This window comes from Taudactylus pleione, unplaced genomic scaffold (assembly GCF_031769625.1).
Source record: "Taudactylus pleione unplaced genomic scaffold, aTauple2 ptg000424l, whole genome shotgun sequence".
NCBI classification, from domain to species: domain Eukaryota; kingdom Metazoa; phylum Chordata; class Amphibia; order Anura; family Myobatrachidae; genus Taudactylus; species Taudactylus pleione.
In genome coordinates, this window is record NW_028284826.1 from 257,189 (window position 1) to 400,000 (window position 142,812).

The 142,812-nt window shown below is 45.1% G+C and overlaps 3 protein-coding genes and 1 pseudogene across 5 annotated transcripts; 3 read left to right on the forward strand and 1 right to left on the reverse strand.

Annotated features, from left to right (window-relative positions):
• Positions 1 to 14,002: 14,002 nt before the first annotated feature.
• Positions 14,003 to 15,610, forward strand: LOC148506118 (uncharacterized; the record flags this gene model as incomplete). The annotated part of the gene is made up of 1 exon (XM_088447244.1): positions 14,003 to 15,610. A coding segment is annotated over one exon (1,608 nt), but the record flags the coding sequence as incomplete, so codon positions are not given.
• Positions 15,611 to 34,944: 19,334 nt separating this feature from the next.
• On the forward strand, positions 34,945 to 42,615 carry LOC148506119 (uncharacterized; annotated as a pseudogene).
• A 13,226-nt stretch (positions 42,616 to 55,841) lies between these two features.
• On the forward strand, positions 55,842 to 99,791 carry LOC148506120 (gastrula zinc finger protein XlCGF66.1-like). Of its 3 annotated transcripts, none has more exons than XM_088447253.1 (8): positions 55,842 to 55,927; positions 63,043 to 63,181; positions 69,670 to 69,861; positions 72,285 to 72,408; positions 73,129 to 73,224; positions 74,443 to 74,540; positions 77,021 to 77,132; positions 96,236 to 99,791. In XM_088447253.1, exons 2-8 carry the CDS (start codon positions 63,104 to 63,106, stop codon positions 97,018 to 97,020), a joined length of 1,485 nt encoding a protein of 494 aa, XP_088303379.1. In that variant the 5' UTR covers positions 55,842 to 55,927; positions 63,043 to 63,103; the 3' UTR covers positions 97,021 to 99,791. The 3 variants fall into 3 exon arrangements, with proteins under 3 accessions (XP_088303379.1, XP_088303380.1, XP_088303382.1); XM_088447254.1 differs by having other exon boundaries at positions 96,239 to 99,791; XM_088447256.1 differs by lacking the exon at positions 73,129 to 73,224.
• A 3,377-nt stretch (positions 99,792 to 103,168) lies between these two features.
• Positions 103,169 to 120,289, reverse strand: LOC148506121 (uncharacterized). The gene is made up of 8 exons (XM_088447246.1): positions 120,143 to 120,289; positions 119,252 to 119,553; positions 118,317 to 118,524; positions 118,090 to 118,230; positions 109,234 to 109,367; positions 107,486 to 107,722; positions 107,175 to 107,374; positions 103,169 to 103,710 (listed from the first exon to the last, which is right to left on the reverse strand). The coding sequence occupies exons 1-8, from the start codon at positions 120,248 to 120,250 to the stop codon at positions 103,169 to 103,171; spliced, it is 1,872 nt and encodes a 623-aa protein (XP_088303372.1). The 5' UTR covers positions 120,251 to 120,289.
• Positions 120,290 to 142,812: the final 22,523 nt, after the last annotated feature.

Genomic DNA, 142,812 nt, shown 5'->3' on the forward strand with positions numbered 1-142,812 from the left:
AGGTGGACCTTCCATTTGGATAACCTCTTCCCTCCAGTCTCCCTTCTTCCACGGGTTCTTCGGAATTTCAAGCAAGAAAGGGACACGATCCTGTAGGTAGCTACGGCTTGGCCCAGACGCCATTAGTACTTCGATCCTTCGAACACGCCCTGGCTTCCTTCCCAAGGAGGTATCTGGTTTCCATCTTAAATTATTTTTTCTTCAGGGTCCATAGGGGGTCCACAGGTTTGACCTTGGGGTATAGTTTGGGAAACAAATCCAGGCACCACGCAGTTAAAGCTTTCAGCTCCCAGGATGCCCTGGGTCCACTCTCCCTATAACCCCGCCTCCAAGCCAGAGGCACTGCAGTTTGAGTAGGTGCCCGGCCGGAGTTGGGTCACCATTAAAGCAGGGGGGTTGATTAGCAGCCCCTAAGCTATATTTTATTTTATGAGTTCTTAGTTTATTTTTACTTTAGACTCTTCAGATCGGCAGCGCTGGACTGTCCATAGGATGTCCAAGGTGCCGCTCCATCACCCTGCCGGCATCGAGACGCCAGTACAGATCTGGGGATCTTGGCGGGACCCCAGAGTCTGTGCTAGCCGGACTCTGCGGATGCCCAGGACTGCGGCCGGATCAACGGGGAACAGGTAAGGTCACGGGTCACCACTTGCGGTGATCCGCGCATTTATGCAGTCTCCTGCCTCCAGTCTCTGGGGACAGACTGGAGGCAGTGGCAGCGGGCCCCCCCATACCCCGCGTGTACACTAGACCACCAGGGACTTCAAGATTGGCAGTGGGAGCCGGCGTCCCAGGGGTTAATAGCCGGCCAGGGGAGGAAGCCTTCCCTGTTGTGAGGAAGCCTTCCCTGTTGTAGCGGCTCCTCCCCTCAGCTCAGCACGCCTTTCAAGCCTATAGTCTGGCGTCCCTGAGCTACTTCCTCCATGGGCCACACTTCCTCTGAGGTCTCCAGACGGCCAACTCCTAGGATGGCAGTTGGTCCAGTCCCCCTGCGTACCTCACCATTTGGGTCAGTGTACACAGTGCTATAGCCTTCCCAGACACTGAATCTGGGCAGTTGAATGTAGCTCCATTTACAGTGTATATATGTAATATTTATGTATATATATTTCTGCATTGTATGTGACTTATGCTAGCGCTGACTGTCTGTGCTTTATTCTCTCACCTATCAGTATATATCTATCCCTTTTCTTTACAATCTGCCCTAAATACAGGTGTACATAATGCGGTTCTGAGACCTCACATACTGTATATATATACTTGTCAATATTTGTGAGGTTTGTCACATACTGTTGCGTGCTATATGTTGCCATATTTTAGGTGGAACTATGTGTTGCATACGCTGATAATGGGTCCCTGCAGCTAATCTTAGCGCCATTCAGGACCAGTATAATGCTGCTTGATATTTCCATAGTCAGATCTGTTGGACCAGGAAATGGAGCACGATACTGCACCCATTTTTGCTATCCTGCAAATCATGTGCTGCAGGTGTGAGTACGGAGGATTTGACTCGGGAAGGGTTATGTATTAGGTGCCATCAGGTCCCTTAATGGACCCCCTTGGGCGGTTTGTTCCTCAAGACCCTGGCCTCATTGTGGATCGCCTGGCGGCCCCCATAGTTGTAACCCGCTTGGGGTTACCTTAACATGCTATCCTTCCCTCTCAGGGAATCTGCACTTCATGCAATTTACCCCTGTGACACAGACTGTCGCTCCATACCAGGGTTTTTCACAGTACATGCATTTCCCTCAGGTACCATAACAGTCTGTCATTTCCCTTGCAGGGATTACCACAACAGCCACCCTGGGTGGATGTCGTTTTCTAGGAAATACAAGAAGGCTTAATATACGCCCTGTGGTGTCTCCTTAGTCTGTACGGCTAACAGTTCGTCAGCCAAGGGTGATCTGGATAATGTCTCGGACTCCTGATCCTTTCACACGAGGGTAAGCCTAAGTCAAGTATTATTTTCCCTGCTTGGGTGCTGGTGGTCAGGTCCATCCTAGTTATAGTGGATGTCACACCTGCACCTAAATTAAATCACCCTCAGTTTAAGCATTAAAGTGCCCCCTCTCTGACCAGCGGGTGGATCACATGGCGGGGGTCTGGCAATTGCCAGATAAGAGGTATTACAAAAGCGTTGGGCCTCATGTTACCCACTCCCTGAGGGTCATTACAAGTAATATGAATCACCTCCTGGGGTGGATTCTCATGTTACTCGTCTGATAAAGAGCACTACTACGCCTCCCATCTCTGCCCGGACAGGTTCTACAGGATACATAGGTGGTAGCTTTGCCTGAAATCAATATACTCACTTTCAAGGACTGTTGCCCGTCCAACCATGGCTTTCGCAGTGGTGACTAATGCGATTGAGGGCTGGGCTGCTGCATTTGTAGACCTTTTTCACTCACAAACTTCTGGGGATCAGATGCCTTTTGCTGCTCACATTCAAAATACAGTTTCATATGTTGGAGTAACAACATTGGTTGCCAGTCTCCTAACCTTTAGGGTTTCGGCTGCGATTGTATCCTCTGCCATACCCTACGGTTACGCTCATGGAAGGCAGAGGTGGACTCCAAGATAGGCCTTAAAATGGATTACCCTATATTGGGGAGATCTTGTTTGGTCCTGACCTTGACAAGATTGTAGCAACTTTGGCAGTATCACAAACGGCAAATATCCACCTTCAGCTACTTCCACTACTAGGCCTCGGACTAATTCTGTTAAGTCTTTTTGTCCTCAGGGAAATCCTAAAAGCCAGTCTTTTCCTAGGCTGTCGGCCTCCACGAGGGCCGCCATACCTGGAACCAAGCAGACCTGGAACTCCAGACGTCCTGCTTCTAAACCATGGATAAACCTTCAGCCTGACGGGACAGGTCTTCATCTGGGGGATCCCAGAGTGAGATGCCGACTTTTTCAGTTTGCCCAGTGCTGGTGTCATACCACCACGTATGCTTAGGTAAGAGAGATGGTCTCTCACGGGTACATCTTCTCATTGCTGAGACGGCCTCTCGACCTGTTTTGCTATACAGGCCCTTCTGTAGACCCAAACAAAACCTTACAAATTCAAAATGCTATACAGTCCTTGCTGTAAGCTGGGGTAGTTATGCCAGCCCCGCTATCTCGGCGAGTGACTGGTTACCATTCGACTGTCTATCTGATTCAGAGGCCGAATGGTCCTCATTGGCCTAGCCTCAATTTCAAATCCCTGAACAATTTCCTAAAGTTGCCTAGGTTCAGGAGGGAACCCCTACGCTCCAACATCCGAGCTTTGGAACCTGGGGACTTTATGGTGTCGCTGGATATTCAGGACTCGTACCTATGACTGCCTATAAAGCCCTCTCATCAGCATTATCTCAAGATGGCTGTGCCACAGCAACACTTCGAATTTTCAGGTTCTGCCCTGTGGACTGTCCACAGCCCCACTGGGGTTTACCAGATTTAGGGTTTTTATGACAACCCTCCTGCTCAGGGTATCTGACTGCTCCTGTATCTGGACGGCCTCCTGCTCTTAGCAGGATATTTCAAAGATATTAGTTAACCATTGCTTCCCTTCACAAGCATGAAGGGTTAATCAACAGGGAAAAAGTCCATCCTGAATCCCTCACAGGGTATGTTTCATCTAGGAGCCCTGCTGGATTCTTAGAATCAGAGAATCCTTCTGATGTCAGACAAGATCTCCACTCTTCAACAACGAGTGCGCAGATGTCTCCACAGTCGACGAGTGTCCTTACACTTAGTAATGCGGGTCCTGGTATCCATGGTGTCTACCTTAGGAATGGTGGAATATGCTCAGCTCCATTCCAGGCTTCTGCAAACACTGATCCTCTCCAGGTGGAACGGGTTTCTCCATCGGATCAATGTTCAGATAATTATGCTCTCTCCGGAGGTGCTTCTGTCTCTATCTGGGTGGCTATGGCCATGTCATCTAACTGAGGGTCGGCCCTTTTTGGATCCCGGACTGGGTACTCTTTTCAACGGACGCCAGTCTCCAGGGATGGGGCGCAGTGACCAGTCCGCACTTCTTTAGGGGCTGTTGGACGTCTGTCGAGTCTCTGCCACTCAACATTTTGGAACTTCAAGCTGTCTTAGGTCCATCACTTTGGCCTAATACATACTTCATACTTCGGTAAAGGGTTCAGTCTGACAATGTCACAACAGTGGCTTACATCTAGGAGACACTCAAAGTTGGGCAGCAATGACAGAAGTGTCACACATTCTGACATGGACCAAAGGTCACCTCCCGGCGAGCTCTGCTGTGTTCTTTCTGGGAGTTCTCCATTGGGAAGCGGACTTGACCACAAATGACCACAAAGTTTGTGGAGTCCTCCTCAGGTTGGTTCAGCATACAAATAAGTGAAGTCAAAACCTCAGGCAGATAGATGGTACCAGATCCAAATGAGTGGTACTAGGCTCAACCCGTTTCCATGTGGAAGTACCCACACCTTCATCAGGAGCAAGTACTTGCTCATTAATGAAGGTGTGGGTACTTCCACACTGAACCAACCTGAGGAGGACTCCACTAACTTTGTGGTCATTTGCCACCCGCTCCGGACCGGCCCAACCATTTCTACAGAGACACCACTGGACATCCCTACATTTGTGGACACTCTTGCGAGGACACCTTGCTAACCACTATAGGGTTGGTAACTTCTCTATTTATTGCTGGATATTATTCCGGGACTTAACAACTAATAACTTTCCTCCGTAATAGGATCGAGCATACATTAAGAGATATAATCAGCCAGTTGGTGTACACCCATGCTTCGACATGCGATTTTATATAAGTACTAACGTATACCACTGTCCCTATCCTAGGGAAGTGATTTATTGTTACATTGTGTTTTACATGTCTTATTAAATGTTTTTTATTTGAGCCAGATGCCATTATGTTTAATTAACACTTAGCACCACACAAGGTTGAATTCTCAAACCCCACCCATTATGCCTAAAGACTCCACACTAGCGCTGTTTTTTCCATTTTTCTGGTTCGGATCTATAATTGCTCTACTCCTGAGTATCCAGACCCTCCTTCAGGGTGTTTTCTGGATTCTACCTCCCTTTATCCCCTAGGGGCTCCTTGGGATTTGGCGGTGGTTCTTCGTGCCCTCCTGGGGCCTCCATTTGTACCACTAGTTTTATGGCCCTTCTGTGATTTATAGCTTAGGCACTCTTTCTTATGGCATTTGCATCTGCCAGGAGAGTGTCAGAATTGGGAGCGTTCTCATGTGGCTCCCTCTTCTGGAGATTTCACCAAGGCAGGTTGTGAGTCACACTTGCCCTGTGTTTCTTCCTAAAGTGGTTTTTAAGTTCCATATTATTCAGGAACTTATTGTACCGACATTTCAGTCACCAGTCTTCTCGGCTGGTGTGGCCTCATTGACTGTGGTCTGGCCTCTCTGGATATACGTGGTCCATCCCTGTTCCTTCTGGAGGTCATACTCTTTATTTGTGCTCTATGGATTTCACAGGAAAGGATGGCCGGCCAATGATCAAACTTTGGCTAGATGGCTTCGTATGACTATCTCAGGGGCCTACACACAGGAAAGCCTTTCTGTTTCGGGTTTTTATTGATGCTTCTTCTACTTGGGCTGTGGGCCCCTCGTGGGCGGCTCACTGTGGTGCCTTGGCTGTTCAGTCTTGCAAGGTGGCCATGTGGTCTTCTGTTAGGACCTTTCTAAGGTTCTATGTATTGGATTCCTTTGCCTCTCAGGATGTTTCCTTTGGGTGCCGGATTCTCCTCTTAGCGCAGGAGCATCCCCACCCTTACAAGGACTGCTTTGGGATATGCCCATGGTCAACCCTGTGGACCCTGAAGAAAATGAGAGATATGGTAAGAACTTACCCTTATTATCTCTGTTTCTTCAAAGTCTATAGGGTCCACAGGGCACCCGCCCTGACGCACCTGGCTTCATATGGGCTGTGTTACTGGTCACCGGTTTCCCATCTCCTTCTCTGTGAGTATGGTTCTTGAGTGTTCCAGTCTTCTCTCTCTTTCTTTCCTCCTCCCAGTGCATCCTGGGAGCTGAAAGCTTTAACTGCATGGTGCCCGGATTTGGTTCCCAACCTATACCCCAAGGTCAACCCTGTGGACCCTATAGACTTCGAAGAAAGAGAGATAACAAGGGTAAGTTCTTGCCATATCTCTCATTATTCTGGCCTTTCAATCACCAGACATCAGGTGAGGCCTCTTTGGTTGTGGACCGTACTAATTCCATCAGGAAAACAGACTCCCTCTTTGTGCTCTATCGATTCGACAATGGATGGCCAGCTAACAAACAGACTCTGGCAAGATGGCTTTGCATAATTATCTCACAGGTTTAAACGCTGGCTGGCCTTCCTGTGCCGGCTACAGTATCTGCTCATTCTACTTGCTATGTGCTTCCCTCGTGGGCAGCCCGCAGTGGCGTGTTTGTCAGACAACTATGCAAGGCGGCCATGTGGTCTATTCACACCTTTATTAGGTTCCATGCTTTTGATACTTTTGTCTCGGGATGCTTCCTTCGGGTGTCACTTCCACTACTGCTGTCGCACATCCGTAATACCTTGCAATCCTGCGTATACATCGGGAACATAGAGTAACATCAGAGCCTCACACACAATTACAACAGGTCTGACCTTACTCAGAAATTGCTAACCTCGTCGCACGCAGTGAGTGCTCAAGCTGCGTATGTGGTCGCAGTGGCTAATTTATGCACACCCAAGTAACGGCGTTCGAACGGACAGGCACGGGTGCGTTATTCCGACCACTCCCCCGTCACCACCCCCAAACGCTGAAGTCCTGTCCCACCATCTGCGTTGGCTCTACATCTGATTGAGTGATCGCAAAGTGATCTCAATGCTAAAACTCACGTACGCACACTGCGGTACGTACGCATACACAGTACGCACCATCGAACGATCTGCGTACGCTGTTGGAGTTGCGATCCGTAATGAATCACGCCCCACAGTGTGCCAAAACAGAAAAGGCCGCTGCCACATGCATCAGAGAGTTTCTTACAGAGATCCAAACTCATCCACACAGATGTACAAATGTCGCACGTCAAATTGATCAGTGTAAAGTAGCGTAGAGTAGTTTTGTCGCTCTTAATTAATCTTCCTAGTTCCAACCTCAAGTTATGGGCTTAAATGATGTGTTGCAGTGGCTCGGACTCCTCCATTAGTGCTGTGCATGGGAAGCACTCTGTGTACATAGGGGGTCATTCAGACCCACTCGCGAGCGGCAGTACGCTCGCAAGTGGGTCGATGTTCCCCACTGCGCATGCGCATGACAGAGGGAGCTCCGTCGTGCGCATGCGCGAGACCCGGCGAGCGACGGGCTTTCCATCGCTCGGGGTCTCGCACCAAAGGGGGCGTGCTGTCGATGTTGATTGACAGCATGCCCCCTTTGGTGGGCGTGCTGGGGGCGTGCCTGCCAGACGGAGGCGTTCCCATGGGAACGCCTACCATCTGAAGCCGGGCCCCAATGACATCACTAGTGATGTCAGTGGGAGTGATTTTGGCTCTGATAGAGCCAAAATCACTCCTGGCCTTTCGGCTGGGAAACCCGACCGCAGGGTTTCCCTCGCAAGTTCGATGGTCGCGATGGTCAAGACCATTGCGACCATCTTTTTGGACGCTCGTATATGCTGTGGGTGGTGACCCACAGCTATACGAGCGTCCAGGAGCGTCCATTTTAATGGAGGAGGGCCCTGATTCAGAGCGAGCGCTCTGGTCAGAGCGTCCGGCTCTGAATCAGGGCCATAGTTACTAGTGTTCTTATTTTACTCTCCTAATATGTAGTTTCTTCTTCAGGGTCCACAGGGATCCACAGGGATTCCTTGGGGGTGTAGGTGGTGGTTAAGGACCGGACACCAAACAGTTAAGCTTTAGAGCTCCCATAATGCTTTGGTCCTTGCACCTTCACCCCCTATACCCTGCCCCCGAGCCTGAGGCAAATCAGTTTGTTAACAAGGCCAAGGCAGGAGAGGAGAGAAGGAAGACTCTCACATCAAAGAGACTGGAAACCGGTGACCAGGAAATCCAACCCAGAGAAACAAGGGGCATCAGGACGGGCACCCTGTGGACCCTATGGACTTCGAAGAAAGAGAGTTAACAAAGAAGTTTTACCATAATTCATTTTCTTCAGGGTCCATAGGGATTCACAGGGATACCTTGGGGATGTCCCATAGCAGTTATTCAAGGCCAGGGACACTCTTGAGCTAAGAGGAGAATCCTGCGTCCAAAGGAAACATCCTGAGAGGCAAAGGTATTGAAGGCATAAAGCCTAAGAAAGGTGTAAACAGAAGACCATGTGGCCGCCTTACAAAGCTGTTCAGCTAAGCCGCCACAGTGAGCTGCTCATGAGTGACCCACAGAGTGAGTGGAATGCATAATGGGAAGATTGTGGGCACTGAGTGGGATGTGGGACCACATAACTGCTCAGACCTCAGCTGCATAGACTACAGGTGTGTATTCCAATGAGCACACAATTCTGTGAATTAGCAGCTCCACCATTTTTTGAGTGACAGCAATCTCACTCTGTGAGAGTGCTGAATCTGCAGTTAACCACAGGGTGTGATGGCATACAATATCTGTATTACGCAAGGAACAAGTTCATTAAGGCATCACCCTTAATGATCAGAGTTTCATTGCTTTCATTTAGTTTGAGTGGCAGAAATTCAGTAGGTTTTGTGAAATTTCAGATCATGTCTAAGAAGCCTTAATATGACAAGTGAAACCGTTGTCTATGGAATTACATAGATTTTTATTCATTTATTATCTAGCAGAGGAGCAAACCATGCCACCTGCAGGGGAGAAGGGCAACAACATGGTACACTATGTAGGTGGAGGAGGGGCCCGCATACAGGAGGTGGTTTGGGAGGTGCAGAGTGAGAGATGGCTGCGGAACAGTGGGGCAGTGCACAGGAGCATCAGCGGGCGACAGAGGGCTCACCGACGCTGGGCATGCATCTGAGAAAATAAAATCAATAAGACAGATGCATGGATGTATCATTAAGAGCCAAGCTTTTCACTGCCGGTCCTGGTTGTGAAAATACAGTGGACAAAAAGCATAGGGGTACCCCCATATTTAGCACAACCAGCACCAAGCTTTTCAGAGCCAGTCCGGGTTGTCAAAATACAGGCGACAAAAGACGTAGGGGTCCCCTGTATTTAGCTCAACCAGCACTGGGCTCAGCTGAACCGGTTCTGGTTTTTAAAATACAGGAGACAAAAAGCATAGTGGTCCCCTGTATTTTACATTACCGGCACTGAGCTCTTTCTAGCGCTGGGATAATGCCACAACCAGGAAAACCGTTTCACCGGGTCCCCCAGCCGAAGCATTAACCCTGACCTCTAGTCAGCCTAGGCCAAAGATCCATGGGGAGGTGGTGACCCCTCCAATAAAGGGGTCCCCCTTTCCAGGGCACCCCAGGACTGATCTGATCACCCCTAGAGCGGTTGGTGCTGGGTTGACTGTGAAGTGACCCCACCCTCCCCCTAAAGCACAACCAGCCCTGGGCTTTTCATAGCTAGTTCTGGTTGTGAAAATACAAGGGAGAAAAAGCGTAGGGGCCCCTGTATTTAGCACAACTAGCACCGGGCTTTTCAGAACCAGTCTTGGTTGTCAAAATACAGGGGACAAAATACATGGGGTTCCCCTGTATTTAGCGCAACCAGCACTGGGCTCTGAGCTGGTCCTGGTTTTAGAAATACATGGGGGAAATTTGCATTAGCTCAGGTCAGGGGGAGCTGGGGACCCCCCTAATAAAGGGATTCCCCCTCTCCAGGGCACCCCAGGCCTAGGCTGATACCCCGGGCTATCCCCGGCACCCCTGGGCAGAGGGTGCCGGGTTGATTGTGTAAGTGTGGTGTTATATATTTTTCTTTGCAGGTGAACCACAGGCTGGTACTTGGAGAACCACAAGTACCAGCATGCAGGGCATTAGGGCCCACTGGCACCTGTAGTCAGTGGCGGTTATAGGTGTGGGCTAACAGGGCCATCGCCTGGACCGCTGGTCCCTAGAGGGCGCCACTGAGTCCACAGGAGAGAGGCAAAAAAAAAATATCTGAAAAAAAAAAACCAGCGCCACCTTCCCCCCGTTAGCCGCCGCCGCCGCTGCAGGGAGGCTGCATTTGCTGGGCGCCCGCTGATATTTGTTATCAGCAGGCACCTGGCTCCCTCCCTGCAGCGGCAGCCGAAAGCCAGAGCTCACTCCTGAGCTCCGGCTTCCGGCAGAGAGCACTATAGGAGAGACGTCATGACGTAATGATGTCTCTCCCATAGTAACGTGGTGGAGCCGCGGTCGGACCGGACAGCAGCGCATGCAGGAGCGGGGCTTAAAGTAAGTATTGTGGGTTTTTTTTTTCAGAAGCACCAGCACTGGGGGCATGGCTACAGGGGGCATGGCTATAGGGGGGCATTACTACTGGGACATGGCTATAGGGGGGCATTACTACTTCAGGCATTTCTACTGGGGGCATGGCTATAAGGAGCATTACTACTTGGGGCATGGCTATAGGGGGGCATTACTACTGGGGGCATGGCTATAATGGGCATTACTACTGGGGGCATGGCTATAAGGGGCATGGCTACAGGGGGGCATTACTACTGGGGGCATAGCTATAAGGGGCATTACTACTGGAGGCATGGCTACAGGGGGCATGACTATAAGGGGCATTACTACAGGGGGCATGGCTATAGGGGGCATTACTACTGGTGGCATGGCTATAGGAGGGCATTACTACTGGGGGCGTGGCTATAGGAGGGCATTACTACTGGGGGCATGGCTATAGGGGGCATTACTACTGAGGGAAATGGCTATAGGGGGCATTACTACTGGGGGCATGGCTATAGGGGGCATTACTACTGGGAGCATGGCTATAGGGGGACATTACTACTGGGGGCATTACTACTGGAGGCACATCTATAGGGGGGGCACTACTATAGGGGACATTACCAATGGGGGCATTAACACTGCGGGCACTACTAATGAGGGCACTGCATGGGGGGCACTACTACTGGGGTCATTGTGTAAGCAGCACTACTACTGTGGGCATTGTATTAGGGGCACTACTACTGTGGGCCTTGTGTATAAGGGGCACTAATTTGGGCATTGTGTAAAAGGGGCACCACTGTGTGTCATAACATGAATAAGGGACTTCTGTGTGGTGTAATTCGAATTGAGGATAATGTATTATAAAGGGAATTACTGTGTGTGGCACAATGTATTATACAGGACATTACTGCGTGTGGCATAATGTATTATACAGGGCATTACTGTGTGTGGCATAATGTGTTATAAAGGGCATTACTGCGTGTGGCATAATGTGTTATACAGGGCATTACTGCGTGTGGTATAATGTGTTATACAGGGCATTACTACATGTGACATAATGTGTTATAAAGGCCATTACTGTGTGTGGCATAATGTGTTATACAGCGCATTACAGTGTAAGACATACTGTGTAAGGTGCATTACTGCACATGGCAATTATTCGCCATGAGGGGAGAGCTTGGGGGAAGCCCAGCACATTCGTAGTGCTGGGTACGCCCCACAGTGTGATGAATTGGGGGTGTTCCGCAAGGATACGCCCCCTTTCCGGAAGCGCTCGCGCTTTCAGCAGGTGCAGAGGAACGCCACCTAAAAAAAGGTTTTGTTTTTTTTAATGGGGGGGGGGCGCAACTGTGAACTTTCGCCCTGAGCTCCACAATGTCTAGAACTGGCCCTGCCTGTAGTCCACCTATAAAATAAACACAATACTTTAATATTGTAATATTTTATTTAACTGCGTTTTCACCTGGGGCGCGGCACCTTTAAGCTCTTTTCCATGGCCGCCACCACCCCAAAGCTTTGAAGTCTTTGCCTGGCGGGCGCCAAACCCACCAGGGCTTCAGCAACTTCGCCTGGCAGGCGCCAACCCGCCAGGGCTTCCGGTGTCTTCACCTGGGGGATGGCTTCCTTTTGCATGGCTGCCACCTCCCCAGGGCTTTTGGTGTCTTCCTCACCTTGTAGGAGGTAGCCTGTAAGCTCTTTTGCATGGCTGCCGACCACTAGGACTTCCGCCGTCTTCTTTCTTCAGGAGATCTTCCTTGCTCCCTCATGGCCATTGGACTGCCATGCCGCCTCCTTGCGCTGGCTTATATAAGCCAGCCGAGGGGGTGGGGCGATAACGCCATTTTTGAAATGGGCTCCGCTGCGGAACTCTGCATATGGGCTGGCAGGCCTGCCGTCAATGCCCGCGCCGCCGCCGGTTCCCCCTGTATAATATAAAAGTGAAATGTAAGTAATTTAAAGTGACAAATCCAGACACATGACACTTGGAAAGTGACAAAAATGTAATCGGACTTTCCGCAGTTTCGCAACCTGTGGAGCAGGAGAACAGCCTACCAACACAGGACAGTAAGATAAAATTGACGAGTCCAGAGGTCCATGGGAAGAGAGAGGAGTATACAGTTTTCACAAACCCTTATTATTAAAGTTAGATAACTGTTTGCCTGTTCTAGAATTAGTTTCAAAAAGTAGTAAGTACAGTTTATTCCAAAATGTAGTTATGCCGATCGGAACACAGATTGGCTAATACCAGCATAAACTTCTTTGAAGAATGCTGTACCCTAAAACACAGGATAACAATGGTGCACAGCATCTATAATAGTCAGTATAACAGGTCCAAATACATGGCAATCAACATTCACAAGGTCTGATTGGAAAGTTTATTTGATGCATCCGATTTGCCACGATTTATGGTCACTTTTGGTGATAGTTGTTTGTGTGTTGTTATTTGTATTTTACATGGTCTCCTAGTGTGAACGAGTAATTGCAGTTTCGGGTGAAACTGGGATTTGTCCATATCGTATAACCTTCGGTCTCCATTATGAAATATTATCTTAAGGGAGACTTTCATTAGTACAATGTATTTTATGTAATACATTTTATTAGCTTAGTCATTTACTTACTCAGGATATAAAGTCTTTACCTAACACTTTATAATGCAGCAATAACAATATAATAAAACATTTTAAAACTAACAATATATATAACATACGATGTATCTTTAAAGGGGATCGATGGTGAACTATATATATATATATATTTTTAATTTCTCACTTTAACAATCACTTAAATACATTTACTGGGACACAAATACAACCAGCATCTGGTGCTTTGATTCTGTAAGTTTTATGCTGTCCCAGAAAAATATTATAATTCAGCTATAAACTTGCAGAGTCCTAATATGAATATTACGCAGACTTGGTAAAAACTGCACTGTCTCATGTGCATTTCATGGATGTTGCACATCTTTTTTGCAAGCCTGGATACAACAGTATTTTATTTATCTTTTATAAACAACGTTTTAACATTTTAAAGTCTATTTCAAATCTTTTATTCACACTTTCCTTTTATGTTGCAAACTCTGGCACAAGCAGTTCGTATAAAATAAACATGTACCATGTATGTACGAGTATGTGTGTGTGTATGTATATATACACACACACACATATATACTGTATCTGGCAGCGGTCTGGCACTCAGACTGTGTATAAAGACAGCTGCCAGTGTCAAATTGGCATACGTGTCGGTGCATTCAAAACTGTCCTCCACCACACTGCACTCCGGGACTTGGTATAAAGAAATTTATTGAAACAACATTTCGGAGCGACTACATGAAGACAGGGCGCTAGTCGATCCGAAACGTTGTTTCAATAAATTTCTTTATACCAAGTCCCGAAGTGCAGTGTGGTGGAGGACAGCTTTGCAAGCACCGACACCTATGATAATTATATATATATATATCGCCTTAAAATGTCAGTTATCATTTGTACCCTCTATTCAGCTCTTTGTTTTTTGTTTTTTTTAAATTAACCTTATTTTGTGGAAACAATTATTTTATCGTATATTATATTCCCAACAGATGGATGTAATAGAAGATATATATCGCAGGATCATCTGATTTATTTCCAGATACTGAAATAAAAGATAACATCAGACAAGATTCTCCGGTGGAAACCCCTATAACTTGAATTATACATCCAGTTATCCACAGTACAGAAATGTCATCTGATTCTTCTAATATGTCATGTAACTCAGATATCGGTACATCTATTGCAGCTCTTAGAGGTGATAAGGTATTTCCCAATAATATAGATGCCAGATGTTCTACACAGAGCACAAAGATTATCGCCCATCAGCCAGCTAATATACGTAAGAAGAAATTTTCATGTTCTGAGTGTGGAAGCTGTTTTACAAAGAAATCAGAGCTTATTAGACATGATAAAAGTCACACAGGTGAGAAACCATTTCCATGTTCAGAGTGTGGGAAATGTTTTAATTTCAAATCAGTTCTTATTTCACATCAAAAGGTTCACACAGGTGTAAAGCCATTTTCATGCTCTGAGTGTGGGAAGTGTTTTAGAGACAAATCAGCTCTTGATATACATGAGAGAACTCACACAGGGGAGAAGCCATTTTCATGTACTGAGTGCGGAAAATGTTTTAGACAGAAATCACATTTTGATTCACATGAGAGAACTCACACAGGTGAGAAGCCATTTTCATGTACTGAGTGTGGGAAATGTTTTAGGAATAATTCACATCGTGTTAGGCATGAGAAACGTCACAGAGGTGATCTGCCATTTTCATGTTCCGAGTGTGGCAAATGTTTTCCAGATGCATCATCTCTTGTTACTCACAGGAGAATTCACACAGGTGAAAAGCCATTTTCATGTGCCAAGTGTGAAAAATGCTTTACAAGCAGATCACGTCTGGTTATACATGAGAGACTTCATACAGGTGATAACCCATTTTCGTGTTCGGAATGTGGGAAATGTTTGAGAGACAAATTTGACCTAGCTGCACATGAAAGAATTCACACAGGGGAGAAGCCATTCTCATGTTCTGAGTGTGGGAAATGTTTTAGATTCAAATCAGTTCTTGTTGAACATAATAGAACTCATACAGGTGTGAAGCCATTTTCATGTTCTGAGTGTGGGAAATGTTTTGCTCGCAAAACAAATCTTGTTGTACATGAGAGACTTCACACAGGTGAGAAGCCATTTTCATGTTCAGAGTGTTCAAAATGTTTTACAGACAAAACGGCTCTTCTTATACACAAGAGAACTCACACGGGTGAGAAGCCATTTTCATGTGCTGAGTGTGGGAAATGTTTTTCAGACTCTTCATCTTTTGTTATTCACAAGAGAACTCACACAGGTGAGAAACCATTTTCTTGTGCCGAGTGTGGGAAATGTTTTTCAGACACAACAAGTCTTGGTACACATAAGAGAATCCACACAGGTGAGAAGCCATTTTCATGTGCTGAGTGTGGGAAATGTTTTATATACAGATCAGCTCTTAATGGACATAAGAGAACTCACACAGGTGAGAAGCCGTTTTCATGTACAGAGTGTGGGAAATGTTTTGCACGGAAAACCTCTCTAACATTACACAAGAGAACTCACACAGGTGAGAAGCCGTTTCCATGTACAGAGTGTGGGAAATGTTTTGCACACAGATCATCTCTTGTTACACATAAGCAAATTCACACAGGCGAGAAGCCATGTTCTTGTGCCAAGTGTGGGAAATGTTTTAATCAGAAATCATATCTTGATAGACATGAAAAAAGTCACAGGTGAGAAACCATTTCCATGCTCTAATTGAGACAAACAACAAGTCAGAGCTTGTGGAACTTTACACACACATTTAAATAAGAAAGTTTGTTTTGAGAGGGAAAGTATTTTATCTAAAGAACAAATCATTATCATATATGCATATTTTTCCTGATATAGTTTCTTCACCTCTTCTCACATGTCTTTTCATATAAAGGGTTGATTTGTGCTACTGTTCAAATTGTAGTTTTTATTATTTTTCCTGTTACTATCAGTCACTCAAGATAACAACTCATTGTCACTTTGCAGCGTGTATGGTCACTTTTAGAACTGTAGTGCCCAAAATGGCATAGAGTGTTGGAGGACATGGGCCGTGCTCAAGTAGTTAACTGAGGGTAAATTCCTATTGATTTAATGGAACATATGGGGCCGGATTCAATTAGTGGCAAAATCATCCGTTTTTGCAAAATAAAAAAAAAAACTGCCATTTTTCGCCAAAAAAACTGGCGAAAACAGGAGGTGCAAAATAAAACCAAGCAAGAATAGGCAAAAAAGTCAGGAAATTGCGTCTGTACCCCAAAAATGGCTGACGTGCATCGGAAAATAATTATTATTGGCCGTAATAAAAGTATTTACGGTACTTAAATTGCATCGGTTATCAGTAATTTTGCTATACGAAAAAACATTAAGAACTGATAGAAATTTTTTTTTATTCCAGGAAATTACAGTTTCAAGTAAATTGGGGGTACACAAGTATGTTTTCGTGTTGTAAAAGTGCAATTTAAAAAAGTGCTGGCAGCGGCCATGTGCAATGTTTAAAACACTTGACACATCCATACTGCCCTTGAAAACCCTGACCCAATACGTTAAACCCATGTTCAACTTTTTTTTCTCCAATAAATTTGACTGGTCAACTTTTTCCAAATTACACAACTTTAAAAAAATAAAAAAATGTATGTAATTTAACATTAGGGGTGAGGGGGGGGGTGTCCAAAGGCTTCTGAAAGAAATCCTCTAATCTTTAGTCAAAAATAGGGTTTTAGGTGGAAAAAACGTTTCGCCGGCTTTTTTGTGAAAATCGACCGTCTTTGCCATTTTTTTGGGACGAAAATCTGCCGTTTTGACAGTTTTTTTGTTGGCACAAATCGTATGATTTCGCCAGCGTCTGTGAAAATGGCCGATTTCGCCGCTAATTAATGGCCGATGGTCTGATACCTGATAGACAAGTTCCTGCTATAATAAATATTAAAAATGTATGTGGACAAGTGAGAAAGGCGCTCCTGGGGATGAGAAAAAGTCTCTCTTGCAGCCTAGGACCACTCAAATTCCTTTCACCGGGAGGACAAATCTAGTAGTACGTACAACATTGGGTCAATTATTCACTGGCGCTCGCCCTTTTTTTTTATATTACAATACGACACCAAAAAAGGGATGAAATAAATCCACTTTAATAAACACATCAACCCTCCAATAGGTCAAACAATCTCTTAAATTCTGGGGTCAAGTATCCAGATAAAAACATGAATAACATACAGTAATAAATGTAAAAAAAATTTGCATAAAAAAATTTATCATAAATACACGATGCTTTTCTTTTTTAAAATGCTAGCAGCGGATTCACTGTGTCCGTGCATATGGGATAAACAATTTTACATTTTGAATAGAAAAAAAGAAGAATTTTTCAACCATTGAGGATACTTTTTTCTTTTCAGTATTATTTGCTATGGGTCCACTGTATAAATAAAGTGTCCGTGCATATGAGATATACATCAATCAACTAGATTCATACCATCAGGAGAAGAATGGGGCCCCTTGACCTTCCGGACCTAGGACTCCGGAGGGCTGAACAAGGGGAAAGATGTAATGGGCCCCAAAGCTTATACCAGATGGTTCCAATCCTCAGTCACTGCATCCAACGCGTTTTGACCGTCTCCTGGGTCTTTATCAAGCCCCCATTCTTCTCCTGAGGGTATGAATCTAGTTGATTGATGTTTATCTCATATGCACGGCTTCTTGTGACCACCTCTGAATGAGGGCCAGTGTCTGTATAAACCATGACAGATGCTGCCATCACCATGAGTGTGATGAGGTAAAGTTGATAATACGTAATTGCTACACATATTTAAAACTTTATCATAGAAATATATATAGTTCTATTGATATAATACATTACAGTTGCTATATTGAGCTTGCCTTTGCCCACAGATAATTTCATGGAAAAAAAATTATATCCTGTTGCTTTGCAAGTTATGGCATATGGCTGTAAATGTGAATTATGTTCTTATCAATTGCAAATATGGTATGTTGAGAAACTTGTACCTTGTGTCCGGCAATGTGCGCAATAGTCTTTTTAAAAAAAAAAAAAAATTTTTTACAAAAATGTTTTTTGTAAAAAAAAAAAACACTTTAAGATCAGTATAAATATTTGTTAATATTTTATACTTGTTTTTTGTAAACAATATATAGACGATATACTATACATGGTGAATTACTAGCCACATCTTGCTATATATTTATAATTTCTTTGGAATTGATGCAGACTTAAAATGTCTAAGCCGACCGAAAGATGTCAAACCAAGAGCATTATTTACCATTTCGTCAGGTGTCTGGGAAGTCCTGAGATTGTCAGGACAAACCAATGAGAAGGAAGATTGTGTTAGCCTAATGGTAACAGAAATATTAATAAGTCTGGATAATTTCAAATTGACATTAGAATGATTTTGGTTGTATTGTACCATGCATGTATTGTAAATGATTTTAGTGACACCTTTGATCACTGCATAAATTGTTCCATATAATAAATTTTATATTAATATTGAATCTGACTATGGATATTGTAATTCTATTGAAAAGTACCTTACCAATGACCGTAGGAATGTATTAAATATAAATATCTTCTACAAGCTACTACCAACCTGTGCCACTTCTCACACGCTGAGAGGAAGACGCAGGTCCTTCATCCCCTGCTCTCACCATTGTGCGGCTCTTACAGACTAGAGGAAGTAACCTGGTAACAGGTCAGTCACTGACCACTCACTGCGGGCTTTCTCCTGTCACTGCGGACTTCTGGTAACTGAAAGTTGGAAGAAGTATGCCGAGGGTGGTCTGATTAGTGCACAGGTAAGGGCTGTGATAGAGAAGGTCCTTCATCCCCCGCTCTCACCATTGTGCGGCTCTTACAAACTAGAGGAAGTAACCTGGTAACAGGTCAGTCACTGACAACTCACTGCCGGCTTCCTCCTGTCACTGCCTGTGGACTTCTGGTGACTGAAAGTTGGAAAATGTATGCCGAGGGTGGTCAAAGATGTGTTATGCAGTAAAAGAGCAAAATGCCCATGCAATTTTTTGATGGTTTATTCATCTATTTATTACTAACAGTGCAGATAAAACTTCAGTATAGACAGTTTGGTTGTGTGGAATATCTAAGAATCGATGTCAGTCTGGAGCAGAGGAGGCGGACAGTGCTTTAAGGTCCATTGCGTGAGATCATGCGTGATGTCCTTTCTCGAAATGTCAAAGCATAAATAAAGGTTGAAGCTCAGTTTCCAGATATTACAGGGGACTCTAGTAACCCAGTAATGCTGGGCAGGACCTCACCAAGTGTCATCTCTCCCCAGTCCTGGGTAGGGGGCTGATAAAGAGGTGGTTGTGAAATGTTCGTTAATTATTCAATAATAGTGTATTTCACTGCTAAACACGTTCTATGTGCAAAGGTTGTTCCTTACTGATAAAAAATATATATATTATTTTTTTTTTAAGTTTTCATCTTCAACCTTTTAGTGACATGAAATTCACAATTAAACTGTCATGCGCTGATATATTGCTCATAAAGGATGTTGGGTGAGATGAGGGTGGTTTCATCATGCATTTTCATCATGCCCTTGTCTTCCCCAACACGTTTGGTACCTGTGCTCCAACCACTCTATAAAACACCCTATATTTGCCATTTTTCTAGGACCTTGTTCATCTCATCATGGAAAAATAGCCAGTTTTTAAAGAGGGCGCACCGGATCTTTTACTCAGGTCCTGACATGGGATAACCGGGGAGGTGGAATTTCAGTTCCTACCAGGTACCTCCAGCACCAATAAGACAAAAACCGTTATGGCTTTGGGACTGTCAGAAAATGAGATCTTGGCTTCCGTCCTACTGTACCACCTCCATCAGGATAAGCCTGTGGATCCGTTAACCCAGTGTATCGGCAAGAGTGGGCTGATTGGTAGCTATCTCATTGGACGAGGGCTTTATTGGCCACACGCCCAGGATTGGTGGGAAACTGAACATTGCCTGGACAACCACAAAGTCAGCTAAAAAAGTGCAAATTACACCTGATCGCTAGTCAGCCCAGGCCAGGGATCCCTGGGGAGGTGGGGACCCTCCCCCCAATAAAGTTTGATAGTGTAAATTTATGTGTCAAAAATAGAAGTAATAAAATTGTCTTTTGCTGGAGAACTGGAGGTCCCAGCAAGCCTCCCCTGCATGCTGGTACTTGGAAGAACCACAAGTACAAGCATGCAGGGTTTTAAGGGCCCACTGGTACCTCTAGTTCACCTGCAAATGGAATATTAATATAAAGACAAGACTCGCACACCATACACAGGAAAAATGTTTACAGCATCCATGCACATTCACACTCATGCATACTCCCATACTCAGCAGAGCCCAGTGCTGTTTCTTAACATACAGGGGAATCCTATGCATTTTTTACCTTGTATTTTAAGAACCAGGACAGGCTCAACAGAGCCTGGAGCTGGCTATGCTTGTGGGGGGGTGAGGGGGGGTGTAAACCTCTTTTTTTTTTAACACAGAAGCCTACATAGATCTCACTGATCTGTCAAGGCTTCTGTATAACTTGGACCTTTTAAGGTCCGAGTTTACATAGGAGAAGATGTACCCGGACTTGCATAATGTAAAAGCCTTGAACTCACAAGTTTGTAGGCTATAACGTTTGGCGAGTTGTGAGACAAACTCAGACCTTTAAATATGCAAGAAGGTCTGAGTTTGTCTCACACAAAACCCTATTACATCTCTCCCTAAATGTAATAGATTAGCCCCTGTCCATTATTGGGTAAACATTCCAGCAGATGGTTATTGAATTTATGAATAAGCAGCAAATACCTAATCGATCACAAAAAAGTTCATCTTGCTAACAGATACCCTGAGGCATTGGTTCTTGAATCCATTGAAGCAGAGCATTTGGTTCACGCACTGGTGGAAATCTTCAGCAGTGTGGGATACCCCCAGAAAGTGCTCACCAACCCGGGAAGACAATTTAAGGGTGTGAAGCCGTAGTATAATTCATTCTACCGGGGAATGCACCGGAAGAAGTATAGCTGCACTACTCCAAGAAGTGGTAGCCACCGAATACCCTGAAGTGTTACAGTAGGCACAAATGCCAAAGGTACAGCTGTGTAGAAGTGTGGTATTTTGGTAGCAAGCCACGAGGTACACAGATGCGTTGTCGCTGTTAGGACAGTGCGTAGCATGTAACGAGATACACGTATGTGCTGGCACTGTGGGAACAGAGCATAGCCACCTTTTGGTTCAGATCCTCTTCATTCCATGTAGGCATCCACGGACTTGAAAAAAAAAAACAACAGAAAAGAGGAGCCCACCGGACAGAGGGCCCGATTCAGCCCCGCTCACTAGGATGCGTTCGCAGGCAGCTGGCTAATCTGCACGTGCGTATAAGAAGCACTGCAAGTGGGCGAACCAGTCACTGTGATCGGGAAGCGATCACACGTTGTACACAGACGGCTCGCAAGAATGAGTGACAGGACGAGTCGCTTATGGTGTGAATGCAGGCGTGCCTGAGCATTATAACGGCGTTTCAGGGGCGTGCATAATTACAACGAAGCGTCACAGTACACGTTACCTGGCTGTGTTTCACACTGCAGCGATCGCAGTGGTTGCGGTAGGATATTGTCAACCACAAGTGCTGCGTACGAGTCTGATGGTACTCAATGTTCCTGATTTTTGCATACACTTCCTGGAGATGATGTGTCATACTAAGGTAAAGTGGGCGTCTTATGACTGGCTAGGGGTGTCATATACAGCCCGCGATTGCTCACTAAGACAAAGTGGGTGTACTAATTTCTTACTGTGCGATTGCAAGTTTTGCATATATTAGCAGCTGATGGCTGCGTGCGAACGCATCTAGCGAGCGGGTCTGAAATGAGCCCAGAGTACCGTCCTCTGAGGACAGTTCTTACAGAATGCTAGTTCAACCGACACATTTCCCATAGAAATGTATTAGCTGAATGCTCATTGGTTGAGGGAGGCGAGCCTCCATCTCTTAGCCCAGAGGTTCCCAAAGTCCGCCACTACAGTCCACGTTTTAGGGATATCCAAGCTTGAGTCCAGATGGTTAAATCAAATGGATTGAGGTACTAATTAAGTCACCTGTGCTCAAGCATGGATATCCCTAAAACGTGGACTGTAATGGCGGACTTTGGGAACTTCTGCCTTAGCCAATGAGCAGTTCCCTCATAAACTTTAATGGTCCCTTTGGATCTTAACATTGTTTTTAGGTCATTAAAATCTGAACCTTTTGAGCCTATGGATTTGGTGGACCTCACAAATGTCACAAGGAAAACCATCTATTTTGAAATGTCCTCACTTGAAGAGTTTCTGAGCTTGGGGCTTTGGGCCTGATTCAGAGGCTATTTGCATGCGCTCGCTCTGAATCAGGGCATTTTTTTTTTTAGTTTCGATCTCCAGGCCGCTCGCAAAGCTGTGGGTGACCACCCACAGCTAGTGTGAGCTGCCTGGCGATGGTCGCGATTATCGCGACCATCGGGCTTGCGGCGAGACACTGCGGCTCCCGCAAGCCCGAGAGGACTTCATGCTCTAATAGAGCAGGAAGTCCACTACTGACATCATGAGAGTAAAATTAATAATAAGGTGAATTTAATCATTAAAATGCATTTAGTGCTAGTTATATAAATATATATAGGTAAATAAATAATTAATATATGTCTATATATATGCTCTACATATATACACATGGCAATTCGTAGAACTTTAATAACAAATAAATAATAAAATAATATTACATATATTGAAGATAAAGTATTAAAGCTAAATATGGATAAGTATAATAGGATAATTCTAAAATTCCAAAATATAATCCTAAGAAATGGGGAAGGGAAAAAGAAGAAAAAAAGAAAAGAAAGAAAGATATTGTTAAGGATACATGGCATATGACTAAAAAATTCAATTGGATGTAAGGAAAGAAGATTATATGTTCCATTGGAAAAATATATATTTGTTGTACGGACCACTAAAAGGACAAGAAGAAACTATAATTTCTCCTATAATTAGGAGTTCAAAAAGGGACTATAATTAATAATTTCATTAAGACCATATGGACTTGTGGTGCCAAGTCTAAAGGTCCACTCACATTCCCTTTTTAATAATTCCTTCATTAAATCCCCACCCCTAATGCCAAGTTGGATTTTCTCAAGGCCAAAGGCTTGGAGTCCCTTCCATGAGCTGCCATGATGTTGGTAGAAATGTCTCGCTACTGAAGTTAATTTCTTCATCCTTTGAAGATCTGTAGCAGCATTCTTAATACGGCCTATGTGCTCCAAGATCCGTTGCTTTAAGGGGCATGTAGTGATCCCAACATATCTTTTAATACATGTGCATTCCAGACAGTAAACCACCGCGGTAGTACTACGATTTATAAAGTGGCGTATAAGATGTTTCTTCCCATATTTGTCAGTAATCTCCTTTTTCTTGACCATATTGGCACATGCTTTACAATGGCCACATGGATATGAGCCATTAATAGTAGATTTCTTCCTCGTGTCTGTGGAGAGGTGGCTATGTACAATGATATCTTCTAGATTTTGGGCCCTTCTCCAACTCATTTGTATTCGAGGTTCCAATTGTTGTTTAAGGTCATTGTCCAACATTAATACATGCCAATGTTTTTGGAGAATATCTCTTATTGATCTCCATTCTTGGCAAAGATTGCCAATAAAGTGTATTGGGTTTTGTACTGGACTGTTCTGTTGTATATTCTTGGAAAAAATCAATGAGTCTCTCTCAGTTCTAGAGACCACATGTCTGGCTCTTTTAATCGACCTCATACTGTATCCCCTTTGTTTTAATCTGGTTGTTAAATCATCGCATTGTTCCTTCAAAAGTCAATCATCTGAGCAATTCCTTCTCAAACTAAGGAATTCTCCTTTAGGGATATTTTGTATGGTTGATGGAAAATGATGACTGCTCTGATGTAAAAGACTATTAGTAGAGGTTGGTTTTCTGTGTGGTCTGAAATAAGGTTCCTATGTTCATCTATCAAAAGTCTGAGATCCAGGAAGGTGTTTGTGTCAGAGTGAATTTCATAAGTGAGTTTTAAATTCAAATTATTATGATTAAGTTTCTTCATAAAATCATTAAATTCTTTCACCGTTCCATTCCAGATAACCAAGATGTCATCTATATATCGAATCCACATGGGAGCATGCATGGTGAATTCTTCATTTTCTACTTTGAAAACGTACATCCGCTCCCACCAACCCAAAAACAGGTTGACATAGGTGGGAGCGCAAGCAGCTCCCATTGCGGTGCCCCTGATTTGAAGATAGTATCTATTGTTGAAAATAAAATAATTTTTGTTCAACACAAAATCCAACAGTTCCAATAACAAGTTATGAAATTCTGAGGTTTCCTCCATGTTTAGGAAGAATCTGACCGCTGCCATACCCTGATCATGGTTGATGCTGGTGAATAATGATTCAACATCGATACTAGCTAGCATACTGTTCTCATCCAATTTGATGTCATTAATTCTCCTAAGGACATCCGATGTATCTTGGACGTAAGAGGGTAATGTCGTAACCAAATGCCTTAGATGAGTATCCACAAACCTGCTAGCCTGCTCTAGTAGACCTCCCATGCCCGATACAATGGGTCTCCCTTGTGGTTCCACTTGGTTTTTATGTACCTTTGGGAGAAGGTAAAACGTCAGAATTTTAGGGTGCAGTACTCTCAAAAATTTTTACTCATGTTTATTAATGACCCCTTCTGTTTTGGCTTTGTCAATAATACGATTGTATAAGATGGTAAAATTTTCTGTGGGATTAAAAATCATGTGTCTATAACATGACTTGTCCTCCAATTGTCGGTAGGCTTCTTTAAGATACATCTTTAGTGGCCAAATAACAACATTACCACCTTTATCTGATGGTTTGATGATGGTATCCGGCTATGCCTTAATTTCTCTCAGAGCTTGTTGTTCATTAGGGCTTAAGTTGTAATCAAAACATTTTCTTGATCCCCCTACTCTAATAAGACTATCAAGATCTCTTGACACCAGGTCCATAAAAATTCCAACCTCAGGACAGATGTTCTCCTGAGGATAAAAAGAGGATTTTTTCTTACATAGAGGTCTCCTTACACCAGGTACTTCTTCATTTTCCTGGGAAGCTTCCCCCAATTCTTCTAATATTCTTAGTGCCTCCAATTCCTCAGTTGATAAACTCGAGGAAAGGTCATCAATCCGGGAGTTAGTATTAGTAAGGAATCTCTCTATAGTAGATTGTTCAATAGGATCTTCCTGACTCCTTACTCTGTCATCCATTATTGGGGGAGTATTAGTAATCGCTCCTCCTGTATGTTTAGTTCCTTGGGAATTTGCGAAAAATTTAGTAAGTAATAATTTTCTGCCAAATAAATGAAGATCCTTCTCCCAATCAAAGCGATTAAATGTGTTGGTTGGGGAGAAAGTGAGACCCTTTTGTAAGACTGTGATGTGGTCTATTGATAAGGGGATATTTGAGAGATTAATTATTTGTAGATCAGTAGTGGTCTCTATTTCCTTCTGTTTGTTCTTTGTGACTGACGTTGGGGTAGCGGTGTCTCCCACAATCTGTCCTCTCTTCTCTTTCTTTCCCTTCCCCCTCCTCGTCCGTTTCCTCTTGTTATATGATATCTCCCTATTGGTCGTGAGGGACTCCCTAAAAAAGTAGAGGGAAAGCTGGTACTGGTAGGGTTGGACTCGATTGTATCGTCTGTCCCAGAGGAGTCAATTTCAGATGATGTATATTGATAATATGGTTTAGTGGGTTCTTTAATAGGCCTACGATGCCATTTAAATATTTTCCCACTAGCAAAATCTGTTTTGTCCCTGGCGAATTTGGATTTTTTACAATCAATAATGATTTGTTCGTAGTCATGAAGGTCTGCCTTGGCTTTCTCAAAACACTTCTGGAAAGTCTGATCCTTCTCCCATATCTCCAATTTCTTTCCCAAAACCTCCACCTCTCTATCACATTCCTCCAGGGCCAATAGATTATGTTTTACCAGAATAGTCATTAGGTCCATAGAGCATTTCAAGAGGCTGGCTTCCCAATCTTTCTGTAGGTTGGTACTTGCCAATTGAAAGGTTGGGAAAATTTTCGGTCTAAGACCTCTAGGGGATATTTTGTGTTTTATATCATTTTCAATGGTAGTAAGATCCCAATGTACCCTAGTTCTTTTCTGTAATATATGTTTTAATGACATAAATACTTGTTCCCAAGTTATATTAGGTATCCCTTCTTGTGTTGTGTCTGAGAATATATTCTCCAATTCCTCATTTCTGTGGTGTTTATTGATCAACTCATCTCTAAGACTGAAACCAGCCATCAAAGAAAATATGTAATATCTAGCGTATGGAAATAAATATAGGTATAAGAGTATCTCTATTACCGTGCAGTTCTCCCTGGAACATCATATTTTTATATTTTTTCATCATCCTTTAAGTCCTATACAAGATATCAACATTAACATAATTTATGTATTTACAATAATATAAAATATATACTTTAATTGCTTCCAATTCCTCTGGGACGGCTATTTATTTATCTATTTAATATTCTCTTGCATTGCCGATTCCCCTAGTACAGCTGTTTCAGACGCAGCAATCAATGAATGACTGTGGATTTACCTAAGTCCTCCTACTGGAGTATATTATTGGAGGAGAGTTCCCTATCTCCTAATTATACTATCCAATCAGCTGCCAGCGGGTACTATTTACATCCGGCTAGCGGGATGCATGACGAGCTTCCTTGATAAAGCCCCCGGCGAAACGCGCGTCGGCACCGCTCACGGGGTTCATCTGTGCGCACGGAGGTCCCCTGCACCTTGGATCACTGACCATCCTGCCGTATTACACATCAGCAATACCGACCAGGTACTTCTCTCCCTCCCTGCTCTCTCACCTACTGTGGCTCAGCATGGGCACACTGCACTGCTTGTCATCAGTGTGCTGTCACGAGTACAGCAGAAGCAGCTGCTTACTTTCTTCACTGTGCCATTACCCTGAAACTCTCATTCCCAATCCTCTGTATGTCAAGATTGGGAAAAGCAGATTTCATGATATATCAGTACACAGGTACTAATTTCTTACGAGAGAGTTATATTCTATTGGGGGGAACCTGGCACCCCTTTATCTAGTATATCTATACCAGCTCCTTGACTCAAGTAATAGGAATTATACAATTTATGTTTTTCCAATGTTACAACGTACATTTTGAAATAGCTGGGTTTATTTATTTATATCATTATAGACCAGGTACTTTCTCTCTCCTCCCTGCTCTCTCACTGGCAGCGGCTCAGTATTGATACACTGCACTATTTACTAACAGTGTCACAGCCAGAGATCAGCACCGGCAGCAGAAGCAGTTGCTATTCTTACTTCACTATGGGGGTCATTCAGACCCACTCGCGAGCGGCAGTACGCTCGCAAGTGGGTCGATGTTCCCCACTGCGCATGCGCACGACGGAGGGAGCTCCGTCGTGCGCATGCGCGAGACCCGGCGAGCGAAGGACTTTCCTTCGCTCGGAGTGTCTCACCAAAGGGGGCGTGCTGTCGATGGTGAGTGACAGCACGCCCCCTTTGGTGGGCGTGCCAGGGGCGTGCCTGCCAGACGGAATGGGAACGCCTACCGTCTGGGGCCGGCCCCACTGACATCACTAGTGATGTCAGTGGGAGTAATTTTGGCTCTGATAGAGCCAAAATCACTCCAGGGCTTGCGGTTGAGAAACCCGACCACAGGGTTTCACTCGCAAGTCCGATGGTCGCGATGGTCAAGACCATCATGACCATCTTGTTGGACGCTCGTATATGCTGTGGGTGGTGACCCACAGCTATACGAGCGTCCAGGAGGACGCTCCATTTTAATGTAGGTGGGCCCTGATTCAGAGCGAGCGCTCTGGTCAGAGCGTCCGGCTCTGAATCAGGGCCTATGTCTGTACTGTGGAACTCTCATTCCCAATCCTATGCCTTGTATGATTGGCAAAAGTAGATTCTGTGGTACATAAGAACATAGGCACTTTTTTTCACTCAATTTAGGATATGTTCTATCGATTGGAGTGACCTGGTATCCTATTCTCTGATTATTTGATATTTGATATCTCATATTTTCCATTTTTTAGGATGGTCTCCAATTAATGACGTAAATAATTTGTAAATTAATCAACTATTTGACCTTGGTGCATTTTAATATGTGTTATCTTTTTCACTTAATCTTTTCTATTGTCACTTATACTTTCGCTGATAAATACACTAGGTAATTATTCACACTGTTCACATAATACACTATTTGTGTTTCCTTTTCTATATTGTTGAATTTGTTATTGTCCTTTTCTGGAATTTTTCCAGATACTATGCTCGTCGTTTGGTACCAACTTTTTCCTTTTTAATAGACCTCAATAAAGATTTACCTTTTAATAAATATTAGGAGGCGTGCCTCTTAATAGGAGTACCTTTTTTTGTGCTCTTGCATATCCTGTTTATCCATAGATTTTGCTCCGTGGGTGCACCCTCCTACAGACGAGAAATATTTGATTTACCATAATTGCATAGGTATTATATTGTACAACCATATATCCATTTTTGTAATTATCTCTATTTTTCCTGTGCGGTGATTCTCCAATCTGTTTTTTTCTCCATTACCTTTTTCCTCTCCCCCTTTTTCCCTTCAAATAACTACTGGGGGGAGGTTAGGTTTTGGCACCTCTAAGGGAGGGTTAGGTTTAGGGTGAAGGGAGGGGGGTTAGGTTTAAGCAGTAGGGTTAGGCACCCCTAAGGGAGGGTTAGTGATGGGGGGAGAGGGGAGGGGTAGGGCTGTTACATACCAGAGTCGGGATCTTCAGCTGCCGGCCTTCCAGCATCGGTAATTCATCCGCTGGGCTTAGGTCCAGCGATGATTCATACCGATGCCGGATTATACATAATATGCTATTTCCCATGCAGAAAAGTACCAGGTACATTAGTTGAAGGGAATCTAGCCATTCCTGGCTGACCTGGCTACATCCCTATTGAATTCCATATCTGACCTGTAGAGGGTGTATGCTATTTCCCATGCAGTAACTGTACCAGGTACATTTGCAGAAGGGGATCTTTTATTTGAACAAAGAACGAGCCAAATGCCATTTCAATATCATTTTTGACCAGTAGGGGGCAAACAGGCATATTAACATAAGGGGAACTAGCTGGACTATAAACAATATGGTATTCCCCATGCAGGGCCGGTTCTAGACATTGTGGAGCTCAGGGCAAAAGTTCACAGTAGCGCCGCCGCCCCCCCCCCCAAAAAAAAAACAAACAACAAAAAAAAAAAAACTATTTTTTATATGGGTTCCTCTGCACATGCTGAAAGCGCGAGCGCTTCTGGAAAGGGGGCGTGTCCTTGCGGAACACACCCAATTCATCACACTGTGCTGGGCTTCCCCCAAGCTCTCCCCTCGTGGCGAATAATTGCCATGTGCAGTAATGCACCTTACACAGTATGTCTTACACAGTAATGCCCTTTATAACACATTAAGCTACATGTAGTAATGCCCTTTATAACACATTATGCCACATGCAGTTATGTCCTGTATAATACATTATGCCACACGCAGTAATGTCCTGTATAATACATTGTGCCACACACAGTAATTCCCTTTATAATACATTATCCCCAATTCGAATTACGCTACACAGAAGTCCCTTATTCATGTTATGACACACAGTGGTGCCCATTTTACAAAATGCCCAAATTAGTGCCCCTTATACAAAAGGCCCACAGTAATAGTGTCCCTAATACAATGCCCACAGTAGTAGTGCCCCTTACACAATGACCCCAGTAGTGGTGTCCCCCATGCAGTGCCCTCATTAGTAGTGCCCGCAGTGGTAATGCCCCCATTGGTAATGTCCCCTATAGTAGTGCCCCCTATAGATGTGCCTCCAGTAGTAATGTCCCCCTATAGCCATGCCCCCAGTAGTAATGCCCCCCTATAGCCATGCCCCCAGTAGTAATGCCCCGGAATGGGTATGATTCCCATCAGCAGCAGCCCGGCAGGAGCAGAGTTAGAAGCAGCGGAAGCCCGACAGCGCTGGAAATCCCGATCGTGGATAGGTAAGTATAGACTAACCTAACCTAACCCCCCTAACCCTCCTTAGGGGTGCCTAACCCTAACTTCCCCCCCAAGTGCCTAACCCTAATCCCCCCTCTAAGTGCCTAACCCTAACCACCCCCTTCCCCGCTGCCTAAATCTAAGTCCCCCGGGGGGGTGCCTAACCCTAAGTCCCCCCCGGGGGTGCCTAACCCTAACCCTCTCTCTCCCTAGCATAACCCTAACCCTCCCGGGGGGGTGCCTAACCCTAAGTCCCCCCCAGGAGCCCTAAACCTAACCCTCCCCCCCGCGGCTGTTCGCTCGCGGTGCCCGGCATCACTACAATCGTGATGCCGGGCGCCGGTCTCCCGGCGTCGGGGAAATGCGGGCGTCTACATCTAGATGCCCGGCATTTCACCCATGCCAGGATAAGACAGTCGGGAATCCGGCTGATGGTATTTAGGCAGTCGGCTTCTCGATTGCTTCCCTAATGCCCCCTATAGCCATTTCCCTCAGTAGTAATGTCCCCTATAGCCACGCCCCCAGTAGTAATGCCCCCTATAGCCATGCCCCCAGTAGTAATGCCCCTTATAGCCATGCCTCCAGTAGTAATGCCCCCTATAGCCATGCCCCCAGTAGTAATGCCCCCCTATAGCCATACCCCAAGTAGTAATGCACCCCTATAGCCATGCCCCAAGTAGTAATGCCCCTTATAGCCATGCCCCTAGTAGTAATGCCCCTCTAGCCATGCCCCCAGTAGTAATGCCCCCCTATAGCCATGCCCCAAGTAGTAATGCCCCCTATAGCCATGCCCCAAGTAGTAATGCCCCTTATAGCCATGCCCCCAGTAGTAATGCCCCTATAGCCATGCCCTCAGTAGTAATGCCCATAGTAGTAATGCCTCCCTATAGCCATGTCCCAGTAGTAATGCCCCCCTATAGCCATGCCCCCTGTAGCCATGCCCCCAGTGCTGGTGCTTCTGAAAAAAAAAACACAATACTTACTTTAAGCCCCGCTCCTGCGTCCGCTGCTGTCCGGTCCGACCGCGGCTCCACCACTTATCTATGGGAGAGACATCATTACGTCATGACGTCTCTCCTATAGTGCTCTCTGCCGGAAGCCGGAGCTCAGGAGTGAGCTCTGGCTTTCGGCTGCCGCTGCAGGGAGGGAGCCGGGTGCCTGCTGATAACAAATATCAGTGGGCGCCCGGCAAATGCAGCCTCTCTGCGGCGGCTAGCGGGGTGGAAAGCGGCGCTGTTTTTTGGGGTTATTTCCGAGATTTTTTTTTTGACACTCTCCTGGGGACTCAGTGGCTCCCTCTAGGGGCCGGCGCTCTGGGTGACGGCCCTGTTAGCCCGCCCCTAGAACCGCCACTGATTACCAGTCACTTAGTGGAGTCTGTGGGTAGCACCAGGGCTAAGAATGTAACTTTTTATGTCTTGGAATGAGAAAGAGGAGGCTGCTTTGTACTCTCTAGTAAGACTTTTGTTCTGGAAGACTCTGTAACTCAATTAATAATGTTAATAGGAAAAAACATCCGATCTTCCGGGAGATTTAATTAGCATTGATTACACATGCTCTGCTGTTTGTTCAGGCACACAGAATTATCACAGTATCTGTATGTATGTATGTATATAAAATATATATATTCCTTAATCCTCTGCTCTCATGTGTTATATATTAATAGGTCATACAATATGTATTTCACTGATGTTCAGGGGTATATTCACTAAAAGTCTACTTGGGTCGATGTTGGGTCGATTTTTGGTCCATTTTGTATTTCATGGTCTTAATCACGCATTTACTAAAAGATGATTTTTGACATCTTTTATTTAAACAATGTAAAAAAAAAATCACCTCTAAGTAAATGTGTGATTTAGGGGTATATTTATCAAAGTTCGATTTTGCATTCGATTTTATGTTCGATTTAGCTCACCTGAAATCGAATCAAATCAAATGTAGAAATCCCTATCAAAATCCCACATTTACTAACATTTGATATTGGAAGCCTTTTCTAAATCGAATTCGATTTGGTTCAATTTTGAATAGTGATTTCTTGTTCGATTTTGCATGCCCATGACCAAATCGAACACAAAATGTAACTTTAAATCCACAAAATAATAGACCTGCTTCATGCTGGAATTTTTAGCATGAGCAAGCACAAATCAGTGAGATCTGTGCATGCTTCTGTGTGCAAAAAGGTTGTAATGTGTTTAAATTTAGTAAAAAAATAACGTGGAGTCCCCCCCTAACAGCACAACCAGCACCAGGTGGTGGGAGGTAAGAGTGGGCAGGTGGCAGGAGCGGGTGTGTGGGCCCAAGACTTTAGTCCCAGCAGTCCCTCCCTGAGGAATCGGTATGATTTACCTCCGGATCCATGCCCGGCGGTTGGAAGCAGCATCCCGGCAGATGAAGAAATCCCGATCGTCCAAGGTAAGTATTGTCTAACCTAATTCTACCCCCTAACCCTAACCCTCCCGTAGGGGTGCCTAACCCTAACCTCCCCCTCTAAGTGCCTAAACCTAACCCTCCCCCCCTGCGCGGCTATCCGCACTCGGCGCCCCTTTGACCGGGATGCCGGGAGCCGGTCTTCCGGCGTCGGTTAAATGACAGGAGTCTAGATTTAGACGCCTGTCATTTAACCCTCGCCGGGATTAAGCAGTCGGGGAGCCAGCTGTCGGGATTAGGTCCGCCGGCTTCCCGACTACATACCCTCCCTGATGGCGGCCCTGTATATAGTTATTCTGACCTCTCCTCGGTCTCCAGAGTGCTGCTCTGCAGCGCCAGGTCAGAGCAACATAGGGGCAAAAATGACAGAGAGAATGGTGGCGGCGATTTTCCTAGTGACTTGTGCAAGATGTCCCTGGGAATAAGATACATGTACCATTTTCCCGGAGACCCGCACATGCTCAGTAGAATATGGCATTAAGCCAGAATCTACTGCCCTTACAGAAAGGAGGAGGCCCACACTCCTGTTTAAAAATGGATGAGCGGGTGTGCTTCTTGGAGAAATGTGGTGCTTTGGTGATAGGGAAACCCTCAGCGACCGCACGGTATGTAGAGATTGGATGGGTTATCTCTAAGGACGAGCTTTAAAATGTTTCCATAGCTTTGCATAACTTGAAATGTGCTGTCATTATTTTACCCAGTTCTGATGCCTAGCCCATCAACTAGAAGCATTGTATATGTTTACCATACATTTACATTTCCAATAATGCAAACATATAATACTTAAGGTATCGTAGCTATTATTTATTAGTTAATGCAGTTTCCCAAACTCCGCATTTTGCAAAACCAAACGCAAGTGTTTAGGATCTGGGGTGTTTTTTTTTTGCATTAAATAAAAAAAAAAAAACATAAAAAAAAAAAACAGCTAAAAATCATGTGATTTTTGCAATCCAAAACCTGAAATTGGGATTTAAAATCCGCATTCCGAACTGCGGGAACATCAGAACCGCGACTTGGATTTAGGAAATTTCGGATGGATTCGGATTTCTGGAGAACCGAACAGCACGTCTTTATGTATTATACATGTTAATTTTTTTATTTCTTACATTCCTCACCAATTAGCAAACATTATGTCTTTAGGCCTCTGCAAACCCGGTCAGAGAAGCAGAACAATGATGATAGTCCTTCCCATGATACAGAGGATGAAGTGGAAGATGAAATTGAGGAGAAAACGCCAAAAGAGTAAGTTATTTGCTCTCATGGGGCTATAGTTACTAAAGGGTGGGTTTTTAGAAGTGGAGATGTTGCCCATAGCGACCAATCAGATTCTATTTATCATTTATCTAGCACACCAATCAGATTCTAGTTATCATTTATCGAGCACACCAATCAGATTCTATTTATCATTTATCTAGCACACCAATCAGATTCTATTTATCATTTATCTAGCACACCAATCAGATTCTATTTATCATTTATCTAGCGCACCGATCAGATTTTATTTATCATTTATCTAGCGCATCAATCAGATTCTACTTATCATTTATCTAGCACTCCAATCAGATTCTATTTATCATTTATCTAGCACACCAATCAGATTCTATTTATCATTTATCTAGCACACCAATCAGATTCTACTTATCATTTATCTAGCACACCAATCAGATTCTATTTATCATTTATCTAGCACACCAATCAGATTCTACTTATCATTTATCTAGCACACCAATCAGATTCTATTTATCATTTATCTAGCACACCAATCAGATTCTATTTATCATTTATCTAGCGCACCAATCAGATTCTATTTATCATTTATCTAGCGCACCAATCAGATTCTATTTATGATTTATCTAGCGCACCAATCAGATTCTACTTATCATTTATCTAGCACACCAGATTCTATTAATCATTTATCTAGCGCACCAATCAGATTCTACTTATCATTTATCTAGCACACCAATCAGATTCTATTTATCATTTATCTAGCGCACCAATCAGATTCTATTCATCATTTATCTAGCGCACCAATCAGATTCTATTCATCATTTATCTAGCGCACCAATCAGATTCTACTTATCATTTATCTAGCAGACCAATCAGATTCTACTTATCATTTATCTAGCACACCAATCAGATTCTATTTATCATTTATCTAGCACACCAATCAGATTCTATTTATCATTTATCTAGCGCACCAATCAGATTCTAATTATCATTTATCTAGCACACCAATCAGTTTCTATTTATCATTTCTCTAGCACACCAATCAGATGCTATTTATCATTTATCTAGCACCTTCTAGAAGATAATAGCTAGAATCTGGTTGGTTGCTAAGGGCAACATCTCCACTTAAACAGCACTTTAGTAAATATAGCCCCATGTTCTTGTTTTTCCCATTTTATTCATTATCACTTTCCTCTCTCTCTCTCTATCATGGGGCTTCTTTTTAAAACAATATTTGTACACAATGGAAATATAACTGTTTATTTTTAATTCTAGTATCTCCACAGTGAACTGGAACGTTGCCATACGGAAACAAATGTCTGCAGCTGGTTTGTATGACAAGCACAGCAAGGAACATCCAATCCTTCAAGGATTCAGAAGGCACCTAACTAAAACATTGGAGGCACCGAAATGCCGGCAGGAGGTAAGAATTGTAGTATTAATATAGGATTAAATCCTTTTCTCTATATTTTATACTTGGAAAGATAAAACATTTATTATGTCAATGGAAACGTTCAGCGATGGGTCCTTATATGCAACAGACTCGCGCTCCACCCCTTCATATTACATTGCTATGTTACTCTTATTATCCCATATACTCCACCCATTCATACCCTCATATTACATTGCTATGTTACTCTTATTATCCCATATACTCCACCCATTCATACCCTCATATTACATTGCTATGTTACTCTTATTATCCCATATACTCCACCCATTCATACCCTCATATTACATTGCTATGTTACTCTTATTATCCCATATACTCCACCCATTCATACCCTCATATTACATGGCTATGTTACTCTTATTATCCCATATACTCCACCCATTCATACCCTCATATTACATTGCTATGTTACTCTTATTATCCCATATACTCCACCCATTCATACCTTCATATTACATTGCTATGTTACTCTTATTATCCCATATACTCCACCCATTCATTCCCTCATATTACATTGCTATGTTACTCTTATTATCCCATATACTCCACCCATTCATACCCTCATATTACATTGCTATGTTACTCTTATTATCCCATATACTCCACCCATTCATACCCTCATATTACATTGTTATGTTACTCTTATTATCCCATATACTCCACCCATTCATACCCTCATATTACATTGTTATGTTACTCTTATTATCCCATATACTCCACCCATTCATACCCTCATATTACATTATGTTACTCTTATTATCCCATATACTCCACCCATTCATACCTTCATATAACATTGCTATGTTACTCTTATTATCCCATATACTCCACCCATTCATACCCTCATATTACATTGCTATGTTACTCTTATTATCCCATATACTCCACCCATTCATACCCTCATATTACATTGCTATGTTACTCTTATTATCCAATATACTCCACCCATTCATACCTTCATATTACATTGCTATGTTACTCTTATTATCCCATATACTCCACCCATTCATACCTTCATATAACATTGCTATGTTACTCTTATTATCCCATATACTCCACCCATTCATACCCTCATATTACATTGCTATGTTACTCTTATTATCCCATATACTCCACCCATTCATACCCTCATATTACATTGCTATGTTACTCTTATTATCCAATATACTCCACCCATTCATACCCTCATATTACATTGCTATGTTACTCTTATTATCCCATATACTCCACCCATTCATACCCTCATATTACATTGTTATGTTACTCTTATTATCCCATATACTCCACCCATTCATACCCTCATATTACATTATGTTACTCTTATTATCCCATATACTCCACCCATTCATACCTTCATATAACATTGCTATGTTACTCTTATTATCCCATATACTCCACCCATTCATACCCTCATATTACATTGCTATGTTACTCTTATTATCCCATATACTCCACCCATTCATACCCTCATATTACATTGCTATGTTACTCTTATTATCCAATATACTCCACCCATTCATACCTTCATATTACATTGCTATGTTACTCTTATTATCTCATATACTCCACCAATTCATACCTTCATATAACACTGCTATGTTACTCTTATTATCCCATATACTCCACCCATTCATACCTTCATATAACATTGCTATCTTACTCTTATTATCCCATATGCTCTATACCTTCATATAACACTAGGCTTGCCTACCCTCCCGATTTGGTCAGGAGCCTCCCGAATATCAGGTGCCGCTCCCGCCCCCCCGGAAAGGCAGGCAAGCCTCCCGGCTGATGCCTGCCCCCCCCACCGACTAAAGGGGACCCGATGACGCGATTCGCGCTAAATCGCGTCATGTGGCTCCGCCCCCTGCTTCACAATGCCTTTTTACGGAATTGTAAAAAGGGGGCGGGGCCACAATTGCACGATCGCATGGTCACGCCCCTGGCCCCGCCCCATGTGGCGTCAGTGCCACGCCCCCCCCCCGCGCTGTGTGTCGGCAGCTATGATATAACATTGCTATGTTACTCTTATTATCTCATATACTCCACCCATTCATACCCTCATATTACATTGCTATGTTACTCCTATTATTCCATATACTCTATACCTTCATATAACATTGGGTTATGGATGATGGGGTATGCAGTCGGGAAGTCGGCGGACGTAATCCAGACAGCCGGCTTCCCGACTGCTTTATCCTGGCGAGGGTTAAATGAGAGGCGTCTAAATCTAGACCCCTGTCATTTTACCAGCGCCGGGAGACCGGCGCCCGGTATCCCGATTGAAGGGATGCCGGGCGCCACTGCGGACAGCCGCGGGGGGGGGTGGATTAGGTTTAGGGTTCCCGGGGAGGACTTAGGGCTAGGCACCCCCCGGGAGGTTAGGGTTAGGCACTCCCGGGGGGGACTTAGGGTTAGGCTCCCCCCCAGGGGACTTAGGTTTAGGCGGTGGGGAAGGGGGGGTTAGGTTTAGGCACTTAGATGGGGGATTAGGGTTAGGCACTGGGGGGAAGGTTAGGGTTAGGCACCCCTAAGGAGGGTTAGGGTTAGGGGGGGAGGTTAGGTTAGTGAATACTTACCTTAGGGACGATCGAGATTTTCACCCATGTTGGGCAACCGCTGTCGGGATTCCAACCAATCATACCGATTCCATTGATAGATGTACAGTAAAAAGGTAGACAATATCTAGATAGACACCAGATGTTAGACAGGCAATAGCTCGACAGGGACAATAGGTCGACACACTAAAGGTAGACATGTAAGAAGGTCGACAGGTACAAATGGTCGACAGGGTCAAAAAGTCGACATGCATATGGTAGACATAAAAATGGTCGCCACATGTTTTCTTTTTCTAACCCTAATCTTCACCCTAACCCCCCCTCCCCCTTGGTACCGGACCCCAACCGTCCCTTCTAGTGCCTAACCCTAAGCCTCCGGTAAGCGCCTAATCCTAGCCCTAAACCTAACAAAAACAAAAATCACATGCTGACTATTTTCACGTCGACCTTTTGACCCTGTCGACTTTCTTACACGTCTAACTTTAGTGTGTCAACCTAGAATCTGTCTAACATCTAGTGTCTATCTAGAAATTGTCTACCTTTTTAATGTAGATCTATACACTGGATACCTATCATTGCTATGTTACTCTTCTTATCCCATATGCTCTATACCATCATATAACATTGCTATGTTACTCTTATTATCCCATATGCTCTATACCTTCATATAACATTGCTATGTTACTCTTATTATCCCATATGCTCTATACCATCATATAACATTGCTGTTACTCTTATTATCCCATATGCTCTATACCATCATATAACATTGCTATGTTACTCTTATTATCCCATATGCTCTATACCATCATATAACATTGCTATGTTACTCTTATTATCCCATATGCTCTATACCATCGTATAACATTGCTGTTACTCTTATTATCCCATATGCTCTATACCATCATATAACATTGCTATGTTACTCTTAGTATCCCATATGCTGCTGCACACCTTCATATAACATTGCTATGTTACTCTTAGTATCCCATATGCTCTATACCATCATATAACATTGCTATGTTACTCTTAGTATCCCATATGCTCTATACCATCATATAACATTGCTATGTTACTCTTAGTATCCCATATGCTGCTGCACACCTTCATGTAACATTGCTATGTTACTCTTAGTATCCCATATGCTCTATACCATCATATAACATTGCTATGTTACTCTTAGCATCCCATATGCTCTATCCCATCATATAACATTGCTATGTTACTCTTAGTATCCCATATGCTGCTGCACACCTTCATATAACATTGCTATGTTACTCTTAGTATCCCGTATGCTCTATAACTTCCTATAACATTGCTATGTTACTCTTAGTATCCCGTATGCTCTATACCTTCATATAACATTGCTATATTACTCTTAGTATCCCGTATGCTCTATACCTCCATATAACATTGCTATGTTACTCTTAGTATCCCATATGCTGCTGCACACCTTCATATAACATTGCTATGTTACTCTTAGAATCCCATATGCACTATACCATCATATAACATTGCTATGTTACTCTTAGTATCCCATATGCTCTATACCATCATATAACATTGCTATGTTACTCTTAGTATCCCATACGCTGCACACCTTCATATAACATTGCTATGTTACTCTTAGTATCCCATATGCTGCACACCTTCATATAACATTGCTATGTTACTCCTAGTATCCCATATGCTCTATACCTTCATATAACATTGCTATGTTACTCCTAGTATCCCATATGCTCTATACCTTCATATAACATTGCTATGTTACTCTTAGTATCCCATACGCTGCACACCTTTATACTTTCATATAACATTGGTATGTTACTCTTAGTATCCCATACGCTGCACACCTTTATACTTTCATATAACATTGCTATGTTACTCTTAGTATCCCATACGCTGCACACCTTTATACTTTCATATAACATTGTCATCACTCTTCGTATCTCTTATGCTGCATGCCTTCGTATAATATTACTATGCTCTGTTTTTCACATCTTGTCTACTTGGAAGCAATAGGATTAGTTGCTGTAATTAGAATGCATTTTGTGTCAGGTTTATGTTATTTCTGCATGGGATTTAATCTAACTTTTTTCTTTGTAATCTTAGGTGGACAATGTTGCCAGATACCTGTACTACACGGACCATACAAAAGTCTCCCTGGATTTTGCATACAACATTGAAAAAACAAAAGAGTACTTCAACAAGCTCAGAGCAACTGGACTGATGAACCAGACAGTTGCTAATTATTTGAAGAGTCTGAAGAGGTTCATACAGTACAATCTAACAGCCACCAGCCTGCTGGAGAGCAATAAGGACCTATATGACGCCCTTGAATCATTCTATAATAGGATCGAGGACCTCCAACAGGCCATCAAAAAAGGTGTCTTAGTGGAAGTTGTTTCGAGAAGGTAAGATTCAAATACTAATTTAGGGGAAAACAGTTTTTCTTGAGGGGTATACATACTTTTGCTCCTCTATCACCCCCTTCTGACACAGGAAGAGGAAATACATGTTTTTAAATAACTGCATTAAAAATAAACTTATAAGCACTGGGTGGAAACTGCATTGTAACAGTGGTGGGTTTCTTGGTAACTACAACAACTGCTTGGTTGTCCTATGCTATTGTATAAGTGTACTGTTACTTGCAGCAATTTTAATCATTATTGTATTCATTATTTATTTACAGGCACGACTTGCTGTCTGGGAAAATAAAAACCCCAGACGAGTGTCTACAACTGCTGGTGGTGGCCAAGCCTGGATTTCTTGAATCCATTCAGAAGGCTAAAACAGATCAGCAGCTTGAGGAAATAGAAAAACTGACCATACTTTACTATCTCCAGGCTGTGGTCATTCTCAAGCACCTGCAACGACCAAGTGTCGTGCAAAATATGACTGTAAGTAAAATTTTGCACTTCCCACAATACCCGGCCTCTCTGTTTCCTCCAAACTTCAGATAAACTGTAGATATATCGTTGACCTTTTTTTTTTTTTTAATTATCTGCAGGTGACCGAGTGGCTTGATAGAACACACCGTCAATACAACATGGGGGATAAAGTGGTGAACTCTGTTTTTATTGGTGTGAAAAACCACAAAACTTCCACACAGCAAATTGCTATTTTCTTACTTGAGGAGGATGAGGAATTAGTGAGTATCAAAAATACCTCATCTAGTTTAATGCCAGCCATGAAGAATCTCTCTCTTCCACCAGTCCACGGTTCATTCTTTTTCAACTTTCCCATGACATCCTCTTTACTAGTTTCTATTTGAACAATTTATCTTTTTTATTTTACTTTTGTAGATATGAATCATGTCACTTAAATGTTATCTTTCTAGAAACAATGTTTAATTATGTCACTTCCTTTTCAGTGGTTTGATGTCTATTTCCAGAAAATCAGGCCCACGTTCACCCGAAACAATGCCGTGGACAGTATACATTTTTTCATCTCCACAATGGATGAAAAAATAAATAATGCAGCGAAAGACCTTTTAAGATTCCACCAAAAGTAAGTGAAGAGGACTTGTTCACCTGCACATAACATAGAACTATGTTGATTACATTTCCCAACGGGGAAAAGCAAAACATTGGGGATAAGCAAGATGTTGGTCAATCTTGCTACCATACTCGCTAGCATCCCTATTTTAATGTACTTTCTTTATTTTCCCTTTCAAGATTTAAACTAACACCTGTGACAAGCCAGGAAATCCGCCGACTTGCCAAAACCTATGTGTCGCCAAGCTATATTAATCATGATAAGCATGGCTTTGCAATGTATGTGGCACTCTCACCTGAAGAAAGGTTCTACATAACAAAACATCCAAATGACCTGCTAATGGCATCATTGATGATGAACAACTTGAGATCTAAGGAACAGCCTCAGGCCTCAATGTCAAGGTAAATTTATTATTTGGTGAAAATGCACTATAAATGACTGTCCAAAAACAAATCTAACATTAACTTTTTCTTTTTTTTCCCAGAGATGCTGAAGGAGTTAGAAGAAAGAGGATCAGGGATGAGAATGAAGCTGATGAGGTACCACAAACTCCCCCAAAAATAATAAAAGAAGACCTATATTCTACATTCTTATTGAGATATCCCCTCCACCTGGACCGAGAACCTCCGCCACTCAAAGAGTGCCAGCAACTTCCCAAAGGTCGTTGCTGTTACGACAGGTGGCGGAAGGCGCAGTATAAGATGTGTATGGAGGATATCATTGGTAAGAAATGCTCTGTTGTTATATTTCAAAATATACAAAGGGGTTTCACCAAATAGGCAAGGTCATTTTATGGATTGCTTTTATTCAAACCTAATTGTATATGTACTAACTTTTTTCTCTGCAATTTTTTCTTTTTCTGCAGGACATTTCCGGACAAGGCTTCCAGAGAAAAGTCAGATCGAACAATACGTTGAACGCCAGGGATGGACACCAAACATCTCGAGAACATGCGACATATCGGCCAACTGGAAACTGTGGCAACCAAGAAATAAAAACGATCATAAGGAAAAGGAAGCTCTGGTATCCTTATAGAAACGGATGGGTCTGGTAATCGTTCCCAATGAACAAAAAGGAGATAAAGTGGTTGCCATAAGGCCATTTCGAAAGGGGATCTTATGGGATTATCACGGGTCTTTGATCTCACGTGACGAAGGGAAGGATAGAATGAATAAAATCCCTGGGGGAGCAATGGGGTATGTTTTTCTTTAAAGATGGCGAAGAAAAGCGTTGGTGTATAGACGCACCAACTGCGCCATGCTGTTGCCACTCGCACCTTCAGAGCACATTTGCCCGCAAAATCCGCCATTCAAAGAAAAAATACCCTTGTGTTCTCCTTTTTGAAAAGACTACTCCTACATTATTACTGGTGGCTCCAAAAGACATTAGTCCTGGGGTGAAACTCCTCATAAATGATGGTGTTAATGAGTCCTCTTTTGGAGGGGAGGGAGCAGACTTGTCATGGATGGATGTATAGTTTTATGTGGAAATATTTTTTCTTGTATGTAAAATGTATTTATAAAGCATTGTTCCAATAAATATCATTGTGTGAATTCATATCAATGTCTGGTTTCCATTATTGTTAGAACAAAATGAAATGCATACAGTATGTGTTGTAAGCCTTTATTTCTTTGTGTACATATACAGTCAGGTCCATAAATATTGGGACATTGACAGAATTTTCAGATTTTGGCCTCTATTCACCACCACAATGGTTTTGAAATGAAACAAACAAGATGTGCTTTAACTGCAGACTTTCAGATTTAATTTGAGGGTAATTACATCCAAATTGGGTGAACGGTGTAGGAATTATAACGGTTTCTATATGTGCCTCCCACTTTTTAAGGGGCCAAAAGTAATGGGACTATCAACTCAAAAGCTATTTCATGGACAGGTGTGGGCTATTCCCTCGTTATTTCATTATCAATTAAGCAGGTAAAAGGTCTGGAGTTGATTCTAGGTATGACATTTGCATTTGGAATCAGTTGCTGTCAACTCTCAATATGAGATCCAAAGAGCTGTCACTATCAGTGAAGCAAGCCATCATTAGGCTGAAAAATCAAAACAAACCCATCAGAGAGATAGCAAAAACATTAGGTGTGGCCAAATCAACTGTTTGGAACATTCTTAAAAAGAAAGAACGCACCGGAGAGCTCAGCAACACCAAAAGACTCGGAAGACCACGGAAAACAACTGTGGTGGATGACAAAATAATTATTTCCCTGGTGAAGAAAAACCCCTTCACAACAGTTGGCCAAATCAAGAACACTCTCCAGGAGGTAGATGTATATGTGTCAAAGTCAACAATCAAGAGAAGACTTCACAAGAGTGAATATAGAGGGTTCACCACAAGATGCAAACCATTGGTGAGCCACAAACACAGGAAGACCAGATTAGAGTTTGCCAAACAACATCTAAAAAAGCCATAACAGTTCTGGAACAACATCCTATGGACAGATGAGACAAAGATCAACTTGTACCAGAGTGATGAGAAGAGAAGAGTATGCAGAAGGAAAGGAACTGCTCATGATCCAAAACATACCACCTCATCATTGAAGCATGGTGGTGGTAGTGTCATGGCGTGGGCATGTATGGCTGCCAATGGAACTGGTTCCCTTTTATTTATTGATGATGTGACTGCTGACAAAAGCAGCAGAATGAATTCTGAAATGTTTCGGGCAATATTATATGCTCATATTCAGTCAAATGCTTCAGAAATCATTGGACGGCGCTTCACAGTGCAGATGGACAATGACCCGAAGCATACTGCAAAAGCAACCAAAGAGTTTTTTAAGGCTAAAAAGTGGAATGTTATGCAATGGCCAAGTCAATCCCCTGACCTGAATCCGATTGAGCATGCATTTCACTTGATGAAGACAAAACTGAAGGGAAAATGCCCCAAGAACAAGCAGGAACTAAAGACATTTGCAGTAGAGGCCTGGCAGAGCATCACCAGGGATGAAACCCAGCGTCTGGTGATGTCTATGCGTTTCAGACTTCAGGCTGTAATTGCCTGCAAAGGATTTGCAACAAAGTATTAAAAAGTGAAAGTTAGATTTAGGATTGTTTAGTTTGTCCCATTACATTTGACCCCTTAAAAAGTGGGAGGCACATATAGAAACTGTTGTAATTCCTACACCGTTCACCTGATTTGGATGTAATTACCCTCAAATTAAATCTGAAAGTCTGCAGGTAAAGCACATCTAGTTTGTTTCATTTCAAAGCCATTGTGGTGGTGAATAGAGGCCAAAATCTGAAAATTCTGTCAATGTCCCAATATTTATGGACCTGACATTATATATATATATATATATATATATATATATATGTGTGAGTGCTACAGTAGAACTGGTACACTCTTAGCTTTTCACAGATATCAGTAAATATATGGATACATTACCCTTTGAAAATCTGAGTGCTTCTCCAAAACTGTTGGTACAGGTTGAGTCTCCCATATCCAAAATGCTTGGGACCAGGGGTATTTTGGATATCGGAATATTCCGTATTTTGGAATAATTGCATACCATATTGAAATGTCTTAGGAATATGGCCCAAATCTAAACACAGAATGCATTTATGATTCATATACACCTTATACACACAGCCTGAAGGTAATTTTATATAATATTTTCAATAATTTTGTGGCTCAAACAAAGTTTGTGTAGATACATGAAATTAATTTATATGTCATATACACCTTATACACACAGCCTATAGGTCATTTTATACTTTAGTTTAATAATTTTGTGCATTAAATAAAGTTTGTGTACATTGAACCATCAAAAATCAAAGGTTTCACTATCTCAGTCATGCTAAAAATATTCCGTATTTCGGAATATTTGGATATGGGAGACTCGACCTGTATAGGGATGGGATAACTGGGCACAGGGGAGCAGGCATTATAAAGACACTGGGAGGAGATAATGGGGCACAGGGGAGCAGGCATTATAAAGACACTGGGAGGAGATAACGGGGCACAGGGGAGCAGGCATTATAGAGACACTGGGAGGAGATAACGGGGCACAGGGGAGCAGGCATTATAGAGACATTGTGAGCAGATAATGGGGCACAGGAGAGCAGGCATTATAGAGACACTGGGAGGAGATAACGGGGCACAGGAGAGCAGGCATTATAGAGACACTGGGAGGAGATAACGGGGCACAGGAGAGCAGGCATTATAGAGACACTGGGAGGGGATAACTGGGCACAGGGGAGCAGGCATTACAGAGACACTGGGAGGGGATAACGGGGCACAGGGGAGCAGGCATTATAGAGACACTGGGAGGAGATAACGGGGCAACAGGGGAGCAGGCATTATAGAGACACTGGGAGGAGATAACGGGGCAACAGGGGAGCAGGCATTATAGAGACACTGGGAGGAGATAACGGGGCACAGGAGAGCAGGCATTATAGAGACACTGGGAGGGGATAACTGGGCACAGGGGAGCAGGCATTACAGAGACACTGGGAGGGGATAACGGGGCACAGGGGAGCAGGCATTATAGAGACACTGGGAGGAGATAACGGGGCAACAGGGGAGCAGGCATTATAGAGACACTGGGAGGAGATAACGGGGCACAGGGGAGCAGGCACTATAGAGACACTGGGAGGGGATAACTGGGCACAGGGGAGCAAGCATTACAGAGACACCGGGAGGGGAATAACAGGGCACAGGGGAGCAGGTATTATAGAGACACTGGGAGAGGATAACGGGGCACAGGGGAGCAGGCACTACAGAGACACTGGGAGAGGATAACGGGGCACAGGGGAGCAGGCATTACAGAGACACTGGGAGGGGATAATGGGGCACAGGGGAGCAGGCATTACAGAGACACCGGGAGGGGATAACGGGGCAACAGGGGAGCAGGCATTATAGAGACACTGGGAGGGGATAACGGGGCACAGGGGAGCAGGCACTATAGAGACACTGGGAGGGGATAACGGGGCACAGGGGAGCAGGTATTATAGAGACATTGGGAGATGATAATGGGGCACAGGGGAGCAGGCATTATAGACACTTTGGGAGGGAATAACAGGGGGCACAGTGGTGGGGTACAGTACACACGGGAGCAGGTGTTATAGAGACATTGGGAGATGATAATGGGGCACAGGGGAGCAGGCATTATAGACAATTTGGGAGGGAATAACAGGGGGCACAGTGGTGGGGTACAGTACACACGGGAGCAGGTGTTATAGAGAAATGGGGAGGGGATAACAGGAGGCACAGGGGTAGGGGAGGGGAGAGTACACAGAGGAGCAGGTGGGATTGGGAACATGGGGAGAGGGTACTTCGGCGATCAAACTGCCTTCTGTTACAGAACAAATATTTCAAATGTTGACTCATCAGTCCATTTTTCTGCACCCCAGTTCCAATGTTTTCATGCATTGTTGAGTCGCTTGGCCTTGTTTCCACGTCAAAGGTATGGCTTTTGGCCGCAATTCTTCCATGAAGACCACTTCTGACCAGAGTTCTCCAAACAGCAGATGGGTGTACCTGGGTCCCCCTGGATTCTGCCAGTTCTGGGCCAGATATGAGTGTCTGCAGGTAACAGTGAAGCATGGTGGAGGTTCCTTGCAAGTTTGGGGCAGCATTTCAGCAGATGGAGTTGGGGATTTGATCAGGATTAATGGTGTCCTCAATGCTGAGAAATACAGGCAGGTACTTATCCATCATGCAATACCATCAGGGAGGCGTCTTATTGGCTCCAAATCTATTCTGCAGAAGGACACTCACTTTGCATCTAGTTAATTGATAAAAATAAACTATTGACTTTTCTATTTTTTAAGGCATTCTTACTTTGCAGCATTTTTACCACCTGCCTAAAACTTTTGCACAGTACTGTGTGTGTGTATATATATAATATATATATACACATATCCCCATATATATATATATATATATATATATATCCACACAAAAAAGTCCAGCACTCTGTTGGTCTCTATGGACCTTTACCTTGCTCCGGGTGCCCTCCTGAGGGAGTATGCGTCCCCAATGCATAGATACCAGTAATGGGCACTCCGGAGATGACTCAAAGTAGGTAAAACAACATTGTGTTTATCATCTTTTTTTTTTTTTTTATCAACTTTTTGGGGTACGGCGACCCCTTCTTCAGGATAAACAACCAAAAGTGAAAATACAAAACTCGTGCATTAAATACCTTACCCCTCCAGTGCCTTCGAGCAGCCTCCAACAGCAACACCGCCCGGCGTCCGGACTATACACTTACGGTTGCGGCATCCTCCGATACCCAAAAGTGACGTCATCCAGCCCCAGTCTGCTGCTATGGAAGAACTGTAAACAAAACAGTGCATAGACAATAAATTCTTTAAAAACCAAGGGAACATGCATATTGCTCTGTGCAAAATTTGATACAAACGTCATATATGCAATTTGTTTGCTATAAATATAGATATAAAAACTTTAAAACATTGGCCCTCATTCAGAGCCGCTCGTTAGCGGCAGTACGCTCGTTCCGAGCGATGTTTGCACATCTGCGCATGCGTACGGTTTTTAGTACGCATGCGCGAACCAGTCAGTGCGGCCAAAAATCGTTTGTACGCTATATAGCGAGTGCCTGCTATTTTGAGTGACAGAATGAGGCGTATGTGGGTGGTAACAGGGGAAGGTGCTTGAAAACGGGGAGTGGAGATCCGAACGCAGGCGTGCTTAAAGGTCAAAACGGGCGTATTATGGGTGTGCATAATTAATACAGCAGCGTCATTGACCACGTCACTGGGTTATTTTATAGCCAGAACTGCTCGCAAATTTGTGGTAGCAAACACCAACCACAAGAATAGCGAGCAGTTCATACGCTGGTCGATGTACTCGATTAATCTAATAAATAGCGGACATGACGTAGGATGCGAGCGGCCAGGGGGCGTTTTGAACAAATAAACGAGCGTATGTTTTGCTTCGCTCGTTCAGACTTAGAGGTGTGAACAGACTGCAATTTGCGAACGGATCATTTGAATAGCCACCCCTTGTTTTTGAACGAACGACCGCAAATAGCGAACGGCTCTGAATCAGGCCCATTGTGTATATAAACTCCATGTGTGTCAGTGCATAGATAATAAAATAGCACCATCTTGTGGTCAAAAAGTAAAAAGACACTTGTGAAAAAAACAACCTGTTAAATATACGTTAATAATCACAATGTGTAAAATATGTTAAAAAATGGCAGACTAGATTATGAAGTAAATAAGGACTAATAATATTATTAAATTATTCTGATATAAAGGGGTATATATACATTTGATCATATTGCTCAACTGCTGAAAATATACATTGCTCACAATGAGCTAATATAAGCCAATAATATAAGACCTAATCGCAGGACATTTAGGCCCTCATTCAGAGCCGCACGCTCTGAGCAGAGCGCACGCTCTGAATGAGGGCCGGGCTCCATTTTCATGGAGCTTCCTCCTGGACGCTCGTATAGCTGTGGGTCACCACCCACAGCCTATACGAGCGTGCAGTTTGCTGGCCGCGATGGTCGTGACCATCGCGACCATCGAAACTGCCAGCCGGAGCCTGCGGTTGAGGTTTTCAACCGCAAGGCCCGGAGTGATTTTGGCTCTATCAGAGCCAAAATCACTCCCACTGACATCACTAGTGATGTCAGTGGGCCGGCTTCTGACGGGAGGCGTTCCCTTGGGAACGCCCCCGTCAGGGAGGCACGCCCCCGGCACGCCCACCAAAGGGGGCGTGCTGTCAATCAACATCGACAGCACGCCCCCTTTGATCAGACACAACGAGCGAAGGACTTTCCTTCGCTCGTCGCGTCTGGCGCATGCGCACAATGGAGCTCCCGCCGTCGTGCGCATGCGCAGTGCACAACATCGACCCACTTGCGAGCGGACAGCCGCTTGCGAGTGGGTCTGAATCAGGCCCTTAGTCACAACTAGTTGGAAAAAATCAATTAGAAAAAACCCTTTAGGGCACATGGCATCCAGACGATGTATCCATCTGGACTCTAATTGTACAAGGTTTAAAGAATGATTAGGGAGACTGGGACATGGGGCCTGATTCAGACCCAGTCGCTAAGCTGCGCTCGCTCCCTAGGGGCGATAATCGCACATCTGCGCATGCGTATGAGTTGCAGTGCACGTGCGCAAACCAGTCACTGCGATCGGGAATCGTACGCTCGTTGTACACAGACTGAGCGCTACTTTGAGTGACAGATAGCGCTGTTTGTGGGTGGTAACAGGGGAAGGTGCTTGTGAACGGGGGAGTGGATGTGCGAACGCCAGCGTGTCTGAGCTTCAAAACGGAGTTTAATGGGTGTGCATAATTAGCAAAGTGGCGTCATTGAACATGTCACTTGGTTGTTTTCTTGCCTGAATTGACCGCAGTGCTTACCACTGGCATATCTATAATGGGTGCAGTGTGTGCCCCGCACCGCACACTCTGTACCCATATTATTTTAAACGTACCTGTCCGTGGTCCTGCGGCGGGTGTCAGCACTGCTAAGAACACAGGAAAATGGCCACCGCAGCCATTTTCCGGTGTTCTTAGAAGCGCTGACACCTGCCACGGGACCACGGACAGGTATGTACGTAGACTCAGGGCACGGCTCTAGTGCCCGGAGTCTACTAATGCTCCGGTGGCTGGCCAGCCGCATCAGTCGGCTGCCAGCCACCGGTAAGAGAGGAGGGGGCCCAGCACGGGGAGTGCACACGGGCCCCCTCCTCTCTTAAAACGCCCCTGGTGCTTGCGGTGGGTTAGGGCCTACCTCAAGGGCTATGAGCTGCTCCGATGGCTCTCGATGTTATCGATCATTCATACACTTCCTGGAGGTGACGTGGGTTAAGAATGAAAAGTGGACGTCTTTAAACACCAGAGTACGCTCACTGCCGTCGCTCTCTAAGTCATAGAGGGCATCCTTAAGGCAGACAATGCGATCGCGGGATTTGCATACCCGGCCTCTTTTGGCAACGAGCGAGCGCAGCTTAGCGACCAAGCCTGAATCAGGCCCATGGTCCACTGTACGATGTCTGAGGGTGGCCATACTGTGTTTATACTGGGCAAAGTGGCGTGCAACTGGTTGTTCACTATTACCACTATGTAATGCAGCCCTGATGACCGACCTGTAATAAACACAATGGCCCTCATTCAGAGCCGTACGCTCTGAGCAGAGCGCACGCTCTGAATGAGGGCCGGGCTCCATTTTCATGGAGCGTCCTCCTGGACGCTCGTATAGCTGTGGGTCACCACCCACAGGCTATACGAGCGTGCTTTGTGATGGCCGCGATGGTCGAGACCATCGCGACCATCGAATTTGCGAGCCGGAGCCTGCGGTTGAGGTTTTCAACCGCAAGCTCCGGAGTGATTTTGGCTCTATCAGAGCCAAAATCACTCCCACTGACATCACTAGTGATGTCAGTGGGCCGGCTTCTGACGGGAGGCGTTCCCGTGGGAACGCCCCCGTCAGGGAGGCACGCCCCCGGCACGCCCACCAAAGGGGGCGTGCTGTCAATCAACATTGACAGCACGCCCCCTTTGATCGGACACAACGAGCGAAGGACTTTCCTTCGCTCGTCGCGTCTGGCGCATGCGCACGACGGAGCTCCCTCCGTCGTGCGCATGCTCAGTGCATAACATCGACCCACTTGCGAGCGGACAGCCGCTCGCGAGTGGGTCTGAATCAGGCCCAATGTTGTTTCACCTACTTTGAGGTGTCTCCGGAGTGCCGCCATTACTTTTATATATATATTATATATATATTTATTATAAGGGCACAGTCAAGTCCCGAGTGGCAGGGTGTTTAAGGGGCTACACCTCAAAAGCTATTGGAGGTACCAAGCTGAAATTTGGCATGGGCGGGTAGAACTGTCTCTCGATGCTGCATGCCAAATTTCAGGGCAAAAGTGTAAAAAATAAGGATTTGGGAGTAATCTAAAGTTCCAACTGACAGTATTTTCTGACACTCAGGACCACTTTTCTGCTGTTCTCTATGGGGGATTTTTGTGAAGGCATAACTCAGGGTAGGGGGCGAATTTAGACTTGGGGTTTGTTTTATTAGGTAGCTATTGTTCCAGGGTAGAGCCTTTTGGGGTTCAGGTATATTAGAAAGTTACAGTTTTTAAACTAATACCTCACGAATCCGCCATTATAGAGATAGGAAGTTTCAACTTGTTGCGCAGCCTCAGTTAGTGCCTTCAGCAGGTGTACTCACTGTGGCTTCACTTGGGTGCACCAAGATGGCAGGTCAGTGTGGGCAGTAGCGGCGGTGGACTCGGGGGAAGGAAGTGGGCGTTAGCTGCAGTCAGGACACGGGGAAGGTAGCGGGCGTTAGTGACGGCAGTGGTGCGGGATGCAGGACCCGGGGGAGGTAGCAGCTGACACATATGCAGGCACGGATCAGGAAGATCCATGATATCTGCATCTGTGTATAAATATACAAACACAGAAGCACGGGCGAGAGCAGGGAGACCCGTCTGTGCTTCTGTGTTTAAAAAAAAAAGAAAACATGTGTAAAAATAAAAAAATGTGGTGTGCCCCCCTCCCAGAAAAAAACCAACCAGCACCGGGCTTTGGAGACTCTGCTAAATCATACTTGCCGACTATCTGGCTGCTCCTTCCGGGAGGGAGCAGCCAGATCGGCAGAACAGGGGGCGTGGCTGGCAAAAGGGGGCGTGGCCGGGAGGGCTGAAGGCAGTTTGCGGGTGTGACAGGGGGCGGGGCCACGCTATCGCGTCATTTTGGCCCCGCCCCCACTACACAATGCCGAAACACCAGGCATTGTGAAGCAGGGGGGCGGGGCCAAAATGACGCGGATCGCTTCAGTGGTCCCCCCGCTGAGGGGGTTTAACAGATATTGGCGGGGGGAGAGACGGGGGATCGGCGGCAGGCGGGAGGCTGGCCTGCCTTTCCGGGGGGCGGGAGCTGCACCCGTTTATGAGGAGGCTCCCGCTAGAATCGGGAGGGTAGGCAACCCTGTGCTAAATACAGGCGACAAATGATGTAGGGGTCCCCCGTATTAAGCACAACCAGTACCAGGCTTTTCAGAACCAGTCCTGGTTGCCAAAATACGGGGGATAAATAACATAGGGGTCCCCCGTGTTCAGCGCAACCAGCAATGGGCTCTGAAATGATCCTTGTTCTGGAAATAAAAAAGGAAAAAATTTCATAGGGTTCCCCTGTATTTAACAGAACCAGCACCAGATCCTTTCTAGCGGGGTAGGGGGTAGTGCCACGGCCAGGGGAGCCCTTTCACCGGGCCCCCAGCTGAAGCATCACCCCTGACCACTAGTTAGCCCAGGCCGGGGATCCCTGGGGAGCTGGGGACCCCTCCAATAAAGGGCACCCCAGGCCCAGGTTGATAGCCCTGGTCGTTGGGTGCCGGGTTGATTATGTAAAGTGTGGTGCAAGTAAAGAGATAGCCCAGGTTATCAGCCTAGGCCTGGGGTGCCCTGGAGCGGGGCTGACAAGCGGTCACGGATGATGCTTCAGCTGGGGGTTCCGGTGGAAGGGCTTCCCTAGCTGTGGCATAACCCCCTGCTAGAAAAAGTCTGGTGCTGGTTCTTGATAATACAGGGGGACCTTATGCATTTTTTTCACCTGTATTTTTAGAACCAGGACCGACTCAGAGCCCAGTACTGGTTGTGCTGAATACGGGGGACCCCTACGTCATTTGTCGCCCGTATTTTAGCAACCAGGACTGGTTTTGAATAGCCCAGTACTGGTTGTGCTAAATACAGGGGACCCCTACGTCGTCTGTCCCCTGTATTTAGCACCACCAGGACTGGGTATGCAAAGCCCGCTGTTGGCTGTTCCTTGAGAGGAAGGGGCATGCCGTTTTTTTTTTTAAATTTTTTAACACAGATGATGGACGGATCTTACTGATCCATCCATTCATCTGTGTCTTATTGATTTTTTCGCTCTGATCCGTGCATGCATCTCTGAATCATTTATTTTACGCAGATGCCTGCATCATGGATCTCACTGCTCCGTGTATGCAGTCAGCTAACTTTACATCTCGCACGATAGTTCTCAAGTCAAAATGTTCTGTTTAAGCAACATATTGTGTCCTGGATTGCTGGTGAGTGTTCAAGGGAAATCGTTCACAATATCAGATCATGAGCACATCGTTCCGTGTGTAAGAAGCAGTTCAGGGCTGGGACTATCAGCGCCAGTGAGCCTTTCTGTCCCCCGCTGCTGAACCTGTGCACTGCCTCGGTGCTGCCACGGCTCTGCACCCCCGCTGCTGCCCCTGCTCTGCACCCTTGCTGATTCCCCTGTGCTCTGCCTCACTACTGCCATTGCCCTGCACGCCTGCAGCCTGTCCCCTCTGCACCCCCGAAACACCTCCTGTGTGCTGTCCCTTCCACCACCAGCGCTAGTGTACCATTTTGTTGCACTTCTCCACTGCATGTGGCCCGGTTTGCTGCTCCCGTCCCTGATGGTTAATAAATAATGAAAAAGCAATGAAATTCCATAGACAAAAAAACCTTACGGTTGCACATGTCCCATTAAGGCTTCTTAGACATGATCTGAAATTTCACAAAACCTATTGAATTTTTGCCACTCAAACTACAAAAAGCAATGAAATTCCGATCATTAAGGCTGGCGCCTTAATGGACGTGTTCCTTGCACAATACAGATATGGTATGCCATCATACCCTGTGGTTAACTGCAGATTCAGCACTCTCACAGAGTTCTGTGAATTAGCAGCTCCACCATTTTGTGACTGACAGCAATCACCCCTTTGTGCTGCCCATGCCCCCCTGCCGATCTGGCTGCTCCCTCCCGGAAGGGGCATCCAGAAAGTCGACAGCCATGCTATATATGCAGCGGTCAAAGTGGGGGTATGGAAAATCTAAGATTGTACTTATGCGTGCGCCAGGAAACGGGGCGTGTTAATTTAAAAGGAAGGGTGTCCCTTTTTCATTGGTGTATTATACCACACCGCAGTACCTCTTATACACATTATGCCACACAATAGTAGTGCCCCTTACACAATGCCCACAGTAATGGTGTCCTTTATTCATAAACCCCCAAAATTTGTCAATGGAGAGCTGGGACTTCAACGCGCGCCCGAAAAGTGAGGCGTGATCTGATGACACACCCCCATTTGCATCACTAAGGGGCATGCCCAGCATCTCCAACATGCTGGGCTGCCCCCGGGCTTCCCCACGTACTGTGAATAGATGCTGTGCGCATGCGCACAGCATATATTCTCATTCTGCATAGCCGCTGCTCTGCTAAGCAGAGCAGCGGTGTATGCTTACCACAACTTCCCCCCCACCGCGGGATACTTCGGCCCGTTGGTGGAACAGCGGGACAGTCCCAGAAAAACGGGCTGCTGGGCACCCGCTGGTAACAAGTCACAGTGGGTGCCCAGCGGCCTAGTGCTTGAAGTGCTGGTGTACCATACCGTTGTATACCTGCTCACTTCAAGCACTGTATATATATGTAAATTTTGATTTGTAAATATATATATATATATATATATATACACAGCATATATATATATATATATATATATATATATACACATGCATACCTCCCAATATTTCAAAGAAGGAAGGAGGGACAGGGCGCGTGCCGAAGGCTTCCGGAAAAAGTGGCGGAGTAAACGGAAAACGGGGCGGAGCCTCACGGCTTCCACCGTTTTCGTCACTTTGGGGGCACAGCCCCCAGGCAGCCTGTACACAAGAGAACGTGCATGGCATCTGTTCTCCTCCTGCACACCAGCTGCTCTGCTATGCAGAGCAGCGATTTGTGCTCTCCCCAACTTGCCCCCACCGCGGGATACTGTGGCCCGCGGGTGGGACAGTCCCAGAAAAACGTGACTGTCCCGCTGGGATACCGGCACTCACTTTGTTGCGGAGCCTGCCAAATGCTTGCTGGGGTGCTCACCTTGGGGTGTGGTGCCCCTCCACATATATATACTAGAAATAAGTGACACTCCCAGTCCATATACTCAGAGAAAAAACAGTGCTTTACTGTGCAACGTTTCGGGGTCAGCCCCCCGTCGTCAGGACACAGGAGGTGTGTCTTGACGACGGGGGGCTGACCCCGAAACGTTGCACAGTAAAGCACTGTTTTTTCTCTGAGTATATGGACTGGGAGTGTCACTTATTTCTAGTATATATATATATATACATATATATATATATATATCCCTTTCAATTGGGACACATATGAATCAATCACACAGGTATCCTTCACTTCTATCCACCCTGGTTTTCAATGTGTATAGTATAGTTTACATAGTGGTTACTACTTCTTAGTTTTTATTTTATTTTGTTGTTAGTAAACAAAGAAGTGGATTATGGGAGTTGGTGTCATGTATCAGATTTTATGAAGAGGGAAAAATGTTGTTTACCATAATTATAAATCTGTCGCTGGGCTACAAGAAAATGGCCGCCGCCCGTCAGCGCACATAGCTGTGGGAACGTTATCTCCAGTATCTGAGCCTACTGGGTAATAATGAGTTACCAGTGAATAGCATGAATATGGCTCACTCGCCTTAGCTACCGACAGTAGCCCTTTGAGACTGAAGCGCTGATCCACAATACAATGGCCGCCGCCCGCCCCGCTTGCACTGAGGACCCGAATGGTGACGTCACCACACCCTATACCTGGCCATTAATAACAATACGAGGGGAGGGGTCCCCCCCGGCCTATGGGCAACGTAGGGCGTGGCCAGAGACGTCATCAACCCTAATAGTATGAGCCACCCCCCCCGTCCCACCTGCGCCCCACCTCACCTCACACACCGGAAATGGCAGGAGGCGCCGGGTAGCTACTTCCGGTCGGCGAGTGGGAGAAAGTGCTGCAGGTAAGAGCTGGCGTTACTCATCTCATGAATATTAATGAGCCGTGATGAATATTCAGAGAGAGGATTGTGGGAGCCTGGTGTATCCCTGTCACTGTCACTCATCATCCCAACCGGTCACTGTGCTGCCCTGTAATTCCCTGTATTCCCCATCTGTGTCCTCTGTGCCCCACATTCTGCCCCCAGCTCATTCCCTGCCCCCTCTGTACTACCACCCCATTCATCTCTACACCCTCTATACCATCACCCCATTCATCTCTACACCCTCTATACCATCACCCCATTCATCTCTACACCCTCTATATCATCACCCCATTCATCCCTACACCCTCTATACCATCACCCCATTCATCCCTACACCCTCTATATCATCACCCCATTCATCCCTACACCTTTTATACCATCACCCCATTCATCCCTACACCCTCTATACCATCACCCCATTCATCTCTACACCCTCTATACCATCACCCCATTCATCCCTACACCCTCTATACCATCACCCCATTCATCCCTACACCCTCTATACCATCACCCCATTCATCCCTACACCCTCTATACCATCACCCCATTCATCCCTACACCCTCTATATCATCACCCCATTCATCCCTACACCCTCTATATCATCACCCCATTCATCTCTACACCCTCTATACCATCACCCCATTCATCTCTACACCCTCTATATCATCACCCCATTCATCCCTACACCCTCTATACCATCACCCCATTCATCCCTACACCCTCTATATCATCACCCCATTCATCCCTACACCCTCTATACCATCACCCCATTCATCCCTACACCCTCTATATCATCACCCCATTCATCCCTACACCTTTTATACCATCACCCCATTCATCCCTACACCCTCTATACCATCACCCCATTCATCCCTACACCCTCTATATCATCACCCCATTCATCCCTACACCCTCTATACCATCACCCCATTCATCCCTACACCCTCTATATCATCACCCCATTCATCCCTACACCTTTTATACCATCACCCCATTCATCCCTACGCCTTCTATACCATCACCCCATTCATCTCTACACCCTCTATATCATCACCCCATTCATCCCTACACCCTCTATATCATCACCCCATTCATCCCTACACCCTCTATACCATCACCCCATTCATCCCTACACCCTCTATACCATCACCCCATTCATCCCTACACCTTCTATACCATCACCCCATTCATCCCTACACCCTCTATATCATCACCCCATTCATCCCTACACCTTTTATACCATCACCCCATTCATCCCTACACCCTCTATACCATCACCCCATTCATCCCTACACCCTCTATACCATCACCCCATTCATCTCTACACCCTCTATACCATCACCCCATTCATCTCTACACCCTCTATACCATCACCCCATTCACCTCTACACCCTCTATACCATCACCCCATTCATCTCTACACCCTCTATACCATCACCCCATTCATCCCTACACCCTCTATACCATCACCCCATTCATCCCTACACCCTCTATACCATCACCCCATTCATCCCTACACCCTCTATACCATCACCCCATTCATCCCTACACCCTCTATATCATCACCCCATTCATCCCTACACCCTCTATATCATCACCCCATTCATCTCTACACCTCTATACCATCACCCCATTCATCTCTACACCCTCTATATCATCACCCCATTCATCCCTACACCCTCTATACCATCACCCCATTCATCCCTACACCCTCGATATATCATCACCCCATTCATCCCTACACCCTCTAGTACCATCACCCCATTCATCCCTACACCCTCTATATCATCACCCCATTCATCCCTACACCTTTTATACCATCACCCCATTCATCCCTACACCCCTCTATACCATCACCCCATTCATCCCTACAACCCTCTATATCATCACCCCATTCATCCCTGACACCCTCTATACCATCACCCCATTCATCCCTACACCCTCTATATCATCACCCCATTCATCCCTACACCTTTTATACCATCACCCCATTCATCCCTACGCCTTCTATACCATCACCCCATTCATCTCTACACCCTCTATATCATCACCCCATTCATCCCTACACCCTCTATATCATCACCCCATTCATCCCTACACCCTCTATACCATCACCCCATTCATCCCTACACCCTCTATACCATCACCCCATTCATCCCTACACCTTCTATACCATCACCCCATTCATCCCTACACCCTCTATATCATCACCCCATTCATCCCTACACCTTTTATACCATCACCCCATTCATCCCTACACCCTCTATACCATCACCCCATTCATCCCTACACCCTCTATACCATCACCCCATTCATCTCTACACCCTCTATACCATCACCCCATTCAATCTCTACACCCTCTATACCATCACCCCATTCACCTCTACACCCTCTATACCATCACCCCATTCATCTCTACACCCTCTATACCATCACCCCATTCATCCCTACACCCTCTATACCATCACCCCATTCATCCCTACACCCTCTATACCATCACCCCATTCATCCCTACACCCTCTATACCATCACCCCATTCATCCCTACACCCTCTATATCATCACCCCATTCATCCCTACACCCTCTATATCATCACCCCATTCATCTCTACACCCTCTATACCATCACCCCATTCATCTCTACACCCTCTATATCATCACCCCATTCATCCCTACACCCTCTATACCATCACCCCATTCATCCCTACACCCTCTATATCATCACCCCATTCATCCCTACACCCTCTATACCATCACCCCATTCATCCCTACACCCTCTATATCATCACCCCATTCATCCCTACACCTTTTATACCATCACCCCATTCATCCCTACACCCTCTATACCATCACCCCATTCATCCCTACACCCTCTATATCATCACCCCATTCATCCCTACACCCTCTATACCATCACCCCATTCATCCCTACACCCTCTATATCATCACCCCATTCATCCCTACACCTTTTATACCATCACCCCATTCATCCCTACGCCTTCTATACCATCACCCCATTCATCTCTACACCCTCTATATCATCACCCCATTCATCCCTACACCCTCTATATCATCACCCCCATTCATCCCTACACCCTCTATACCATCACCCCATTCATCCCTACACCCTCTATACCATCACCCCATTCATCCCTACACCTTCTATACCATCACCCCATTCATCCCTACACCTTCTATACCATCACCCCATTCATCCCTACACCCTCTATACCATCACCCCATTCATCCCTACACCCTCTATATCATCACCCCATTCATCCCTACACCTTTTATACCATCACCCCATTCATCCCTACACCCTCTATACCATCACCCCATTCATCCCTACACCCTCTATATCATCACCCCATTCATCCCTACACCCTCTATATCATCACCCCATTCATCCCTACACCTTCTATACCATCACCCCATTCATCCCTACACCTTTTTATACCATCACCCCATTCATCCCTACACCTTCTATACCATCACCCCATTCATCCCTACACCCTCTATACCATCACCCCATTCATCCCTACACCCTCTATATCATCACCCCATTCATCCCTACACCCTCTATACCATCACCCCATTCATCTCTACACCCTCTATATCATCACCCCATTCATCCCTACACCCTCTATATCATCACCCCATTCATCCCTACACCCTCTATACCATCACCCCATTCATCCCTACACCCTCTATACCATCACCCCATTCATCCCTACACCTTCTATACCATCACCCCATTCATCCCTACACCTTCTATACCATCACCCCATTCATCCCTACACCCTCTATACCATCACCCCATTCATCCCTACACCCTCTATACCATCACCCCATTCATCCCTACACCTTTTATACCATCACCCCATTCATCCCTACACCCTCTATACCATCACCCCATTCATCCCTACACCCTCTATATCATCACCCCATTCATCCCTACACCCTCTATATCATCACCCCATTCATCCCTACACCTTCTATACCATCACCCCATTCATCCCTACACCTTTTTATACCATCACCCCATTCATCCCTACACCTTCTATACCATCACCCCATTCATCCCTACACCCTCTATATCATCACCCCATTCATCCCAACACCCTCTATATCATCACCCCATTCATCTCTACACCCTCTATACCATCACCCCATTCATCTCTACACCCTCTATACCATCACCCCATTCATCCCTACACCCTCTATATCATCACCCCATTCATCCCTACACCCTCTATACCATCACCCCATTCATCCCTACACCCTCTATATCATCACCCCATTCATCCCTACACCTTTTATACCATCACCCCATTCATCCCTACACCCTCTATACCATCACCCCATTCATCCCTACACCCTCTATATCATCACCCCATTCATCCCTACACCCTCTATACCATCACCCCATTCATCCCTACACCCTCTATATCATCACCCCATTCATCCCTACACCTTTTATACCATCACCCCATTCATCCCTACGCCTTCTATACCATCACCCCATTCATCTCTACACCCTCTATATCATCACCCCATTCATCCCTACACCCTCTATATCATCACCCCATTCATCCCTACACCCTCTATATCATCACCCCATTCATCCCTACACCCTCTATACCATCACCCCATTCATCCCTACACCTTCTATACCATCACCCCATTCATCCCTACACCTTCTATACCATCACCCCATTCATCCCTACACCCTCTATACCATCACCCCATTCATCCCTACACCCTCTATATCATCACCCCATTCATCCCTACACCTTTTATACCATCACCCCATTCATCCCTACACCCTCTATACCATCACCCCATTCATCCCTACATCCTCTATATCATCACCCCATTCATCCCTACACCCTCTATATCATCACCCCATTCATCCCTACACCTTCTATACCATCACCCCATTCATCCCTACACCTTTTTATACCATCACCCCATTCATCCCTACACCTTCTATACCATCACCCCATTCATCCCTACACCCTCTATATCATCACCCCATTCATCCCAACACCCTCTATATCATCACCCCATTCATCCCTACACCCTATATATCATACCCATTCATCCCTACACCCTATATATCATACCCATTCATTCCTACACCCTCTATATCATACCCATTCATCCCTACACCCTCTATATTATACCCATTCATCCCTACACCCTCTATACCATTACCCCATTCATCCCTACACCCTCTATACCATCATCCCTTTCGTCCCTACACCCTATATACCATCAACCCATTCATCCCTACACCCTCTATACCATTACCCCATTCATCCCTACACCCTCTATACCATCATCCCTTTCGTCCCTACACCCTATATACCGTCACCCCTTTCGTCCCTACACCCTATATACCATCACCCCATTCATCCCTGCACCCTCTATACCATCACCCCATTCATCCGTACACCCTCTATATCATCACCCCATTCATCCCTACACCCTCTATACCATCACCCCATTCATCCCTACACCCTCAATATCATCACCCCATTCATCCCTACACCCTCAATATCATCACCCCATTCATCCCTACACCCTCTATATCATCACCCCATTCATCCCTACACCCTCTATATCATCACCCCATTCATTCCTCCACCTTCTACATCCCAGTCACTGTCCTGCACCTACTCCAGCCGCTGTACTAGAGAAATATACTCGTGTTCCTGGTACATAGGGCCTGACTCAGACCCTGTCGCTCTGACAGAGTGCTCGCTCTGAATCAGGGCCGGGTTTTTTTTTTTTTTTTTTAGAACGGCCTCCTGGCCGCTCGCATAGCTGTGGGTGACCACCCACAGCTACAGCGAGCGGCCAGGAAGATGATCGCGATGGTCAAGACCATCGGACTTGCGACAAAACCTTTGTGGTAGGGTCTCGTGGCCGCAAGCCCCAGAGAGATTTCAGCTCTAACAGAGCCGGAATCTCTCCACTGACATCACTTGTGATGTCAGTGGGGCCGCCGCCAAACGACAGGCGTTCTCATGGGAACTCCTCCGTTTGGGCAGCCACCCCCCCGGCCCGCCCACCAAAGGGGGCGAGCTGTCACTCAACATCAACAGCTCGCCCCCTTTGTTGCGAGACCCGGAGCGACGGAGTGCCCGTCACTATCCGGGTCTCGCGCATGCGCTCGACGGAGCCGGCTCCGTCGTGCGCTTGCACTTTGGGCAACCATCGACCCAGTTGCGAGCGCTCAGCGTTTGCGACCGGGTCTGAATCAGGCCCATAGTCCGGACAACAGTCAAAGATTACAATGTTACAAGGTCTTGTCTCTGAACGTTTGCATTACACTACTATAGGTTGTACTGAAATGTATTACTATATAAATTGGCAATATACAGAGACTGATCATAGATTGTGTCAATAAGTAGGTATTAGTCCCATATACCAACAAGGGTCATAATATAAATGAATATATGCTTAGGAGACTAAGCTAAAATATACATTTTAAGAGGGAGGGATTGACGCATGTCTCAGAGTTCAGGGGCCGTCACAGTATAGTGTGACACTATCATTATTAAAATAAGGATTGTATAAGTAAGATTATATCAATCCAGTGACATTATATTGAAGGACTTGACTCATATATTTTCAGATTGGAAAGGGTAGAGCTATATAGTTGCCAAATATAACCCTTGAGCAAGTGGGAAATAGTCAAAATATATTTAAAAACCATCTTACCTTTCTATTACCTCTGTGACTCGGAGCTCAGTACTAAAATCTGAAATATAATCAATGATTAATGAATAAAAGACGCACAGCAGACATATACTTTACTTGAATACACTTTTTTCTATATATACTTTTCTTATCACTTTTATTTTTTTTAACCACCTCTATTTCGCTGGCTAATATCCTATAAAGGGATATTTTGAATGCATATCGAATAAAAGTAACATTTTTATATGTGAATAAAGATACTGATGTGCGCTCTCTAACTGGCATAACCTCTCGTCTCTCGTATGAATGTCCTGTTGTATCAGATTGCACAGCTCCCTTCTATTTACATGAGATCATACAGTCTCCCCCATTATATATCAACACAGGTCTCTGGACTAGAGCTTCGCCTCTGGGTCAACCACTAGAGACCTTTTGTCAGTGTTCAGGATGGACAAGGACAGGAGTCACGTGACAGAGAGGATATTAAATCTCACCCTGGAGATTATCTACCTGCTGACTGGGAAGGTGAGAGTGTCTGGGAGTGTCACAGTGACATCACTTATATCTATAGTAATAATACAGGGACATGGCTGGGGAGGTGAGAGGGTCTGGGAGTGTCACAGTGACATCACATATATCTATAGTAATAATACAGGGACATGACTGGGGAGGTGAGGGGGTCTGGGAATGTCACCGTGACATCACTTATATCTATAGTAATAATACAGGGACGTGACTGGGGAGGTGAGGGGATCTGGGAGTGTCACAGTGACATCACTTATATCTATAGTAATAATACAGGGACATGGCTGGGGAGGTGAGAGGGTCTGGGAGTGTCACAGTGACATCACATATCTATAGTAATAATACAGGGACATGACTGGGGAGGTGAGGGGATCTGGGAGTGTCACAGTGACATCACTTATATCTATAGTAATAATACAGGGACATGACTGGGGAGGTGAGGGGATCTGGGAGTGTCACAGTGACATCACTTATATCTATAGTAATAATACAGGGACATGACTGGGGAGGTGAGGGGATCTGGGAGTGTCACAGTGACATCACTTATATCTATAGTAATAATACAGGGACATGACTGGGGAGGTGAGGGGATCTGGGAGTGTCACAGTGACCACTTATATCTATAGTAATAATACAGGGACATGACTGGGGAGGTGAGAGGATCTGGGAGTGTCACAGTGACATCACTTATATCTATAGTAATAATACAGGGACATGACTGGGGAGGTGAGGGGATCTGGGAGTGTCACAGTGACATCACTTATATCTATAGTAATAATACAGGGACATGACTGGGGAGGTGAGGGGGATCTGGGAGTGTCACAGTGACATCACATATCTATAGTAATAATACAGGGACATGACTGGGGAGGTGAGGGGATCTGGGAGTGTCACAGTGACCACTTATATCTATAGTAATAATACAGGGACATGACTGGGGAGGTGAGAGGATCTGGGAGTGTCACAGTGACATCACTTATATCTATAGTAATAATACAGGGACATGACTGGGGAGGTGAGGGGGATCTGGGAGTGTCACAGTGACATCACATATCTATAGTAATAATACAGGGACATGACTGGGGAGGTGAGGGGATCTGGGAGTGTCACAGTGACATCACTTATATCTATAGTAATAATACAGGGACATGACTGGGGAGGTGAGGGGATCTGGGAGTGTCACAGTGACCACTTATATCTATAGTAATAATACAGGGACATGACTGGGGAGGTGAGAGGATCTGGGAATGTCACAGTGACATCACTTATATCTATAGTAATAATACAGGGACATGACTGGGGAGGTGAGGGGATCTGGGAGTGTCACAGTGACATCACTTATATATATAGTAATAATACAGGGACGTGACTGGGGAGGTGAGGGGATCTGGCAGTGTCACAGTGACATCACATATCTATAGTAATAATACAGGGACATGACTGGGGAGGTGAGGGGATCTGGGAGTGTCACAGTGACATCACTTATATCTATAGTAATAATACAGGGACATGACTGGGGAGGTGAGGGGATCTGGGAGTGTCACAGTGACATCACATATCTATAGTAATAATACAGGGACATGACTGGGGAGGTGAGGGGGTCTGGGAGTGTCACAGTGACATCACTTATATCTATAGTAATAATACAGGGATATGACTGGGGAGGTGAGGGGATCTGGGAGTGTCACAGTGACATCACTTATATCTATAGTAATAATACAGGGACGTGACTGGGGAGGTGAGGGGATCTGGCAGTGTCACAGTGACATCACATATCTATAGTAATAATACAGGGACATGACTGGGGAGGTGAGGGGATCTGGGAGTGTCACAGTGACATCACTTATATCTATAGTAATAATACAGGGACATGACTGGGGAGGTGAGAGGGTCTGGGAGGGTCACAGTGACATCACTTATATATATATATATAGTAATATTACAGGGACATGACTGGGGAGGTGAGAGGGTCTGGGAGTGTCACAGTGACATCACATATCTATAGTAATAATACAAGGACATGACTGGGGAGGTGAGGAGATCTGGGAGTGTCACAGTGACATCACTTATATCTATAGTAATAATACAGGGACATGGCTGGGGAGGTGAGGGGATCTGTGAGTGTCACAGTGACATCACTTATATCTATAGTAATAATACAGGGACATGATTGGTGAGGTGAGGGGATCTGGGAGTGTCACAGTGACATCACTTATATCTATAGTAATAATACAGGGACATGGCTGGGGAGGTGAGAGGGTCTGGGAGTGTCACAGTGACATCACATATCTATAGTAATAATACAGGGACATGACTGGGGAGGTGAGGGGATCTGGGAGTGTCACAGTGACATCCCTTATATCTATAGTAATAATACAGGGACATGGCTGGGGAGGTGAGGGGATCTGGGAGTGTCACAGTGACATCACATATCTATAGTAATAATACATGGACATGATTGGTGAGGTGAGGGGATCTGGGAGTGTCACAGTGACATCACTTATATCTATAGTAATAATACAGGGACATGACTGGGGAGGTGAGAGGGTCTGGGAGTGTCACAGTGACATCACTTATATCTATAGTAATAATACAGGGACATGACTGGGGAGGTGAGGGGGTCTGGGAGGGTCACAGTGACATCACTTATATCTATAGTAATAATACAGGGACATGGCTGGGGAGGTGAGAGGGTCTGGGAGTGTCACAGTGACATCACTTATATCTATAGTAATAATACAGGGACATGACTGGGGAGGTGAGGGGATCTGGGAGTGTCACAGTGACATCACTTATATCTATAGTAATAATACAGGGACATGACTGGGGAGGTGAGGGGATCTGGGAGTGTCACAGTGACCACTTATATCTATAGTAATAATACAGGGACATGACTGGGGAGGTGAGAGGATCTGGGAGTGTCACAGTGACATCACTTATATCTATAGTAATAATACAGGGACATGACTGGGGAGGTGAGGGGATCTGGGAGTGTCACAGTGACATCACTTATATATATAGTAATAATACAGGGACGTGACTGGGGAGGTGAGGGGATCTGGCAGTGTCACAGTGACATCACATATCTATAGTAATAATACAGGGACATGACTGGGGAGGTGAGGGGATCTGGGAGTGTCACAGTGACATCACTTATATCTATAGTAATAATACAGGGACATGACTGGGGAGGTGAGGGGATCTGGGAGTGTCACAGTGACATCACATATCTATAGTAATAATACAGGGACATGACTGGGGAGGTGAGGGGGTCTGGGAGTGTCACAGTGACATCACTTATATCTATAGTAATAATACAGGGACGTGACTGGGGAGGTGAGGGGATCTGGCAGTGTCACAGTGACATCACATATCTATAGTAATAATACAGGGACATGACTGGGGAGGTGAGGGGATCTGGGAGTGTCACAGTGACATCACTTATATCTATAGTAATAATACAGGGACATGACTGGGGAGGTGAGAGGGTCTGGGAGGGTCACAGTGACATCACATATCTATAGTAATAATACAAGGACATGACTGGGGAGGTGAGGGGATCTGGGAGTGTCACAGTGACATCACTTATATCTATAGTAATAATACAGGGACATGGCTGGGGAGGTGAGGGGATCTGTGAGTGTCACAGTGACATCACTTATATCTATAGTAATAATACAGGGACATGATTGGTGAGGTGAGGGGATCTGGGAGTGTCACAGTGACATCACTTATATCTATAGTAATAATACAGGGACATGGCTGGGGAGGTGAGAGGGTCTGGGAGTGTCACAGTGACATCACATATCTATAGTAATAATACAGGGACATGACTGGGGAGGTGAGGGGATCTGGGAGTGTCACAGTGACATCCCTTATATCTATAGTAATAATACAGGGACATGGCTGGGGAGGTGAGGGGATCTGGGAGTGTCAGTGACATCACTTATATCTATAGTAATAATACAGGGACATGGCTGGGGAGGTGAGAGGGTCTGGGAGTGTCACAGTGACATCACATATCTATAGTAATAATACATGGACATGATTGGTGAGGTGAGGGGATCTGGGAGTGTCACAGTGACATCACTTATATCTATAGTAATAATACAGGGACATGACTGGGGAGGTGAGAGGGTCTGGGAGTGTCACAGTGACATCACTTATATCTATAGTAATAATACAGGGACATGACTGGGGAGGTGAGGGGGTCTGGGAGGGTCACAGTGACATCACTTATATATATATATATATATATATATATATATATACATATATAGTAATAATACAGGGACATGACTGGGGAGGTGAGAGGGTCTGGGAGTGTCACAGTGACATCACATATCTATAGTAATAATACAAGGACATGACTGGGGAGGTGAGGGGATCTGGGAGTGTCACAGTGACATCACTTATATCTATAGTAATAATACAGGGACATGGCTGGGGAGGTGAGGGGATCTGGGAGTGTCACAGTGACATCCCTTATATGTATAGTAATAATACAGGGACATGACTGGGGAGGTGAGGGGATCTGTGAGTGTCACAGTGACATCACTTATATCTATAGTAATAATACAGGGACATGACTGGGGAGGTGATGGGATCTGGGAGTGTCACAGTGACATCACTTATATCTATAGTAATAATACAGGGACATGATTGGTGAGGTGAGGGGATCTGGGAGTGTCACAGTGACATCCCTTATATCTATAGTAATAATACAGGGACATGGCTGGGGAGGTGAGGGGATCTGGGAGTGTCACAGTGACATCCCTTATATGTATAGTAATAATACAGGGACATGGCTGGGGAGGTGAGGGGATCTGGGAGTGTCACAGTGACATCACTTATATCTATAGTAATAATACAGGGACATGACTGGGGAGGTGAGGGGATCTGGGAGTGTCACAGTGACATCACTTATATATATAGTAATAATACAGGGACATGACTGGGGAGGTGAGGGGATCTGGGAGTGTCACAGTGACATCACTTATATCTATAGTAATAATACAGGGACATGACTGGGGGTGAGGGGATCTGGGAGTGTCACAGTGACATCACTTATATCTATAGTAATAATACAGGGACATGACTGGGGAGGTGAGAGGATCTGGGAGAGTCACAGTGACATCACTTATATCTATAGTAATAATACAGGGACATGACTGGGGAGGTGAGGGGATCTGGGAGTGTCACAGTGACATCACTTATATCTATAGTAATAATACAGGGACATGACTGGGGAGGTGAGGGGATCTGGGAGTGTCACAGTGACATCACGTGTATATATATATAGTAATAATACAGGGACATGACTGGGGAGGTGAGGGGATCTGGGAGTGTCACAGTGACATCCCTTATATGTATAGTAATAATACAGGGACATGGCTGGGGAGGTGAGGGGATCTGGGAGTGTCACAGTGACATCCCTTATATGTATAGTAATAATACAGGGACATGACTGGGGAGGTGAGGGGATCTGTGAGTGTCACAGTGACATCACTTATATCTATAGTAATAATACAGGGACATGACTGGGGAGGTGATGGGATCTGGGAGTGTCACAGTGACATCACTTATATCTATAGTAATAATACAGGGACATGATTGGTGAGGTGAGGGGATCTGGGAGTGTCACAGTGACATCCCTTATATCTATAGTAATAATACAGGGACATGGCTGGGGAGGTGAGGGGATCTGGGAGTGTCACAGTGACATCCCTTATATGTATAGTAATAATACAGGGACATGGCTGGGGAGGTGAGGGGATCTGGGAGTGTCACAGTGACATCACTTATATCTATAGTAATAATACAGGACATGACTGGGGAGGTGAGGGGATCTGGGAGTGTCACAGTGACATCACTTATTTCTATAGTAATAATACAGGGACATGACTGGGGAGGTGAGGGGATCTGGGAGTGTCAGTGACATCACTTATATCTATAGTAATAATACAGGGACATGACTGGGGAGGTGAGGGGATCTGGGAGTGTCACAGTGACATCACTTATATATATATAGTAATAATACAGGGACATGACTGGGGAGGTGAGGGGATCTGGGAGTGTCACAGTGACATCACTTATATCTATAGTAATAATACAGGGACATGACTGGGGAGGTGAGAGGATCTGGGAGAGTCACAGTGACATCACTTATATCTATAGTAATAATACAGGGACATGACTGGGGAGGTGAGGGGATCTGGGAGTGTCACAGTGACATCACTTATATCTATAGTAATAATACAGGGACATGACTGGGGAGGTGAGGGGATCTGGGAGTGTCACAGTGACATCACGTGTATATATATATAGTAATAATACAGGGACATGACTGGGGAGGTGAGGGGATCTGGGAGTGTCAGTGATATCACATATATCTATAGTAATAATACAGGGACAAGAGTGGGGGGAGGTGAGGGGATCTGTGAGTATCAGTGGCATCCCATATCTATAGTGTTCTTTCCAATGCACAGGATTACACAGTAGTTAGGAAGACATCCGGTGAGTGTGAGACACCCAGCAGCCGTCCCCGTGTGTCAGGAGGACTGAGCAGGACACAGAGCCCCATCACGGTGCCTCCACCTCACCTACTGATACATGAGAGACACAATGACCAGAAGATCCTGGACCTCACCAATAGGATTATTCATCTGCTGACTGGAGAGGTGACTACTGGGAATCGGACACTATACAGTAACACCAGGGGCTGGTTGCTGATCATTGTGTATAAAAAGTGATGAGGAAAAAGCAGAGCTTTTAATTGAGAGGCTATATAATTAAGTTAATAGTCATATAATAATGTAAAAATATATATCATGTTTATTACAAAAAAAAAGAAGAGAAACATGCAAATTAATAATCATATCTTGTTCAATAATCGATACTTTTTAACGGACGATATCACAGATCATAAAATCCACAACACCTGTGTGAAATAAAGACCAGACCAGGACCACAAAGTTATTCATCTGGCACTAAATATACAGCAATAAATATATAGTATAACAAACCCCGGTTAAATTCTAACTCCATAGTGGCTACAGAGTAGGATGTCCCCGATTTATAGAAGCGTCCTCAAGACAGTAAAGTGCCCGTCCCAATCCTCACTGACCGTAAACTGTAGAGATGCAAGGTGGTCTATAGATCTTTGTAGCTTTACTCAGATCCCGAGGTGTGTTTCGTCATGATCTGTGCAATTTCATCAGGGTAATGTGTAGGAATGTACATGGGAGTTACTTTTATATCGTCCACAGCCAGACAAAACTGTTCTCCAATTAGACCGGCTGGTTCAGTTTTATCAGCAGCCTAATGAACACCGGCAAATACATAATATAAATCTGTCTGACGAACAGTTTAAAGCAACTGGTAGTAAAAATGTACTACAAAGATTAAAAATGAAATTTAAAAGAGATATTTTTAAAAAGAGAATTCTCATATAGTCAGTAATAGTATGTAATTCAATAATATACAAACGGAACCCGTTTCGCTTCTGAAAAATCTTTGAAAACACAAAATAAATAAATAACGAAATAAATAGTAAAATGGAGTACTGTAAAGGTGCGGATCCACTCACCGACTGTGAAACGAAAGCACGATTACGACATTGTAACTATGTCGTTATCGTTTAATCGCCTAGTGGATACGCACCTTAAGAGAACATCGGAAAATATATAAATATATAAAATGTATATGACACGTATTGGAGCATATTAGGAATGACAAGTGTTACGATTATAGCACAATAGAGAAAATACAGTTTCTTAATCAGACTATAGGAAAATTGCTAAAATATTTCTAAACTGTTAAAACTTAGAAAGGAAAAACTCCTCAAATGAGGCGCTAATCAATGGTTGTTAAATACTAAACACGCAGCTGTGAGGAGGGGTATCAATCCTCCTAATAAAATAATATACTTAAATGGATACTTAAAAAGAGCAAATTTAATATCACACACTTAGGGCGGTATTCAATTGTTATAGCGTGCCTGATCTCACGTCTAAAGTGACGGGAGATCGCGGGGCGCTATTCAATTGTTGCTGTTTTTCGCGCTGATTGCGCCCAAAGAGGTCGGGTTTAGCCGCGTAAAAAACAGCTATCCCCGACCAAAGTGCTGGGCGCGATCGCGAAAAGTGATGTTTGGGCGCCCAAACATGTCACTTTTCGCCCATTTCAGCTCGCACCCACCCTGGGTGCAAGCGTCGGGATACCACTCTGCACCCTTGGGACAGCCCCCCAAAGGATAACTACGTCAAAAAATCCCTAAAAAAAAGTGAGGGACACCCTAAAAATGACTATGAAAATGGGGGCGAAAAAGTTCAAAGTTGGGGTACAAACATAAAAAGTAGTGAAATAGACTCCAGGGGGGTCCCCAAGTATGGGGTAGGTGTTTTTTTGATTGCAGGTGTTTGCAGCAGATGGATTTTTAACGTCATTTAAAACTTTACTTTAGCAACTTTAAAATATGCTAGCCCCCATTTTCATGTACCCCAAATTTGCTGGGAGTAGTTTTTTTTTTGCAAAAAACTACTGCTTAATGCTATTTTTCACCACTTGTGTTAATGCACTAATTGGCACCAATTGTCAAAACGTAAGTACCCCAAATACCTTCATTAGGGCTAATCGGGGGCATCTATAGTGATCCCCAATGTTAGTGCATCTATTTTTTTTGGGGGGGGGGGTCAGTCCGATTTCCCCATTTCTGACAGCACTTTCTGCCTGTTCCGACTTTGCGGCTTGCCGTTTTCGCGTCCTTCAGAATGAAATAGTGCGAATAGTTGGGGCGCGCCCGATAAGCTTCCGCGTCCAAAATACGAGATGTAGGCGGGAACTAGATCCTGAAATTATCGCGGCTAGTTGAATACGGGCCGTAGACTAAAATTATAAGACTTTTGATATGAAAAGACAAATGGAGTCAATAATAACTCTATACTGAGACTACATGTATTATGTAATAAAGATTAAAAGATAGAAAACAATAATAAAACAAATAAAATAATATGTAGAAAAAAGCATATATGTGTTAAAATTTAGTTTCTGCATTATTTAACATTGTTCTGTTTGGAATACAAATAATCATTTTATATCTCAGGTTCCTATAAGGTGTGAGGATGTTACCGTTCATTTCTCCATGGAGGAGTGGGAGTATATAGAGGAACACCGGGGTCTGTACAAGGACGTGATGATGGAGAATCACCGGCCCCTGACACCACTGGGTAAGAGGAGACTGTCATTTATTGTACAGGGGAGAGCAGGTATGGGGGCCACCTATATATACACATCACCTGATAATCACATATATACAATGTACTCAGGGCCTGATTCAGAGCCGCTCGTAAGCGGCCGCTCGTTCGCTCTGAGCGATGTTCGCACATCTGCGCATGCGTATGGGTTGTAATGCGCATGCGCCAACCAGTCATTGCGGTCCGAAATCGAGCGCTCACAAAATAGCGAATGCCTGCTAATTTGATTGACAGGATGAGGCGTTTGTGGGTGGTAACAGGGGAAGGTGCTTGAAAACGGGGAGTGGAGATCAGAACGCAGGCGTGCCAAACGGTCAAAACGGGCGTTTTAAGGGTGTGCAAAATTAACAAAGCAGCGTCATCGACCACGTCACTTGGTTGTCTTTTGGCCTGAACTGCTCGCATGATTGCTGTAGGAAAATGCTACCACAAGAATTGCGAGCAGTTCATACGCCTTTCGATGTACTCGATTAATCAAATAAATAGCGGAGATGACGTATGATGCGAGCGGCCAGGGGGCGTCTTTACAAAATAACGAGCGCATGTTTCGGACGCTCGCTCAGACATAGAGGCGTCAACAGACCGTAAAGAGCGAGCGCTCAATTTAAATAGCCAGCCCCTTTTTCTGAATGAGCGAGCGCAAATAGCGTCCGGCTCTGAATCAGGCCCTCAGTCACTGTGTGTCTCCTACAGATGGTGCCAGTAACAGGAATATCCTGGAGAGATGTCCCCGTCCTCTTTATTCCCAGGACTGTACAGAGGAGAATCACCGGCCCCTCACACTACTGGGTAAGAGGAGCCTGACATTTATTGTACAGGAGAGTGTGTGAGCCTCATGTATAAGATGTATGAATGCTTAATATAGTGAAATGTAAAGAAATAGAAAACACTCACCCAAGGGGTCCCAGCAGTGACTGACAGCCCCCACTAGTCTCGAGTACAGTAACCCGGACACAGGGTCTGGTTCAGGAAGGATCGCTGATGCGATTGCGGCTTCAATCGCGCACGCAGGTCTGCCGCGAAAGTATACTAATGCTTGCAATCGCAAAGCACTCGCACGGACAACATGCAGGCGCCCACTTCCCCTCTCTCACATCTGTAATACCTTGCAAACCCTCTCATACATCGGAAACATCGAGTACCATCGACCCCTCACGCAGAATTACAACAGTGCTATCATTTCCTATAAATTGCTAACCTCGTAGCACGCAGTGAGTACTCAGTCGCAGAGGCTCATTTATGCACGCACATGCAACGCCGTTCAAACAGACAGGCACGCCTGCGTTTCTCCACCACCCCCAAACGCTCGCTGCCCGTCAATCATTCTGCGATGGCTCTGCGTAGTCTCCGCGATCGCAGCGGTGCCTTCGCGCACCACGATGTATACGCATTCGTAGCACGCAATAATCGGCCGTCTGCGCTTTAGCAATATCGGTCCTTGTTGAATCGGGCCCATAATTCCTAGCAGTGCTCTGTCTGCAGGAGCAGTGGCTGCTGGGGGAACCCGCCAAGGTTTGGGCTGTCGCCCTCCAGGCTCCCGCACAGGAAACGCAGTGCGGAGGCACCTGTGCTCCTTCTAATAGTGCTGCCAGGAGCAGCAGCAACAAGGGGACTTCCCGGGAATCTGGCTTCCAGGCACATAGTCTGTCTTCTCAAAGGTTGAAGCTACAACGCTGGGGACCACGTCCTGTAGGTCAGTTTTGGGTATAACGTTTAATGATAAAATTGTGCAGAATTTGACGCCGCTGAATTAGCCAGTGTGTCCACCAAAGATGTTCTGCAGCAGCTTTACGCACTACTCAGGAGCATAAGCCTTCCCAGTTGACCTGTGGATGTTCCAAGTTGACCCTCACTGTCGGTGAGTTTGTGGTGGTCAGACTAAGCCAGTGGGAGTCTACCTTGACAAAGGTTGGTAGTGACAATGTATCGGAATACACCCATCTGTCACAGACATCATCTGATAATCACATATATACAATGTACTCAGTCACTGTGTGTCTCCTACAGATGGAGCCAGTAACCGGAATACCCCAGAGAGATGTCCAAGTTCTCCTGATTCCCAGGATTATACAGAGGATAATTGCAGTAGCCCTCAGGAGTATCAGGTAGGTGGAAATGAGTCGGGGGAATCCATCAATCCTTCCAAAGAGTTTGAGTAGTGGACAAATAAAGACATTTCTCCTAGGGACCCCACACTTTAAAAAAAAAATGGGGTCCTACTCCACTGTTTCTGAGTCCCATTACATATTATGCTTTTGAGCTCCCCATATAGCATCAGACCACCCCACATGCCCTACACACACACCATGTGAACTCACACTCATATTTTACAGTACGGAATGCATATAATTGCTAGTACATTGCTTTGATCTCATGTACCCAACAGGTGCAGTGCTGGGGCCAGGTAGTAGAGCGGGCTAATTGCAAGAATCAGTTGGGGTGGAGCTGGGCTAGAGGGGGTAAGAGCAGGCAGTGCTGGGGGTAGGGAGGGGATAAGGGTAGAGAGCAGCTGGAGCAGTTCTGCTGGGCAAGGAGGGGCTTAGGGGCAGGCAGTGCTGGGTATGGGGATAAGGGTGGCTAGCTAGGGCAGTACTGGGGGGCAAGGAGGGAGTTAGAGCAGGCACTGCTGGGGGTAGGGCAGGGATAAGGGTAGATAGCAGCTGGGGCAGTACTGGGGGGTAAGGCGGGGGTTAGGGGCAGGCACTGCTGGGGATAGGGTGAGTATAAGGGTAGATAGCCAGGGCGGTACTGGGGGGGTAAGGAGGGGGTTAGGGGCAGGCAAGTGCTGGGGGTAGGAAAGAGGTAAGGTGCTGAATGATTATGAACACTAAATGACAGTCCTGTGGGACTACCTTCCGGACCCCCTGCCACATTGATTGCAGTGTTAGCCTTCGCGGCACCCCCAGCCCCCACCCTGTTTGCATTATTAGCTGAACCCGCACCAAAAGAAACCCCCGCCCATCTTCCCTCAGCACCAAAAGACACCCCCACCCGCCTTCCCTCCCTCCCACCACCCACTTATTAATCACTTACTTTGCTCCAGGTCAGAGAATGAAGGAATGTGCACCTTCTTCTTCTACACAGCTCATCATATTGGGTCAACTTCCATGTGGAACCGCCTGTCCAGGGTGCGGGGCTGCCTTTCGCGCACTACTCTGAAACCGCCTGTCCCTGGATCACTAAGTGCCGGCCGGGTCCTGCAGCGGGTGCATTTAGGAAGAGTGCCAAAGGGCTGGCTCCTCCTCCATTTTAATAGTCCTCCCTGCCTCTGGACCAGGGAGATATCAATAATTTAACAAGCAGCCAACCCCAGCGGAGCGTGTCCCCGGGGACCCACCCATTCTGAAAAAATTAGTCCACGGTGCTCGTTTTCGGGTAAAATTTGTGATCACTGTATTAGGTCATGTATCCTGTGATATTTCTCACCCACATAAGGGGGGATCAAGGAATATCACAGGCTTAGGGAAGCAGAGATCAAAAGCCCAGCATCCTACGGCTGGTTTATGACGTAAAATTGATATTTCAATGGTAGCAGGAAGCTTGAAACATCATATACAAATAGCTGAAACCATTTCACAGGTTGAGTGTTATTGGAGAACCACTCTGAGACCTGGTGCCCGAGATATGTAATATCTCCGCAATACCACATCACAAAGGCATCATATTTACAGTCATATTGTAGTTAAAATGGTAGAGATTCAGGTGAACATCCCCATATCTTGGGTAGTCATTGCACAGAGGAAGTTATACCCAATTTTTGGATTTTAAAAATGATGTGGGCTGGTCTAGGGGATCACAGATGTAGCAGAGACTTGGTTGTCCTCATCCAGGGGTATGAGGATCATCTGATAAATATGCTGTGCGCTCTTTGATCTGGGTTCAGACTAGGAAATCATTTTCTGGATCGAAATTTGTAACCTGCGTTTCCTTCCGTTCTTCCCGGGCGAATTTAGCTGCGTGTTAGGTTTTGTCCTTTTTATTTGAATTTGCACTACATGTATGTAACTTTTATACACTTTTTATAACTATGCATTGCACCCCTTTTTGTTAATTACTCTAATTCATGTTTGCTCTAGTGCCCAGTCTATGAGGAGACTATTAGACCTCTAGGGTTACGCTATGAACTGTTCATAATTGCTAGAAGCAGGGGGGCGGCCAATCAGCTGAGCGGGAATTGGGTCACCGAAGCTGCGCAATTGTGTTATAGAGTGATGGGGGCCTGTGGCCCCTTTAAGTAACACAGTTGGTGGCAGTAAAAGGTAGCATTGTATCGGTATTGAAATTACGGCGGTCAGAGTACTTAGCGAGGTCCCTGATGGCAACCAATCAGCTTCTACCTATCATTTTTTAAAATGTACTTTATAAATGTTAGCTAGAAGCTGATTGGTCGCTTTAGGCAAATTGTCCGCTTTTTCTCTCTTTAGTAGGCTTGAGACATCTCCAATATACCGAAACCCCAAAGTGATTCTGCATCTTAGTCTATGTAGAAGTTGTGCGTATCTTCTAAACTGATGTCCTCTTTTTTTTTTTTTATGTTTTTTGTTTTATTTCTTTTTTTATCATTATGGTGTTGTGGGTAATATAGTGTGAAGATCTGATTGTTATTAAAGTAGAAAATATAGAGGAAGAAGAGGAGACGTATGTGATGGGTGATCAGCCATATAAGGAGGAAGAAGCCCGTACAGATATCGGGACAGGTGAGTAATAAACACCAAAGGCCCGTTTCTAAATCGCACGCGCTGCCGATATGACGTCGCACTGATTGTCTGCGCACAATTGCAGTTCTGATTCAAACTAGCCATCTCTGAAATGATCAGAACCAATCGCAACTTACTGACTTCACCAGCTATGATCTTTGCAGTATAGCCCTCATAGTACATCAGGTGCCCGGATGTCCTGCCATCGGGCTGGGTTCTTCTCTCTGGGACTGTTCTCTAGATCAGGGCTTCTCAGACCCTAAGGCACGACTGAGGTGCTAAATAATTAACAAGGATATACTTGAAACCTGGACTGCTAGTGTTGCTTGAAGACTGAGAAAATGGCAATTTATTCCAAAGTCTGAGGGCTGTGACTGTGGGTTAGATTTACTAATCGGTGGTTTTGACCCAGGAATTCAAAACTGCATTAACCTCTGAACTGGCTAATGGTTATATAATTTTTTTTCTTTAACGTATCGGTCATCGATATATGGGACGATTGATGATCGGACCATGTTTTCTGTGTATGGTGTCGCAGTCTCTGCATGCCCTGAAAAACGATATTGACACACCTGCGTTATCCCCCCGTTATGTCCCCAAAATACTCCCTGACTGTCAGTCGCACCGCGGGAAGATAGTCACAGCGGGCGCCAGCGATAATGTAATAAGCGTACAATCTTCTGTACCCATAAAGGCACTACATACTGATTAATAGGAAATCAGCCTATAGTGCTGATCTGGTATCATTAACTAATCATTGGTCTGCCGTTTACCGCCATCATATCGTGGGATAATCCTTCAGATTTACCCCTGACATCAGGGGCGTAGCTAGACCTTTGTGGGCCCCATAGCGCTCCACCAGAGTGACGGGGAGGGGGGGTGGGCAGGGCAGAGCGGCAAGAGGGAGGTCAGTAAAGCAGACGGGGCGGGTCCTGACAGGGTAGAGGGTGGCACAGGGTAGGGCAGACACTGAGGTGTCAGTCACACAGGCACGCGCTAACCTCGAGACCGTTGGCTGCACAGGTTCCAGCGCTGCCGGCTGATCCAGTTCCTTATTGTTCTGCTGAACTAGGTCTGCTCCCCCCCCCCCCCCCCCCGTACTCTCTACCGGATCGCCAGCAGTTGCATGCTTCACCGTTCAGGACTTTGGGGTCTATTTACTAAGCTGTGTTAGGAGAACGGAGATAAGGTACCAGCCAATCAGCTCCTAAGCCATTTTTCAAACACAACCTGTGACATGGCAGTTAGGAGCTGATTGGCTGGTACCTTATCACCGTTCACTCATTTCCTAACACAGCTTAGTAAATAGACCCCTCTGTCTTTCTCCCCCAACCAAACAACATTATCCCTTTAGCTCTTCTTTATCCCATGTGCTCTATCCTCCATCCTATACCTACGACTCTTTCCATTCTTTGTCTTTCTTTTTACACTCGGTTCTCCCTCTTTTTCCTCCTAATTTCCCCCCTCAGCTGTCTCTTTATACCCCCATCTTACTCTTTCTCTTCTCCTAAGTCCCCTTGGCCCCTGCTACTGTCCCTCCTAAGCCCTCCCCCCCTCCAGTAAACCCTGTCTCTTTTCCTGTAACCTTGCCCCCCGCTAGCCATACAGTCCCCCTCTCCCCCCTGCTCTCATCTGGCCCACCGATCTGCTAGTCTAGCCCCCCCCCCTCACATCTGGCTCACTCCCTATCCTCATCTAGCCCCCCCTCTCATCTGGCTCACTCCCTATCCTCATCTAGCCCCCCCCTCTCATCTGGCTCACTCCCTATCCTCATCTAGCCCCCCCCTCTCATCTGGCTCACTCCCTATCCTCATCTAGCCCCCCCCTCTCATCTGGCTCACTCCCTATCCTCATCTAGCCCCCCCCTCTCATCTGGCTCTCTCCCTATCCTCATCTAGCCCCCCCCTCTCATCTGGCTCACTCCCTATCCTCATCTAGCCCCCCCCTCTCATCTGGCTCACTCCCTATCCTCATCTAGCCCCCCCCTCTCATCTGGCTCACTCCCTATCCTCATCTAGCCCCCCCCTCTCATCTGGCTCACTCCCTATCCTCATCTAGCCCCCCCCTCTCATCTGGCTCTCTCCCTATCCTCATCTAGCCCCCCCCTCTCATCTGGCTCACTCCCTATCCTCATCTAGCCCCCCCCTCTCATCTGGCTCACTCCCTATCCTCATCTAGCCCCCCCCTCTCATCTGGCTCACTTCCTATCCTCATCTAGCCCCCCCCTCTCATCTGGCTCACTCCCTATCCTCATCTAGCCCCCCCCTCTCATCTGGCTCACTCCCTATCCTCATCTAGCCCCCCCCTCTCATCTGGCTCACTCCCTATCCTCATCTAGCCCACCCCTCTCATCTGGCTCACTCCCTATCCTCATCTAGCCCCCCCCTCTCATCTGGCTCACTCCCTATCCTCATCTAGCCCCCCCCTCTCATCTGGCTCTCTCCCTATCCTCATCTAGCCCCCCCTCTCATCTGGCTCTCTCCCTATCCTCATCTAGCCCCCCCCTCTCATCTGGCTCACTCCCTATCCTCATCTAGCCCCCCCCTCTCATCTGGCTCACTCCCTATCCTCATCTAGCCCCCCCCTCTCATCTGGCTCTCTCCCTATCCTCATCTAGCCCCCCCCTCTCATCTGGCTCACTCCCTATCCTCATCTAGCCCCCCCCTCTCATCTGGCTCACTCCCTATCCTCATCTAGCCCCCCCCCTCTCATCTGGCTCACTCCCTATCCTCATCTAGCTCCCCCCCTCTCATCTGGCTCACTCCCTATCCTCATCTAGCCCCCCCCTCTCATCTGGCTCACTCCCTATCCTCAAAATACAAAAAGTAGAGAGAATGAGTTGTTCTGGTGCACTCTAGAATATTTTTCACAGTGGTGATATACCACTAATAAATCCTATAGTATATAAAATTTAACCTTTATTATTTGTATAATAAAAAAGACATAAAAAATGTCTCAAATGTTCATGGCGAAATATTAAAAATTAAAGTGTGAAAAAAAAGTTTATTGAAAAGTGAATTAAAAAATTATTAAATAATGCTTATTCTTTATTCATTGCGTGTGTGTGTTTATTTTATTATATAAATGCCTTTAAAAAAAAAAAAGGCATTTATATAAAGTAAAATAAACACACACACGCAATGAATAAAGAATAAGCATTATTTAATAATTTTTTAACTCATTCTCTCTCCTTTTTGTATTTTGACACTATGTTTAATGAGTTTGGTAGCACCACATCCCCAAAAACAAATATCCTTTAAATAAATCCAGATAAGAAATATATAGAATAATTTGAAAACATTTTTCTATCTGGGGAACAGGAATATAGGGCCTGATTCAGACCCACTCGCGAGCGGCTGTCCGCTCGCAAGTGGGTCGATGTTATGCACTGAGCATGCGCACGACGGAGGGAGCTCCGTCGTGCGCATGCGCCAGACGCGACGAGCGAAGGAAAGTCCTTCGCTCGTTGTGTCCGATCAAAGGGGGCGTGCTGTCAATGTTGATTGACAGCACGCCCCCTTTGGTGGGCGTGCCGGGGGCGTGCTTCCCTGACGGGGCGTTCCCACGGGAACGCCTCCCGTCAGAAGCCGGCCCACTGACATCACTAGTGATGTCAGTGGGAGTGATTTTGGCTCTGATAGAGCCAAAATCACTCCGGAGCTTGCGGTTGAAAACCTCAACCGCAGGCTCCGGCTCGCAATTTCGATGGTCGCGATGGTCTCGACCATCGCGGCCATCAAAAAGCACGCTCGTATAGCCTGTGGGTGGTGACCCACAGCTATACGAGCGTCCAGGAGGACGCTCCATGAAAATGGAGCCCGGCCCTCATTCAGAGCGTGCGCTCTGCTCAGAGCGTACGGCTCTGAATGAGGGCCATAATCACTATTACCATTTCTGTGCAGAATTTTGCTCTTTTTTTCTAAAATCACTCCCTATCCTCGTCAAGCCCGCCCCCTCTCCTCTAATCTGTCCCACCCCCTCTCCTCTAATCTGTCCCACCCCCTCTCCTCTAATCTGTCCCACCCCCTCTTCTGTCCCGCCCCCTCTCATTTGTCCCGCCCTCTCTCATATGATCTGCCCCCTGTCCTAATCCAGCCCGCCCCCTCTCTAATCTGCCCTGCCCCCTCTCTAATCTGTCCCACCCCCTCTTCTGTCCCGCCCCCTCTCATTTGTCCCGCCCTCTCTCATATGATCTGCCCCCTGTCCTAATCCAGCCCGCCCCCTCTAATCTGCCCCGCCCCCTCTCTAATCTGTCCCACCCCCTCTTCTGTCCCGCCCCCTCTCATTTGTCCCGCCCTCTCTCATATGATCTGCCCCCTGTCCTAATCCAGCCTGCCCCTTCTCCTCTTGGCTGTGTCATGCATAATAGTAGAGCTCGGAACACTTGCCCCAGAACTGCCCCTTAATTTAACTTTGCTGCGGTGCCGCCTGCCCTGCTGGGACGTCCATGCCTCCTCCCATGGACGTCCGAGCTGGGCAGGCAGCACAGCAAGAGCTGGTAGTGTTTTTCCTGTCAGTGTGACTGGGCGCAGGGGTAGTGGCAGGCCCTGGAGGCGACCCGGGCACCATAGCGGCTGCACCCCCTGTACCAACAGTAGTTAAGAGTCTGCCTGAGATCTGCTTTATTGTACATAGGAATTGTGTGTAGGACAAGAGAGCAACGTTTGCCACTGAGGGGATCTGAGCAGGTGCTAAATAGTGTCAGCCGTCATGACCTCGCTCTTTTGAGACACAAGTTTCTGGGGAAGTAAATAAAAAGCAACATATTGTATTGGTCTCCATCGCCTTACTACAGTTTGCCAATATCCGGGCCGTTCAGGGGATTCTCTATTCATTTGATCAGTGCGAGTGACGGTTTGTTAGAGTAGTTCTCTCTCAGCCCACGTGGTGATCTGAGCGCAGATCAGGGAGCTGGTCGAAGTGGCTGCATTTGATTATTGTCTACATCAGTGATTTTCAACCTTTTTCAACATGAGGCACACTACACAAGATTTTAAAATTGACCAAGGCACACTATCCGGCAATGGGGCGTGTGCGATCTATGAAAAAACATACAGATTGGCCCCCGCAAACAAAAAACACACTACATTGGCCCCCACTGGAATAAAATGCACTACATTGGCCCTCACAGGAATAAAACAGACATACATTGGCCCTCACAGGAATAAAACACACATACATTGGCCCCCACAGGAATAAAACACATACATTGGCCCTCACCGGAATAAAACACACATACATTGGCCCTCACAGGAATAAAACACATACATTGGCCCTCACCGGAATAAAACACACATACATTCGCCCTCACAGAAATATAACACACATACATTGGCCCTCACAGGAATAAAACACACATACATTGGCCCTCACAGGAATAAAACACACTACATTGGCCCCCACAGGAATAAAACACACACTACATTGGCCCTCACAGGAATAAAACACATACATTGGCCCTCACAGGAATAAAACACACATACATTGGCCCTCACAGGAATAAAACACACTACATTGGCCCCCACAGGAATAAAACACATACATTGGCCCTCACAGGAATAAAACACACATACATTGGCCCTCACAGGAATATAACACACATACATTGGCCCTCACAGGAATAAAACACACATACATTGGCCCACACAGGAATATAACACACTACATTGGCCCCCACAGGAATAAAACAAAGACTACATTGGCCCCCACAGGAATAAAACACACATACAGTACATTGGCCCTCACAGGAATAAAACACACATACAAGTACATTGGCCCTCACAGGAATAAAACACACATACATTGGCCCCCTTAGGAATAAAACACACATACATTGGCCCCCACAGGAATAAAACACACATACATTGGTCCTCACAGGAATAAAACACACTACATTGGTCCTCACAGGCATAAAACACACATACAGTACATTGACCCTCACAGGAATAAAACACACGTACATTGGCCCCACAAGAATAAAACACGCATACATTGGCCCCCTTAGGAATAAAACACACATATTTTGGTCCTCACAGGAATATAGCACACTACATTCGCCCTCACAGGAATATAACACACATACATTGGCCCCCACAGGAATATAACACACTACATTGGCCCCCACAGGAATAAAACACACATACATTAGTCCTCACAGGAATAAAACACACTACATTGGCCCCCACAGGAATAAAACACACTACATTGGCCCCCACAGGAATAAAACACACATACATTGGTCCTCACAGGAATAAAACACACTACATTCGCCCTCACAGGAATATAACACACATACATTCGCCCTCACAGGAATATAACACACATACATTCGCCCTCACAGGAATAAAATCCACTACATTGGCCCCCACAGGAATAAAACACACATACATTGGGCCCTCACAGGAATATAACACACATACATTGGTCCTCACAGGAATATAACACACATACATTGGCCCCCTTAGGAATAAAACACACATACATTGGCCCCCACAGGAATAAAACACACATACATTGGTCCTCACAGGCATAAAACACACATACAGTACATTGACCCTCACAGGAATAAAACACACGTACATTGGCCCCACAAGAATAAAACACGCATACATTGGCCCCCTTAGGAATAAAACACACATATTTTGGTCCTCACAGGAATATAGCACACTACATTCGCCCTCACAGGAATATAACACACATACATTCGCCCTCACAGGAATATAACACACATACATTGGCCCCCACAGGAATATAACACACTACATTGGCCCCCACAGGAATAAAACACACATACAGTACATTGGCCCTCACAGGAATAAAACACACATACAGTACATTGACCCTCACAGGAATAAAACACACATACATTGGCCCCACAAGAATAAAACACACATACATTGGCCCCCTTAGGAATAAAACACACATACATTGGCCCCCTTAGGAATAAAACACACATACATTGGCCCCCTTAGGAATAAAACACACATATTTTGGTCCTCACAGGAATATAGCACACTACATTCGCCCTCACAGGAATATAACACACATACATTGGCCCCCACAGGAATATAACACACTACATTGGCCCCCACAGGAATAAAACACACATACATTGGTCCTCACAGGAATAAAACATACTACAATCGCCCTCACAGGAATATAACACACATACATTGGCCCTCACAGGAATAAAACACATACATTGGCCCTCACCGGAATAAAACACACATACATTCGCCCTCACAGGAATATAACACACATACATTGGCCCTCACAGGAATAAAACACACATACATTGGCCCTCACAGGAATAAAACACACTACATTGGCCCCCACAGGAATAAAACACACACTACATTGGCCCTCACAGGAATAAAACACATACATTGGCCCTCACAGGAATAAAACACACATACATTGGCCCTCACAGGAATAAAACACACTACATTGGCCCCCACAGGAATAAAACACACACTACATTGGCTCTCACAGGAATAAAACACACATACATTGGCCCTCACAGCAATAAAACACACATACATTGGCCCCCACAGGAATAAAACACACATACATTGGCCCCCACAGGAATAAAACACACATACATTGGCCCCCACAGGAATAAAGCACACATACATTGGCCCCCTTAGGAATAAAACACACATACATTGGCCCCCACAGGAATAAAGCACACATACATTGGTCCTCACAGGAATAAAACACACTACATTGGTCCTCACAGGCATAAAACACACATACAGTACATTGACCCTCACAGGAATAAAACACACGTACATTGGCCCCACAAGAATAAAACACGCATACATTGGCCCCCTTAGGAATAAAACACACATACATTGGCCCCCACAGGAATAAAACACACATACATTCGCCCTCACAGGAATATAACACACATACATTGGCCCCCACAGGAATATAACACACTACATTGGCCCCCACAGGAATAAAACACACTACATTGGCCCCCACAGGAATAAAACACACATACATTGGTCCTCACAGGAATAAAACACCCTACATTCTCCCTCACAGGAATATAACACACATACATTCGCCCTCACAGGAATATAACACACATACATTGGCCCTCGTAGGAATAAAACACACAAACATTGGCCCCCACAGGAATAAAACACACACTACATTGGCTCTCACAGGAATATAACACACATACATTGGCCCTCACAGGAATAAAACACACATACATTGGCCCTCACAGGAATAAAACACACATACATTGGCCCCCACAGGAATAAAACAAAGACTACATTGGCCCTCACAGGAATATAACACACATACATTGGCCCTCACAGGAATAAAACACACTACATTGGCCCTCGCAGGAATAAAACACACATACATTGGCCCTCGCAGGAATAAAACACACTTACATTGGTCCTCACAGGAATATAACACACATACATTGGCCCACACAGGAATATAACACACTACATTGGCCCCCACAGGAATAAAACACACTACATTGGCCCCCACAGGAATAAAACACACATACAGTACATTGGCCCTCACAGGAATAAAACACACACTACATTGGCCCCCACAGGAATAAAACACACTACATTGGCCCCCACAGGAATAAAACACACATGCATTGGTCCTCACAGGAATAAAACACACTACATTGGTCCTCACAGGCATAAAACACACATACAGTACATTGGCCCCCACAGGAATAAAACACACATACATTGGTCCTCACAGGAATAAAACACACTACATTCGCCCTCACAGGAATATAACACACATACATTCGCCCTCACAGGAACATAACACACATACATTGGCCCCCACAGGAATAAAACACACATACATTGGCCCTCACAGGAATAAAACACACTACATTGGCCCTCGCAGGAATAAAACACACATACATTGGCCCTCGCAGGAATATAACACACATACATTGGTCATCACAGGAATATAACACACATACATTGGCCCTCACAGGAATATAACACACTACATTGGCCCCCACAGGAATAAAACACACATACAGTACATTGGCCCTCACAGGAATAAAACACACATACAGTACATTGACCCTCACAGGAATAAACACACATACATTGGCCCCACAAGAATAAAACACACATACATTGGCCCCCTTAATAATAAAACACACATACATTGGCCCCCTTAGGAATAAAACACACATATTTTGGTCCTCACAGGAATATAGCACACTACATTCGCCCTCACAGGAATATAACACACATACATTGGCCCCCACAGGAATATAACACACTACATTGGCCCCCACAGGAATAAAACACACATACATTGGTCCTCACAGGAATAAAACACATACATTTTCCCCCACAGGAATAAAACACACATACATTGGTCCTCACAGGAATAAAACATACTACAATCGCCCTCACAGGAATAAAACCCACTACATTGGCCCCCACAGGAATAAAACACATACATTTTCCCCCTTAGGAATAAAACACACATACATTGGCCCCCTTAGGAATAAAACACACATACATTGGCCCCCACAGGAATAAAACACACATACATTGGTCCTCACAGGAATAAAACACACTACATTGGTCCTCACAGGCATAAAACACACATACAGTACATTGACCCTCACAGGAATAAAACACACGTACATTGGCCCCACAAGAATAAAACACGCATACATTGGCCCCCTTAGGAATAAAACACACATATTTTGGTCCTCACAGGAATATAGCACACTACATTCGCCCTCACAGGAATATAACACACATACATTGGCCCCCACAGGAATATAACACACTACATTGGCCCCCACAGGAATAAAACACACATACATTAGTCCTCACAGGAATAAAACACACTACATTCGCCCTCACAGGAATATAACACACATACATTGGCCCCCACAGGAATAAAACACACTACATTGGCCCCCACAGGAATAAAACACACATACATTGGTCCTCACAGGAATAAAACACACTACATTCGCCCTCACAGGAATATAACACACATACATTCGCCCTCACAGGAAAATAACACACATACATTGGCCCCCACAGGAATAAAATCCACTACATTGGCCCCCACAGGAATAAAATCCACTACATTGGCCCCCACAGGAATAAAATCCACTACATTGGCCCCCACAGGAATAAAACACACATACATTGGCCCTCACAGGAATATAACACACATACATTGGGCCCCACAGGAATATAACACACATACATTGGGCCCTCACAGGAATATAACACACATACATTGGTCCTCACAGGAATATAACACACATACATTGGTCCTCACAGGAATATAACACACATACATTGGCCCCCACAGGAATAAAACACACTACATTGGCCCCCACAGGAATAATACACACATACAGTACATTGGCCCTCACAGGAATAAAACACACTACATTGGCCCTCGCAGGAATAAAACACACATACATTGGCCCTCGCAGGAATATAACACACATACATTGGTCATCACAGGAATATAACACACTACATTGGCCCCCACAGGAATAAAACACACATACAGTACATTGGCCCTCACAGGAATAAAACACACATACAGTACATTGACCCTCACAGGAATAAAACACACATACATTGGCCCCACAAGAATAAAACACACATACATTGGCCCCCTTAGGTATAAAACACACATACATTGGCCCCCTTAGGAATAAAACACACATACATTGGTCCTCACAGGAATATAGCACACTACATTCGCCCTCACAGGAATATAACACACATGCATTGGGCCCCACAGGAATATAACACACATACATTGGGCCCTCACAGGAATATAACACACATACATTGGGCCCTCACAGGAATAAAACACACATACATTGGTCCTCACAGGAATATAACACACATACATTGGCCCTCACAGGAATAAAACACACTACATTGGCCCTCGCAGGAATAAAACACACATACATTGGCCCTCGCAGGAATATAACACACATACATTGGTCCTCACAGGAATATAACACACATACATTGGCCCTCACAGGAATAAAACACACTACATTGACCCTCGCAGGAATAAAACACACATACATTGGCCCCCACAGGAATAAAACACACATACATTGGCCCTCACAGGAATAAAACACACATACATTGGCCCCCACAGGAATAAAACAAAGACTACATTGGCCCTCACAGGAATATAACACACATACATTGGCCCTCACAGGAATATAACACACTACATTGGCCCTCGCAGGAATAAAACACACATACATTGGCCCTCGCAAGAATATAACACACTTACATTGGTCCTCACAGGAATATAACACACATACATTGGCCCACACAGGAATATAACACACTACATTGGCCCACACAGGAATATAACACACTACATTGGCCCACACAGGAATATAACACACTACATTGGCCCCCACAGGAATAAAACACACTACATTGGCCCCCACAGGAATAAAACACACATACAGTACATTGGCCCTCACAGGAATAAAACACACACTACATTGGCCCCCACAGGAATAAAACACACTACATTGGCCCCCACAGGAATAAAACACACTACATTGGCCCCCACAGGAATAAAACACACATGCATTGGTCCTCACAGGAATAAAACACACTACATTGGTCCTCACAGGCATAAAACACACATACAGTACATTGACCCTCACAGGAATAAAACACACGTACATTGGCCCCACAAGAATAAAACACGCATACATTGGCCCCCTTAGGAATAAAACACATACATTGGCCCCCTTAGGAATAAAACACACATATTTTGGTCCTCACAGGAATATAGCACACTACATTCGCCCTCACAGGAATATAACACACATACATTGGCCCCCACAGGAATATAACACACTACATTGGCCCCCACAGGAATAAAACACACTACATTGGTCCTCACAGGAATAAAACACACTACATTCGCCCTCACAGGAATATAACACACATACATTCGCCCTCACAGGAACATAACACACATACATTGGCCCCCACAGGAATATAACACACATACATTGGCCCCCACAGGAATAAAACACACTACATTGGCCCCCACAGGAATAAAACACACATACATTGGTCCTCACAGGAATAAAACACACTACATTCGCCCTCACAGGAAAATAACACACATACATTGGCCCCCACAGGAATAAAATCCACTACATTGGCCCCCACAGGAATAAAACACACATACATTGGCCCTCACAGGAATATAACACACATACATTGGGCCCCACAGGAATATAACACACATACATTGGGCCCTCACAGGAATATAACACACATACATTGGTCCTCACAGGAATATAACACACATACATTCGCCCTCACAGGAATATAACACACTACATTGGCCCCCACAGGAATAAAACACACTACATTGGCCCCCACAGGAATAATACACACATACAGTACATTGGCCCTCACAGGAATAAAACACACTACATTGGCCCTCGCAGGAATAAAACACACATACATTGGCCCTCGCAGGAATATAACACACATACATTGGTCATCACAGGAATATAACACACATACATTGGCCCTCACACGAATATAACACACTACATTGGCCCCCACAGGAATAAAACACACATACAGTACATTGGCCCTCACAGGAATAAAACACACATACAGTACATTGACCCTCACAGGAATAAAACACACATACATTGGCCCCCACAGGAATAAAACACACTACATTGGCCCCCACAGGAATAAAACACACATGCATTGGTCCTCACAGGAATAAAACACACTACATTGGTCCTCACAGGCATAAAACACACATACAGTACATTGACCCTCACAGGAATAAAACACGCATACATTGGCCCCCTTAGGAATAAAACACACATACATTGGCCCTCACAGGAATAAAACACACTACATTGGCCCTCGCAGGAATAAAACACACATACATTGGCCCTCGCAGGAATATAACACACATACATTGGTCATCACAGGAATATAACACACATACATTGGCCCCCACAGGAATAAAACACACTACATTGGCCCCCACAGGAATAAAACACACATACAGTACATTGGCCCTCACAGGAATAAAACACACATACAGTACATTGACCCTCACAGGAATAAACACACATACATTGGCCCCACAAGAATAAAACACACATACATTGGCCCCCTTAGTAATAAAACACACATACATTGGCCCCCTTAGGAATAAAACACACATATTTTGGTCCTCACAGGAATATAGCACACTACATTCGCCCTCACAGGAATATAACACACATACATTGGCCCCCACAGGAATATAACACACTACATTGGCCCCCACAGGAATAAAACACACATACATTGGTCCTCACAGGAATAAAACATACTACAATCGCCCTCACAGGAATAAAACCCACTACATTGGCCCCCACAGGAATAAAACACATACATTTTCCCCCACAGGAATAAAACACACTACATTGGCCCCCTTAGGAATAAAACACACATACATTGGCCCCCACAGGAATAAAACACACATACATTGGTCCTCACAGGAATAAAACACACTACATTGGTCCTCACAGGCATAAAACACACATACAGTACATTGACCCTCACAGGAATAAAACACACGTACATTGGCCCCACAAGAATAAAACACGCATACATTGGCCCACTTAGGAATAAAACACACATATTTTGGTCCTCACAGGAATATAGCACACTACATTGGCCCCCACAGGAATATAACACACATACATTGGCCCCCACAGGAATATAACACACTACATTGGCCCCCACAGGAATAAAACACACATACATTAGTCCTCACAGGAATAAAACACACTACATTCGCCCTCACAGGAATATAACACACATACATTGGCCCCCACAGGAATAAAACACACTACATTGGCCCCCACAGGAATAAAACACACATACATTGGTCCTCACAGGAATAAAACACACTACATTCGCCCTCACAGGAATATAACACACATACATTCGCCCTCACAGGAAAATAACACACATACATTGGCCCCCACAGGAATAAAATCCACTACATTGGCCCCCACAGGAATAAAACACACATACATTGGCCCTCACAGGAATATAACACACATACAATGGGCCCCACAGGAATATAACACACACTACATTGGCTCTCACAGGAATATAACACACATACATTGGCCCTCACAGGAATATAACACACATACATTGGCCCTCACAGGAATATAACACACATACATTGGCCCTCACAGGAATATAACACACATACATTGGCCCTCACAGGAATATAACACACATACATTGGCCCCCTTAGGAATAAAACACACATACATTGGCACCCACAGGAATAAAACACACTACATTGGCCCCCACAGGAATAAAACACACATACATTGGTCCCCACAGGAATAAAACACACATACATTGGCCCCCACAGGAATAAAACACACACTACATTGGCTCTCACAGGAATATAACACACATACATTGGCCCTCACAGGAATATAACACACATACATTGGCCCTCACAGGAATATAACACACATACATTGGCCCCCACAGGAATAAAACACACATACATTGGTCCTCACAGGAATAAAACACACTACATTGGTCCTCACAGGCATAAAACACACATGCAGTACATTGGCCCCACAAGAATAAAACACGCATACATTGGCCCCCTTAGGAATAAAACACACATATTTTGGTCCTCACAGGAATATTGCACACTACATTCGCCCCCACAGGAATATAACACACATACATTGGCCCTCACAGGAATATAACACACATACATTGGCCCTCACAGGAATATAACACACATACATTGGCCCTCACAGGAATATAACACACATACATTGGCCCTCACAGGAATATAACACACATACATTGGCCCTCACAGGAATATAACACACATACATTGGCCCTCACAGGAATATAACACACATACATTGGTCCTCACAGGAATAAAACACATACATTTTCCCCCTTAGGAATAAAACACACATACATTGGCACCCACAGGAATAAAACACACTACATTGGCCCCCACAGGAATAAAACACACATACATTGGTCCCCACAGGAATAAAACACACATACATTGGCCCCCACAGGAATAAAACACACACTACATTGGCTCTCACAGGAATAAAACACACATACATTGGCCCCTACAGGAATAAAACACACACTACATTGGCTCTCACAGGAATAAAACACACATACAGTACATTGGCCCTCACAGGAATAAAACACACACTACATTGGCCCCCACAGGAATAAAACACACATACATTGGTCCTCACAGGAATAAAACACACTACATTCGCCCTCACAGGAATATAACACACATACATTGGCCCCCACAGGAATAAAACACACTACATTGGCCCCCACAGGAATAAAACACACATACATTGGTCCTCGCAGGAATAAAACACACATACATTGGCCCTCGCAGGAATATAACACACATACATTGGTCATCGCAGGAATATAACACACATACATTGGCCCTCACAGGAATATAACACACTACATTGGCCCCCACAGGAATAAAACACACATACAGTACATTGGCCCTCACTGGAATAAAACACACATACAGTACATTGACCCTCACAGGAATAAACACACATACATTGGCCCCACAAGAATAAAACACACATACATTGGCCCCACAAGAATAAAACACACATACATTGGCCCCCTTAGGAATAAAACACACATACATTGGCCCCCTTAGGAATAAAACACACATATTTTGGTCCTCCCAGGAATATAGCACACTACATTCGCCCTCACAGGAATATAACACACATACATTGGCCCCCACAGGAATAAAACACACATACATTGGTCCTCACAGGAATAAAACATACTACAATCGCCCTCACAGGAATATAACACACATACATTGGCCCCCACAGGAATAAAACACATACATTTTCCCCCACAGGAATATAACACACATACATTCGTCCTCACAGGAATATAACACATACATTGGTCCTCACAGGAATATAACACACTACATTGGCCCCCACAGGAATATAACACACTACATTGGCCCCCACAGGAATAAAACACACATACAGTACATTGGATCTCATAGGAATAAAACACACATACAGTACATTGGCCTTCACAGGAATAAAACACACATACATTGGTCCCACAAGAATAAAACACACATATATTGGCCCCCTTAGGAATAAAACACACATACATTGGCCCCCACAGGAATAAAACGCACTACATTGGCCCCCACAGGAATAAAACACATATACATTGGTCCTCACAGGAATAAAACACACTACATTGCCCCCCACAGGAATAAAACACACTACATTGCCCCCCACAGGAATAAAACACACTACATTGCCCCCCACAGGAATAAAACACATTACATTGCCCCCCACAGGAATAAAACACACTACATTGCCCCCCATAGGAATAAAACACACTACATTGCCCCCCACAGGAATAAAACACACATACAGTACATTGCCCCCCACAGGAATAAAACACACTACATTGCCCCCCACAGGAATAAAACACACAATCATATTGGCCCCCACAGGAATAAAACACACAATCACATTGGCCCCCACAGAAATAATACACACAATCACATTGGCCCCCACAGGAATAAAACACACACTCACATTGCTCTCCACAGAAATAATACACACAATCACATTGGCCCCAACAGGAATAAAACACACAATCTCATTGCTCTCCACAGAAAAAAAAAAAAAAGATTGGCTCACCCCACAGGAACTAAAAAAACAGTTGCTCCCCACATAAAAAAGGAGTTGGCTGGCCCCCATAGAAAAACAAAACACATTATAATTACACTCATGAGTGATGACTCAGTCCTGTCCCTCCAGCTGGTGTTGCTCTTCCTCAGTCACATCACTAAGGGCTCTATTTACTACAATCCGCATTGGTAATGCAGATTGTAGTGTGATATTACCGACTGAATTCGCATTGCGAATTCAGGCAATATCACAGGGATTTACTACAAATCCCTTGCAAGGACAGAGCTTGCGATAAAGCTCTGTCCTTGTGAATCCCCCTCGGAGCCTTATCAGGGTATTTTCGCAAAAAATACCGTGATGAAGTGCCCGCGCATGCGCCGACCGGTCGCCGCTGTTAACCCCCCTCCGGCGCTAAGCCCCACCCCCCGGCACTAAGCCCCGCCCCCCACGATCGCGGATGCCCCGCGACCCCCCCCCCCACGATCCCCCCTCCCTTAATTACACTTACCTGCATGCTCCAGGCCTCCGGTGATGTCCTCCATTCCACCGGTCAGGTGATCTCCCATACTGCACTGGGGCCCGATCATCTGATGACCGGGCCGCAGTGCACTGTGGGAGACCAGCTGACCGGAGGGGAGACATCACCGGAGGCCCGATCACCGGTCCCTGGAGTCAGGTAAGTAATTTTTTTTTTTTTTACAGTAATCAGCTTGCGGTCTGTTTAGACCACACAGCTGATTACTGGGACCGACTCCGGGCTCTGCTCTGCCTTTTAGAGCAGAGTAGGAGCCTGGTAACCGGGGGAGACCCTGGATAACGCCACCTCCAGGTGGTGTTATTATCACAGGGCTTTCCCCGATATTTTTTTCACATTTATTTTTAGTAACTTTGGTCGGATCACATTTCCCATTACAGTTATGGGAAATGTGATCTGCTTTACTAAAAATAAGTGATAATTAGGGGTTGGAGTCGAATTTTACGAATTCTACTCCAATTGCCCTGTAATAACTATAGGTGATACTAAAATAATGTGAAAAGGGTGTGAAAACACCCTTTTTCACTTTATTTTAGTAAAAATAATGTTAATAAATAGAGCCCTTAGTGCAGAGCTGTGAGCAGTATGCGGGCTGGAGGGAAGGACTGGCGGGCCGCGGGCGGGAAGGGCTGGCCCGGGTGACGGGTAGGCAGGAAACGCGGCGTGTGTGACCTGTGATGTCACACCGCCGCGTCTAGGCAGGTCACAGCCCTGACGTGCCTTAGCCTCCCAGAGGAGCTCAGCGGCAGCGCTGCCCGGTCCTTAGCTGCGGCACGCTTCACTTCCATGGATTGTCTGTCCATGTACAATGTAGTATTGAAAGATACATTTCATAGGCATGCTGTGTACCTCTGTAAGGGATGACCTAGCCTACCAGCTGCTCCCACCAGGTGATACAGCATTTTGCATGCCCGCAAGCCCTGATATCTTGACCCTAAAGTCCTCTCCTAAAACAGTCACTATGTCCAGAAAACAGTCACTGGCAGTGACCATGATAAAATGGCCGCCAACTGAAGCTGGGTAAACACTGCACGATGTGTGTACCCAGCAACGGCACGATACGTCCGTACACACTGCACGATGAAGTGGACGGTGCGATGTGCAGTCCCATGCTGCACAGCAGGTGGGACGACGCAATGAACAACCCGCGGGCACGCGCAATCGGACTTTCACACTATGCTATCCGCACGATAGATCGTTCCGATCTGCGTCGGAACGATATATCGTGCAATGGATCGCGTAGTGTGTACCCAGGTTATGAGCTTGGGCATATAAAACAGTTGGATTTAGGGTCTGCGCAGATGTTTGCCAAAGTCCGGATTATTTCTAGGCGTTAATGTTAAAAGCAGGGTTGCATACAATTGGATTTTTAATAAAAAAAAATCAAAAACGGATTTGATTTAAATCAGATTTTTTGGGATTTAAATAGGATTTTTTATAAAAAATTTTATTTAAGTAAACGTTTTCAAATTTTAAAAGTTTATTTTAAAAACAATTTTAATAAAAAATCCTATTTAAATCAAATAAATCAATTTTTGATGGGTTTTTTTTTATTTGATTTAAATAGGATTTTTTATTAAAATTGTTTTCAAAATAAACGTTTAAAATTTTACGTTTACTTAAATAATTTTTTTTTATAAAAATCCTATTTAAATCCCAAAAAATCTGATTTAAATCAAATCTGTTTTTGATTTTTTTTTTTTTTTAAACTCCAATTTTATGCAACCCTGGAAAAGCATTTGTAATGCTGGCATGCATATTTATGTGGATTTATTTTATTCCCAGCAGATGGACAGAAAAAAAGGATTACCTCAAAACGGGTCGCTTCAGTTTCAAACTACGAAATGGAAGGTAATAAAATGGCACCAGGTGAAAACTCCAATACATCAAATAATATACATCCAAAACCTCACCCCTCTACACATGGCAGACATTTTCCCGAAGTCCATGATGATAAATCACTACACACGGTTCATACGGTTGAGAAGCCATTTTCATGTTCTGAATGCGGGAAACGTTTCAAACACGGTTCGATTCTTGCTCGGCATCACAGGGTTCACTCGCCGAAGGAGTCCTTCATCTGCCCAGAGTGCGGGAAATGTTTTGCGCACCCGTCCAACCTGGTTGCACATCAGAGAATTCACACGGGCGAGAAGCCTTTTTCATGCCCCGAATGCGGCAAAAGCTTCGCGAATAAATCGACTCTCATCGACCACCGGAGGATCCACACAGGCGAGAAGCCATTTCCATGCCCGGATTGCGGGAAGTGTTTCACGCAGAAGTCGAGCGTCGTGGCCCACCAGAGAATTCACACGCGGGAGAAGCCCTTCCTGTGCGCTGACTGCGGTAAAAGGTTTTCGCATAAAACTAATCTCGTCAAGCACCAGAGAATTCACACGGGCGAGAAGCCGTTTTCATGTCTAGAGTGCGGCAAATGTTTTGCCGAGAAGTCAGATCTGGTTAAACATCAGAGAATTCACACTGGGGAGAAGCCATTTTCTTGCTCTGAGTGCGGGAAATGTTTTACGCAGAAGTCAACTCTTATTGAGCATCAGAAGACTCACAGATGAAGCTTCACCATTAACTATGGACATATTTTCCCTCCATTCAATTTAGAATATTCTCACAGAGTTTTAGAAAGTTTTTTTGGGAAAAAAACGCAAAACCACAAAAAATCCATCAATTGGATATGCGACTGAGGGCCTAATTCAGAAAATGGCGTAAACTGGATATTACGGAAATCTCAGATGTTTGCAAATCTGTGCCTGCATACACCTGCTTCTGCGACGTCGTTCGCATCGCCCCAAAGCCGCAGCACGATTGGGGCGTACTAGTAAAGGGCATGGCGGCCCCAGTTCCCTGGCATGTCAAAACCTACGGCTGCGTCCTTGGACCTAGCTTCGCTGGCCCCGGCAGCATGATTTCACCTGGCATCCTGAGTGTTACCCAGTTGTCTGATGGTCACAAGGGTTGGATACTAAAGGTCGACGCCAAAATGTTGACATGGAAAAAGGTCGATATGAAAAAGTTAGACCGTACAGAAGGTCGGCAGGTTCAAAAGGACGACCGGTTCAAAATCTCGACATGGCAAATCGACATAGAAATGGTCAACATTTTTTTTTTTCTAACCTTCCCCTTGGTGCCTAACCCTAATCGTCCCTCCTAGTGCCTAACCCTAACCCTCTGGTACAGGGGAGGCCAACCAGTCCGAGGCAAAGAGCCAAAAAATACCTTTGGTCAAGTTGAAATGCCGATTGCATGCGTGCACCGAAAAAATGGGGCGTGGTCTAGCTGTCACAAGGCCACGCCCCATTTTTGTGTGCACGCCTTTGGTATGACATTTGCAGGAGCATGACCTTGTGTCACACCCCCGTTTTCAGTCACGGTGGGGGCGAGCCCAGGACATAGAAAATACACAATTTACATAAAGTTCCCAATATAATTTTTCACTGTTGAAGTGAAAGAAAAAGCCAAAGCAATGTAGAAAACATTGAAATAGCCCTTATGCAATGCCCCCAGTAGTTGTGGCCCTTATGCAATGCCCCCTGTAGCTGTGCCCATTAAGCAATGCCCCCAGTAGTTGTGGCCCTTATGCAATGCCCCCTGTAGCTGTGCCCATTAAGCAATGCCCCCAGTAGTTGTGGCCCTTATGCAATGACCCCTATAGCTGTGCCCATTAAGCAATGCCTCCTGTAGTTGTGGCCCTTATGCAATGCCCCCTGTAGCTGTGCCCATTACGCAATGCCCCCATTAGTTGTGGCCCTTATGCATTGCCCCCTGTAGCTGTGCCCATTAAGCAATGCCTCCTGTAGTTGTGGCCCTTATGCAAAGCCCCTTGTAGCTGTGCCCATTAAGCTATGCCTCCTGTAGTTGTGGCCCTTATGCATTGCCCCCTGTAGCTGTGCCCATTACGCAATGCCCCCATTAGTTGTGACCATTATGCAATGCCCCCTGTAGCTGTGCCCATTAAGCAATGCCCCCATTAGTCGTGACCCTTATGCAATGCCCCCTGTAGTTGTGCCCATTATGCAGTGCCCCCTATAGTTGTGCCCATTAAGCAATACCTCCAGTAGTTGTGCCCATTAAGCAATACATCCCAGTAGTTGTGGTCTTTATGCAATGCCCCCTATAGCTGTGCCCATTAAGCAATGCCCCCAAGTATTTTTGCACCTTCTGCCATGCTCCCTGTAGTCGTGCCCCCTAAGGCAGTGCCCCCAGTACTAGTTCCCCCCCCCCCCCCGCCCACACCCCTAAAAAGAAACCTACTTGTCTTCATGCTGCTGCCACTTCTGCTGCCTGCTGGATCTAACTGGATCCAGCAGGCGCGCGGGCTCCTCACATCGAGGGAGACGTCATGATGTCACCCACGCACTGCATTACTGGGAACGCTGACCTCTGAAGCGATCAGAGGCTTATTTCGTCTCTGATCGCTTCAGAGACCAGCGTTCTCAGTAATAATGGGGGTCTGCCGAGCCGCGAGCCTGGAGCCGCATCGGAAACTGAAAAGAGCCGCGGGTTGGCCACCCCTGCTCTGGTAAGTTCCTAAACCTATTTTTTTTTTTTTTCTTCAAACCACCTGTCGACCATTTCCAGGTCTATCTTTTGTCCTGTCGATCTTCTTGCATGTCGACTTTTATACTGTTGACCTTTTGCATAGAACCCGGTCGCGCAGTTGATCCGATTGCCGAGTCTGCGGACGCAGCAGTGGATCAGAGAAGCCTCCTGCGGCAATTGCATATTTCAGCACAGCTGCTACGGAAAAAGTCCTAACAGCTGCACCATAGCGCTCATCCCTGAATCAGGCCTTCAGTTGTGCGCGCCACGGAATCGGAATCGCCCACAGTGGCTTACGCTTGGACCACGACAGCAATCGCCCTAACAATGGAATAGTTCCGGCTTCCCTGTCTGTGCTGATGGCGAATGAGTCTCCCGGGCTCCGTCGTTACTTCTTGGGTATAAAACTCTTGTTAGACAAATCTTTATATTGACTTTGATTCTATTTGCCCATGGTAATCCACTGGCCTGGCCATCTGTGTGACATGCGTCTGATTTTATTCTCCTATTAATGTGTATTTTATTTACAAGACGACGCTCATCTCCCTGTTATTGATTGTTTAATAATGAAAGTGTTTTTGTGACATATTTGTCTGATAATTTGACAATTTACGTTGTTTCTTGAGTATTCCACCGTATTACCGCGCGTGTGTGTGTGTGCGCTGTATGTGTTCGGTATAATTTACAACCAAATGCTGGAAATAAAAGCATCAGACAAATCACCTATATATAAATGTGACAGGAGAGAACGATCGGTTCTTTTAATAAAGCGATACGTTCATAGTTATGGCTGATGTCTGTAAGTGTCATACATTATCCAGGAGTCATCGTCTTCTGTCAGAATCTCTATCTCTCTGGTAGAGAAAGTTGTACAGTAATCCTAATTGTCTCATCTCCTAGTAACGGGACATCTGGGACCTCAGTAGGAGTCGTCATCCTGGTTTGTGTTTATGGTGTTACACAACTGCACTGCCTGAGAGTCGGTATAACAAATCACACAAATAACTATTTTACATTGGGTATAGAGACTTAGGAGCTCATTCAGACCCGCTAGCTAGCAAGTGGTCTAGCTCGTTGCAGACAATGTTCGCTAATGTGCGCATACATGTAGTTCGCAATGCGCGCGCGCGCGCAAACTAGTGCGAGCGATCGGATTTTGCTCGCTCGCCCTGCAAAGACAGCCTAGCGGAATGAGTGACAGGAGAGGCCGTTTGTGGGTGGAAACAGGGGCAGGGCAGTAGTAACGGGGGAGTGGAGTTGCAGACGCAGGCGTGCCTGAGTGTTTCCACGCCGTTTCTGGGGCGTGCATAATTAACAGGCAGCGTCATAGTACACGTCACCTGGTTGAAAAATACACAACTGCTCGCAGTGCTTGCGGTAGGGTACAGTCAACCGCGAACGCTGCAGTCAGATCCGATGGTTGAATATACTTCCTGGAGATGACGTGCGCTAGTGGGCGGATAAGGACAGGCTGGTGGGCGTCTGTAAACACAAAGTGATCGCACGCCAAGACATAGTGGGCGTGCTTATGCCTTGCCGAGCGAGCGTCTGCCTTGACGTCACTTTGCAAAATTTCCATACGCTGAGAGCGAGCGGGTCTGAATCAGGCCCTTAGCCCAATAGGTTACCCAGAGTATTATTATGGTTTATGGGTCACACAGGTAAGATAACAGGGATGGTACAACTCTATCTTTATTGTATCTTAAGGTAGCAATACCATACATCACACTAAGGGCCTGATTCAGACCTGCTCGCAAGCGGGTCGATGGCCGGGCAGTGCGCATGCGCGAGCCCCGGAGCAAGTGAGAAATTCACTCGCACCGGGGCTCGCTACAAACGGGACGGCTGTCGATGCTGATCGACAGCTCGCCCCGTTTTGTAGGTAGGTCGAGGGGAGTGGCTTGCCAAATTGAGGCGTTCCCGAAGGAATGACTGCCGTTTGTGGGCGGCCCTACTGACATCCCTGGTGATGTCAGTAGTTGAGATTCCTGCTCTATTAGAGCAGGAAGGTCACTGGGGCTTGCAGGAACGAGACTCTACCACAAGGGTCTCATCGCAAGCCCGATGGTCGCGACCATCGCAACCATCACCTGGCCGCTCGCAAAAGCTGTGGGTGGTCACCCACAACTTAGCGAGCGGCCAGGAGGCCTGTTTTTTTTTAAAAAAAGCGGCCGCCCTGATTCAGAGCGAGCTCTCGCTTTTTGCGAGCGGTCTGAATCAAGGCCAGTGTCCTATTCCCCCTATTAACAACTTTTTGCACCTGATTCCCTCTCCTAGAATCCTGCTTCCCAAATCCTATTAAGGCCCCTATTCAATTAGTTTTGCGTATGCGATCAAGTTTCGCCTGCATCGCGTATTTTAGCCGCGGAAACTTATCGGGCCCGTCCCCGCTATTCGCCCTATTCAATTCCAAAAGACGCGAAAACGGAGACACCCGAAGTCAGAACAGGCGAAAAAAGTGGTGTCAGAATCGGGGAAATCAGTCTGAACCCCCCCAAAAAGATGCAGAAACATTGGGGATCAGTGTAGTAGTGCCCGATTAGCCCTTAATTAAACTGTTTGGGGTACTTCAGTTGGTACAATTGCCTCTAATTAGCGTCTTTGCACAAGTGGTGAAGAATGGCATTCCCTTTCTTTGGGAGAAAATAAGTAGTCCTGTCACATTTGGGGTACTTGAAAATGGGTGCAAGCATATTTTAAAATCGCTAAAGTGAAGTAATAAAAAACGCACCTGTTGCAAACACCTCCCCCATACTTGTAGACCCCCCAAAAAGTCTATTTCGCTACATTTTATGTTTGTACCCCCACTTTGTACTTTTTTCGCCCCCAAATTCAAACTACTTTTTAGGGGTGTTCCCCACTTTTTTTTTAGGGTTTTTAAGACGCAGTTATCCTTTGGGGGGCTGTCCCAAGGGTGCTGAGAGGTTTCCCCACCTTTGCACCCCTTAATAAAAATGTTGCACTTTTCTCCTGCTATTCAGAGGCGAGTCTTTTTCGCCTGTTACATTGCATTGCGTTTCCGCGTACGCGTAAAGCAAATGGAATTGAATACGGAGATAAGTTTCCGCCTGACGAAAAGTCGCAATCGGCGATACTTTTTCGCGGATCTCGGCTTTTCGCTTCTAATTGAATACGGCCCTAAGTCTGACATTCTGGTTGATAGATGCACCTACAGACGGCTCTGAGTAGGGGAAGATAACTTACTGTATGGACACCTTGTAGTTTCACTTCATGGAACATAGGCCCTGATTTAGAAAGGGAAGCAAATGCCGCTGCCAATGCGTCTGTGATTGCAGCGGCTGTGCGACAATATGCAACAGCCGCAGGAGACGTCTTGTGTATGAAGACGCCCAGTGATGGCTTCTCAGATCCGCTCGCTGCTTCCCTTGTTCGCAGTATCGGTCAGCTGAATAACCCTCAGGTTGATCAGGATGTTGGGCAAAACATCGCAGCTGGGGCCAGATAAACTGCATCCGAGAATGCAGCCTCCGGCTTCATTATGCCCCCAACACGGAGACGACTTGACTCCGTTTTGAGGATGCTACCCCTAAGCGCCTGCAGCCAATCCTGCTGTATCATCCGGGGTTGTAGTAACATCGCAGCATATGCGCACTACGGCCCCGACACACGCGCAGTACCGGAACCATCGCCCATTTGTGACCGAATCGGGACTTCGTGGCCATAGTTTGTCCAAGGGCAATTTTTTGTTTTGGCGTTGCTCCCGATTGTGACTCAATCCCACGCTGTTATATTCATGGGCTGGGTTGGGCTGTGGAAAGGGATGGTTAGGTTTAGGCACTCAGTGGACAGTTAGATCTAGGCACCAAGGGGGATGGTTAGGTTTAGGGTGAAGATTAGGGTTAAAAAAAAAAAACATGAGTTGACCATTTTTGTGCTAACCTTTTGAATCTGTCGACCTTTTCTACCTGTCTAACTTTTGCCCTGTCAACTTTCTTCCATGTCGACCTTCTGATTTCGACAAATTAATTGTCGACCTTTTTTAGAGTTGACCTTCTGTATCACACCATGCTCGACAATACACGGTGCAGTCTCATACCAGTAACCAAAAAATAAAAATATTTTATTCACAGAGAAACATAAAAACAACGACAAATGCAAACGGCATGACAAGAAAACGGGTGGACCGACGGGCAATGCCCAAACCTATATCTCTTTGCTGAGTCTAAGCTCCTGGTTGGCCGGAATATCTTTTGCAGCCACCAAGAGAACGCCAAAGTGCTCAGTGTAGACCGGCTTTACATTAAAATGTTTCCTAGACCGACTGATATTGCCGACAATTGTCGGCAAGCCTGGGTGGCAGGAGCAGCAGGGGTTAATGCACCATTCCTTCCCCTCGGTGTCTGCATAAAATAATAGGCTCTTTTGGGAGCTCTGCGGAATTTGTCTCCCCTGTTTTGCTTTCAGGAGGTCTCCGTGGAAGTCGCATATAGCTTCCCCTTTCATGAAGGGTCTCTTGGCGATCACTTTAGGCGTTCCGCTGGCGTCATTGCTCGTAATTCGTAGACCTTTCCATTTCTGCAGGTGGACATTTCTCTGCAGATATTCGTTGTTCCTCCACTTGTCCGCTGGCCTAGGCTTCCACGACTGTAGGAGAAGCTGGGCGTCCGACCTGCTGCAGTTCCACTGCTCCCTCTCAATGTATTTGCTCAACTGTTTTTCAGTGGGAAGGCGAGCTGGGAATTGCTCTGTAGAAGTAGTAAAATAAAACATTAGCTTTTCCCAGCTTTAATCTTTCAATAATACAATTTATACCGATGCCGGGGCGCTCTTAGCCACTTGACTGGGATGCAAACACAACCAGATGAGCTTTCCTTATGACTGTCCTATTCAGCCCCCCAGTGTTTTCAATGGAAATTCGTTCTGCACACGTGCAGAACTGAGTTCCTGCTGCTATCCGGTCCCCTCTTCCCGCTGACATCACCAATTATTTGCGAACAGTTGGGCCTGATTCAGTCCCGCTCGCGAGCGCACAGCGATCGCAAGCAGGTCGATGGTACCCCACTGCACATTCGCACGCCGGAGCCGGCTCTGGTGTGCGCATGCGCGAGACCCGGCCAGCGACGGGTGTTCCGTCGCTACGGGTCTCGCACCAAAACGGGGCAGCTGTCGATGGTGATTGACAGCTTGCCCTGTTTTCGAGGCGGGCAGGGGGGGTGGCTGGTCAAACGGAGGCGTTCCTGCAGGAACACCTGCCGTTTGTGGGCGGCCCTACTGACATCACTCGTGATGTCAGTAGGTGGACTTGCTGCGCTATTAGAGCAGGAAGTCCACTGGGGCTTGCGGCCACGAGACCCTACCACAAGGGTCTCGTCGCAAGCCCGATGGTCGCGATGGTCTTGACCATCGCGACTATCACCTGGCCGCTCACAAACCAGGAGGCCGTCTTTAAAAAAAAAGGGACGCCCTGATTCAGAGCGAGCGCTCTCAAAGAGCGTCCGGCTCTGAATGAGGCCCAGTGTTTGAGAGTGCATAGGCTGGTCCGTAAAATGTATTGCACAGAGAGGAACTGAACTGAAGTTCTATTGCCGATCTCTGCACTCTGAATGCAGATATCAGCTGGGGGACTGATGACCAGTCACCCCTGAGACCCGCGCTGCCGTGCTCTGCAAGTGGGGGGACGGGCTCTCTGGCCACTAGAGTGGGTCAGTGGCCTTCAGGGTGCATCGATGGACACTGGGCTGTGTAGGGTTTTAATACCTAAGGGTACTTTTTGCCTCTCCTGGGTAGCGGAAATTATTGATACATAGAGTTTTTTGCCACTTGGGGGGCGAGAGCTTTCAATAGAGACCTTTGGACACTAAAGGGGTGGATGCAACAACGTAAGGGGATCTATTACCACTGGAGAGGAGTGGGCAATGCCCACTGGGACATCTATCTCAGTTAAGTGGTTAAGGTGCGAACTCTTTTCGAGACCATCCGCTAAAGACAGTCGGAGCCTCTGGTGCGGAGGATCTTGAAAAAGGTCCTGGATGGGAAGCTAAATGCTGACCTATGACCTAAGAATACTTTATGAGTCGTAAAAACTTTAATCAACAATTAGCTGGCCATAAGAGCTCTATTTTTGGATATAGAGGAATAGCACGGACTATAGATTTTTTGTTTTCTTTGAAAAAGGCTGTGGGTACTCGGCTAAAGTTATAGGTCACACAAGATTCATGGTAAAACAAAGAGATGGACTTTTGCAAACAATCAGTGACAGGGTCGCATTGGTTGATCTTATAGTCACCTGATCAATATTTTGGTTTTGTCAGCTTTTGTAAGTGCTCTATGCGAGGCATAATGGGTTGGGCAAACATGCAGGGTGTTACAACAGATACAGTCAGGTGCATAAATATTGGGACATTGATAGAATTTTCATATTTTGGCCTCTATTCACCACCACAATGGCTTTGAAATGAAACAAACAAGATGTCCTTTAACTGCAGACTTTCAGATTTAATTTGAGGGTAATTACATCCAAATCAGGTGAACGGTGTAGGAATTACAACGGTTTCTATATGTGCCTCCCACTTTTTAAGGGGCCAAAAGTAATGGGACAAACTAAACAATCCTAAATCTAACTTTCACTTTTTAATACTTTGTTGCAAATCCTTTGCAGGCAATTACAGCCTGAAGTCTGGAACGCATAGACATCACCAGACGCTGGGTTTCATCCCTGGTGATGCTCTGCCAGGCCTCCACTGCAAATGACTTCAGTTCCTGCTTGTTCTTGGGGCATTTTCCCTTCAGTTTTGTCTTCATCAAGTGAAATGCATGCTCAATCGGATTCAGGTCAGGGGATTGACTTGGCCATTGCATAACACTCCACTTTTTAGCCTTAAAAAACTCTTTGGTTGCTTTTGTAGTATGCTTCGGGTCATTGTCCATCTGCACTGTGAAGCGCCGTCCAATGAGTTCTGAAGCATTTGACTGAATATGAGCATATAATATTGCCCGAAACACTTCAGAATTCATTCTGCTGCTTTTGTCAGCAGTCACATCATCAATAAATACAAGGGAACCAGTTCTATTGGCAGCCATACATGCCCACGCCATGACACTACCACCACCATGCTTCACTGATGAGGTGGTATGTTTTAGATCATGAGCAGTTCCTTTCCTTCTCCATACTCTTCTCTTCCCATCACTCTGGTACAAGTTGATCTTTGTCTCATCTGTCCATAGGATGTTGTTCCAGAACTGTAAAGGCTTTTTTAGATGTTGTTTGGCAAACTCTAATCTGGTCTTCCTGTTTTTGTGGCTCACCAATGGTTTACATCTTGTGGTGAACCCTCTATATTCACTCTTGTGAAGTCTTCTCTTGATTGTTGACTGACACATATACACCTACCTCCTCAGTGTTCTTGCTTTGGCCAACTGTTGTGAAGGGATTTTTCTTCACCAGGGAAATAATTCTTCTGTCATCTTCCATAGTTGTTTTCCGTGGTCTTCCGGGTCTTTTGGTGTTGCTGAACTCTCCAGTGCGTTCTTTCTTTTTAAGAATGTTCCAAACAGTTGATTTGGCCACATCTAATGTTTTTGCTATCTCTCTGATGGGTTTGTTTTGATTTTTCAGCCTAATGATGGCTTGCTTCACTGATAGTGACAGCTCTTTGGATCTCATATTGAGAGTCGACAGCAACTGATTCCAAATGCAAATGTTACACCTAGAATCAACTCCAGATCTTTTACCTGCTTAATTGATAATGAAATAACGAGGGAATAGCCCACACCTGTCCATGAAATAGCTTTTGAGTTGATAGTCCCATTACTTTTGGCCCCTTAAAAAGTGGGAGGCACATATAGAAACCGTTGTAATTCCTACACCGTTCACCTGATTTGGATGTATGTACCCTCAAATTAAATCTGAAAGTCTGCAGTTAAAGCACATCTTGTTTGTTTCATTTCAAAGCCATTGTGGTGGTGAATAGAGGACAAAATATGAAAATTCTGTCAATGTCCCAATATTTATGCACCTGACTATATGGGGTGTCCTATGAGAGGGAAGGGACAGTGTGCAATTTCCTTGTCAAGACTCCGACCTTTTAGATACACCAGTGAAAGTAACTAATCATTGGCTGTGCAAGGGGTTGGGGGATTGGGGGGGGGGGGCATGTTGACGCTAGTCATCTACAAATCTGATATCATCTCTTTTGTTGGATGTACTTACTGATAACATGTTTTGATCTCCTTTCACTCTGAACGTCTGTCCACTTTTTAACGCAGTAACGCCAATATAACGGCGAAATGCGTTTACAGGCTTTCGATTTGGGTGGCTGTCCGCCTAAGGTCACAGTGAACTTGCGCACCAATTTATTAAAGTCTTGCTGCTTACAGAAATCTACGGATGGATTGTCCGGGGATCCCGACCTGTTTGGAAACAGAACCAAGTTGCACAGTGCCTATGTCATATTATAAAACATACAAGGCTTTATGAAAAATGGCGAAAGCGTAGGGACTGATCTGATTTAAGGAACTGACCTTGAACCTCTTGCTTGGTCCTCTTCCGGGTCATTCTTCAGTCCAATCCGCGCGACCAGTAAAGAGGCAAGGCAGATGTTTTTCAGTGTCTTCTCCCTGTAGACTGTGTCTGCCGTTAGGTTGGTGTGTGCCAGGTATTTGGCAAAGAGGGACTTCTCCGTGTCAGAGTATTCTGCTAAGGTCCACGTCTCACAAGCCCTCCGAACCATCTGGCTTGTGATGTTTTTCAATTTATATCTAAAAAGAGTGTTATAGAAAATAACAAAAAAAAATAAAATATATATATATATATATATATATACATATATTAACGGTGACACAGGAAGAGCAGGACTGGCATTCTGACATTAAATAATGAATAGAAATGGGCTAAAATGTATAAACAAAACATCATAAAATAGAATAAATATATGCTGGCATAGACAGGGTCCGTCTTTGTACGACGCAGCGATGCGGAAATATGCAAGTGTCTCAGCCGCTGGGAGATCTATTGAAACTACCACCTGCGGCTTTCCAAAACCCGCCATCTGCGTAAAATGTCACATCATCTGCTCATCAGCTGCAGTTCATTTCATGATCGCAGTCCTGAGTGAAACTATGGTCCCGCAGAATGGCCGCGGGCGTTGAAACACCGGAGCCGTGTTCCTTGTGTACGGGATCGCAGACATAGGCTGCCCACGAAATGGTTGCGACACATCTGTGTTCTTTAGCGCCACCAGAGGTGTAACTAGGGTAAGTGGCGCCCAGGACAAATAAAAAAAATGGCGTCCCTTAATTTGTCATTTTAAGTTCTTGTTGAATTCTCATAGCAATGAGACGAAAATTATTCCTTTATGGGACACCCACGAACGTAACTTCTTTACAATTTGACAGCAAAATTGTCCCAAAAATTGGGGTGCCACATATTAAAATAAAACGTATGTGGACACATCTATAGGTTGTGCAGCGGTCTCACTTGGTGAGAGACCAACAGACGGCTCCCAATTGGGATTGCAGCCGGTTTTCCTGAGTGTTGTGTGTTTGGTGCAGCTGTCTCCCTCTGTGATACAGAGGCTGCTGACCGAGTCTTCGTACTCACTGCTGCTGGTACGCCAGTGCGGCTGCAGTCATTGAAGTTAGCTGATGTTTGGTATGCCTTAGGACTGTGATTGATGATTGGTCGGAGGAAGGGATGCTACCGGGGCATTGGTAGATAGCTCCAATCTGCCTCTGTGCGGGAACATAGTGTGGGGATCTTGGCAGCTCTGCCCATTGGGGATTATGTGGCTAGGTCTGACCTGGGCCTGAATACAAGTCCCCTAACCGGCGCCCCTTCTGTGTCGGAGCCCGGGGCACTTGCCCTGCCTGCTCCACCCTTGTTATACCACTGGCCGCCACTCCCCATTACCTTTCCAAAATGCTCCCTGTTATTCACACTGTGAGTTTAAAGTCACTGCGAGCGACGACGGTAATGTACCTTGATACACGCACAGTGCGACTTAGACGCATGCGCAGTTACTGATAATCACATGACTGCAATATCCGGCCAAAATGTCAACATTCATTATGTCGACAGTCAGCATGATAACCAGGGAGCGTTTGCGGGAGATTACCGTGAGTGTCGGCAAAGAACGCAGGATTGTCGCCACCATTTTGAGGGCGCGTCACATCCTGCTCCTGCGAACCTGTACTCGTAGCACCGGCGGCGGAATTAGCGTACAATGATTAATCAGGCCCATTGTGACCATATGTCATTTATTACAACTTACTTTTCATGTAATCTTCTGAGATCATTAGAAACGTTATAGATTTTGTCTCCTGATGTAGAAATGAAGAATTCTTCTTTTGGGGAACCGTCATTTAGCAGAGTAGGACGCACAACGTTGAAATAAGTGTTGAACCACTACGGAAGGATAAAAATGTGTTACCAATCACTAATGCAAGAATAACTCAAGGGGCAAACACAGGATTTCTAGAGCCTCATACACCATCAATACAGGCCAGCCATACATAGTGCAGTGTATGTAATACATCAGACATATTCAGGGCCAGTGATCACAGTAACATGTTATATGTGGCAGTAGGACCAGCCATACATAGTGCAGTGTATGTAATACATCAGACATATACAGGGCCAGTGATCACAGTAACATGTTATATGAGGCAGTAGGACCAGCCATACATAGCGCAGTGTATGTAATACATCAGACATATACAGGACCAGCCATACATAGTGCAGTGTATGTAATACATCAGACATATACAGGACCAGCCATACATAGTGCAGTGTTTGTAATACATCAGACATATACAGGGCCAGTGATCACAGTAACCTGTTATATGAGGCAGTAGGACCAGCCATACATAGTGCAGTGTATGTAATACATCAGATATATACAGGACCAGTGATCACAGTAACCTGTTATATGCGGCAGTAGGACCAGGCATACATAGTGCAGTGTATGTAATACATCAGACATATACAGGGCCAGTGATCACAGTAACCTGTTATATGTGGCAGTAGGACCAGCCATACATAGTGCAGTGTATGTAATCCATCATACATATACAGGGCCAGTGATCACAGTAACCTGTTATATGAGGCAGTAGTACCAGCCATACATAGTGCAGTGTATGTAATATATCAGACATATACAGGGCCAGTGATCACAGTAACCTGTTATATGCGGCAGTAGGGCCAGCCATACATAGAGCAGTGTATGTAATACATCAGACATATACAGGACCAGTGATCACAGTAACCCGTTATATGTGGCAGTCGGACCAGCCATACATAGTGCAGTGTATATAATACATCAGACATATACAGGGCCAGTGATCACAGTAACCTGTTATGTGGCAGTAGGACCAGCCATACATAGTGCAGTGTATGTAATACATCAGACATATACAGGACCAGTGATCACAGTAACATGTTATATGCGGCAGTAGGACCAGCCATACATAGTGCAGTGTATGTAATATATCAGACATATACAGGGCCAGTGATCACAGTAACCTGTTATATGCGGCAGTAGGACCAGCCATACATAGTGCAGTGTATGTAATACATCAGACATATACAGGACCAGTGATCACAGTAACATGTTATATGCGGCAGTAGTACCAGCCATACATAGTGCAGTGTATGTAATACATCAGACATATACAGGGCTAGTGATCACAGTAACCTGTTATATGCGGCAGTAGGACCAGTCATACATAGTGCAGTGTATGTAATACATCAGACACATATACAGGGCCAGTGATCACAGTAACACGTTATATGCGGCAGTAGGACCAGCCATACATAGTGCAGTGTATGTAATACATCAGACATATACAGGACCAGTGATCACAGTAACACGTTATATGTGGCAGTAGGACCAGCCTTACATAGTGCAGTGTATGTAATACATCAGACATATACAGGACCAGTGATCACAGTAACATGTTATATGCGGCAGTAAGACCAGCCATACATAGTGCAGTGTATGTAATACATCAGACATATACAGGGCTAGTGATCACAGTAACGCGTTATATGCGGCAGTAGGACCAGCCATACATAGTGCAGTGTATGTAATACATCAGACATATACAGGGCCAGCCATACATAGTGCAGTGTATGTAATACATCAGACATATACAGGGCCAGTGATCACAGTAACACGTTATATGCGGCAGTAGGACCAGCCATACATAGTGCAGTGTATGTAATACATCAGACATATACAGGACCAGTGATCACAGTAACGCGTTATATGCGGCAGTAGGACCAGGCATACATAGTGCAGTGTATGTAATACATCAGACATATACAGGGCCAGTGATCACAGTAACCTGTTATATGCGGCAGTAGGACCAGCCATACATAGTGCAGTGTATGTAATACATCAGACGTATATACAGGACCAGTGATCACAGTAACCTGTTATATGCGGCAGTAGGACCAGCCATACATAGTGCAGTGTATGTAATACATCAGACATATACAGGACCAGTGATCACAGTAACCTGTTATATGCGGCTGTAGGACCAGCCATACATAGTGCAGTGTATGTAATACATCAGACATATACAGGACCAGTGATCACAGTAACCTGTTACATGTGGCAGTAGGACCAGCCATACATAGTGCAGTGTATGTAATACATCAGACATATACAGGGCCAGTGATCACAGTAACCTGTTATATGCGGCAGTAGGACCAGCCATACATAGTGCAGTGTATGTAATACATCATACATATACAGGGCCAGTGATCACAGTAACCTGTTATATGCGGTAGTAGGACCAGCCATACATAGTGCAGTGTATGTAATACATCAGACATATACAGGACCAGTGATCACAGTAACATGTTATATGCGGCAGTAGGACCAGCCATACATAGTGCAGTGTATGTAATACATCAGACGTATATACAGGACCAGTGATCACAGTAACCTGTTATATGCGGCAGTAGGACCAGCCATACATAGAGCAGTGTATGTAATACATCAGACATATACAGGGCCAGTGATCACAGTAACCAGTTATATGCGGCAGTAGGACCAGCCATACATAGTGCAGTGTATGTAATACATCAGACATATACAGGGACAGTGATCACAGTAACCTGTTATATGCGGCAGTAGGACCAGCCATACATAGTGCAGTGTATGTAATACATCAGACATATACAGGACCAGTGATCACAGTAACCTGTTACATGTGGCAGTAGGACCAGCCATACATAGTGCAGTGTATGTAATACATCAGACATATACAGGGCCAGTGATCACAGTAACCTGTTATATGCGGCAGTAGGACCAGCCATACATAGTGCAGTGTATGTAATACATCAGACGTATATACAGGACCAGTGATCACAGTAACCTGTTATATGCGGCAGTAGGACCAGCCATACATAGTGCAGTGTATGTAATACATCAGACATATACAGGGCCAGTGATCACAGTAACCTGTTATATGCGGCAGTAGGACCAGCCATACATAGTGCAGTGTATGTAATACATCAGACGTATATACAGGACCAGTGATCACAGTAACCTGTTATATGCGGCAGTAGGACCAGCCATACATAGTGCAGTGTATGTAATACATCAGACGTATATACAGGACCAGTGATCACAGTAACCTGTTATATGCGGCAGTAGGACCAGCCATACATAGTGCAATGTATGTAATACATCAGACATATACAGGGCCAGTGATCACAGTAACCTGTTATATGCGGCAGTAGGACCAGCCATACATAGTGCAGTGTATGTAATACATCAGACATATACAGGGCCAGTGATCACAGTAACCTGTTATATGCGGTAGTAGGACCAGCCATACATAGTGCAGTGTATGTAATACATCAGACATATACAGGGCTAGTGATCACAGTAACATGTTATATGCGGCAGTAGGACCAGCCATACATAGTGCAGTGTATGTAATACATCAGACATATACAGGACCAGTGATCACAGTAACCTGTTATATGCGGCAGTAGGACCAGCCATACATAGTGCAGTGTATGTAATACATCAGATATATACAGGGCCAGTGATCACAGTAACCTGTTATATGCGGCAGTAGGACCAGCCATACATAGTGCAGTGTATGTAATACATCAGATATATACAGGACCAGTGATCACAGTAACCTGTTATATGCGGTAGTAGGACCAGCCATACATAGTGCAGTGTATGTAATACATCAGATATATACAGGGCCAGTGATCACAGTAACCTGTTATATGCGGCAGTAGGACCAGTCATACATAGTGCAGTGTATGTAATACATCAGACATTTACAGGACCAGTGATCACAGTAACATGTTATATGCGGCAGTAGGACCAGCCTTACATAGTGCAGTGTATGTAATACATCAGACGTATATACAGGACCAGTGATCACAGTAACCTGTTATATGCGGCAGTAGGACCAGCCATACATAGTGCAGTGTATGTAATACATCAGACATATACAGGGCCAGTGATCACAGTAACCTGGTATATGCGGCAGTAGGACCAGCCATACATAGTGCAGTGTATGTAATACATCAGACATATACAGGACCAGTGATCACAGTAACATGTTATATGCGGCAGTAGGACCAGCCATACATAGTGCAGTGTATGTAATACATCAGACATATACAGGACCAGTGATCACAGTAACCTGTTATATGCGGCAGTAGGACCAGCCATACATAGTGCAGTGTATGTAATACATCAGACATATATAGGGCCAGTGATCACAGTAACCTGTTATATGCGGCAGTAGGACCAGCCATACATAGTGCAGTGTATGTAATACATCAGACATATACAGGGCCAGTGATCACAGTAACCTGTTATATGCGGTAGTAGGACCAGCCATATATAGTGCAGTGTATGTAATACATCAGACATATACAGGGCTAGTGATCACAGTAACATGTTATATGCGGCAGTAGGACCAGCCATACATAGTGCAGTGTATGTAATACATCAGACATATACAGGGCCAGTGATCACAGTAACCTGTTATATGCGGCAGTAGGACCAGCCATACATAGTGCAGTGTATGTAATACATCAGACATATACAGGGCCAGTGATCACAGTAACCTGTTATATGCGGCAGTAGGACCAGCCATACATAGTGCAGTGTATGTAATACATCAGACGTATATACAGGACCAGTGATCACAGTAACCTGTTATATGCGGCAGTAGGACCAGCCATACATAGTGCAGTGTATGTAATACATCAGAGATATACAGGACCAGTGATCACAGTAACCTGTTATATGCGGCAGTAGGACCAGCCATACATAGTGCAGTGTATGTAATACATCAGACATATACAGGACCAGTGATCACAGTAACCTGTTATATGCGGCAGTAGGACCAGCCATACATAGTACAGTGTATGTAATACATCAGATATATACAGGGCCAGTGATCACAGTAACATGTTATATGCGGCAGTAGGACCAGCCATACATAGTGCAGTGTATGTAATACATCAGACATATACAGGGCCAGTGATCACAGTAACCTGTTATATGCGGCAGTAGGACCAGCCATACATAGTGCAGTGTATGTAATACATCAGATATATACAGGACCAGTGATCACAGTAACACGTTATATGGGGCAGTAGGACCAGCCATACATAGTGCAGTGTATGTAATACATCAGACGTATATACAGGACCAGTGATCACAGTAACCTGTTATATGCGGCAGTAGGACCAGCCATACATAGTGCAGTGTATGTAATACATCAGACACATATACAGGGCCAGTGATCACAGTAACACGTTATATGCGGCAGTAGGACCAGCCATACATAGTGCAGTGTATGTAATACATCAGACATATACAGGACCAGTGATCACAGTAACACGTTATATGTGGCAGTAGGACCAGCCTTACATAGTGCAGTGTATGTAATACATCAGACATATACAGGACCAGTGATCACAGTAACCCGTTATATGTGGCAGTCGGACCAGCCATACATAGTGCAGTGTATATAATACATCAGACATATACAGGGCCAGTGATCACAGTAACCTGTTATGTGGCAGTAGGACCAGCCATACATAGTGCAGTGTATGTAATACATCAGACATATACAGGACCAGTGATCACAGTAACATGTTATATGCGGCAGTAGGACCAGCCATACATAGTGCAGTGTATGTAATATATCAGACATATACAGGGCCAGTGATCACAGTAACCTGTTATATGCGGCAGTAGGACCAGCCATACATAGTGCAGTGTATGTAATACATCAGACATATACAGGACCAGTGATCACAGTAACATGTTATATGCGGCAGTAGTACCAGCCATACATAGTGCAGTGTATGTAATACATCAGACATATACAGGGCTAGTGATCACAGTAACCTGTTATATGCGGCAGTAGGACCAGTCATACATAGTGCAGTGTATGTAATACATCAGACACATATACAGGGCCAGTGATCACAGTAACACGTTATATGCGGCAGTAGGACCAGCCATACATAGTGCAGTGTATGTAATACATCAGACATATACAGGACCAGTGATCACAGTAACACGTTATATGTGGCAGTAGGACCAGCCTTACATAGTGCAGTGTATGTAATACATCAGACATATACAGGACCAGTGATCACAGTAACATGTTATATGCGGCAGTAAGACCAGCCATACATAGTGCAGTGTATGTAATACATCAGACATATACAGGGCTAGTGATCACAGTAACGCGTTATATGCGGCAGTAGGACCAGCCATACATAGTGCAGTGTATGTAATACATCAGACATATACAGGGCCAGCCATACATAGTGCAGTGTATGTAATACATCAGACATATACAGGGCCAGTGATCACAGTAACACGTTATATGCGGCAGTAGGACCAGCCATACATAGTGCAGTGTATGTAATACATCAGACATATACAGGACCAGTGATCACAGTAACGCGTTATATGCGGCAGTAGGACCAGGCATACATAGTGCAGTGTATGTAATACATCAGACATATACAGGGCCAGTGATCACAGTAACCTGTTATATGCGGCAGTAGGACCAGCCATACATAGTGCAGTGTATGTAATACATCAGACGTATATACAGGACCAGTGATCACAGTAACCTGTTATATGCGGCAGTAGGACCAGCCATACATAGTGCAGTGTATGTAATACATCAGATATATACAGGACCAGTGATCACAGTAACCTGTTATATGCGGCAGTAGGACCAGCCATACATAGTGCAGTGTATGTAATACATCAGACATATACAGGACCAGTGATCACAGTAACCTGTTATATGCGGCAGTAGGACCAGCCGTACATAGTGCAGTGTATGTAATACATCAGATATATACAGGACCAGTGATCACAGTAACCTGTTATATGCGGCAGTAGGACCAGCCATACATAGTGCAGTGTATGTAATACATCAGATATATACAGGGCCAGTGATCACAGTAACATGTTATATGCGGCAGTAGGACCAGCCATACATAGTGCAGTGTATGTAATACATCAGACATATACAGGGCCAGTGATCACAGTAACCTGTTATATGCGGCAGTAGGACCAGCCATACATAGTGCAGTGTATGTAATACATCAGATATATACAGGGCCAGTGATCACAGTAACCTGTTATATGCGGCAGTAGGACCAGTCATACATAGTGCAGTGTATGTAATACATCAGACCTATACAGGGCCAGTGATCACAGTAACATGTTATATGCGGCAGTAGGACCAGCCATACATAGTGCAGTGTATGTAATACATCAGACGTATATACAGGACCAGTGATCACAGTAACCTGTTATATGCGGCAGTAGGACCAGCCATACATAGTGCAGTGTATGTAATACATCAGACATATACAGGGCCAGTGATCACAGTACATGTTATATGCGGCAGTAGGACCAGCCATACATAGTGCAGTGTATGTAATACATCAGACGTATATACAGGACCAGTGATCACAGTAACCTGTTATATGCGGCAGTAGGACCAGCCATACATAGTGCAGTGTATGTAATACATCAGATATATACAGGGCCAGTGATCACAGTAACCTGTTATATGCGGCAGCAGGACCAGCCATACATAGTGCAGTGTATGTAATACATCAGACATATACAGGGCCAGTGATCACAGTAACCTGTTATATGCGGCAGTAGGACCAGCCATACATAGTGCAGTGTATGTAATACATCAGATATATACAGGGCCAGTGATCACAGTAACATGTTATATGCGGCAGTAGGACCAGCCATACATAGTGCAGTGTATGTAATACATCAGACATATACAGGGCCAGTGATCACAGTAACCTGTTATATGCGGCAGTAGGACCAGCCATACATAGTGCAGTGTATGTAATACATCAGACATATACAGGACCAGTGATCACAGTAACCTGTTATATGAGGCAGTAGGACCAGCCATACATAGTGCAGTGTATGTAATACATCATACATATACAGGGCCAGTGATCACAGTAACCTGTTATATGAGGCAGTAGTACCAGCCATACATAGTGCAGTGTATGTAATACATCAGACATATACAGGACCAGTGATCACAGTAACCTGGTATATGAGGCAGTAGGACCAGCCATACATAGTGCAGTGTATGTAATACATCAGACATATACAGGACCAGTGATCACAGTAACCTGGTATATGCGGCAGTAGGACCAGCCATACATAGTGCAGTGTATGTAATACATCAGACATATACAGGGACAGTGATCACAGTAACCTGGTATATGCGGCAGTAGGACCAGCCATACATAGTGCAGTGTATGTAATACATCAGATATATACAGGGCCAGTGATCACAGTAACCTGTTATATGCGGTAGTAGGACCAGCCATACATAGTGCAGTGTATGTAATACATCAGACATATACAGGGACAGTGATCACAGTAACATGTTATATGCAGCAGTAGGGCCAGCCATACATAGTCAGACCTACTGACCAGGATGGGAGGGGATTTCTGGGCAACTGGAACTCCCCTCTGCATTTGCCTGTGATCATGTTGTACACTGCAAAACATGCCTAGATCTCATAGATTTTTATAACTTTGCATTAATAAAGAAATTACTGTTTCTTCTCCCTCTGTCAGGGCAAACGTGGCCACTTGTCTTGTGGCAGTCTTGTGTCTTTTAACTCCCACCACAACACGAGTAGCTGTTCCACCCTCGATGTCAAATGTATAATGAAACCTCTCGTGCCATTCCTCAACCTACGAATATCAAGATGCAATTTCAACATTAAAGATCACATCTACACCTTCAGTTTAACAAGCCATCGGTGAGGGATAGTACTTACGGTCATATTCGCCACCACCCCTGGTCTCTGAAGATGTCCCAAGATCAGCAAGGCTTCCAGGTAATAGAGAATACAGCGCTTGTCTTTGTCAAAGAGCTGGTCACCAGTTTCGGCATTCTCAATGCTCTCCAGGAAGTCTTCTTTTGCCACGTCCAGTAGACGATGACATTCCTCTGGTTTCAGTGAAGGTGTCATCAGTGTTTTATACCTGCAGATCATAAAATATAAAAAAAAAATGTTGATTAAAATATGATGTACGTAAAATAAAAAGTCTCAAAGTAGTGTGAGCGCTGTACCATAAAGTCGCCACCCAAATTTACAAATGGAGACCTGAGGCATCCGCTCTACCGTCTGTTGCTGGAGTCGCGGGAGCAATAATATGCAAGTGATAGTTTTAGCCTGCCCCCTCGTGTACTAGTGAGTGCTGGCATGTGCTTGAACTAAGTCACCTACTGTACTTTCAGCGACCGTGCACACTGTAACACTGCCGGAGGTCCTTCACACATCACTATCGGTGCACCACCAAGTGCACCAATGTTGATTGCACCTGCTGCCCCATGGCTGGTGCCATCTCTCTGTCTGAAAATGGCCTCTGTGGGAGCGGCTATGCATCTCACAGTGCAGTAGGTTTCACTGACATGCCCGCGAAACTCCCATCACATGCCCACAAGACATATTTTTTGGGGCGTCCACTTCAGCTCACTTCCCAGGAACACTAATCGCTTTACCTCTCGGTTTCTAATATTATTGGCCCTGTATGCAACAGCATCTGCGTAACCTGTGCGGCATACATGGTGTTTCAGAATATTTTGCGCAGGCGCAGTAGTGAATAATTGCTCAACGAAGTGGACATTGGCATTACGTGTGGTTTGCGTGCACCAACGAATCTGGCCCCTTGTCAGTTGTCATGTTTCATTCAAAAACACTGATCTTACTTTTTGTTGACGGACTCCCGTGATACGCCCTTACTGAAACTCTTCTGGGTTGCTTTAATAGCGCCGAGAAAGTGGCAGCAGGCTTGGTAGAGCTGTGGTTCCTCCAGTCTCAGATTGGTGGCCGTGGTGTGGTAGTACACAAATCTCCTTATGTTCTTTAGATAACTGCACAGCGTCTGGGTCTTCAGCCCGATGTTTTTCAGTTTGGTAAAGAACAAATTGGTTTTGATGATATCCTTCACAAAATCCATGCACGCTTTTTGGGGGTTCATGAAATATAAGTAGCGGGAAACATTTTCCACCTGTATATCCAGAGAAGGAGAGGCATTAGTTTGCAGAGCGGTCTGCTGACTTATTTAGCTGGGGAAAACTGCAAATGGGCTCAACTAGAACTCTGCGGGCCCCCCCAATGCTTCTAGAGAGAGACCTTTCCCCACAGCCCTCTACCCGAGTGGACGTGGCTAGTTGGGTATAGTGTGGAACTACACATCCCATCCCAGTAACACAGTTTTGCTGTACGGGCGTACTAGAACTCTAGCGGGGCATGCTGGGATGTTAGTTCATGCCGCAGGTTGCCTACCCCTGATCTAATATACCTAGGAATGAGGCTGAATACAGGGGATTGCTTTGAGAGATTAGATACTGGCAGATGAGACCAGTCGGTACAAAGACACAGAGATACAAGGTGAGAGGAACGGAGCAGGAGTTTGGAAAGAGGCAAGTTTGGGAGGAACCAGGGGGCACAAACTTTTGCGCTGAGACCAACATACTGAAGGATGGGAACGAGAAGGGACTGGATAATACATATTTCACAGAAACACCTTCCCCCTTTCTAGCATACCCAATTGGAATTGGAAATGATGAGCGCAGCAGAATAAAATAAGCCATTACCTCTTGCTTACAGTTGCGTACGCCCAAGGTTTCCCTCAGATGATACTTGAAGTTTCGGAGTAGTGGGGTATGCAGAGAGTATTTAGAATACATCCCGGCGTCCTCCATCTTCTTCCGTATTACTACTGTCCACTGGGGCCTGTTCCTTTTCTTCTTCCTCCAAGGAGGGAAAAGAACATACAGTACGTTAAGAAAGATAGCTGGTTAAAGCATAGTCGGTTACTTTCAACCCTTAATCAGGGCTGTAACTAGGAGTGCGCGAGCCGTACCACCGCCCATGGTGCAAGGCCGATGGGGTAGCGAGGCATCCTGGTTCTCGCCCCAACTTCCATGATATCGCATTCGGGAAGAGGGGGGCCCAGGATGCATTAGTACCCTGCATCGGTCCCACCTTATTATTGGCTCATCCAACATGGATCATCTCCATCAGCATATGAGGGACTCTACCTTAATTGATCAGTTTATCATTAACGTTGATGCGATCTGCAGGAAGATCCGTGCTCTGATCCGGCCAAACCCAAACCGCCGGCATCCACACATTTATCATCTCCCTTCCCATTAATCAAACTACGGCAAATAATCATCCTTTAAACAGTGGAATAGTTTTTGAACCATGCGTCTGGTATGGTTATGTCTCTACGTACTGGGTGAAACGAGGACTTACACGGGCGAATCTGAATCGGAGTCTTGGTCAGCATCACCGGCCGCTGCTTGTTTTTCTCGGTCTTCGTCCGGATTCCTCTCTGCTTCATCCCTGGTGTCTCCAGCAGCCGCTGCCGACGCCGCCCCTTCTATTTGTGCGACTGCCGACTTAGACCTGCGTACACATATAAGTGTCTTCAAGAATGAAAAAGATAAATGGTAAAATTAATACATAATGGCATCTTTACCCTCACTTACAGTGTGCCCATACGCCATATGATGTGAGACACCTGACACGACTGAGTCGCTGCTAGAGGAGCAGAGTACCACATTTTTCGGGATGTAGTTGGCATCCCGGCGTGCGGGATGCCGACGGTCTGAATACCGGCGCCAAAATCCCTATAAGTCAGGATACCGGCAGCAGTATCCTGACCACTGGCATCCCGAAGGTACGTATCGGGGTGTTAGGGGGAGATAAGGGTTAGGCACCGGGTAGGGAGTGTTAGGATTAGGGTGCGGGGAGGGGGTGGTTAGGTTTAGGCACCGGGAAGGGGGTGTAAGGTTTAGGGTGCGAGGAGGGGGAAGTTAGGTTTAGGCACAAGGGGGGGGTTATGGTTAGACATCGGGTAGGGTGGGTTAGGGTTAGGGTAGAGGTTAGAATAATACTTACCATTACATCCTATGGGTGTCGCTTTTCTGGCTGCCGGGATGCCTCTGTCGGTATTCTGACCAGCAGCATCCCGACGGCCAGGATTTCATACCCAACCCCATTTTTGTTTGCACTTTGTGTCTTATACAGTGCATCCGGAAAGTATTCACAACGCTTCACCATTTCCACATTTTGTTATGTTACAGCCTTATTTCAAAATGGAATAAATTCATTTTTGTCCTCAAAATTCTACACACAATACCCCATAATGAAACCGGGTAAAAAGTGTTTTTGAGATTTTTGCAAATTTAATTAAAAAAAAACCCCTAAAAGAAATCACATGTACATAAGTATTCACAACCTTTGCTCAAAACTTTGTTGATGCACCTTTGGCAGCAATTACAGCCTCAAGTCTTTTTGAATATGATGCCACAAGCTTGGCACACCTATCTTTGGGCAGTTTCGCCCATTCCTCTTTTGCAGAACCTCTCAAGCTCCATCAGGTTGGATGGGAGGCGTCGGTACACAGCCATTTTCAGATCTCTCCAAGATGTTCAATCGGATTCAAGTCTGGGCTCTGGCTGGTCCACTCAAGGACATTCACAGAGTTGTCCTGAAGCCACTCCTTTGATATCTGGGCTGTGTGCTTAGGGTCGTTGTCCTGCTGAAAGATGAACCGTCGCGCCAGTCTGAGGTCAAGAGCACTCTGGAGCAGGTTTTCATCCAGGATGTCTCTGTACATTGCTGCATTTATCTTTCCCTCTATCCTGACTAGTCTCCCAGTTCCTGCCACTGAAAAACATCCCCACAGCATGATGCTGCCACCACCATGCTTCACTGTAGGGATGGTATTGGCCTGGTGATGAGCGGTGCCTGGTTTCCTCCAAACATAACGCCTGGCATTCATGCCAAAGAGTTCAATATTTGTCTCATCATGGTCTGAGAGTCCTTCAGGTGCATTTTGGCAAACTCCAGGCGGGCTGCCATGTGCATTTTATTAAGGAGTAGCTTCCGTCTTGCCACTCTACCATAGAGGCCTGATTGGTGGATTGCTGCAGATATGGTTGTCCTTCTGGAAGGTTCTCATCTTTCCACAGGGGAATGCTGTAGCTCTGACAGAGTGACTATCGGGTTCTTGGTCACCTCCACCTCATCTGGACCTTCAAAGCAGCAGATATTTGTCCCCTTCCCCAGATTTGTGCCTCGAGACAATCCTATCTCGGAGGTCTGCAGACAATTCCTTGGACTTCATGCTTGCTTTGTGCTCTGACATGCACTGTCAAGTGTGGTACCTTATATAGACAGGTGTATGCCTTTCAAAATCATATCCAATCAACTGATTTTACCACAGGTGGACTCCATTTAAGCCGTAGGAACAGCTCAAGGATGATCAGTGGAAACAGGATGCACCTGAGCTCAATTTTGAGCTTCATGGCAAAGGCTGTGAATACTTATGTACATGTGATTTCTTAAGGTGCATACACACACGATTTTTTGAACGATTATCGTTAACGATATCGTTTATCATTCAATCGTTGAAAAAATCATTCACTTTCTAAGTTAAAATGATGAACGATTATCGTTCATGCGCGTTCACGTTTGTAGTTTGTAGTTTGTAGTTCAGTCAGACTGACCAACTCAACGATTTTCATTAAGGGAATATGCAAAAATCGTTTATAGTTCAAAAAAATCGTTAGTTACACTTTAAAAAATCTGACAGATAATCTGACAGAAAATCTTTCATAAAATCGTTCAGAAAATCGTTGGTAACAAAATCGTGTGTGTATGCAGCTTTATTGTGCGTACACACTGGCCGATTAAAGTGGACGACTGAACGATAACGATATCGTTATCGTTCAGTCGTCCACTTTATCGTCCATTTTTAACATCAAAACGATGAACGATAACGACGACGCGCATTCCCGTGGGTCGTTCGTCATTATCGTTCATCGAGTAAACATGCAGGCCAACCTGACGATGTTGTCAGGTTGCTGCATGTTGGGGAATGGGGGAGAGAGCCCGGCGCTGAACAATATCGTTAATGAGATCGTTCATCGGGTGTGCTCAATGTCATGAACGACATTGAGCACATCCTGCCGGGGGCACACTAGATGATATCGCTCAGGGAGCATATCGTCTAGTGTGTACGCTCCTTTAGTGTTTTTTTTTAATTCAATTTGCAAAAATCTCAAAAAACTTTTTACACGTTGTCATTATGGGGTATTGTGTGTAGAATTTTGAGGACAAAAATGAATTTATTCCATTTTGGAATAAGGCTGTAACATAACAAAATGTGGAAAAAGTAAAGCGTTGTGAATACTTTCCGGATGCACTTTACACAGTGCAGAATCAGCAAACGTCCGCTCACAGGGCCTGATTCAGACCCGCAAGTGGGTCGATGGTGGCCCAGTGCGCATGCGCGAGACCTGGATAGTGACGGGCAAACCGTCGCTCCGGGTCTCGTACCAAAGGGGGCGTGCTGTCGATGTTGAGTGGGCGGGCCGGGGGAGTGGCTGCCCAAACGGAGGCGTTCCCATGTGAACGCCTCCGTTTGAGGGCGGCCCCACTGACATCACAAGTGATGTCAGTGGGAGAGATTTCGGCTCTGTGAGAGCCGAAATCTCTCTGGGGCTTGCGGCAACGAGACCCTACCACAAGGGTCTCGACGCAAGCCCGATGGTCGCAATGGTCTTGACCATCGCGACCATCTTCCTGGCCGCTCACTATAGCTGTGGGTGGTCACCCACAGCTATGCGAGTGGCCAGGAGGCTGCTCTAAAAAACAGGAAGGCCGGCCCTGATTCAGAGCGAGTGCTCTGTCAGAGCGTCTGGCTCTGAATCAGGGCCACAGTGTACCAGAAATTCTGGGCTGAGAAATTAATCGTACAGAGTCGCAGATAAACGTAACTCACCATGAGGGAAAGGTGTGTCCGCTGCACCGTAGTGTTTCGTGTACAGATTCAGACTCATTCTCACACAGATGTACAAATGTGGCCTATGTAATTCATCCGTACAACCTTGCAGAGTAGTCTTGTCGCTCCAAGTTGTTTTATTTATGCAAATAGGACGCAAATTTTTTTTTTTTTTTAAAAAGACGCTCGGGTATTTGGCACGACTATGGCAACAGTAAGAGAGGACACATCTGTAAAATGTATGGGAGAAAATAAACACATTCTAGTATTTATTATCCTGATTATATAACTCTTGCTTACCCAGATGATGAGACAGGCTTATTTTTTACGACGTGGCCCTTTGCTTCTAGATATGAGGTGAGGCTGTCAGCGCCCTGTAACGTTTGTATCTCGTTGTAGTCCAGTATTCTCCCGTGGTTCAGGAACGCTATCATGCTGCTACGGGCTTTTTTGGATAACGCTCGAATTGTGGTGTCCGAGGCTCCTTTTTTGCAGACCCTCCGGAGATGTGTCGTCAGGATCTCAGAATTCCTTTGGCAAAATTCACAGAGGAGAGGTGTCCTTACTGACCTGAGGTAAGGCACGAGAAGACAAGGTTATTCAAAGATTAAGCTAGAATGGCATTAGTACGTGACAAAACATTGATTCGTGCCCAGGAACAAGATCTAAAGACACGGGGCGATAAAGCTGGCGATCCGACTGATCGGTGCCATTTGCCTGCTATATCGCACTATGTATGGCCCTGATGTCGGGCCGAGCGCGCTCCCGTGGGGTCGTACATCGCACCTCCTGATCTTTCTGCAGGACCAATCGATCAAGGGATGCGATGTGCGATCCAATGGATTGCAATGCGGGTGAGGGAGCCGGCATATCAGACGGTCGGTGATCCGATCGCACCGTGTGTGCAGACCGCCAGATATGTAGGGCGACGTATCCCCTGTCACCTCGCATGGTGCCATTGCACCGTGTATGGGGTCCTTTACTGTGTCTATCTATCTATCTATCTATCTCATATCTATCTATCTATCTCATATCTATCTATCTATCTGTCTATCTATCTCATATCTATCTATCTATCTATCTATCTCATATCTATCTATCTATCTATCTATCTATCTATCTATCTATCTATCTATCTATCTATCTATCTATCTATCTATCTATCTCTATCTCATATCTATCTATCTATCTATCTATCTATCTATCTATCTCATATCTATCTATCTATCTCATATCTATCTATCTATCTATCTATCTATCTATCTATCTATCTATCTATCTCATAGCTATCTACCTATCTATCTATCTATCTATCTATCTATCTATCTAATACCTATCTACCTATCTCATATCTATCTATCTATCTATCTTTCCCATAGCTATCTATCTATCTATCTATCTATCTATCTATCTATCTATCTATCTATCTATCTATCTATCTATCTATCTATCTATCTATCTATCTAATATCTCTATCTATCTATCTATCTAATATCTGTCTATCAATCTATCATATCTATCTATTTATCTATCTCATATCTATCTATGTATCTATCTCATATCTATCTATCTCATATCTTTCTTTCTTTCTATCTATCTATCTATCTATCTATCTATCTATCTATCTATCTATCTATCTATCTCATAACTATCTATCCATATCTATCTACCTATCTATCTATCTATCTATCTACCTATCTCATATCTATCTATCTATCTATCTATCTATCTTTCCCATAGCTATCTATCAATCAATCTATCTATCTATCTATCTATCTATCTATCTATCTATCTAATATATGTCTATCAATCTATCATATCTATCTATTTATCTATCTCATATCTATCTATGTATCTATCTCATATCTATCTATCTCATATCTTTCTTTCTATCTATCTATCTATCTATCTATCTATCTATCTATCTATCTATCTCATAACTATCTATCCATATCATATCTATCTCTATTATCTATATATCTCATATCTATCTATTATTATTATTACATTTTATTTATAGGGCGCCACAAGAGGTGCGCAGCGCTGTACATACAGTAAAGGGTACACAGAACATTACATTACAATACAGTAACCAACTTATAAACAGAGCACAAGTAACAATTAGCAACACAATTCTCCATACACAATTCAGCTGGGAAGGTGAAGGCTGTCATAGAAGTGCTAGATAAGAATGCTGTGAGACAGTGGGGAGGAGGACCCTGCTCCTAGGAGCTTACAATCTAGGGGAGAGGGGGGACGGACACATGACATGAGGCATGAGTATGTAGAGGGGGACCTGACTTTGACCAGGGCAGTTTCAGTGGAGTGACGTTGGCGAAAGCCAGATTGGAGAGGATCAAGGATGTAGTTGTCAGAGAAATAGCTGGTGATGCGGCTGTAGACAAGCCGCTCAAGTAGTTTGGAGGCAAAAGGGAGAAGAGAAATGTGGCGGTAATTGGCAGGGGAGGACGGGTCGAGGTTGATTTTTTTAAGAATAGGTGTGACAAGAGCATGTTTGAACGATGAGGGAAAGATGCCGGTGGAGAGAGATAAGTTGAAAAGGTGAGCAAGGTGGGAGCAGGCAGTGGAGGAGAGGGAGCATAGAAAGCGAGAAGGGAGGGGGTCAATGGGGCTGGTGGAAGGGGGAGAGGACAAGATAAGGGAGTGGACCTCATCACCCATGGTGGGGCTGAAGGAGCACAAGATGGGGTGGCCGGGAGGTGCGGATGATGAGGGAGGTGGGGTTGCAGCAGGGAGATTGGAGGATATACTGTGACGAATTGTCTCAATTTTGGAAGAGAAGGAGGCAAAGTCAAATGCAGTGAGGGAGGATGGAAGGGGTGGAGGTGGGGGGCGGAGGAGAGTGTTGAAAGTACCAAAGAGGCGGCGGGGATTGGAGGACTGAGAGGAGATGAACGACTGGAAGAAGGACTGCTTGGCGAGGGAGAGGGCCGAGCTCTAGGAATAGAGGACAAACTTGAAGTGAAGGAAGTCCGCCAAAGAGCGAGATTTCCTCCAGAGGCGCTCGGCTGTGCGCGAGCAATTTTGGAGAAACCGGGTAAGTTTGGAGTGCCAGGGCTGGGGTTTGGACTGAAGGAGGGGGACAGAGGAGGAGGGGGCAATGGAGTCAAGTGCAGAAATGAGGGTGATGTAGAAGGAGACTGCTTGGTTAGGGCAGGCCATGGTTGATAGAGGAGAAAGGAGAGTATTCAGTGAGGAAGACAGGACAGCAGGGTTGAGAGACTCAAGATTGCGTCTGGTGATGGTGGCTTTGGATGAGGGGAGGAGTAGAGAACTTGAGAGAGTGAAGCAGAGTAGATGGTGGTCAGAGAGGGGGAAGGGAGAGTTGGAGAAGTCATAGAGAGCACACAGATGGGTGAAGATGAGGTCAAGGGAGTGGCCGAGACAGTGGGTAGCAGCGGAGGTCCATTGAGAAATTCCAAAGGAGGAGGAGAGGGCAAGAAGATTGGTGGATGCAGGATTTGTGATGTCAATAGGGATGTTAAAGTCACCAAGGATTATAGAGGGGAGGTCAGCAGAGAGGAAGTGGGGAATCCAGTTGGCAAAGTTGTCAAGGAATTGGCTGGGGGAGCCTGGGGGATGGTAGATGACTGCAACACGGAGATGAATGGGGTAGAAGACTATCTATCTATCTATCTATCTATCTATCTATCTCATATCTGTCTATCAATCTATCTGTCTATCCATATCATATCTATCTTTGTCTATATATCTATCTCATATCTATCTATATATTTATCTATTTCATATCTGTCTATCTATCTATCTATCTATTATTATTATTATTACCAGTTATTTATATAGCGCACATATTCCGCAGCGCTTTACAGAGAGAATATTTGGCCATTCACATCAGTCCCTGCCCCAGTGGAGCTTACAATCTATATTCCCTATCAAATGTACACACACACATACACACTAGGGGTAATTTTGTTGGGAGCCAATTAACCTACCAGTATATTTTTGGAATGTGGGAGGAAACCGGAGTACCCGGAGGAAACCCACGCAAGCACATATACAAATTATACAAACTCCACACAGTTAGGGCCGTGGTGGGAATTGAACCCATGACCTTATTGCTGTGAGGCAGTAACGCTAACCATTACACCGTCTGTGCTGCCCAATCTATCTATCTATCTATCTATCTATCTATTTATCTATCTCATATCTGTCTATCAATCTATCTTATATCTATTTATCTATCTATCTATCTATCTATCTATCTATCTATATATCTATCTATCTATCTATCTCATATCTATCTATCTATCTATCTATCTATCTCATATCTATCTATCTATCTATCTATCTATTTATCTATCTCATATCTGTCTATCAATCTATCTTATATCTATTTATCTATCTATCTATCTATCTCATATCTATCTATCTATCTCATATCTATCTATCTATCTATCTATCTATCTATCTATCTCATATCTATCTATCTATCTATCTCATATCTATCTATCTATCTCATATCTATCTATCTATCTCATATCTATCTATCTATCTATCTATCTATCTATCTATCTATCTATCTATCTATCTCATATCTATCTATGCAGGGCCGGATTAAGGGGGGGGTGACAGGGGCGGTCGTTCCTTGGCTCTCACTAGCAGCGGTGCAGCCGGTGGCTTCACCCGCCGCTAGTGTCCCGTCCGCTAGTGTAGTGTAGACCGCGCAGGGAGCGCGGCCACACTACACAGTGACATACACACAGCCGCCGGCGGCAGCTGTGTGTATGTTAGAGCAGCCGATGAGAGTCACACAGACTCTCATTGGCTGCTTCGTCAACTGAGGGAGCCGGCTGGAGCTCACTCATGAGCTCCGCCTTCCGGCTCCCCCCCGCAGCTGGTGATGATGGGAGAGACATTATGACGGTGACGTCTCTCCCATCTGTGCAACAGAAGAGCCGGGAGTCGGGACTTGGAGCCGGCTGTCGCGTCAGGAGCGTGGATTTAGGTACGTTTTTTTTTTTTGTGTGTGTGGGGCACTGTGACTGCATGGGGGGGAAGAGCTACAGGCATCCATGTATAGGGGGAAGCTACAAGAGTCACTGTATAGGGGGGGCCACTTCATGGGGGCACTGTATAGGGGGGGCACTGCATGGGGGCACTGTATAGGGGGGTGCTACTAGGGGCAATGCATACGGGGGACTACTACTGGGGGCACTGTATAGGGGGGACCACTACATAGGGGGGACTACTACTTCGGGCAATGCATAGGGGGGCAACTACTGGGGGCACTGTATAGTGGGGACCACTACTGTGGGCATTATATAAGGGGCACTGCATAGGGAAGACAAATACTGGGGGCACTGCATAAGGGACACTACTACAGGGGGCATTACTACAGGGGGCACTGCATAGGGGGGGCCATTACTGGGGACATTGCATAAGGGGCACTTCTACAGTGGGCATTGCAAGAGGGGCATTAAGATGAATACAAAGAAAAAAAATCCTAGGGTGACGAGAAACGGTGGTATATAGGGGCCCCCACAAGTTTGTTGTCCAGGGGCCCCCACAGACCTTAATCAGGCCCTGTATCTATGTGATAGCTAGCTATCTATTTATCTATCTATCTATCTATCTACCTATCTCATATCTATCTATCTATCTATCTATCTATCTATCTATCTATCTATCTATCTATATATCTATCTCATATCTATCTATCTATCTCATATCTATCTATCTATCTATCTATCTATCTATCTATCTATCTATCTATCTAACTCTCTATCTCATATCTATCTGTCTATCTATCTCATATCTATATATCTACCTATTCATATCTATCTATCTATCTATCTATCTATATATCTATCTTTCTCATATCTATATATCTACCTATTCATATCTATCTTTCTATCTATCTATCTCTCATATCTATCTATATATCTATCTCATATCTATCTATCTCTCATATCTATCTATCTGTCTATCTATCTATTTATCTATCTTTCTATCTCATATCTATCTATCTATCTATCTATCTATCTATCTCATATCTATATATCTACCTATTCATATCTATCTTTCTATCTATTTATCTCTCATATCTATCTCATATCTATATATCTATCTATCACATATCTATCTATCTATCTTTCCCATATCTGTCTATGTATCTATATATCTATCTATCTATGTAATTACTATCTATCTATCTATCTATCTACCTATCTATCTACCTATCTCATATCTATCTATCTATCTATCTATTTATCTATCTTTCTATCTCATATCTATCTATCTATCTATCTATCTATCTATCTATCTATCTCATATCTATATATCTACCTCTTCATATCTATCTTTCTATCTATCTCTCATATCTATCTCATATCTATATATCTATCACATATCTATCTATCTATCTATCTATCTATCTATCTATCTATCTATCTATCTATCTATCTATCTCATATCTATCTATCTTTCTATCTCATATCTATCTATCTATCTATCTATCTCATATCTATCTATCTATCTATCTATCTATCTATCTATCTATCTATCTTTCTATCTCATATCTATCTATCTATCTATCTATCTATCTATCTATCTATCTATCTATCTATCATAGCAATGACTGGTAAGCTGTTAATGATGGCTGTGTCCAATTGGTCGCAATTGTGAAAAACACACCCATTTATTTCAATATATGAAAACAATGCTTAAAAATACATCCACTTTGCAAGGAAACCTGGATTTTCAGAAATAAAGGGGGGAATCCAAAGGCAGGCGAGATATTTAAAAAACCCGCAGCCGCTAGGACTATTCAATTAGGGGACTGACAATGGGACACAGTGATTTTTACTAAAATAGGTCATTTCAGGAAAAATCAGCGAGACCAACTCTGGTCACTGGCAGCAACCCCCCTGGGGACTAATTACGCAATTGGAAGTTTTCAATTAGCTTAATTAGTCCTTAATTACTCGCCTTCTAAAGTGGTGTTTTCTTCCACCAGCGTCGGGAGCTCTGTCTTCTGCAGCAGCGGTGAGCGTGAGTGTGAATGTGAATGTGAATGTGAGTGTGAGTGTGAGTGAGTGTGTGTGTGACCCCGATGTGTGTCCCCGGTGTTTGTGTCCCCTCTGTGTGAGTGTATACCCCCCCCCCGTAGTTGGCGCAAATGTGTAATACCGTTTATGTATATGATATCCTAAGTGTGATTAATATGAAGCTTAACACCATATCATCATATGGCAAAATACACGTGGCTGTGAAGTGAATATAGCAGATCTAGGTGCCTGCACTTACCGCGCTTGTCCTGCCGCTATTCCTATGATTATAAATAGACACTGTGTATCAATGCGATCCAGCTAATTAGCGGCACAGCGCCCTAGTATTTAGCACAGTTAGATAGGAAACCTAATAGTAATGAAATCCTATATAGGAAGCTATTCAGATAGTTAAAGGCAATAGCTATGTACTAATTAAGTGTGACACACAGAATGTATACTATTTAATAAATGAATAAACTCAGATGAGTAAAGCTGGCCACACTTCTAAAGATTATCTGTCCAACCAGCCAACTAGTAGATTGGTTGGAATGAAAATCTGGTAAGGAATACAATCAGCAACTTGCTCCCAGACGCTGAAAAATGGACCAAAACTGTTGTATGAACAAATAGTTTAGATCAAACATTTAACAAACTTGTCTGACGACCATTTTCATCTGTTTTCTGGCATTTAGGAGTAAATTGCTGATCATCATTTACTCCCATTCCTTACCAGATTTTCATTCCAACCAATCAACAAGTTGGCTGGTTGGATGTAAGTTGTTCTAGTGTGTGGCCAGCTTTACAGTGTGGGTTTCTGAATTGATATAATGTGTCTACATAAATGAGAGGTGTATCAGCAGTAATAATAATAATAAAATCCTATATAGGGATATATGCTGCTTCATCAGTCAAATAAAATCGCTATTAACTATCTGTGACACATAGAACATATGCTTATTAAGAGCGTATTTGTTGTCAATGATATAATACAGCTGTGCATTAATCTGTGCTCTGAATACTGTTATTGAGAACTGACACTAAATAACAGGAATCGGTATGATTTACTGCCGGACCCCTGGCCGGCGGTTGAAATCCCGACAGAGGCAGCCTGAAAAGGATGAAAATCCGGATCGTCCCCAGGTAAGTATATACTAACCTATTCTACCCCCTAACCCTCCCTTAGGGGTGCCTAACCCTAACCTTCCCCCCCCAGTGCCTAACCCTAATCCCCCCTCTAAGTGCCTAAACCTAACCCCCCCTTCCCCGCGCGCCTAAACCTAAATTCCCCGGGGGAGTGCCTAACCCTAAGTCCTCCCCGGGGGTGCCTAACCCTAACCCTACCTCCCCCTAGCCTAACCCTAACCTCCCGGGGGGGGGGTGCCTAACCCTCCCCCCGTCCGCGCTCGGCCCCCGGCATCACTTCGATCGGGATGCCAGGCGCCGGTCTAGATGTAGACGCCTGTCATTTAACCCTCGCCGGGATTAAGCAGTCAGGAAGCCGGCTGTCGGGATTAGGTCCACCGGCTTCCCGACTGCATACCAAATAACCAGCACAGCAGAATTACGATAGTGCCTTTAGTGATAATTAAAATCACACATTTTAGAGCACCTGGTTCTTTATTTATATATGATTCTATGTGGTTTCATTTAGAAATTTTAAATAGCTGATTAAGGGCCATTTGTGACACACAGAATACTTGTTTATAAACATCATAACTTGTTTAAATGAAATAACACAGTGACGTTACAATATTAGGCTTCTACATGGATACATCATATCTGCTCGCTCTCGATAAGTAACGACATATCATTTGACTGGGATTGATATTGAATGACAGCGATAATATGGCTGGTCATTCCAGTGCTTTGAAGAAGAATTATAAGCAATAAATATTGATTTTTCAGACTGAGCATCATCACAGTGTCAACTGTATATTTATATATCTGGACGTGTTATTGATATAAACCTGGGATAGTGATATCTGGGTAGGCCCATTTATTTGTGATCAGGTTTCATATACACAATAGGTCACAAATCAGATCTTATCTAGCGGCAACAAGAGGACAAATAAACAGCAATATATCTATTTAAGAGTTTATTGTAAAATAATATGCAACAGAGGTAATTAGTCACAATTTTAATTCAAATAACGTTTTGTTTGCACATTTGTGTTATATTTTTGCCGATTCTAATTAATTTAATAGAAGTTATGTTTTAATATTATTATCAGATTTCTTTTTCGATATGTTAATATAAGAAAGATATAATCTGTGTGTGCCCTATATGAGAATACCTGTTTTTTTCTTTTTTCTTGGTGCAAGATTCCCTAAAACAGTCTAATGTCCATCTATACACACCAAAGTGAAAGTAACATTTTTTATCAATATAGCAGCACACTACCAGCTTTTATGTACATTTATCTATGCAGATTTATTTCTAGTTATCTATTTATTTATACATATCTAAATATATAGTGATAAATCAAAGCTGAAGTTGGCTTCTCATTCACTTCTTAATTGTGCTCCAGCGTCTTATTCCAATATACTTTGTACCTGTGCCCACTTTGCCAGCCTATGTCATGGCCAAAACCTTGTTGAGCCAGCCAAAATACAATTGAAATTGTGATCCTACCTGATTTAATTGTTTTAATAAAACATATTCTGAATACGAAGCTGGAGCACGAACAAGGGGCTAATTTTAGCCTCGGATTTATATCCCTATATCTGTATATATATATATATATATATATATATATATATATATACACACCATACTTGCCTACTTTTGAAAAAGCATTTCAGGGAGATTGTGAAAGCAGCACCTATGAGCGCGGATGTAAAGTGGGCGTGTACTGCTACATCTGAGAGGCGTGTCCTAATATTGATTTATATCCAGATCTAAATGAGCCCCGAAGCAGTTAGTAAGCTTAACTTGTTCATAAAAAACACACTGATACTTTTCAGAAAACGCATGTAGCCATAGGGATCATTGTGCCTTATACCCAATCATATGCATTTACCGCTTGCGATGACCTAAACTAGATTAGAGGAACATACTAAAACAATGAATCCTGTGCCTTTAAGCAAGATGAAGCCAATGTATGTATGTATAGTTTGGTAAGAGCACTCAATGGCTAAACTAATCTCCCCATATCCCAATCTGCTGTATATATCATTATAACAGACCCATTTGTGTGGCAATGCCTCAGACTTACCCTGCAGGTGGTGATGCCATCTTCTCCAAGTGCCAGGTGCGATCAGTAGACTCAGACACCTAACGCTGGTCCCCAGCTACACAGAGAGAGCAGCTACTCACTGTGCAGGGCAGAGACTATGGGAGACTCATTAGTAAGGTGTAAGCTCCCTCCCACCACAGTGACTCCAGGACCCCCCCCCCCCCCCCATGTCTGAGGGACAGATAAGTGATAACACCACTCACTGCCTGGTCACAGATCCCAAACTACAGGATAGTTTACAGATGTATATCGCTGTCTGGGGAGAATAGAAACCAGACATTAAGCAAATAATATTTATGGTGACCAGAATAATATTATATAAACTGTTTTTAAAAAAAAAAATAGATTTGAGAAAATAGATTTTAAAACAAATAAATAGGCATTTACCACAATACTCGTAAAAAAAGAATTCGGTCACCCGGCCGCGGGAGTTCTGCGTCTGCCCCTGTAATGGATATCTTGGTCACCCCATAACCACAACAAAGTGCTGTCCCAGGCCTCAGGTATTAGGAAACTATCGATATCAGTCTCAGACAGGAGCAAACACTTGGCCAGAACGCTGTGGGCCGGATGCGAGTAGCTGCGAGTACTGTGTAGCCGTGCGCCAATTATCGCTGTATATTTTTTATTGTCAACACAATTAGAACAGATTGCACAATTCTATAAGACACAGCAAGTGCTGGCCATACACCTGGTATCGTACACTGACTATGCGAGGCGGGGGAGTATTTAGTGGTCAGGGCCCCCTAGGAGTAACAGTAATGGCCGCCCCCCACTTCCCAATTTTATTATTTTTATTGTTACTCCTGGTTGTTTCATATAATATAATAATAAAACAAGCCCTGAGCTATGACTTTTATTTTATTTTTAATTATGTATACCTATTTACTAAGTAGGGCAGCTCACAGGGGCAGTCAGCGCACGTTCTAACTATCCGCACTGCATTCAGGATGGCGCACGTTACGGTAAGGTACAATGGAAATACTTTGTAGTTTCTGATAGATTTTGGACTGGCAACAATAAAACAAGCATCCACGTGTCACCCCTTGCAAGTGGTACCCCTAGACACGTGCCTCTCTTGCCTTGACCCCCAAAACCACCCTTGCTTCCCATAGATTGCACACTACAGAGGTAATACACAATACTAGCAGGATGGCCGTGAATGGATGTTTCTAACAGAATTGCAAAACCTGTTCCAAACTTTGGAGAACAATTATCATGCGGTTATTGGTGTGGACAATGCAGGAGGCGCCCGACATAATTGCATCTCTACAGCCATGGCCAAATGTTTTGAGAATGACACAAGTATTGGTTTTCCCAAGGTTTGCTGCTTCAGTGTTTATTATGGCAATTTGCATATACTCCAGAATGTCATGAAGAGTGATCAGATGAATTGCAGTTAATATTCAGCCAGGTGACGTGTACTATGATGCTGCATCTTAATTATGCACGCTTCTGAAATGGCGTTAAGGCGCTCAGACACGCCTGCGTTCGCACCACCACTCCCCCGTTTTCATAGACCAACCCCTATCACCACCCACAAACGGCTTCTCCTGTCACTCACTCGGCTGAGCAGTCTATGCGCAGCGAGCGTACGCTTCCCGATCGCTCAGACTGGATTGCGCACGCACACTGCGATGCGTACGCATGTGCATATTGAAAACGGCAGTCTGCGTGCCAACGCTTCTTAGCAAGCGGGTTTGAATCGGGCCCTTACACCCAGAAACAACATTTCCACTGCATTTCAACCCTGCCACAAAAGGACTGGCTGACATCATGTCAGTGATTCTCTCGTTAAAACAGGTGAGAGTGTTGACGAGGACAAGGCTGGAGATCACTCTGTCATGCTGACTGAGTTAGAATAACAGACTGGAAGCTTTAAAAGGAGGGTGGAGCTTGAATTCATTGTTCTTCCTCTGTTAACCATGGTTACCTGCAAGCAAACACGTGCAGTCATCATTGCTTTGCAGAAAAAGTGCTTCACAGGCAAGGATAGTGCTGCTAGTAAGATTGCACCAAACCTCTCTGGAGGCTGGACATACCCCTAAGTATGGGCCCCTACCATTTCATTCCCCCTGTGGGCTATTCATGCCCCAGTCTGACACTGACTACCAGTGCAGAGCTTGCTCAGGCATGGCAGCAGGCAGGTGTGAGTGCATCGTCACGCACAGTGAGGCAAAGACTTTTGGAGGATGGCCTGGTGTCAAGAAGGGCAGCTACGAAGCCACTTCTCTTCAGGAAAAACATCATGGGGGAAATACTGATATTCTGCAAAAGGTACAGGGATTAGTCTGCTGAGGACTGGGGTAAAGTTATTTTGTCTGATGAATCCCATTTCAGATTGTTTGGGGCATCCGGAAAAACGTTTGTCCGGAGAAGGAAAGATGAGCGCTACCATCAGTCCTGTGTCATGCCAACAGTAAAGCTGTCATGACCAGGGTTTCTCGGCATGGCGGTCAGCAGGTGCTACCTGTGAGGACGCTATGGCAAGGGGCATCTGGCGGTGGTGCTGGTGCTTGGCGGGGAGCATTGGCTGTGCGTGGTCCTGTGCGGGCATGTTGTCATTCTGGGATGGTTAGGCCTGGTGGTGCTTCCGTTCCGCTCCGGCATGGGCACTGCCATCTTGCCACTGGCCATGTGACCTAGTCGCCCTATCCTGGTGAGTCACGTGCTCTCTCTGGCCCGTCACAGCAAGGCACTGGGTATTTAAGGGAGTTCAGAGCTCCCTTTCATTGCCAGTGCAACGTGTTTCTTAGCGGAAGCTGAGAGAGAGTTCCTGTGCTTATATACCAGTCATTGGAATCCCTGCCTAGCCTGCTTTACCTTGCCTGCTCCAACTCTGCTGGGCTCCCCTGCATCCTCCATTTACCTCTCCCTTGCCTGAGTACCTGAGTCTCCTGTACCCTGCACCTTGCATTCACTTGCATTCCACTGGATCCTGTTTTCTTCAGCCTGCACTTCATTCCAGCATCACTAAACCTGGAACACTGGACTGTCTCCTGTCTGTCACTACCTGGACTTTTTCCCATTTGCCTCACTAAAGTTCCTATTGCGCCTTATTACTACCCAGACTTTATGTTGCCATATTCATGTCTACTAAACCACTCATTAAAAGTTCCACATTCTCTTTAAATCTGCCTCAGTGTCTGCTCCTAACACCACCCCGGGTCCACAACAAAACCAGAACCTCACAAAAGCATCCTGAGACCATTTATGTGTGGGGTTGCTTCTCAGCCAAGGGAGTGGGCTCACTCACAATTTTGCCTAAGAATACAGCCATGAATAAAGAATGGTACCAAACATCCTCCAAGAGCAACTTCTCCCAACCATCCAAGAACAGTTTGGTGATGAGCAATGCCTTTTCCAGCATGTTGGAGCACCTTGCCATAAGGCAAAAGTGATAACTAAGTGGTTTGGGGAACAAAACATCAAAATTTTGGGTCCATGACCAGGAAAACTCCCAGACCTTAATCCCATTGAGAACGCGTGGTCAATCCTCAAGAGGCGGGTGGACAAACACATATTCAACAATACTCCAAGCATTGGTTAGGCAAGAATGGGTGGCCATCAGTCAGTTTGTGGCCCAGAAGTTGATTGACAGCATGCCAGGGCCAATTGCAGAGGTCTTGAAAAAGAAGGGTCAACACTGCAAATATTGACTCTTTGCATAAACTTAATGTAATTGTCAATAAAATCCTTTGACACATATGAAATGCTTGCAATGTTACTTCAGTATACCATAGTAACATCTGACAAAAAGGTCTAAAACATTGAAGCAGCAAACTTTGTGAAAACCAATACTTGTGTCATTCTCCAAATTTTTGGCCACGACTGTATATACATGTCCCATATCATTACATGTCTACATACATGTCCCATATCAATAAACCTCTACATACGTGTCCAATATTATTAAACATCTACATGTGCCACATCAATACACTTCTACATACATGTCTCACATCATTACACCCCTACATATATGTCCGAATGCCGAAATCCCGGCACCGGAATCCCGATCACTGACAGAACACCGGCATCGGAACCCTGACATGACTGGGGATGCCGAGGTTGGAATCCTGGCAGCCAGCATCCCGACCGTAAGGAGACCATGGCAAGATAAGTATTAGCCATGGGGGGAGGGTTAGGTTTATGCGCCCCGGGGGGACTTAGGGTCAGGGTGTGGGACGGGAGAGGTTAGGGTTAGGCACCAGACAGGAGGGGTTAGGTTCAGGCACTGGGGTAGGATAGGGTTAGGCATTAAGGGGGAGGGTTAGGTTTAGGCACTTACCAGTAGGGTTAGGGTGCGGGGTAGGGAAGGTTAGTATAAGGGTACAAAACAGGAGGGTTAGGGGTTAAATAGGACAGGAGAACAGTACTCACCATTCCCATGTTGGGATTCCAATCTTCGGGATGCCACTGTAATGACAGCCGACATATCCTCTGTCTGTATTTCCCCTCTGCATACATGGGCCCACATTATTATACATCTACATACATGTGCCACATCATTACACCTTTACATGCATGTCCAACATCATTACACCTCCACATACATTTCGTCACATCATTACACCTCTACATACATGTCCCTACATCATTATACCTCAGACAATGGGGTATAGAAGTGTGCAAAGTGGGAGCTAGCACTTTCAATTCTTAAGTGTGGCTAGCTCCTCCCCCTCTATACCCCCCTAGAAGCCCAGTCTTAGATCGTGCTCGAGGGGAGCTGGTTGTGTTATACACTTCTCCCACGTGTTTAGTATTGGAGTTTATTTTAATAGTGCTGCTGCGCTGAAGAATAGAAGACTCAAGCATTGAGGAGGACAGGCGGCAAATGCCACTGCCTGTCTACATCGTTGGAACTGCCGGGGGGACCCACTCGCAACTGCATGCAGTCCGCCTGTGGTCCTCGACTATAGAGACCACAGTCTCTGGGGGTTCGGCTTGCCGCTGCATGCAGCGCACATTGCGGCCCCCCCTAGTCAAACCACCGCCGGCAGCAGAGGCAGTTTAGGGAGTATGCCCTGTCTCCCAGTTTAGCGGGAATTTTTTTTATAGCAGCAACTATGTGCTACAGTATCAGTGTCTATCACTGACTGCTCTAATTCTCCCAAACTGGACTTGCTTATCTCCCCTATTCTTTTTCTCTCCTCCCCTGAACAAGCCACTTCCCTATACAATGTCTCCCTTACTTCTGCTCTTGACTCTGTTGCTCTGGCGATCACTACTCATCCTCGCAGATCGACATCTCAACCCTGGCATTCCAACTACACCAGATACCTGCAAATGTGTTCACGAACTGCTGGGCGACAGTGGAGGAAATCACTCTCTAAGGCTGACTTCCTCCATTTCAAATTTATCCCCTCATCCTACAGTTCTGTCCTTTCCCTCTCTAAACAGTCATATTTCAAGAGCCTCATCTCTTCCCAATCCTTTAACCACCCAATGTCTCTTTGCCACTTTCAACTCCCTCCATTGCCCATCCCCTCCTCTCCTCCCCTCCACATTCTGCCCTTGACTTTGCCGCCCACTTTACATCTAAACTTGACTCCATATGTCAGGACATCGCATCGCACCAGACCCTCAGCACTGAACCCCCTCTTTTCTAAGACCACCCCTCTCCAACCCAAACATCTTACTCCCCTGTTTCTGGCCCTCATCTGATCCTCCCCCCTTCCACCTCTCCCTTGATCCTATCCCATCATTACCCACCTCCTCAATCTCTCCCTCTCATCTGACACTGGCCCTGATTCAGAGCTGGACGCTCTGACAGAGCGCTCGCTCTCAAACAGGGCCGGTCTTTTTTTTTTTTAGAACGGCCTCTTGGCCGCTCGCATAGCTGTGGGTGACCACCCACAGCTTATGCGAGCGGCCAAAAAGATGGTCTCGATGGTCAAGACCATCGCGACCATCAGGCTTTCGTTGAGACCCTTGCGGTAGGGTCTCGTCTGCCGCAAGCCCGGAGTGCTTTTGGCTCTATCAGAGTCAAAAACACTCCCACTGACATCACTAGTGATGTCAGTGGGGCCGGACCCAGACGGTAGGCGTTCCCATGGGAACGCCTCCTTCTGGGCAGCCACGCCCCTGGCACACCCACCAAAGGGTGCGTGCTGTCACTCACCATCGACAGCACGTCCCCTTTGGTGCGAGACCCCGAGCGACGGCTTCCCCGTCGCTCGCCGGGTCTCGCGCATGCGCACGACAGAGCAGCCTCCGTCGTGCGCATGCGCATTTGGGTAACATCGACCCGCTTGAGAGCGTACAGCGCTCGCGAGCAGGTCTGAATGAGACCCACTGTCCCATCTGCATTCAAGCATGCACTTGTCTCCCACATTTTCAAAAAACCTACCCTTGATCCTAACACTCTCCAACTACCGACCCATCTCTCTCCTACTTTGCCTCCAAACTTCTTGAGCATATTGTCTACAACCGCCTTACTGCCTTTCTTTCTTCCCACTCCCTGCTTGACCCATTCCAGTCTGGCTTCTGTCCTCTCCACTCCACACAAACTGCCCTCAGGAAAGTCAGCAATGACCTCCTGGCTGCCAAATATAGGGCCACTACTCTATGCTCATTCTCATTGATCTTTCAGCTTCTTTGACACTGTGGAGTACCCTTTCTTCATGTAAATCATTCACTCCCTTTGTCTGTGAGACACTGCCCTCTTTTTGCTGTCCTCATTCCTTTCTGACCATTCTTTCTCTGTCTCCTCTCATGACTCCTATTCCCTCCCCTATCTCCATTTATGGTAGGTGTCCCCCAAGGTTCTGTTCTTGGACCTCTCCTATACTCCCCCTATACATCCTCTTTAGATGAACTCATCTACATCCTCTTTAGGTGAACCTATCATCTCTTTTGGCCTCCAATATCATCTCTATATGGATAATACTCAGATCTACCTCTCCTCCCCCGACCTCTCCCCTCCTCTCCTCACTCGTATCTATAACTGTCTAACAGTTGCTACCTCTTCCTGGATATCCCAGCAATTTCTTAAACTTAACATGTCTAAGACTGAGCTGATCATCTTCCCACCCTCCCACATAACCTCACTTCCCACAATTGCATTATCTATTGATGATACAACTATCTACTCTAGCCCCAAAGTGCGCGGTCTTGGAGTTATCCTGGACTCCTCCCTCTCCTTCAGACCACACATTCAGTACCTCTCATAGTCCTTCTGTTTCCATCTCAAAAATGTTTGCAGGATCAGACTCTTTCTAACCCTGGGTGATACTAAGACCCTCATCCACTCACTGGTCATCTCCAGATTGGACTAATGCAACCTCCATCCTATCTGACCTCTCTGACACCCACCTGTCACAACTCACAGATGGATAATGGATGCTAGTCCATACTTTGAGATTGGCAAGACCAAGTACTGAGGCGCGGAGTCTAAGGTGCCGGCGGTATTTACCTGAGACCCCCACAAGGAGATTTGTATTTAGCAGCATCTAAAATGTAGGTCGCAGCCCTCAGACTTGGTTTCCTTGTACAGGTGCTGGTGTTCTCTGAATCAGAGCATAGCACAATGCAGGCGTATCACATAGTTGACAAGCCAGGTCAGAACCAAACGGACAAGATGGTACCAGGGAGCAGAAGTAAAACAGGTCACGGAGAATAGACAGTGGTCCAAACCGGAATACCAAGTGTGCAGTACCAGTTAGAAGATGGAATCAGGTCACAAACAAAGGCTAGGTCCAAAATGAGCCATAGTAATCACTGGGAATGCTGGAGTATGGTGTGGGAGCCTATACTTTGGCACCTGCTTAGTGCCCAGGGACTCCCTTTTATAAAGAGGAGTTCAATTCTCGTGTGTAACATGATGTCATGTTTGGTGAATTTGTCTCTTTAAAATCCTTGCAGGTCGGCGCGAGCACCCCTAGGGGAGCCGCGGCCACCTGCACTACAGCTGCCATGGACAGGAGCCGGTAAGTGGGAGCCGGGTATGGCACCGATGTGACACCACCTCTCTTCACTCCAATTTGTCCTCAATGCTGCTGCTCGGCTCATCTTCATCTTAAAAATGTTCTACATCTTGCTCCCCTCTCATTCGATCCCTACAATGGATCCCCGTTCCCTTCAGGTCCCAATTCAAGGTTCTCACACTAACTTACAAAGCCCTAATTCACTCCCATTTACATGTCTAACCTCAACTCCCACCACACACCTACCTACCCACCGACTTCGCTCCACAAATG

What these genes read in the sequence shown, in the direction of transcription:
- LOC148506120 (XM_088447253.1), top strand. Translation starts at nt 63,104, where the DNA reads ATGGACAAGGACAGGAGTCACGTGACAGAGAGGATATTAAATCTCACC. An exon ending in TCTACCTGCTGACTGGGAAG is followed by an intron (nt 63,182 to 69,669) that starts GTGAGAGTGTCT and finishes TCCAATGCACAG; the next exon opens with GATTACACAGTAGTTAGGAA. An exon ending in CCGTACAGATATCGGGACAG is followed by an intron (nt 77,133 to 96,235) that starts GTGAGTAATAAA and finishes TTTTATTCCCAG; the next exon opens with CAGATGGACAGAAAAAAAGG.
- LOC148506121 (XM_088447246.1), bottom strand. Translation starts at nt 120,250, where the DNA reads ATGGAGGACGCCGGGATGTATTCTAAATACTCTCTGCATACCCCACTA. An exon ending in TACGCAACTGTAAGCAAGAG is followed by an intron (nt 119,554 to 120,142) that starts GTAATGGCTTAT and finishes CTGGATATACAG; the next exon opens with GTGGAAAATGTTTCCCGCTA. An exon ending in CGGGAGTCCGTCAACAAAAA is followed by an intron (nt 118,525 to 119,251) that starts GTAAGATCAGTG and finishes TATGATCTGCAG; the next exon opens with GTATAAAACACTGATGACAC.